Genomic DNA, 144179 nt, shown 5'->3' with positions numbered 1-144179 from the left:
ACATCATACATTAATTACTAATAAGAGATTACAGAATTGGGTGCAGTGTCAATCCTGTTGCCAGCTGTAGAAAGACCACATACATGGAAAAATGATAAAGGTTAGTTGCTGGATTTTTTCAAATACAACACACCATCAATTGTAAGATACTAAGAAAAAAAGCAATTGTTGCCAATTATAACTGTAGGATGCCATCAAATGTAAAACACAACCCTACTTCTAGTTCGATTCCATAATATAAAAAAGAAAATCTGTATATTAGAATCAATAAAGTATAATATCATAATTAGCTATTAAAAATATTTACTGAGGACCTTTTATTGTCTATAATATTTTTAGTTCAATGTTAGGAACTGTTAGGTATATAAAAATATAACACACACAGTCCCTGACCTTGGGGGATTTGAAATCCAATTAGAAAAAGAAAACAAGTATGTTTAAACAATAACAATAAGAGTTAACTGATAGGAAAGTTATCTAGAATGTATCGCAAAAGCATATAAGTACAGCTGAAGTTTAATATCTAAGAAATAATCCTCCCCCCTCCTTAAAAAGTAAACAATTTAATTTCTGAGGTTAATAAGAAAAGGCAATTGTGGTCTATTTACTTTCAAATGCCACAGGTTTTTATATTATTTTGTTTTTCTTTATTACTTAAAACTAAGGTTAAATATTAGCAATCCCCTTCAAGTATTGCTGAGAACTTACTAATTATAAATACTAACTCCTGCATCTAACTCTTAACACAGTAAATACTGAACAGGAATAAAGGTGAGAAATTGCATGACTTTAGTTAAGAACATTTCAAGTATATATTGCTTCAGTGTCCATGATCAATCCTCACTTTTCCTGTATTCTCTCACAAACCAATTAGGAAAGAGATCAATAAAAGCACCTTGCCCAGGTAGGAAGCAGCTTAACACTCAACATTGACCTGGATTATAATCACAGACTTAAACCTATTTGTCAAGAATGATAAAAAATACAAACTTTGTCATCAAAATTTTATTGGGAAATACAACTGAGGGGGCATAAACTTCTTTGTAGTCAGTAAAAATTACTTCTGTCCAAACTATATTTTTCTGACCAACTGCTCAGAAAACACTAAAGTTAAAACTTAAAATACCTATGTCATTGCTTGGAAAAAAAGTTTCATATCCCCAAAACAGATCAGAAGCCATCAAATATCATTTTTAAACAGATTTAAATAAAAACCTACATCCTTTTGGGAGGAGAGTTCAGAGTTCTATATTGTTGACATAGATTTACTTTGTTTTATCTTTCAAATAATCCATTTTTATTTTAAGTTAAGAAGTTACATGTGGCAATAATTTAAATTATCTTTTCAAGTACCAAAATGAGTAAAAGAAAGCATGTTAAACTAAGGCAATGACAACACCGAACATCATACAATTCAGGGGACATTTTCCCTAATATATGTATCTGTGTATGAGACACTGTACCAACTATGGGAGATTCAAAAACTAATAAGAATCTGTCCACATAAAATCTAACCTAACTGAAAAGGCAAGAGATTGACTTAAGTACTTGGAAAATATAATCACCACCATAATAAAGTAACAAGCAAAATGTGACAATACACATCACTTTTGTTGTTGATACCATGGCAAGTTGGTTTATTTATTTATTTATTTATTGAGACAGAGTCTCACTTTGTCTTCCTGGGGACAGTACTGTGGTGTCATAGCTCACAGCAACCTCAAACTCTTGGGCTCAAGCGATTCTCTTGCCTCAGCCTCCAGGTATGAAATAATAGGTAAGATTTTAACAATTAGAATTGACACACACACACAGCATTCTAGCCCAAGGGAAATGCTTGGAGAAAGATAGAAAGTCACAGAATGTGTAGGGAACTGTGGGAGGAACTGACAGTTTGTGCTTTATCAGGAGGTGTACACTCTGGGGCATCAGAGAGAAGATGACAGATGGTGGTACTGGTAAGAGCCTTCTAATCCATGCGAAAGGTCTGGTCTTCAAAAGGGAGTTTTAGGCTTAGCTAAATTATGAGAAATCAGGGTTGCACCTTCAGAAGATTAACTGGACAACAAAAATGTAGGATGGACCAGATGAAAAATAGTTTGGAAGCAAGCAGGTCATTTGGAAAGCTACTGCAGTCATCTTAGCAAGAAGTACGGGAATGAAAAGGTTCAGATATAAAAAACTTTCTGAGGGAGAAAAATGATGGGATTGAATGTCAACCAGCTATGTGGGATGAATGTGATGCTGGCAGCCTGGGTAACCCAGAGGACAGGCAGAGAGAGCAGATAATCAGTAATGCAGTGGCTGTAAAACCCTTGGCACTGAACTGTGTGTTATCAAAGGGGAAGAAAAGGCATGGTAAATTTTGGAGTACACAAGATTTATAGGATTTTGTTGTCTGAGCAGGAGATTGGGAGAGAAAACCACTCCAAATGCCTTCCAGCTTTTTTTACTTGGCTTCCCATAGAATAGTTGCTTCTCAACTGTCTTAGATTTCCTACCACTGGCCTACCCATCCATCGAACAAACAGTAAGAGCTTACTGTGTGCCAGGGACAGATGAGGCAAATCAGAGAACAAAACAGAACAAATTCTCTTTCAAGGAACTTGCATTTTAGTGGGAAGAAACAAATGATTAGCAATGCACATAATTAAATAAATGAAGAATACCATGTGTTGGAAGAAAAAGATAGGAAGAAAAGCTGAGTAAGAAGGACAAGGAGTGTTGACTCTGGGGCAGGGGTGGGATATAGTCTGTATTGAGAGATGTCACAACTCACAGCCTTGCAGCCAGGGTGCAGAGTTTATCTAGGGCTGCTCTTGAGGGCACAGCTTACTACATCTCCCACATTCCTCCTAATGAAGCAGAGGAGACGGTCGTTAGTTGCTACAGGACATCTAACTTCTGGCCACCGTGAACCTCCTGACTGATCGATCACATTTCCTAACGGGCATTTGTGGCCAGCAAGGTCAAAGCTAAACTTGTGGTCTTCTTTCACCACGTAGCTGAAACTTGTAGCATTCTCTGTACCTTTTTTCCTCTTATTTTCTGAACATTCATTTTCTAATTGCCCCGATTTCCTCAATTATTTGTATCTTTTAAAATTGACAAGTAATAATTATTGATAAATTCATAGAGTACAATGGGATTTTTTGACCTGTGTTTACACTGCAGAATGATTAAGTCAACCAAATTAACATATCCTTCACTTCACATACTCATACTTTTTTTTTTTTGTGATGAGAACATTTAAAACCTTCTCTTTTGGCATTCTGAAATATATAATACAGTATCATTAACTATAGTTACCAATGCTATGTGATAGATCTCCAAACTTATTTGTCCTCATTGAAACTTGGTACCCTTTGAACAACTTCTCTTTATTCTCCACCACTCCCACCCAACCACTTACGTTTATCTTATCTTGTTTTTGTCAGCTAAAATCCAGTTCAGAACATTGGAGGTACAAATAAATATGCAAAAACAAGTTGCATGAAAAAAAACGTTTTGATGTCTTTTGACGCTAGTAGTTAAGCAGTCACCCTATGTGTAATGCCGTGAGAGGTTGGAAGTCCCTTCCGTGTGTGGTCACATACACCTAGGTACTTACATGAAATTCACAAAGCCTGTGCCTGCAGGGGGAGCAATCCAGACAAAGCTGAGGTTGGTTGTGGGCAGGTGACTGACGTGCGAGGCCACCACGCTGCACATGAACTGGTTACCAAACTGGTAGTCCGACATGATCCCTGAGAGACAGATGGGAAAGGAAACTGTTACAAAGACAGCAAAGCAAAGATCTTTCTATCAGGGAATCACAATATTTTCTGGACATTTTTCTTTTATGGCAAGATTCTTTATGTTACCTGGCTTGCTCATCAGTTATGCAATTTTTTTTCACTTTTTATCGCTGGAGGTAAATTCATTATTTCAAAAATTACTGAGGAGTGACCTACTAAGATCGCTGCCATAGTGTTTGTGCTGCTTTGATTTTGTTGATGGATCTTTGCCCATCACCAAAGACCACCAGGACCAAGCTGCAGTTAAATAAGGTTAGGCTTCCTGGAGCAGTCTCAACAAGGGAGACCAAACACTACAGGGAGCTGGGAGGCATCACAGTAAGAAGGCACTGGGAGGGGCTGGTTAAAACAGGAGAGCAGGGCAGTCAGGTTTGCCCAGGAACTTCCCGATTTTTAGAGTAGAAAGCTCTGCATTCTGGGAAATCCCCTAGTCTTGTTTGGGAGATTTCAGAAAAAGGTGGTTTTTGCGTTTGGATTGAGGCCTTATCACAAAGTGGAGGCAATTTTACCCCTGAGCATCTTAATTTTTATCCAGAAGGCATCAGGAATGAAGTGAGGCTAAATCTTCAATTGGAAAAAAAGCAACAGTAATCATGTTGGCCCGGAGAGGGGGACACTAGTTGTTTTTCTGGTTTACACCAGGACCTTGTGTTTGTCTGTGTTTAGGCATGATTACAGAATGGTCCTGTTTGTGCCACATATCATCACAGTCATAAAGTGGCCTTGTAAAAGTGGTCAGTCATCAAATGGCTAACATTGCCATGTAGTCAAGTTGCTTATGTTCAATGTGAGAACACCATGGCTCAGCTGCGACCAGGTCAGTTCCCAGGTGGGCTATCAAGAGATGCTTTTTTTTTTCTTTTCTAACAAGGTGACCCTCTTAGGTTTACCTCACATACAAAATATGAAAAAGTAACTCAACAACTCAGTTAAAAAATGGGCAAAACACCTGAACAAGACTCCTGACAAAAAAAAAGATCAGCAGATGGCAAATAAACATATGAAAAGATGCTTAGCACCTATGTCCTTAGGAAACTGCAAATTAAGACAAGAAGAAGATTACCTCTTCAATCGGTTAATGACCAAAATCCAAAGCACTGTCAACACCAAATACTAGTAAGGATGAGCAGAAGTAGAAACTTTTATTCATTGCTGGTGGGAATTCAAAATGGTACATCCTCTTTAGAAGACTAGCAGTTTTTACAAAAGTAAACATATACTAACCACATAACCCAGCAACTGCACTCCTTGGTATTTACCCAAAGGAATTGAAAACTGTGTCCACACAGAAACCTGTACACAGATACTCAGAACAGCTTTATTCATAATTGCCAAAACCTGTAAGTAACCAAGACGTCCTTCAGCAGATGAATGGTCAACTGTGGTACATCTAGACACTGGAATATTATTCAGCACTAAAAAGAAATGAACTATCAAGCCATGAAAAGATACCAAGGAAACTTAAATATGCACATTATTTAATGAAAGAACCCAATCTGAAAGCCTGCCTCTGACAGGATTCCAACTACGTGACATTCTGCAAAAGGCAAACCCGTGAGGTCAGCATGGAGATGACACTTGCCATGTCCGGGGGCTGCAGAGGATAAACAGGCAGAGCGCGGAGGATTTTAGAGCAGTGGAACTGTCTGTGTAACACTGCATGTCATACGAACTTTTTGAACTGAAAGAATGTACAGATTAAGAATGAACCGTAATATAAACTCTGATCTCTGGTGATAATGATACGTCATTATGGGTTTATCAGTTGTAACAAATGTACCTCTGTGTGGCAGGATGTTAAGAATAGGGGACATTCCTCATGAGTGAGAACACGAGTGTGTGGGAACTCTCTGTACTTTTCATTCGATTTCACTGGGAAGCTCAAAATTCTCTAAAAATTAAAATTAATAAAAACATTGCCAGGAATGGGAATTAAATTTAAAAATTCTCTCATTTGCTGGCTTTGTAACCTTGGACGAATGACTTCTTCCTGAGACGCAGTTTTCTTGCCCCCTCCATCCTGAAGTTGTGAGAATCAAATGATGCAATATTTAGGACACCACCCAGCACCAAAGCAGCGGCTCTCAGTAAATCCTGATTTTCTTCCTGCCTACCAGAGTGATCTTTCTAAAATATGATTTCTATTTATACTGTTCCCCTACAAAGAAATTCTCAATGACCCCATACTGTCTGTAGTTTCACTGTCCAATATGGTAGCCACTAGCCAATGTGGTTCTTCACATTTATATACTATGAGATATAAATTAAAAGTTTAGCTCTTCAGTTGCATCAGCCACATCGCACATGCCTGATAGCCACGTATGGCTCATGGGCATTTCCCCTGTCACAGAAAGCTCGACTGGACAGCCTGGATGATTAAGACCCCGTGTGTTTTCCTCTCATCTTCATCTCCAACCTCACCTTCAGCACTTCTTGTGCTCATATCTTCCCTATCCAGCTTGCACTTTACACACCAAAAATACCAAATAAACCCTTTTCCACCTTTGCACATCTGTGCCCTCGATCTAAAATGCTTCAACCACCTGATAGATCCGACATCAAGATTTAGCTCATTTTCTGCCTTGCCAAGCCTCTCCTGTCTACTTCCAAGCAAACCAAGGCAGTTCATCCTATAGATTCCAGCTGAACCATTTCCTTCCCTCCAACGTAGCTCTTAGCCCATTTGGAATATTTTGTCTCCTTATCTTTCTCTATATCTTACTCTTAAAAGACAAATCAGCCCTATCAATACACATTTCTCTACCACTTCACACAGTATGCACAAATACTTACTTGTGTTGTTATATTTAGTCCTTTGATCTCATGCTTAAAAAGGTCTTTGTGAGTCTGTGACTACCCTGGGTAAAATAGCAAGACCATGTCTCTCCAAATTTTTTTTTAAAAACATTAGCTGGGTATAGTGGCAGGTGCCCTTAGTCCTAGCTACTAGAGAGAGTGAGGCAGGAGTTTGAGGCTGCAGATGAGCTATGATCAAGCCACTGTACTCCACCCTGGGTGACAGAGACACTGTCAAAAAAAAAAAAAAAGTCTTTTCAATCTCCAAGATTAAAAAAAATTCTCCTCTACTTTCTCTCTACTATTTTGTTTTTACATTGACATCTTTAATGCTTCTAAATTTTATTTTGTTGTGTGGTACAAGGTAAGTATTTGAGTTTCTTTTTATTTCTAAAGTTCTAAGTGCCCACCACTGCTTCCTGTGGGATGTTAGGATCACTCCTTATAAGTTTCTCTGCTTGATCTCACCCCTGTTCTTCCAAAATGATTTCTCTGGAAGGCATATATGATCATGTCAATTCCCTGCTAAATCTCCTTGAATAGGACCCATCATATTCCAGAGGAATGAAAGCTCCTTAGCCTCAGTTATGAAGTCTGGCACAATTGGATCCCTCCGCACTCTTCCCGCACTCCCTCACTACCGCTGTGAACCAGCTCTGCGGTCACTCTCCAGCACAGGTGGTTGAGCCACCTTCACCCACACCTCTACACATGTGCTCTCCTTTAGACTCGCGGGCCCTGGACTTCTGCTGTCCTCCCACCCATCCTTCCTCTCTGCAAGGGTAATTCACACCTGCTGTCAAGGCAAGGAAGGCTCAATGTAGCCTGTGTTTAACACCAAACATTAAGAGAATTCACTTACTTTTTCTGGGCCTAATGATACAAAGACACATCAGACATGGCCTGGCCCTTGGGGACCCCCCTCTCTCCTCACCACCACTTCCCCATGTATGGATAGGTGCCCTCCCTACAAATCATCATAGCAGTTCATACATCCTTCCATCACAGCCCTTGGTCATCTCACCAAGTAGTCTATGAGGGAGTCTGTCTTTAATCTCCATATCCTGAGCACCTGTCACAATGTCTGACACATCACAGATACTCAAGAAATAACACCTACGTTGCAATTAGGGTTGTAGAACCACGGCCTGCAGCTGGCTATGAATGCTTTTCTATGGTATCAGATATCACAAAAATTATAGACCTTTTCTTTTGCTCATCAGCTTACTTTAGTGTTTGTGCATTTAATGTGTGCCCCAAGACAACTCTTAGATCAGCATTCACGGCGAGCCTTGGGCCTCACAGCTGGATGCCCCTGTGTGAAACAGACTCTTCTACAATAGGAAGTTGTTCAGCAAAAACCATAACTCGTTTAAGCAATTGAAAAATGGGTCTACATTTTGACATATCCAAATGGTGATCTTTTTCTCATTCATGAGAAAATTCATCAAGCCATAGAAACAACAAAGTTAGGGAGGATACGAGACTCGCAGGGAAATCACAGAGAGGCCAAGGAGACTCAGTAGCCACGACTCAGGAACTGCCACTTTCCTCCGGTCAGGCATAAAGCAGGGATCCAGCGCGCAGAAAATGACAAGTCTGCAGAAGTCTGCCTGGCCAAAAGGGAAAACAAAGTTCCAGCCAGAGTCTTGTGGGAAGGGAAATGAATCAAACAAAACAATGCTTCACTATTACACAGCTTTGGTAACAGGATTCACAGGCAAATAACTGTCCATTCCTCAAAACTTCTCTTAGAAAGTGAGTCAGTGTCTGGGCTGCGTGTTACTAGACAGAATTTTATATAGTAAGCACCTCGTGCCCTAGTCTGGGTGAACATGCCACAGAACTTTCCTGCAATCCGCCAGGCCAGCATCGCCGTCTCCAACGCGGCTACAGAGAAGCTCCAGAGGAGGTATAGTCAGTGTCTGGTACCCAGAGATTCTGAGTCAACTAGTCTAAAGCTTGGGTATTGGGATTTTTAAAATCTCTCCAAGAAATTCTAATGTAGAGCCAAGAACTTGCATTGAGAAGATGCACTAGTATATGTTCTCTAGAATTCAGAGCTTAGAGTAATGGTCCTCACATCACTGAAGCATCTACATACAATTTCAAGCTATTCAACAATCGTTTTATGCAACGGCTTTGGTAGTAACACAAAATATCCTATTCTCTTACCCACTGCTCCTAAAACCAACCTAAACCTGCCTCCTCTGGACCTTTTCATGTACTTTCAGACACTAGGAGTATACAGGGCTCTTTGCTTTTTTAACACTTTTATAAGCACTGGCATATTATACTGCCACCACATTGTCACTGGCTTTTCTTGGAGAACATTTAAAAGTCAGTCAGAATTGCAGCTCTTAGAAATCTATTTATTTAAATATCAATCGGCAGGAAAAAAAAAAAAACCTACTAACTCTATTTTGCATCAAACATTGTGTTAGGCCCTACGGAAGTACATTAAAAAAATATAGGACATCTGCCCTGAAATAATTTGAGTTGAAAAGAGAAAACGAAAATAAACTTAACATTCTAAATGAAGCAGTTAGAAAATAATAAGTGCTAAGTGAGTGGTATTGATGAAAAATACAAAATAGGAGTGAAAAAGTGATTAATATGGTCAGTTATTTATTTTTTTTGTGTGTGTGTGGTTTTTGGCTGGGGCTAGGTTTGAACCTGCCACCTTCGGCATATGGGACCGGTGCCCTACTCCTTGAGCCACAGGCACCGCCAATATGGTCAGTTATTAATAATGACAACTAATTAACTGCATTGTGCCAATGCCAATTTCTTGGTTTTGGTAAAGGGTTAAAGTTATGTACATTGTGAGAAGAATACAGGAGCTCTCAATACAAGTTTTGTAACTTCTGTGAGTCTATATATATTTTAAAGTAAAAAGATTAAAAATAAAAATGTCAACCAATGCTTACTGAACACTTACTATGACCTGGCATTATTTTAAGTGCTTCACTAATATTAACTCACTTAAGGCTCTTAACAACCCCATGGGGTAGGGGTGGGTATGCTCTCCACTTTACTGATTAGGACACTGAGAAAATGGTCACAAAAACACTTGCTTGTGGTTATACAGCAAGTGGGCAGAGTAGGCTGTATTGCTACACAGTCAGAAATGGCTCTACCAACGTCTGAACCTGGAACTGAACCTGGAAGGAAAAGCTAAGATTTCCCACATTTGTTTTTATTTACATAAAGCAGCAGAGTATAATCCAGAGATGGTCCCCTCAGCTCGGCCACTCTCCTGTGACCTCTGTCACGATGCTCCCCTCCAGCTTCACCCTGACATCTATAAGGTGGTGAGAACCCCTCAGCTCTGTTGCTCTCTGAGTACAATGTAAATGCAGACAAGAAAGAAGGGAGGACCTTCCACGAACACGGCCATGAGGACCAGGGCTGCACACATTAAATGAAAACCGGAGAAAAGGGAAGCAAGCCTCAGCTCCTAGTGTTCTCTGGGACTCAACTGCCGGCATCGCCATGGTGATCTTATCAATGCCTTTCGTGTTGGAAGACACAGACACTAATTCAGACATGTGATTTGGAAACCTGGCCTTGGGATAACTAAAATTTGACTTTGATAATGAATTTAAATTGATGTTGTTGCTTTCTCTGATGCATGCTGGGTAAGAAGATACATAGCGAGTTTTAATATTACACGAAAAGCAAAAACAATATAATTAAAAAGATTTAATGACACTGTGTTTCTTAAGGAGATAATGTACATGTAAAATATATATGTGGATAATGTAGTCATGATATTTTATTTTCGTTGTTGTGGTTATGTGTAAACTGTCATGTAACAAATTGTCTATGGAACTTTCTTCCCAAAAAGGATATAAATTTCCAAGAGCACTGAGTAAAAACATCAAATGTAGCTCTCCTGATACAGCTTTAAAGCAAAGGAAGTAGAGTTTATCTTTCAAACTCTGAAGTTCTTCAACACTGGTAACTACTTTGATTTTAGCAAGACTCAAAAGCATCTATGTCATAAAAACATTTTCCTTTTGAATACTGTATACAAACATAAATTTATTTTGTTTTAAAAATATTTTGAAAATGGGCGGTGCCTGTGGCTCAGTGAGGACGGCGTTGGCCGCATCTACTGAGGGTGGCGGGTTCCAACCCGGCTCCGGCCAAACTGCAACAAAAAATAGCCAGGTGTTGTGGCGGGCGCCTGTAGTCCCAGCTACTCTTGAGGCTGAGGCAAGAGAATCGCCTAAGCCCAAGAGCTAGAGGTTGCTGTGAGCTGTGATGCCAAGGGCAATAAAGTAAGACTCTGTCTCAAAAAAAAAAATAAATAAATATTTTGAAAAATAAAATATTCATAACCTTGTTGTAATTTCTATATTAACCATCAATATAACTATTTAAAGCCACTATTCCTTTGACAAAGTATGAGAGTTTAAAAGTCCATTGTCATACACACCATTGGATATCTAGGTTACAAATAGCCAATATATGTCCTCTTTATCAAAGTTGTGTTGAAGGACAGGTGTAAATAGCCGTGCTTCCTTTATCCACATTCTGCTTCAGCAAGATTCAACTTCCAGTGTCTTTAATTATTCTAAAGTTGCCTCCACACTCCCTTTTAAGACAGTGACACACATTTCTGTGCCTTCCGGGATGTCATTTTCCTTGACAAGTCTTCAGTTATTTTAATTTTGTGTCTAAACCTTGTGTGAACCCCATTTCTCCCCAGGAATGCCTTTCTATGCTTTTAATGTGCGTACTTTGGGTCTTCAGAACTGTAACTAGAAGTCCTATCATCACCTATCTCTAAAACAAAATCTTCATACTCTCGTACAAAGGTATGCTATTCACTTCCAAGAAGCACACTGAAGATTTTTATAACCAAAAATAACCAACCCAGTGAGAAAATTATCATTCGTCTTGGGTTTATTTTATATTTTGGAGATTAAAAACATGGTCGTTCGAACATGTTTACTTTGTAATTTGCCATAGTTAGTGTTAAAGTGGGCAGAAACATGTCCTCATTTATTTTTCATGTGTTTCAAGAACAAATACATCTATAGATGGGATATCGCCAAAGGGCAAGTACGTTAAAATCAGAGATTTTTGTTATGAGAAAAATATCACCTCCATATGTAAAAATGTTAGCCCATATATAAACTGATGACATCTTAAATATTATTTTATTATTTCAAACACTTTCAGAAAGCTTGGTAGAAGGTATTGTCAGGAAATTAAGTAAAACTATTACTTTATGCCTACCTAAGAAGGATAAAATCACAATGGCACACATATTGAATTCTTATTTCCTTTCATTTTCATCATTTGTTCCTTAGTATAAAAGAGATACATCTAAAGTTAGTGTTATATTATAAATGAAAAAGAGAAAATGATTTATAAGAGTTCCTTTTTGTCTTTCTTTCGTCTGTTCACTTTGCCATTCTATAATCTGTTAACTCAAACATGAATAACTGTCTACTTGCAGAATTTGACTTGTCTATTATTTGCCTTCTTTGCCGGGTCACTGTACTCAAACATTTCAACAAAGCCAAACATCATTTCTTCTGCTGAAAAGTAATCATAGAATTTCCTGAAAACACTCTTATTGCAGCTTATCTGTGAAGTACCAGCCTGATGAAAATGGGTCTGAAAAGAACAGCTCTCAAGTAGTGCCACACAATATTGAATAGGACGTGTGCACACACTCACACATAAACACTGTGTGTGTTTAGTCTTTAAAGCATTGGTTTGAAGGCATTAGGTTTCAGACTTAAGTCTAAGAAGCCAAAAAGTACCAACCTTTAAAAAATCATTCTGGAATTACATGTCTGTGGACATAAGTTAGAAATGTATGAGGACCTACACTACATCCGCACCTCTCACTAGTTCTATAAATAGAGCCTGTTCTCAGTCTCCCTGACTGATGACGATGACAGTCCTTGCTGCTGTCTCCTCCATTCCTCTCCTGGCGCCACCACTCACTGAATGCCTTCTCTGTACTGGCATCAGAGAGGCGGTAGAGTGGGAAGGTGGGGAGTACAGACCCTGGAGGAAGCCTGCCTCTTCAGACCCTTCCTCTCCTACCAAGGAGCTGTGGAATCTTGGGCAGTTTACTCAATCACTCTGTTGTTGTTTCCTGGAAAATTTGAGGATGATGCTAATAGTGTAGCTGTGAAGATCAACACATAGTGCTATCAATGTTAGCTATTATTACCATCCTCATTTAGAGATAAAGGAACCAAGACTCAGGAAATTTAAGTGACTTGCCACGGGCATCACAGCTAGTAAACGGCATTTGGACCAGGCTCATCTGTCTACCTTACACTGTCTGTTGCCTCCCCCTACATCCTTAAATCTCAGTATCTCCATTGTGGGACAGACACCTGTCCTGATCCAATAGAAATCCTGTCCAAATCCAGGGCTGGAGTGCAAACCATCTGAGCATGAGCAGAAAGAGAGCCAGCCCTTCCTTTAAGGCACAGCATGGGTCCTCTGTCTTTTTCTCCAAATGCCTCAATTTTCATTAGTTATTGGATACTCTTTGTCCTTTTGGTAGACACACCTCTGAGTCAGATACAGATGTGAGACATCCTTGAGTCAAATGGCAAAGGGCTGTTTCTCTAAATGGCAAAGGGCAAAGTCATCCAGTTACAGTTGGGTCTGCATGGCCCTTGTGTTTGACAGAGCAGCATCCTTTCCAAAGGATGGAGGCAAAGTCTTTCTTGCCTGTCTAACTGAAGCTTTCTGAGCTGCTGATATAAAGCTCATCTCTGCTGCCTTCTCTCTTAACACTTGCTTTCCCCTGTCTTTCCTCAAACTCATTGCACCACGCTGGCTACCTGTCCAGAACTGCATTCTGCCTCACCACCTGGCATCTGCTCATGTGACCTTCTCTGGTGTGTGTTGAATTCACATCTTAACTTTCAGTTTAGGAGTCAGATTTTACACATTTGCAGGGCAAACTCAAACGGAGTGGGGACTTTACCCATGTAGGGGACTAAAAAGTCTCAGCAAGGATTCCATTAAAACAAAACAACTAGAGACTTGTTGGAATAACTTTAGGCCCTAACAGTAACATCCAACATTCTCAAACTTATCTCTTCTCCTGACTCCTCACTGTTAAAGAAATGCCCAGTAGACCCCCTGAGAAGTTTACTGCAATACCAAAATTATGATCAACTATCCTGGTTCAGACCACTGCTTACTCTAACGTATTTGTGTTTTAGAGGAAGGGTCTCACTCTGTCACCCTGGCTGGCATACAGTGGTATGATCATAGTTCAAACTCCCAGGCTCAAGTAATCCTCTTGTCTCAGCCTTCCGAGTAACTAGGAGTACAGGTGCAGGTCACCACATCCAGCTAGTTTTTAAAAAAAGAAATATTTTTTTGGCAGAGACTGGGTCTCCCTGTGTTACGCAGGTTAATCTTGAACTCCTGGCCTCAAGTAATCCTCCTGCCTTGGCTTACCAAAGTACTTGGATTACAGGCATGAGACACTGTGTGTGGCTGCCTGTCTCAGTGTAAGAGATAAACAGAGATACATCCTGGACAAAATAACAGCCAATGTTTGCTGAATTTTATTGACACAAGCAAAGTTTTGAGTGTTTCACAAAGATAAACTCATTTGTTGATTAAAACCCCTGAGAAGTATTATTTTTATTCAAATGTTACAGATGCTTCATGAGGTTAAATAAGTTGCCCAAGTCACTTGGGATCCAGCCCTGTCACTTTTTACTGGTGTGATCCTTAACAAATTACTTAATCTCTCCAAGTCTTAGGATTATTATTGTGTAATATATATGGATAATAAGATCTACTAAATAGAATTCTGTAAATTATTAAGTAAAATAATTCATGTCATGAAGATTAAATGTTTAATTGCATGTAAGGTAACTACAATCGTGTTCATTATATGTTGTGATTTTATTTGCAGAATTAAAGAATGTATCTCAGTCCTCGTCCGCTTCTACTCCACTCAAACAAAACTCCCAGACCAAAAGCAATGATAAAGAGGTATGGTAACTCTTCTCTTGTCTAACTCCAAAAAGCCCATACATGTAAAAACAGGATCTGATTATCTTAACTGCACCTGCATATTGGCTGACCTAAAAGAATTATCCCTAGAAAGGTTATCACTAAATCACCTGCGGAAATCCTTTTAACGATCAGAGCTCCTGCTAAAGAATGAATGTGAACTGGTTAGAACAATATTTATAATCTCAGATGAAGCAATGCTATCTTGTCTAGGAGCCCTTACTGACCACTTTCCCACTGCAGTCAACCAGGTAACATCAAGCATCCCTGATGTTACCTAAGATTTTCTCCACAGGCCTCCTCCTGCCTACGTTTCCCACCACGGCCTTACTCTGGGCTTTCACTATCTCCATCATCTCCACACTAACAGTCCCTAATTGGTCCCTGTGAGTTCAGTTTCGCCTCTTCAGGAAAATTCCCAATATGCTATCTTTCTAAAATATAAATGTGGTGATAGCATTGATTTAACTCTTTCAGTGGTAACCCATACTTACAGAACTAGGTCCGAGTTCTTCAACATGACATACTGTCCTGTAACTCCCTCTCTCTGGGCTCATTTGTCATGACTCTTCTTCGAACTTTACATTATAGTTCATCACACCCACACTGTACATGGTTGCATGTACATGTATCTGTTTTTGTTCTTGTTTTCGGCCTAGACCAGGGGTCAGCAAAATATGACCTACAGGTCAAATCTGGACGATGACTCATATTTTACAACCCTTGAGCAAAGGATAGTTTTATATTCTGAAAAGTTGTAAGACACAAAGAGTATGTGACACAGACCTTCCATATATAACCTGAAAAGCCTGAAATATTTACTACCTGGCCATTTACAGAAAAAAAGTATTGCCCCGCTGCCTTGGCTAAATCCTTTTTATCACTTAATATACATGTGAGATCATCAATCATCCCTTCCATGGAACTTTCCTACTTAACTTCTTCCTGTACCCAAGATGAATGTTAGAAATATCTCCATCTTTTCATAGTACCCAGTGAATAGTTCTATCATTAAACTTACCCACTGCATTTCAGGGAGTGGTCCTCCCATTTAGACTGTTAGTTATTTATTATGAATTTTTCTATTCACATAATCTATCATAGGCACATAATAAATGTTTATGGCATAATTTTTAAAAGGTGTTACAGTTTACAGCATATGCTGTCAAGCAAGTTAAATGACATAAGCTCTCCGTGGTACTGAAGAGCTCTTGCTTCAGCTCAAACTCCTTCCTGTGGGACGCCCAGAACCTTGTGTTTCACATTCCTCAGTTACATTCACCAACCTCTGTCCAGACTTTTTCTGCCACTCTTCAGTCAACTTCCTGTATAATCCTAAGTAACTCGTGCCCCATCCCCTTTCTGCTCCAATTGACAGTATCTATCTTTTGATCAAGGTGCTTATTGCTCACGAAATGGGCATATGCTCCCACACATTTTCTGGTCACTTTGCAGTTCAAGTGGGCCATGAGTCAAACAGGAAAGAGCAGAAATAAAGTACACCCTTTCCTTCTGAGGCACAGAATAGAGCACATGAGGGCTCCACATTCCTTTATTCGTCTCCCTTGATGGAAAGAGAGGCCACATGCTGAGCTGGCACAGCCACGATGTAGAAATAGCCCGTAACTGCTGAGTTCCCGTATACAGGACAACTACTCTGAAGAGTGACCTGACTCCAGGAAGACCAGTGAGTCAAGCTGATATTTAGGATTTAACTTTTTACCACACCAAAGCTGGACTTACCTGATTAATACACCCTTTTACTACAGCACTTACCACAGTTCATTTACTTCTATGTCCTTTACTACATTATAAGTTTCTTAGGAGAACTGATTTGGTCTCATTGATTCTGAAGAGTATCACTCAATATTTGTTTGCCAAACAAATGAATAGATCTCTAAGTTGGCTTTTCTCTTTTCCATGGTATTTATTACTCTCAAAAGGAGCAAACTTTATTTTACAACAGTCAAAAAAAAAAAAATGGTGATGAGCATAAGCTGTTCATTAGCAGTCGGGAACAAAGACTCTAGAGCTAAACAGCCTGAGTGCATACACCAGTTCTGCCATATAGCAGCTATATCCTTGGTAAATTATGTGCTCCATGCCACAGTTTCCCCACATGTGACAGGAACAGCCACTTCCTTGGGTCATACAGCTACTGGACACAGAGTGTTTAGAAAAAGGCCTATCACATAGTAAGTATGATAAGCCATATATATACACATACTTATGTAAATGTATACATTTATATAGTACTTAAATGTTGGCTATTACTACATCACTGAAACTTCTCTTTAGGAACCCTCAATTTCCTTTTTTTTTTTTATTGTTGGGGATTCATTGAGGGTACAATAAGCCAGGTTACACTGATTGCAATTGTTAGGTAAAGTCCCTCTTGCAATCATGTCTTGCCCCCATAAAGTGTGACACACACCAAGGCCCCACCCACCTCCCTCCTTCCCTCTTTCTGTTCCCCCCCAATAACCATAATTGTCATTAATTGTCCTCATATCTAAATTGAGTACATAGGATTCATGCTTCTCCATTCTTGTGATGCTTTAATAAGAGCAATGTCTTCCATGTCCATCCAGGTTAATACGAAGGATGTAAAGTCTCCATTTTTTTTAATGGCTGAATAGTATTCCATGGCATACATATACCACAGCTTGTTAATCCATTCCTGGGTTGGTGGGCATTTAGGCTGTTTCCACATTTTGGCGATTGTAAATTGAGCTGCAATAAACAGTCTAGTACAAGTGTCCTTATGATAAAAGGATTTCTTTCCTTCTGGGTAGATGTCCAGTAATGGGATTGCAGGATCAAATGGGAGGTCTAGCTTGAATGCTTTGAGTTTTCTCCATACTTCCTTTCAGAAAGGTTGTACTAGTTTGCAGTCCCACCAGCAGTGTAAAAGTGTTCCCTTCTCTCCACATCCACGCCAGCATCTGCAGTTTTGAGATTCTGTGATGTGGGCCATTCTCACTGGGGTTAGATGATATCTCAGGGTTGTTTTGATTTGCATTTCTCTAATATATAGAGAAGATGAACATTTTTTCATGTGTTTGTTAGACATTCGTCTGTCGTCTTTAGAGAAAGTTCTATTCATGTCTCTTGCCCATTGACATAAGGGATTGTTGGCTTTTTTCCTGTGGATTGAGTTCTCTATAGATCCTAGTTATCAAGCTTTTGTCTGATTGAAAATATGCAAATATCCTTTCCCATTGTGTAGGTTGTCTCTTTGCTTTGCTTATTGTCTCCTCAACAGTACAGAAGCATTTCAGTTTAATGAAGTCCCATTTGTTTATTTTTGTTGTTGTTGCAATTGCCATGGCAGTCTTCTTCATGAAGTCTTTCCCCAGGCCAATATCTTCCAGTGTTTTTCCTATGCTTTCTTGGAGGATTTTTATTGTTTCATGCCTTAAGTTTAAGTCCTTTATCCATCTTGAATCAATTTTTGTGAGTGGGGAAAGGTGTGGGTCCAGTTTCAGTCTTTTACATGTAGACATCCAGTTCTCCCAACGCCATTTATTGAATAGGGAGTCTTTCCCCCAAGGTATGTTCTTGTTTGGTTTATCGAAGATTAGGTGGTTGTAAGATGTTAGTTTCATTTCTTGGTTTTCAATTTGATTCCAAGTGTCTATGTCTCTGTTTTTGTGCCAGTACCATGCTGTCTTGAGCACTATGGCTTTGTAGTACAGACTAAAATCTGGTATGCTGATGCCCCCAGCTTTATTTTTGTTACAGAGAACTGCCTTAGCTATACGGGTTTTTTTCTGGTTCCATACAAAACGCAGAATCATTTTTTCCAAATCTTGAAAGTATGATGTTGGTATTTTGATAGGAATGGCATTGCATAGGTAGATTGCTTTGGGAAATATAGACATTTTAACAATGTTGATTCTTCCCATTCATGAGCATGGTATGTTCTTCCATTTGTTAATATCCTCTGCTATTTCCTTTCTGAGGATTTCATAGTTTTCTTTATAGAGGTCCTTCACCTCCTTCGTTAGGTATATTCCTAGGTATTTCATTTTCTTTGAGACTATGGTGAAGGGAGTTGTGTCCTTAATTAGCTTCTCATCTTGACTGTTATTGGTGTACACAAAGGCTACTGACTTGTGGACATTGATTTTATATCCTGAAACATTACTGTATTTTTGGATGACTTCTAGGAGTCTTGTGGTTGAGTCTTTGGGGTTCTCTAAGTATAAGATCATGTCGTCAGCAAAGAGGGAGAGTTTGACCTGCTCTGCTCCTTTATCCTTCTTGAATCAATTTTGGATTCCCTTTATTTGGATTCCCTTTATTTCCTTGTCTTGTCTAATTGTATTGGCTACAACTTCCAGCACTACGTTGAATAGTAAAGGTGACAGAGGACAACCTTGTCTGGTTCCAGTTCTAAGAGGAAATCTTTCAGTTTTACTCCATTCAGTAAAATATTGGCTGTGGGTTTGTCATAGATAGCTTCAATCAGTTTTAGAAATGTGCCACCTATGCCTATACTCTTCAGTGTTCTAATTAGAAAAGGATGCTGGATTTTATCAAATGCTTTTTCTGCATCTATTGAGAGGATCATGTGATCTTCATTTTTGCCTCTGTTAATATGATGGATAACGTTTATAGACTTGCGTATGTAAAACCAGCCTTGCATCCCTGGGATGAAGCCTACTTGATCATGATGAATGACTTTTTTGATGATAAGCTGTAATCTATTGGCTAGGATTTTGTTGAGAATTTTTGTGTCTATATTCATGAGTGAGATTGGTCTTAAATTCTCCTTTTTGTTTGGGTCTTTTCCTGGTTTTGGTATCAGGGTGATGTTTGCTTCATAGAATGTGTTGGGGAAGATTCCTTCTTCCTCAATTTTTTGGAATAATTTCTGCAGTACAGGAATAAGCTCTTCCTTGAATGTTTGAAAGAATTCTGGTGTGAAGCCATCTGGACCAGGGCATTTTTTGGTTGGAAGCTTTTTTATTGTTTCTTTAATCTCAGTGCTTGAAATTGGTCTGTTCAGGAGCTCTATTTCTTCCTGGCTGAGTCTAGGGAGAGGGTGTGATTCCAAATATCGATCAATTTCTTTCACATTGTCAAATTTCTGGGCATAGAGTTTCTGGTAGTATTCAGAGATGATCTCTTGTATCTCTGTGGGATCAGTTGTTATTTCCCCTTTATCATTTCTGATTGAGGTTACTAGAGATTTTACTTTTCTATTCCTCGTTAGTCTGGCCAATGGTTTATCTATTTTATTTTTTTTTTTTTTTCAAAAAACCAACTCTTTGTTTCATTAATTTTCTGAATGATTCTTTTGTTTTCAATTTCATTGATCTCTGATTTGATTTTGGATATTTCTTTTCTTCTACTGAGTTTAGGTTTAGATTGTTCTTCTTTTTCCAATTCCATAAGATCTCTTGTGAGATTGTTGATGTGCTCTCTTTCTGTTTTTCGAATGTAGGCATCTAAAGCGATGAATTTTCCTCTCAAAACTGCTTTTGCAGTATCCCACAGGTTTTGGTAGCTTGTGTCTTCATTGTTGTTATGCTCAAGAAAGTTAATGATTTCCTTTTTTATTTCTTCCTTCACCCATCTGTTATTCAACAGAAGATTGTTTAGTTTCCATGCCTTTGGGTGGGGTCGAGAATTTTTGTTAGAGTTGAGTTCCACCTTTAGTGCCTTATGGTCTGAGAAGATATAAGGTAAAATTTCAATTATTTTGATTATGTTGATAATTGTTTTGTGTCCCAGGATATGATCAATTTTGGAGAATGTTCCATGGGGTGATGAGAAGAATGTATATTCTTTATCTTTGGGATGGAGTGTTCTATATGCGTCTATCAAGCACGGTTGTTCTAGGGTCTCATTTAAGTCTCTTATATCCTTATTTAATTTCTGTTTAGAGGATCTGTCCAGCTCTGTAAGAGGAGTGTTAAGGTCCCCTGTTATTATGGTATTATCAGATATCATATTGCTCAGACTGAGTAAGTTCTGTTTCAAGAATCTGGGAGCATTTAAATTGGGTGCATAGATATTTAGAATTGAAATGTCTCCTTATTGTATTTTTCCCTTGACCAATATAAAGTGACCATCTTTGTCCTTTTTGACTTTAGTTGCTTTAAATCCACGTGTATCTGAAAATAAGATTGCAACTCTTCTTTTCTTCTGAATTCCATTTGCCTGAAAAATTGTCTTCCAACCCTTGACTTGGAGCTTTAATTTGTCTTTTGAAGCCAGGTGTGTTTCTTGCAGACAAGAAATGGATGGCTTGTGTGTTTTAATCCAGTCAACCAATCTGTCTCTTCAGTGGAGAATTCAAGCCATTAACATTTATTGAGATAATTGATAAGTGTGGTAGTATTCTATTCATCTTATTTTGTGAGAGTCCATTGCTTAGTTTTATCTTTTGCATCAGTGGGGAGGTTTGGTTCTGTCCTTTAATTTCTGAGTTCTTACTTTGCTGCTGATCCATTGTGGTGGTCAGTGTGCAGAACAGGTTGAAGTATTTCCTGTAGAGCTGGTCTTGTTGTGGCCAATTTCCTCAATGTTTGTATATCCGTAAATGATTTGATTTCTCCATCAATTTTGAAGCTTAGCTTAGCAAGGTACAGAATTCTGGGCTGGAAATTGTTCTGTTTAAGTAGATTAAAGGTAGATGACCATTGTCTTCTTGCTTGGAAAGTTTCATTAGAGAAGTCTGCGGTCAATCTGATGGATTTACCCCTGTAGGTCAACAGGCGCTTACTCCTGGTAGCTTGCAGAATCTTTTCTTTTGTCTTGACTTTGGACAGGTTCATCACAATGTGTCTTGGAGAAGCTTGGTTAGAGTTGAGGCGACCTGGGGTCCGATATCCCTCTGAAAGCAGTGTGTCAGAATCTTTGGTGATGTTTGGGAAATTTTCTTTTATAATATTCTCTAGTATGGCTTCCATTCCTCTGGGGCATTCTTCTTCCCCTTCTGGAATTCCTATAACTCGTATGTTGGAACACTTCATAAAGTCCCATAATTCTGACAGTGAACGTTCTGCTTTCTCTCTCTTCTTTTCTGCCTCTTTTACTATCTGAGTTATCTCAAAAACTTTGTCTTCTACCTCTGAAATTCTTTCTTCTGCATGGTCTAACCTGTTGCTGATACTTTCCATTGCATCTTTAAGTTCCCTGATTGACTGTTTCATTTCCTTCAGCTGTGCTATATCCTTTTTATATTCTTCATATCGTTCATCTCTTATGTGATTCTGTTTTTGGATTTCCTTTTGGTTATTTTCCACTTTATTAGCAGTTTCCTTCATTGTTTCCATCATTTCTTTCATTGTTTTCAAAATTTGTATTCTAAATTCCCTTTCTGTCATTCCTAACATTTCTGTATAGGTGGAATCCTCTGCAGTAGCTACCTCATGGTCCCTTGGCGGGGTTGTTCTGGACTGGTTCTTCATGTTGCCTGGAGTTTTCTGCTGATTCTTCCTCATGGGTGATTTCTTTTATCTATTTCCTTGCCCTAATTTTCTTTTCACTTCCTCTTGCTGTTTAAGTTCTCGTACATTTTAGAACCTGCGTTTCAACTCCACCACACAAAACAAATTCCTCCTGCACCAGAATGTCTTCTTTGAGTTTTGAGTTCATTTCTGTCCGCCTAGAAGGCGGCCGGCTTTCCCTCGCATGTACAGTTCTTAAAACAATGTTTTTTTCTTATCTTGTTTCTTTTGATCCTCCCAGTCAAAGAGTGTTGGAAGTGAGAAGAGAAAAGGTGACAGACCAGGAACCCTAAATTTCTATCCATGTCCTTAATGACTGACAAAATCAATGCATGTTTTCTAGTACTTCATTCAGGAACTTATCTTTGTTTTCTTATAGAATTAATGTTAAAGAATATTACATCACATGTAACACCAAAAAGTTACAGCTTAAACATGTATCATATTACAATTATCACAAGCACTTTATTTACATCATGTTAGCAGATTAGGTACACTGGGAAGTATTATTACTTAATGAATTCTGATGTTGAAGTATATTTCATCCTGTTTTCAGTTCCTCTAACTCCAAATGGTACCTAGATAAGATAAACAGTATGTTTTTAAAAAGACAAATGTGTATTACTACTTCCGCTTAGTTTTTATTAAAATTCACCCTCTACTGAGGCAATAATGTGAATAATTTGGATCAGAAAACTAAGTGTTTCATAACCGTTGAGGCTAAATGGTTACAAATGTAGTCTCAGGAATTCTGAACACCCCTTCATATTCAAAATAGATTAGAGAAAAGACAAAGTACAGGTCTTTTTTATTAAAGACTGTGCCTTTTTCTGTTGCTCAGGCTAGTGTAAAGTTGGCATCAACACAGCTCACTGCAAACTCAAACTCCTGGGCTCAAGTGATCCTCCTGCCTCAGGCCCCTTAGTAGCTGGGACTACAGGCACATGCCACCAGGCCTGGCTAATTTTTCTATTTTTTTGTAGAACCAAGGTCTCACTCTTGCACAAGCTGATCTCAACCCCCTAGCCTCAAGCAATCCTCCAGTCTTGGCCTCCCACAGTGCTAGGATTACAGGAGTGAGCCACCTGCCCAGCCAAGATCTTATTTGTTATATGAAGTTAGGCAGAGCATATTGTTCTGACTAAAAACAATGCTACTGGGATTATATTCAAAAGAATATATAATCACTCCAAAGATTACCAAAAAAAAAAAAAAAAAAAAAAAGATTTTTGAAATAAAAGGCAGGTGATTCCTAAAAGGTAAATTTAATTATGTTTCTCCCCTATACCTTTCATTCATTTATAATAAATCATGGCTGACTATACAAACCCTTTAAAGCTTCTTTATCAAAGGAGAAACAAATTTACTTTTAAATTTGGAATTATTTTTGCCTATAATTTCTAACTAAAAAGGCTGTCACCCAGACATTTTGAAAAATAATTTATTTGTATACTTCTGTTTATAGTTGGGAATAAAATAGCAGAATATTTATATTTTAACATTAAATTTATATGTCCCACAATATAGAAAGTACATTAAGACAGAAGTATGTTATGCAATTCATGAAAGTTAAGTAAACATACAAATCTATAATTATACATTCACGGTAAAAAAAAATATTTTACTAATACGGAAACCCAGTACAAAAAGCTTGGCTACTGGATACACAGTTACAGCTAGATAGGGGAGGAGCTGTTCTGTCGCACTATAGGAAGAATGTGGTTAATGGTAATTTAGTGTATATTTTCAAAAAGTTAGAAGATTCTGAATGTTCACAACACAAAGAACTGATACATCTTTGAGGCAACTGATATGCTAATTACTCTGATTTGATCATTGCACATTGTGTACATGTATCAAAATATCACTTTGTATCCCACAAATCTGCACCATTATTATGTGTCAACCCAAAATAAAAGAAAAAAATCACTACATTTGAAAGTCAATGCTTATGTAGATTCACCAAGCAGTTTGCTACTATTATTGATTCATCCATCATATTCCTTGCTAAAGCACACACCTTAGAGATTGGTTTAGTCTGGGTCTGAAATGCCCTTAGTCACTCATTCTGTCATAATAGTTTTCTTAGGTAAAGCTCTCTATGCTGATGCTTATTCTCCCTGGCACTTCATAAGTCACTACTGAATTACATTCTAGACTTTATTTCTGACCAAAAGTGGTTTGCTGATCTAGCTATCATCTCTTTGTAGATAGTTCTTTTTTATTTTCCCTGATTGCTTCTTAAACAAAGTATTTTATTGATGTATAATATGCATATCCTCACAGGTCCGGTGACTGGAAGTCCAGAAACGAGGGGTGAATAGGGCTAGCTCCTTCTGAAGGCCCTAAGGGGGGAACTGCTCCAGGCTGCTCTCCTGGCTTCTAGGAGGTCCCCCATTGCACCCCTCGTCCTCACAGGGCACTCTCCCTGTGTCTCTGCAGCCATCATGAAGACATGATAGCAGACAGGCTGAGGGAGAAGCCCACCTGCTCACATGGCCTCCCCTTCACTCACTCTAACTTAATCTGCAATGACCCTGTTTTCAAATAAGGTCTTATTCTAAGGAACTGGGGGGTAGGAGTTCACTACAACTTTTTTGGGGGAGGGACACAATTCAACCACAACATGCCTCAAGGGAATAAAGAGGAATACAAGCAGCTGCAGCCTTCTTACTCGAAAAAAATGCTTCAATACTGACAGTGTGGATGCCGTTCTGCCAGGCAGAGGTAGGTGGAGGGGCTGGTCTTTATTAGATGCTATCAAATGAGAACATTTCATTTCCTAAGTATTGTTTGAATTCTAAAATACAAGCCACATAAAATGGGTTAGGAGTAGATAGAAGGATGGACAGCAGGAGGAAGGGGGAAATTGACACCGAAAAGAAATTATGTTGACAAAAAATGTCTAGAGGAAATTCTGCCTTTGCAACTAGAAATTGTATGCATGAGTCAGCATGACCTTTTAAAATTCATATGTTCCTTTAAAGAGAGGCAACCCATTGTTTCCCATACTTTAATATTGAAAATCACTAGCTAATGTAAATTCTAAAAGAACACATAAACATTTATGGTATGATGATCATTAACTCTGTTACTTAAAGATTTCCAAATAGGAGGAAGTTATGGTATCTATCAAGTTATTAGGAAAAACTATCCTAGTAGTTATTTTCTAGCTCAATTAGCTACACTTCCCATTCCTCAGAAGTTGTTATTGTCTGCTGATACTGAATTCTTACAAGCCAAGCAGAATTTAGTCTTACATTATAATATATTTCCTTATAAAGATGTCATAGAAAGTGACATCAAGATCTTTTTCTAAAGACTGACTGCACAGCTAAGAGAGACTATTATTTAAGCTATCATTGAATGTAGATTTTTATGAATTTTTTTAAGAAATAAGGAGAGCTCCACTAAAAGATTGTGATTGTAAGTACCTTCCATGAAAGGCTGTGGTTGCAAAAAGCTCCCCTATACTGTCCATTTTGGGGAGAAAATTAAATTGGCCTCTTTTAGTCAGGTTGTCTTTTTCCTCCCCGTATGACACACAGGGGGTATAACACGACCTCACCTGGGCATACAGGGGTTTGTGAACACAATTCCAATTACAAGAAACAGGATTTGCACACGTCAGGGCCCGCCCAGAGAGCAGCAATTTCACCTTCTAATTTGCAGTGTTGCCCCGGAGGCTGAGCGAGATTCTGCCCACATATGGCAAGTGCGGGGATGCTTGCGCTCAGTGCACCGTGGGAGGTACGGCGCTCCCAGTCAGGGCAGCTGAGCAGATGATTTACAGCTGACGTCTAAGCACTCCTTCGAGGTCTGCCAAGCACTGCACTAAACACCACCTATCAGGCAAATCCAGTTGTGGTAAACAGGCTTGGCATGCACAACAGAAATAAAATATGCTAATCAGTGGTTCTACTCCAGGAAAACAAGTCACCAGGGAAGGAAAAAAAGCCACATCCTTAAAGCACCACAAAGGTTTCTGGTTAATCTTTTACATTTACCTCTAGCTATGCCATCCCTCATATTTTTACCCCATTTACAATATAATAATGTTTTATACAACTGCCCTCTTTAGCCTTCTTTTTAGAAAAATCTTCAAATACCCTTCCATGCCACCTGAAGTTTAAAATTTAAAAACATATAGATTACATCCAGCATTTAAAAATACATCGATTACATCCAGCTTGTTTTCAGTATCCTCCATGGGATGCAGTGCAGTGTCATAGTTACGCACAACAGGGATGGCGCTTGGTAGCCAGGACTCAAATCCTACCTCTGCCACTGAATAGTGTGGCCTTGACCAAGTTACACGCTACACTCTCTAGGTTTCTACTATCTCACCCATGAAATGGGATTATAATGGTATTATATGTTAGTATTTTTTCTTTGAGACAGAATCTCACTATGTTGCCCTGGGTAGAGTGCAGTGGCATCACAGCTCATAGCAACCTCCATCTCCCAAGTGATTCTCTTGCCTCAGCCTCCCAAGTAGCTGGTACTACAGGCACCTGCCACAACATCCGCTATTTTTTTGTTGTAGGTGTCGTTGTTTGGGAGGCCCAGGCTAGGTTCGAGCCCGCCAGCTCCGGTGTATGTGGCTGGCACCCTGGCCATTGAGCTACAGATACAGAGCCTATATGTTACTATTGTTGGGAGAGTTAACCAATATAAGCAAAACCCTCAGAATAGTACCTGGCACGTAGTAAGTGCTCAGTAAATGCTAGCAGTTGTAAGACAATATACTTACTGTCTGTCCACCTTTGACCTCACAGTTGTATTCCTGATAAATACAACATTATAAAATCTGATTAATAAAGCCAAATACTTTGATAGCTTGTAATAGGGCACAAGAGTTAGAAATACTCAGAAAAAAGATAATTTTCATGGAAGGAGGGGGAAGTTTTTTTTTTTCAGGTGTAAGTATATAGTTACAAATCATAAACATCACTGAAAAAATATGTGCTTATACTTCGCTTATTCACATGAGCCTCTCCGACCTGTACAGCCCTGTTTACTAGTCATTACTCCACCATTGCTATACTTCCTTATTTTACTGCCTTGATTACTCACACTTGAATATAAAGACACACCCACAAAGTACTGATGGTGCTCCATACTTTGTATTCCTTATTACAAACACTGAAAACATGCTACAAATTTTATTTATTGATACTAATTAACTGATCCTATTATATCCAGCTAGACCTGTAGAAAAATAATCCCCATATAGTTTATTACACATAATGATGACTGGCCCACAGGCTGCCAGAAGACAGAAAAAGTAGAAGGCTCCAGGTGAAAAGAACTCAGTTCTATATTTTCAATTCTTCATGACTGGGGGCAATCATTGGAGAAGGTAATATTTGTTCCATTTATTTTCTTATTTTTGAGAAGGTAATATTCGTTCCATTTATTTTCTTATTTTTGAGACAGAGCCTCACTCTGTCCCCCTGGGTAGAGTGCCGTGGCATCATCAGAGTTCACAGAAACCTCAAACTCTTGGGCTAAAGTGAGCCTTTTGCCTCGGCCTCCCGAGTAGCTTGAATTACAGACACCCACCACAACAAAACCTGCCTAGATTTTCTATTTTCAGGAGAGACAGAGTCTCACTTTACTCAGGCTGGTCTTGAACTCCTGAGCTCAAGGGATCCACCCGCCTCAGGCTTCCAGAGTGCTGGGATTACAGGAATGAGCCACAGCCCCCGGCTACTTGTTCCTTTTAGCTTTAAAACTGAAGGGGTAAGAGTAAACTAGTCAGGTGAGTGAGGGAAAAAAGTAGAGAAGATAACAGCAATTACCAGTTAGCTTTAATGGGAAAACAGCACATGCGTTGTGCACTTTTCATTTGTGTGCATAACCCAGGCATCAATATGACACAAATAATTACCACTTCAGTTTCACCATAATAATGCTGGGTGCATTGGTATCCTTAAAGATTTCCTATTTAATCTCACACATATTAAATAAAACGTAAGTAACATATTAATTGGATTTTTAACTATATGCCACAGGTGCGTCCAATATCATTTCATTCCCCATGGTGAAATAATTTTATACAAAACCTAAAGATAGATGCCTGTTTTTGTAGCAAATCTTCAGCAAGTTTTGAAAAATGTGAATAAATGGAGCACAGAACATAGTGACAGGGGTTTGGGTATTTCTCTGATTTGCCATTAATGAGAAAGACTACACAGAGAAGATACACCACTTCGATTCTTTTTAAATATGCACAATGACAACAATTAACATTCCTCAAATCCTCGTGAACCAAATGTCAATTCTATGTATTAAGCCCTATCCTCTAAAGGCATTAGGACAATTACTTGTTTTATTGGCTTTAACCATGCGGGTCTAGCCATGACAAACTCAATCAGGCATACGTTATTCATTATATCATAACTATAAATGGAAAAATATAATATTCCCCAGCTGTTTCTATCAATAGCAGTTGGTAATTAATGATGACAGAACTAAAAAAAAAAAAACTCCAAAATAACTTTATACTCAACTCTCAAAACACTTAATATTCATTATATCATGAATTCTGAGGCAAACACATTAACACTTCTTTCCTCTATTCCCTAAGGGATCAAGGTATTAAGTTTTTATTTTAATTACAATGTGTAGCAAGCCAATTATGATATGGAGTAAGGCAGTAAACGGGATCGCGTTGCTTTATGGGTCCTTTGATGCTACTGAAACACTGACTGTTGAGATGCAGGAAAACAGATAATGAGGAAGAACTTGTTGAAGAACTTTCTCAAATGAGGAAAGAGTTTCACTAGGATAAAAATAATAACAAAAACAGTAAGACACACCATTTATTGATGTTTACTATATAACACAAAATTAAAAAAAAAAAAAATTCCTCCCTCCAGACCTGTGGAATAGCAGCAGTAGAAATGGCAGAACTGGCTCATTCTGGCTAGAGAAGGCTGACTGTACCCACCCTCCCGACTCCGACTTTGATGCACTACATTGGTAGCCTACAACCGGCCATGCTGAGAGTATTTACACCACAGAAATTGGAAGATGGTACACATACAAACCAGGACTTATTTTTCCCCTGGAGAGCTGATTCTTAAACATTTACCAGGACATTACTAGAAACAGGTGTGATTATTCTCATGTTATAGGGAAGGCAACTAACATTTAGCAAGATTAAGTGATTTGAGCAAGGTGACAAAATTCAAGCCTGAGATTTGCTTCAGAACAATCCAGTAGAGAAAGGAAAATGGGTGGGGATGCAGCAAAAACAAAATTGGCTCTGAGCTGCTGACCACTGAAATGAGGTGATGGACACAGAAGGGCTTGTTGCTATCATCTCACAATTCACATGATTACATTTTTCATAACAACATCAAAACACACAAACATACAATACTGACACTTGGATAAGCAAATAAATTCCATATAGTAATGCTGAATAAAGATCCATTTGAGGGAATGGAGGTTAGGAATATGTTTTGGTGTTAAAAGTTGACAACTGCTGCTTTACAGTAGAATTTATTTACAGAAAGAAAACCAAACTGGAAACAACTCAAAGGCAATCAATAGATGTCGGATGGGTAAATGTTGTGCACACCAAGAAGCACTATGCTATAAAATAATAACTATTTCTACACATTAATATTGCTTGGTTTCCTACAAATACTAAAGAACAAGTACTAAATTAAATTGAACAGCTCTGAGATACCAGGTAAAGCAAATAGTAAAAAAAGGCTGAAGGGCAATACATGGAAGGTATCCAAACCAATTCAAAGTTTCTTTCCATCACGCACTCATATTTCTTTTTTTTCTCTTTTTAAATAGCTTTATTGAAACATAATTTACATGTCATAAAATTTGTCCATTTTAAGCACACAGTTCTTAATAATTTTACAGAGTCAGGCAACCATCACCACAACCCAAATTTAGAATATTGCATGACCCCTAAAAATTCACTCATGACCATCTTCCTTAGGATTTCTAAACAAGTTCTTTTCAGACGTGAAAATGTAGAAATTACCAATCCTCAGTATCTGTTTCTTGAGTCAAGCTGTCCTTGTGCGCATTTCTTAAGCAGACTTAAGATCTACTTGGATAATTCCAGGATGTAGCACCCAACGTTTCACAGTAACAATTAAAATTCCTTATAGAGATGTTTAATTCATACAGAAGACCATATTTGGGGATTCACTTAAGATAGCTTGATATTTCCTGGGAAATGTAGCAATCATAATTCCAAAACAAACACGATGCCAACTTCCTCCAAGTAATCAATAGCATAACTTTTATATGAAAGTTTTGTATCCCCCAAGGATAATTATGTATTTAGCACTGTAAAAGGTAATATCATGAATACATATGTGAAATGCGAAGTTCCTAATAACAAAGATCTTATATACTAATTGAGGCGATGTACAAATACCAAAGCACAAGACAGAAAGGCTAACTTATAAGTGCTAAAGTAATGTAAGGGAAGATATTCTCTTCTCCTCCTGCTTAAAATGAGGAAGGCCTTCTTAAACAATAGCATATTTTTCTCTGATGTGAACATTTATGATTGAAGGTGAGAATAGATTTCTAGAAGGTGGTTTCAAATATGCCTTCAATTGTCTAGGAATTCTTTCATCTCAGGAAACTACAAACATTATCCAAATTAAAAACACAATTGTCTCAAGTCCCTGGTATGCAGACAGACTATTGGGGTTCACATTAAAAAAAGAATGCAACAAATTACAAACCACTGCCTTGTTTCCCGTCCAGGGATGGGAGGGAAGGAGTCAGACTTCAAAAACCCTGGAGGGTGTCAGAGCCAAAGCCAAAAAATAACAACGTTTGGACATAGGTTATGCTTCAGCTGTCTCAGCCACAGGCTTTCTTTGTTGTCGTTTGTTTGTTGGTTTAGTGAGCAGCACCCTGCCTGACTCTATCTCAGGTAACATACAGTTGCTGTAGTTAATACTGACCATGTAGAATCACGGAAACTCCTACTCACCATCAGGAAAAACTGGTTTATGTTCCACATACAGAAAGTGGTCAATGGTGTCAAAAACTTCTAAGAGACCAGTAAAAAGGAAAAATTAAAAATAGATCATTAGATTGGCTAAGAGAATGTCACCACTGACTTTTATGAAAATAAAGTCAATAGTCTGGGGGGAGGAGGAAGCTTTGTAATTGTGTTTTAAGTAGTGAATTAGTAAGGAAGTGAAATTTGTTAAGTGCAATGTTTTCACATGAAATCTGGCAGTAAAGCAAAGGTGGGAGATAGGATGATAGTTTGTAGGTGCGGTAAGATAAAGCACTGGGTTTATTTTTTGGTTTTAGACTTCTGAGCATGTTTGTAAGCTAAGAAAAAGCAGAGAAGAGGAAAAGATCAAAAATAAAAATATAGAGGTATGCAAAGATGAAGTCTAGACTTTACCAGAGGAGGACTCAGGAATTAATTCAGTGGCCGCCCATCAATGACAGCCCACCCCAGCCATAGTGTAATCTCTTGGATGAAGTCAACATGTAGGAAATTCAAAAAGCAATTTTACTGGAGTAAAACAAGTATAAGTTTTCTGACTGAAGAATGAAAAAGTTGAGATTATTTGGGTAGTACAGAAAGGCTGACCTTTCAGTACATAGATGTGAAAACTGGTGAATTTGAAATATTGCAGCATTATCTGAGTATTTGTGTGTGATTACAGTTGATACATGTTCAGAGTCTTCAGGTGTATAAAAGGCAGTGACAGCTGGGAATACATTTTTAATTTTGGTATTGGCCATTCTATTGTGGTACTGGTCTCTACCATTTATGCCTCATTAGACAATCCACCCATTCATCCATCCATCCATCCTCTCAATCTCTCTCTCTGTCTATCTGCTCACTACCCCACCTCTCTGTTCCCTTCACTCTAATGCCTATTTCTCTTACTTTTCCCCATTCCTCTTTAATCTTTCCACCTTTAAAAATTCTCTAACTTCTGGGAGGCCTGAGCTCAGGAGTTCGAGACCAGCCTGAGCTAGAATGAGACCTCATCTCTAAAAATAGCCGGGTGTTGAGACAGGCGCCTGTGGTCCCAGCTACTCAGAAGACTGAGGTAAGAGAATCATTGCTTGAGCCCAAGAGTTTGAAGTTGCTGTAGGCTCTGACACCATGACACTCTAGAAGGTGACGAAGTGAAAGTATGTCTCAAAAAGAAATTCTCTAACTTATGGCACATTTTCATCTCCTGGGCATGACACATGTTGGGTGCTCAATACCTTACTACTGAAATAAAGAATTTAAACTTCACTCCAGAGACTCTTCATCTACAGTCAAACACAGGTGAACTAAAGTGACAAGAGTGGGGACAAAAAAAATTTCAATTTAATTTATAAAAAAAGGGGGACAAAAAAATTTCAATTTAATTTATAAAAAAAAGGGGGACAAAAAAATTTCAATGTAATTTATAAAAAAAGTCAACCATTTGTGATGATTCCTTAAAAAGAGTCCACGGGGGAAAGGATCAGTCTGCAAGGCAGAAGCGGGCAGGAGTACTGAAACAGAAAAGCAAGGAGGACCAGCAATCTAAGCCTGGCACACACAGCAGCAGCCAGGATGCTCTCTTCCAGCAGTTAGGGTACAGGAGCAGATGGTTTAAGGGATGGCGAAAACTCTCTATTTGTTCCAAAATAGGCAGGAAAGTAGAGAATGGACATGGCTTTTCTCCCAATAAAGAAATATAGTGATTTACTTAGGGAGAGTCACATATAGAATGAACATTTATTCAAATTCATATCAGCAGTTACTGGAGGTCAGAAACTGTAACAGGCTGGGCATCTGGAGAGCGAGACAGGTTAAACACTAAGACGGAACAAAGAAAAGAATTAGGAACACAGTCACCTGCTATTCAAATGATAAAGGCAGGCAAAAGAGACTGAAAAGTATGAGTCTGAGAGAGATGGCACAAAGCATCAAGGAACAATTATCATTATCTACCCGAAAGACAATTTTGACACATACACCTAAAGAAAAAAACACAGAATATTAGAGCTGTGGAAGGGGCCCCTGGCTTAATCTCTTCTTGTTATTGGTGAGAAAACTGGGTCCCAGAAAGGTGAAGTGATTTGTCCAATTTATATTTCCCAGTTTGATAATAGTCCCCCAAAATGTCAACCCCTAAGATAAAGATTAGTTCATTATATTGCTTTACTAAAAAATAAAAAAAAAATACATACAGGCTTATTATGTGTCTTTGGGGCATAAAAATATTACATCAAAGAAGATTCTGTGTGATAATTTTTGTTTTGGAATATATATTACAACTATTTAAAATATGGTAGATCAAAGCCACTAAGCTGTCTATGTAACTATTAAACTTAGATTGGAAAAGGACAAAAATTTAAAAAAAAGAAAAGAAAGAAAGAAAGGGACAAAAATTTAACTGGGAATATCTGGAAATATCTCATAGAAGAAAAATTAGTATTTATTCACCTGAAGTAACTAAATTAATATTTGGGTCAGAATTCTTACCTTCAAATATGCTATTTTAAAAATCTTTGGTGCTGTTCCTGATTTGGCTTATTTCCTTCTGTGCCATCCTGAAATTTAATCTCTCCTTGACTGCAGGAGGCTATAATGTTTAGTAATCATACAAGTGCATATACTCTTTATTTCATTTTATAGAATAACGAGAGAGGGAAAAAAACTACCAATTTTCTGTATGTGATAAAACAATGTTTACCAATCACGAACCACCTAATTCATATTCCAAACCAGAGTAGACCGCAGGCAACGCTGTGAAGTTTGGCTGTGAAGTCAGCCAAATCCGTCCACTCTGTCCTCCCCACCTCCCTTTCCAAAGTCTTTTTTCCTCCTGGCGCCAAGTGCCCTCCTGTTCTATCCAAGTGCTTCACAAAATTTAAAGCTCTATTTTGAGAAAAAATTTGGCCCTACCCAAAGGCACCGCTTAAGGCCCCCTCCATACCTAAGTGGATGGTACTCCACGTGGACATGAATATACAGTGACTGGATTTTTATAATGAAAAGGCACCTGCATATCTGTAACCTAAAACACATGGATTTCTTTTCAATCAGTAAAATAGGGTGTCAGGAACCAGGAACCAATTTGGAAATTCAGCCTCAAACTCACTGAGTTAAATGCATGTTTGAAAAACTGGATGTCGAAAGAAAGCTTCTAAGGGCCATGTCAAATATTTTTAGGCTTCCCAGACTCTAATTCTGTGTTGAGATAAATAAACTAAAAGAGCAGTAAAATAATGCTTTCAAAACCTACCACCATATAGAAATGAATTTACTATACATTATTAATTTTATTATAGAAAATAAAGATAAGAAATTCCATTTCAAGATTGTTTCTACACTATTTCAGAATCTTGATCTGGTAAGACATTGTCTTTTGCCATAAATCCATCCCAGAATTTAGTCCTAGAGAAAGTCTACACATCAAGATCACCCTTCACTAATCAGACAGAACCAAATGACAAAAATTACGATACTCTTTTTGCTTGGTATGCTATGGAACTCAGTGTTACATCTTCCACTATGGTTTGGGCTTTGTCTATTTCTCCCTAGTTCTTTCAGGTTTGCTTCATGAATTTTGAAACTGTTAAATGTCACACATATATGTTAATTAATATTTAGTATCATTATAACTTCTTATTGAATTCCACTTTTTGTTGTTCATAAAGAATATTTAATGAGTTTTAATATTTTGTCTCATATTAATATAGTCACACCCATTTTTATACTTATTGTTTGCATGGTATATCTTTTTTCATCCTTTTGCTTTCCACCTGTTTGTCTTTTTCTATTTAAACTGCATTTCCTATGACAAGATTTTGTGGATCTTTGGTTTTTATATACAGTCTGATGAAATCTTCTTTTTAGTTGTAGTGTTTAATCTACTTACAGTTAACATAATTGTTGATATGGCTGGGTTTAAGTTTATCACCTTTTTTTCTTTTTTGTTTTTTAATTAAGTCTTTGTCCTTTATGTGCAAAGGCTTGAGGGTAAATAGTAACCTCATAAATTTTGTAAAGTATAGAATGTGAAGTATAAAATTGTAAGAACCTGGAAGGGTGAGGAAGCATGTGTAAAGGGTCAGGTGTGAACTGGTACAATAAACGGGCATTTTAAACCTCACATTTTAATAGAATTGTGTTTTCTTCTTAAAGAAATTACAAGGAGAAAAAGCCCATCATACATGACATTCACTCACTTTTATTTAACATAGCCTTCCTGGCATTTTCTTAGTTATTGTGCCAAGACATTTACATTCCACATTTACTAAGTTTTACATATACCCTTTTAAGATGCACCGCAGGTGTAATTCCACCAATCTCCCTCCCTCTGCCCACCTTCCCCCCTTCCTCCCTTACCTTTCCCCCTCCCCCCTATTCTTAGGTTGTGACTGGGTTATAGCTTTCATGTGAAAGCCATAAATTAGTTTCATAGTAGGGCGGAGTACACTGGATACTTTTTCTTCCATTCTTGAGATACTTTACTAAGAAGAATATGTTCCAGCTCCATCCATGTAAACATGAAAGAGGTAAAGTCTCCATCTTTCTTTAAGGCTGCATAATATTCCATGGTGTACATATACCACAATTTATTAATCCATTTATGGATCGACGGGCACTTGTCACCCACTTTTATACAATTTTCAGTGCTCTTCTTTACAACTCATTTACTACATATAGATTCAGATTTCCTCCTCCAATTATTTCCCTTTAAAAAAAATAATGTCTTTTAGTAAAAGGAGAACAATTTATATGATATGAAGAGAATACAGAGTATGGAAATAATGCCTTTTAGAATCTCCCACAGTACAGGTCTAACAAGGAATTATTTCAGCTTTTGTTTATTTGAAAATAAATTTTTAATTTTTATTTTGAGGATATTTATGCTGGATATAGAATTCTGGGCTTACAGATTTTTTTTCCTTCAGCAATTTAATATTACCATCCAAAGCATCACTAATGTAATTCAACTTTCACTGTTCTGATAAGAGGTAAGCAGTGACTTTCACTTACACAGAAGGTGTCTTTTTTTCCTCCTGGCTGCTTTATTTTCTTTTTATCTTTGATTTCTAGCTTATGACAGGATGCCTATTTACAAATGTATATTTACACTGTTTGACATTTACTAAACTTCTTGAATCTGTAAATCAATGTTTTCCATCAAATTTGGGGAATGTAGGGCCATTACTTTTTCAAATGTTGTTCACTCTCTTCTTCTTCTGGAAATCCTATTTTTTCATACAGGTCCCTGAGGTTTTTCTTCAAACTTTGTTCTATTTGGTCTGCAGATTGGATAATTCCTATTGATTTGTCTTCAAGTTCATTGACTCTTTCTTCTGCCATCTCTAATATGCACTTAAGATCATCCAATGAATTACTCATTACAGATATTATACTTTTCAGTTCTAAAGTTTCATATTGGTTCTTCTATTATTCTTTCTATTTCACTCAACATTCTCTACATATTAAACTCACTGCGGCTATGTTTTCGTTTAGTGCTTTGAATATATTTTACTTTAGTTCTTTGTACCTTTTTTTTAAGTTTTTTTTTTTTTTTGTAGAGACAGAGTCTCACTTTATGGCCCTCGGTAGACTGCCGTGGCCTCACACAGCTCACAGCAACCTCCAACTCCTGGGCTTAAGCGATTCTCCTGCCTCAGCCTTCCGAGTAGCTGGGACTACAGGCGCCCACCACAACGCCCGGCTATTTTTTGGTTGCAGTTTGGCTGGGGCCGGGTTAAACCCGCCACCCTCGGTATATGGGGCTGGCGCCTCACCGACTGAGCCACAGGCACATAATAGCTGCTTTGCCGTCTTTGTTAAATCCAACATCTGGGCCATCTCAGGATTGGTTTCTATTGAATTCTTTTTTTCTTTGCTTGACAATAGGTCCTGTTTTGCTATTTCCATATACACATTGCTGATGATACCATGCAGAGAGTCTGGTTTCTGTTCTTTTTCTCTGAAGAGATTTTTGTTTTGTTTTGTTTTTCAAAATGTTAAGGGGATACAATTTTTTTTGTTACATAGCTTGAGTCAGGCTATAAACGAGTCCATCACACAAATACTGTTCATTGTACCCAATAGGCATTGTACACCTCTCCTTCCATACCCCTCCCCCTTGGTTTCCAATGACTTTTGCCTCCCTCTGTGCTCCTGTGTGCCCTGTCAGTTAGTTCTGATTTATTAGCGAGTGCATGTGATTATTTTGGGGTAGGCAATTCAACTACCTGGAAGACCATCTTAAACTTAGGTACCTGGGTAAGATTTGAATTATAAAAGTTTTGCTAGGGCAGATCTGTAGAATGCTCAGGGAATTTCCCAAGTCCCTCTAAATTGCTGAGTTTGGATTCAGCATCCAAACTCCATCCTCCTTGAGGATCTCTATCAAGGATTGATGGTTTTAGAGGAGGTCTTACTCATGGTCATGTCCTTACTGCTAAGGCATGGCGTTTCTGGTCTTTCTGGTATCCCAGATTGGTGTCTAGACATCTCTTCATTCTGGTAAGGCCAGACCTTCAATGTCCTCTAGCCCTGCTCACCCTCCAGCATCTCTATTCTGTTCTCAACCTTATGGGCACCACAGTCTGAAAAGCAGCATGTGGTCTCTTCCTGCATGTGTACAGTTTAGCTCTTAATCCAATACTCATGAGCAACTATATGAAGACCTCTGCAGCCCTACCTCTGAGCAGTTCCCCTGGCTCCCCATCCTACAGATGGCCAATTCACCTGGCCCAAACTCAGGTCTTTGCCTCCTGGTCTCAGTAGGACCACTGTGCTCTTCTTGGAAACCAACTCATTGCTCCGCAGTTAAGAAACTACTCTCAGGCAGAAAACTGAGGCAATCATATAGCTCACTTTCCATATTGCACTGCCTGTACGTAAAAACAGTAACCACCTACGTGGTGCCTGTGGCTCAATGGATTAGGGCACTACGCCGGAGGTGGCGGGTTCAAACCTAGCCCCAGCCAAAAAACTGCAAAAGGGGAAAAAAAAAAAAAAAAAAACAGTATCTACATATATTTTGTCCAGTTTTAAAATTGATTAAGGTGAGTTATCTATCCAAGTACTAGTACTTCATCATGGCTAAAGGGGAAATGCCTCAGAGTTAAATCTAGTATTCAACTACCCTGTTTCCTTGAAAATAAGACATCCCCCCAAAATAAGACCTACTTACAGGAAAGATAAGACATCCCCTGAAAATAAGACCTAGCGCGTCTTTGAGAGTACACCTTAAAATAAGACACTGTAAACAGGGTAGAGTAATTAACTCGACTTAATTTGCATCTCTAGCTCTCTTTCTACCTAAGTGGTTTCTTCTCATTCTTTACTATGGGAACTCCCTTTTTACCTATTTTCTCATTGTAAGTAGTCTCAAATTGTTTTCATAAGTGGAAAATTACAATTACAAATAAATAACAACAACCCAATCTACATTTTACTATTTATCACATGAACTATTTTTAGTGATACACAGAACGCATGCCCCACACAATCTTCAGCCACCAAGAACTTATTTCCGAAGCAAAAAGCTCTATCTGTCATATTACCATAGAACAGACACCTATTTTTAGGTCAATGGCTTCAGAGCACTTTGTCTCAGTGTCGGGCTTTGTTTATTGCTCCACCACAGACCATGGTGGGAAGAAGGCGGACAGCAGGGAGTGTCCTGGCCCATCAAGACAAGGACTGCAAAGGGTCACAAAGAACTCCTGTGGGAAACGTTTTATTTTATGCATCAAATATGAAGTAAGAGTAGACTAGGATTGAGAGAAAGAGAAGAGCAAAACAACACGTCAGCAACCCGTTTCACTGACATAGTTATCATTTCACCTTTACAAGAGATGGCAATCCCTGATTGATAGTTTGATTCACTCGCTGATGGATGTATTTCAACATTTCCATACTTCTGGAGAGCTACCAGAGGCTTCAAATACTAGTGTCCATATTAGAAATTATATCCACTTTACTAATATGAGAAATTGAACCAATGAGATACAATGCTAATTATTCATATAATCATTTATCATTTACATTCTGAGCACAAGGAATAAGCATAATTTTGCATAGAAAATTTCCAATTCCAATTCTTAGCAGACCACATCTTGAAAGACTGTTCAAACATTAACTACAGATTGTTAGTATACCCCCAAAAATGCTAGAGATTAATCACAGTCTAAGCAAACTTAAAATGCCTCTTTAAAACTACAAAGTGGACATAAACCTACGGCTTACTTCATAAATGATCACAGCAAAGGAAAATGTACAGGAGACTTAAGAATGTTTTTCTAGGCATAGTCTGGAAACATCAAAAGATTGTAACCCAGTGAAAAACTCAAAACCCTGGATTTCTTTTTTATAATTGATGAATGGAAATCACCTTGGGACTTGCTAAATGAAATTTCCTTGGAGTAAGATGATTATGAAGAAATTCAAGAGAATGAAATTTCCTTGATATAACATTATTCTGAGGAAATTCGAGAGACTCAGGGCATAATTAATATTTTAAGTATGTGTGAGAGACAACCCTCGAGAGTCCCTGCACTGCCACATAAAAGCCACTTTCCTGCAAGCGTTCTTGAGGAAGCAATCTAAAGACAACAAAACAACCCGAATTCCCAGAGTAAGCATCATGTTCTTGGTGCAGGATAGCTATTTCTCTGTTTGATTATGTGCTCCTAAAGGACTACAGAGTCTAGTTTCTGTCTTTCACTTGCTCTGACAATTGGCCATTACGGATACTTTTTTTAGGATTAACTTGTGCCGAAAGATGGAAAGAAAGGCATTTCATTAAGGCATTCAATTAAGATGTCAGAATATATCTTTTGTATCCCTCCAAATAAATGTTTGTTTCATCTTCTGAATACATATACCTGTGAAAGGTTGTACACAAGGGCAAACTCACACAAAACAGAGATGTGGACAGGGGGGCGTGGATGGCAGAGGGAGGGAGGGCCTGAGGTGGGATCGCCCTAATGTGCACCTTGTGAGGGTGTTTAACACGTTCCCTGGGTGAGGAGCTCCTCTACAAATGGAATGCACCCTGGAAGTGAGAACAACGTAACCTAAAAATTGTACCCTCATATTAATTTGAATAAAGTTTAAAAAAAAGATAAAGATATGCAGCATTAATTTTGGGATTACTATATATTGTCGAAAGCAAAAAAAGAATGTAAATTACTTTTTTCACTTAATCATAGTTATTTCCTGTCCCTCTAAAAGGACTTAATGGTCTATAAGCTTTTATTCATGCTTAAATATATAGATAAGTACAACACATATACTATCAAATGTAAGTTATTACTATCATTAAGCTTTTATTGCTCTTGAACCTTCTACTGGCGTCAGTAATACTTTATAATTGCACTGAACATTAACAGGATAAAGCCTGGTGAATGGCTGATTTCATTTTCACTTATGAATATGAGACTTACTAATCTCCACCATAAAAGTTCAATAATGAGAGCTCTTTTTAGAAATACATCACATGATGCTTAATGCTAACTGAAAAATAAATTGATTCAAAACAAAAAAATTATCAAATCACATGACAAAACTTCTGCTATTGAAAAAGACAGGACCAAGCTGGGTACGGTGGCCTGTAAGCCCAGCATTTTGGGAGGTTGAGGTTGGAGAATTATTTGAGAGTAGGAGTTTAAAACCAGCCTGGGCAACATAGTTAGACCCTGTCTCTACAATTTTTTTTTTAATTTGCTAGGTAGAGTAGCACCTGTAGTCCCAGCTACTTAGGAGCCTGCGGCAGGAAGACTGCTTGGAGATTGAGGTTATAGTCAGCTATGATCTCTGCACTCTAGTCTCAGTGATAGAGCAAGAATCTGTCTAATAATAATAATAATAATAATAATATAATAATACAAAAATAAACCCTAGGTGAAAAACCACTACTTTAGGCTTTAAAATAAAAATCCAAAAAAGGCTATTTACTTTCACTTACTACTTTCTACAGAAAATCAAATTCAAGGTCACCAACAACCTCTATGTTGCTGAATCCTATGGACACTTCCCAGTTTTTACTTCACCTGATTTCTCCACACCTTTGACCTGCTGACTTCCTCACCCTTCTGGAAATGCTCCACTCCTTGGCCCCTGAATCCCCCCGTCCACCAATCCCAGGGTCTCCTGACTCCTACCTGTCTCTTCTCAGTGTCATTTGCAAATTCTTCTTCTGTCCCTCCTACAAATACTGGTACACCTCAGGGTTTAACGCATACCTCTGTTAACACTTTCTGCTGCACAGTGAAATCCTCCACTCCTGTTTGTCATCTGTGAAAGCATTCATTTGCATTGAGCTCTTTATTGTGACATATTGGATACTGCCATTTGAATATTCCAACATGTTGGACTCAATTATTGCTCTTAGTATGTTCCTTGTCAGAGTGAAGACGATCACCTTATACTCAGATCAGAAACCCGAACATTATCTCAACCCATCGCTTTCCTCAATTTCATTTCCAAACTCACAGGTTTTGAGTCTCTAAAGCTTCCACCTGCGGTGCATCTTACAAGGGTATATGTGAAACTTAGTAAATGTAGAATGTAAATGTCTTAACACAATAACTAAGAAAGTGCCAGGAAGGCTATGTTAACCAGTGTGGTGAAAATGTGTCGAACGGTCCATAAAACCAGTGTATGGTGCCCCATGATCGCATTAATGCACACAGCTATGATTTAATAAAATAAATAAATAAATAAATAAAAAATAAAGCTTCCTAAGCACATGCACTGCTCTCCCTTTCCTCTGTCACCCCTCTGCTCAGCTCTTATCATTTCCCCCCAGATTACTGCCAAGGGTCTCCCTCCTCCATTCCTGACTTTCTCCACCCAATTCTCTATACCCTACTCCCCAAATCATCTTCCTAAAGTACAAATCTGTCACATGAATTCCCTGCTGACACACCCTCAAGGCCCCACTACCTCGTATGTTCCAGGAGACCATCAAAGTCTGACACGAGCTTTGTTCTCAGGCCCCCCACCTTCCATCTCCTCTCCATCACACTAAACTTCTTCCAGTTATTAAAACTGCAATATCTCGGGCGGTGCCTGTGGCTTAAAGGGCTAGGGCGCTGGCCCCATATACCAGAGGTGGTGGGTTCAAACCCAGACCTGGCCAAAAACTGCAAAAAAAAAAAAGAAAAAAAAAAACTGCAGTATCTCTCTGTCCTCCAGGCCTTGCCATGTGCTGGTCCCTCTTTCTAGAGCACCTCTTTCTTTTCTGAGCCCTCCATTTCACACCTGCAATTAAGCATCTGTGGGTGTGAAGATGAAACTTAGCTAAGAAGAAACTTTGCCCCTCTCGCCTGCTCCCCGGCACCCTTTACACAGCCAACTGCAGTTCACCAAAACTCTAGGACTGGGACTTATTCAATAACGTATCTTTGGTGTCTACTTTGGTAAATATTTATCAAATTGTTGGATATTTATCAATTGTTGGTGTTTACTCCCTTTCCCAACTTTCGGGTACATATTTTTCAGAACTGTTCCTGGGAGATGACTCATCCTGTAAGTGACAGAGGAGTCACTGCCCACTGTAAAGAGTGGGTGAATCTACTAGAGACCCCACCTGAGGTGCTGGCTAGAGGCCTGTGAATGCCTCTCCAGCGGCAGGCGCTGGGGCACAACTGGAAATGTGAGACTCAAGGTCTTGCTTGAAATTTTTGAGCTCTAACAGCTCAAAGTTACACTTTGTATATCAAAGTTACACAGTCATTGTGATGGGGTGCAATATTAAAACACTAACAGTCAGTAGAGAAACACCATCAAATTTATTTTCCTGTCTTCAAGAAAGGTAGATCACCAAGGTCCTCTTTAAAAATATCTGTCCAAATATCTCTCTCCAGAAGAATCTATGCTTCTGACTGCAGACCAGACCCAGATTGATTTTCTATGAGTTACGCCTTTCCTGACGGGCAGGCAGATGATCAGAGGTTGACTTTACTCTTGGTCAATTTTCAAACACAAACTCAGGAGTTAAGTCATAACTCAGGCTTTTACTAACACAGTGAACCTCAGGCTAAGGCCCTAATGTTCACCAAGGACAAAAGACATGACTTGTAAGATATTACTAACCATATCCTCTTCAGAAGTATGAAAGTGTAACTTTATAGGTAAAAGGCTCAGTTCTACAGTTAGAGAAATCCAGATTCTAATCTCAGTTTACTATCTGTATGATTTAGGGTAACTCAAACTCTCCAGGTTTTAATTTCCATATCAATGGCAACTCTTTGACAGTGTTTTAAATAGAATAATTGAACTAATGTACACAAAGAGTTTAACATAATGCCTGCTACAAATATTAGCTACCTTAATTAGCTATTCATCCTTCTCTCTTATATGTTTTCTAAATCAGGCAGAGATTACTGGAGTTAGCAAGGGCAGAGAGAACATCTCTCAGTTTTATAAGTTACGATGTTTGCATTAATTACTAGAGGATTACCCACCACAATAAGAGAACCAAACCACACTTCCATATTCCACTGGAGGGAATATGCAGTCCTCCTAGATGTCAAAACATTCATTTCATTATGATTCAAAGAGAAAAGAATGACCTGCCAAAACACCAACCACTAAGCTTCCTGCAACACGTGGATGTCTCTGACAGGTGTCTCCATTCCAAACACTGACCAGGCCAGCAGCAGCCCGAACAGATGGCCCAGCTGGCAACATAGGCCTTTTCATCCGCCTGCGGTTTCTCACAGGTGCTGGGAGAAGGCGAGATAACTCAGTGTTTTCTGATGTTTTGATAACCTTGACTGCTGTCTTTCCCACAGGCCAATTTTATTTTGGACATATTTCTATTTTTTAATATTTGACAACTGAAGACACTGGTAGGAAAAATAAAAACGTTTTTCTGAAAACTGATCTCATACACACATAATCATACAGCTGACTTCTTCCCAGCCATCATTAATTTCCTTTCCCTTGAGGCTTTTTTCTCACCTCCATATCAGTGTAACCATCATCAAAATATCACAAAATCTGCTTGTAAGCATTTCTCACAAGCTGGGTTTAATACCGGAGTGTGTTTAAATAAGACATTTCCCCTTTTCTAAAATGAAAAAACTGCAAAAATATAATCATTCTTCCTCATGGTAGCCACGGCAGAGCCCACTTGCTCTTTGTCTGTGTAACTTCCAGATTAAAACAGATGGGCTGACTTAAGAAACAGGTAATTTTAACATCCACCTTCACAAGCAGAATGGTGGCATGGCACATTTAAGTAGAAAAGCTTACATGTTCTAGGTGTAATTTATTAGTAACTTTTCCTTAGAACTTGACAAAGGTTTAGAACACAGAATAGAATTTTATACACAGAAAACATCTCTTTTTAAAGATATTTTAGCTATTCCTTTATTTTTGGCTCATTTGTGATATAGCTCATGAATAACTGCCATTATGAAGCTGTTCCTTTAAACGTGAGAAAACTAAGGCACCAATAATTATAGGTTGTATATATCTAACGTTCCTTTCATTAGCTGGAATCCAGTGTAAGAGCCCCTCCCTTATCATCATCATCGTCATCGTCACCAGGTACAGTGGTCAGGAGCACAGCTGTGTTAAGTAGGATCTAGGTTCAAATTCCTGTTCCTGACCTTCCTAGCCCTGACCTGGAACAAGTTGCTCAACTTCTCTGAGCTTCCATGTCTTCATCCAGGAACCCGATAAGCACTCCATAAGGTACTTCTTATTATTTATCATTTACTTCTAACATAAATGTAAAAGTAGGCCAAGGCCTCTCCCATCTTAAACAAACTAATTCTCTCCAACTTCATTTAACTCCTGTTTGTTTTTCCTCCCTTCCATTTCCTTAATTACTATTAAGTGCTCAATCCATTACAGTCTGGTTTCTACTTCTACTAAAACTGGTCTGACGGTGGCCACCAACTACCACTTCTCTGCCAAATCTAGTGGATGTACTCATTCCCCGTCTTCCTTTACCTCACTAGAGAGAGCATTTGCCCCTGTTGGTCAGGTTGTCCTTGTTAAAACTCTCTTCTCCTGTAATTCACGTGATTACCCTCTCTCCTGATTTTCTTCCTACCTTCTTGAGCCTGCTCCTTCTGAATTCCTGAAAACTCCTCTTCCTCACCTCCTGAACTGTTGGCATCATCAATGGAGGCAGAAAAAGAGCTTTCGGCTCCTGTTGATTCAACAAACCTGACCCTTTGTGATCTGGCCCCTGCTTGCTCCTGTAGACTCGGTCTCTCCGATTAATCACATTTCTATTTCTGCCCCTCTCCCCCAGTCCTTTTATGCCATCGACCTACTTCCAAATCCCTGCATGCACCCCTTGTATCCTGCTTCTCAGCCTTCCAGAAGACACGTCTTTTTCTTAGATCTCTCTCCTCCCTCCACGTTTTCTCTGTATTTAGCCTTCAGAACTCAGCTCAAGCATCACCTTCTTCTCAAGCCGTCTCAACAGGGGCTGAAAAAGTCATCTTTAATATTCTACCCTCAGTTGAGGTTTCATGAATAGAGACAGGCTTCCCTATAGAGCCCTGGCAAAATTACAGAATCATGAGGAAATAAAGAATTGTTATTGTTTTAAGCAGCCAAGTTTTGGGATGTTTGTTAGGCAGCAATAGATAGACAAAACACCCCAAACTCACTAGATTTTAAGTTCTTCAAAGGCAGACTCATGTTGTGTTGAATACTGTATTGAAAACAACGCATTCTCTGGTTTATGAAGCCCCCATGAATGATTAGTCAACTAACCACCCAACCAACCAGTCAACTAATGAGCCAGTCCATCAGTCAAAGTGGTCTAAAGTTAGTCTTTTCCCTTTAATTTAATTAAATGTTTCCTTGAACGTGGAAGCCAACAAAATGGGGAAAAGGGAGAGATAAGGAGAAGAATGAATGCTAAATAAATTCATGTCCCTGGAGGGACTTACCGATCTAAAGTTCTAGCTCTGATCTGCTCTTATCACTACAGTCTCACTTCTATTTCCTACTACATATTTCCATTGAAGTATGTCCCTCTCTCTTCTGCCAAACCTAAACTTTTTACAAACCTTTATACCAAAGTCCTATTTGATCTTTTTGGCTAGGTTACAATCATTGTTCATTCTTGAAATCTCAGTCAGCTTTGATTTCTGCCTTCTTCTCCCTACAGATATATTCCACCTTATTATTAGTTCAGACCAATTTGCCTTGGTAATTTTTTTTTTTTTTTTTGGGCCAGGGCTGGGTTTGAACCCGCCACCTCCAGTATATGGGGCCAGTGCCCTACTCCTTTGAGCCACAGGCACTGCCCTGCCTTGGTAAATTTTTTTTGGTGATTCGTCCTTTCCTTTAAACTCCTTCTTCCCTCATGCTAGTTTGGACTCACATTACCCCATTTCTGTATTAGTCAAATGTCTTATGATTAAAATGCTGTATTGAGAGTCTTATAGTTACATTTCCAAGTCCTGATATGTCTAATCTGAAGCCTTTTTGTAGATGAAACATTTAATTTCAGGGCAAATAGGTTAAAGAAAATGGTAATTATTTCAATTGTCATTACTCTTTCCCAAAATAAATATTTGTAACAGTGAAAGGAAATCAGTTTTAAAAATGATATCCATGAAGTGACTAGACATTAGAACCTATTATTTGACAAATCTTATTAATGAGCAGTGCCATAAGAATAGATGACAGATGATGACTCTAGTGAGGAAGCAATCTGAATTTGTTTTTGTTAGCCTGAAAGCCAACATGAAATAAATAGGCAAAAGAAAAGGGGACAAAATCCAAGCTGGAACCCCATCTCTTTTGTATACATCAGTTCAACCTTTGTTAATAGGATAGGGAATTCATTATTTATATCAAGAGGAAATGGACAAACATTTTATGTCTGATAAGATTTTTTTCTTTATGCGTCAAATTCTTTAAAGGATCCAACTGAAAGATAGTCTTTATCATGGGAAGTTTGGAGAAAGGATTTATCCATATGCTAAATCTATCAAAGCTATTTCATGATTCTGTACCAGCTGAAGCTAACCCCAATTACCCTTTTTTCAATCAAGGGATTATCTTTCATGTACACATTAATGCACATCTTGATTTTAAGCAACAGTGAGTTATTTGCTTTGTGAGAACATGAAAGTCATCTTGATATTCAGAACAGAAAAAAAAATTCATTCTAATTAAGTAAATCCCATAATGTTATAATCTTATCTAGGAAACAGCTACGAGATAAGAATAGCTGTTTGTAAACTAACAATTGAGTTAACAATTAAGGTCACCTAACCTTATCTATCCCTACTAAAATGTCCTATTTTTCAGTCATTGTAAGAATGTATTTTATCACCAATAATAATTCCATATCAAAAATGATTCTGCCTTCACAGCAGGTGCCAAAAAGTATGTGTTTTTAGAAAGCTTCCACCCTTGAATTCACTTACTAGCAATCTAGTGGTGATTTACAGTGGACAAGAGGAAATTAAGAATAGGAACAAATGAACACATGTCGTAGGACAACATACAAATAAAGACAAAACAATAACAAGGCCAAGGTGAGAACCAGTGCAAGGTGATTTTCCACTTCACACAAATGTTTTTATATCCAGATTACTACTGAGGGGTCTTTATTAAATTACAGAATACTTACTCCAAAATCTCTGCTTGTTCCCATCCTTGGGTCAATTTTGCCAATTTAATTTCCAAAGACAAAGCATGCCCACCTTGACAAAAGGCAGTTGCTGAAAGGGAGTTTGGGGGAATGTGGAAACCACCTCCTCTTCCAAATTCAGTATTTGGCACTCCAGACAGCCTCATAAATTACACCAATCTTGGTGTTGGCCAATTAAGTTACACAGAAGTTAGAATTAGTTGAATACCCTGCAGTGGGTCTTAAGTGAGTCAAGGTGACCAGAGGAAAGTTGCCTAAATGGTATACAGAGTGAAGATGTCTGTTCCTGGTACAGTAAACAAGACCAAACCAAAAGATGAGTTGCAAAAGAGAGGAAATAAGGTGCTAACTCAAATACTGGCAACTGAAAGGGAAATTATGTAAGGGACATCCAAAATGCTGAAAAGCCAAAAGAAAAATGAATGGTGAATGCAGAATATGATTGTCTTAACACAATAACTAAGAAAATGCCAGGAATGCTATGTTAACCAGTGTGATGAAAATGTGTCGAACTGTTTATAAAACCAGTGCATGGTGCCCCATGATTGCATTAATGTACACAGCTATGATCTAATACTAATAAAAATAATAATAATAAAATGGCAAAAGAAAATGCAAAAAAAAAAGAAAAATTAAGGGTGTAGCATGACCATGCTTTGTTGTCTACTCTGGCTGTGACAGATGGGATGAGAGGAAGGGACGGAGAACCGAGAGCTGGATGTTACATGAGTAAGAGGTTTCTGTGGTTAGACATGAGAACAACATAGTCTAGACAAGAGGGCACTCGAGAATTGTCCCATGGAGAGGAGGGACTCTGCTTTTGCTCTAATTAAATTGTTTTGGTATGTTCATGGGTGTCACTGGTGGGAAGCAAGAACAATGGCTGGATTTAATGAAGAAGCACCAGAATTGGGAAAGTTCTTCCATTTCCTTGCCTTTGCATTTGACATTTTCAGAGGAGTTCTGGGGAGAATGTGCTCATCTCTCATTACACATAGCCATAAAATGACAAAGTAATAGGAACTAGTCCAGATGGTTCAGAGGAAAACTCTAACATGGATACATTGTGCTTCTTTTCTGCCAAAAGTTAGTGAAAAAACATTTACTCCCCTCAAATTGCTGGCATTTTCATTGCCTTATCCTGCCCCACAGAGGTTTTCTACTGCTTCAGATACCCCAGGACTCAAGAAGAGTTCTGAGCTCTTCTTCTGTTGTGGTCCCAAATCTCAAACATTCTTCCCCCTATATAAAGTCTCGTGGCTCCCAAAATGACAGCTGGATCTGAGCTCTTCTATACTTGCTCTTTTAAGAAAAGATTATATAACCCGAGAACCTGGACTCAAATAAATATTTATGGGGTGAAGGTATGGAGAGACCCGGAGGGGAATCACAGAAATTGCTTTGCTCTCTCCACCTCACCAGGTGTCTTCATTAGCCTCTTCTCTCAGATGGGGCTTGATATTGGCCACCAAAAGCCATAGAAAATCCCAAAAGTGGAATCAGAAACTGCATTAGTGCTTATGTTTCCCTGATGTTATTATACTTAAAACAACATCTGACATTTCCTAATCCCGCCTAATCATTTAACAAGTTTTTTAAAGACCATCTATTTAGCATCTTGCTACAGATACAGCCTCAAAGTGTGTTAAAGAAGACCCCCTGGCAGAGTGACTACTAGCCTACTGTTGGCCTTTGTAGAAAGCAGAAAGTTATCTCCCATAGGCGAAGCCACATGGTACCCCAGCTTGGTGATCCTGGCAGACACAGTTCTGCACCAAAGCACAAGACCTGGTGAGCCAGCATGAGCCGAATGCCAGCCCCACTCCAGGAGGCTCTGTGTAAAGCACTAACTGCATGACTCTGCCCTCCCCCAGCCCTGCTCCCAGGCTCTGACCACTAGTAGCACATCTCTGCATGACTCCGACTGACCCTTCCTTATCAGTCTGGCTCTCTGGTCCTGGATCCCAGGAGCATCCCAACATCCTCACTCGGCCTGATGGCCACTGCCCCCAACCTAAGACCTCAGTATACTAAGGACTAATGAGTTACAGCTCCTTGTTCTGACCTTTTGTCATCCAGTTCTGCTTCTGACAAGAGAGAATACACAGAGGCCCAAACAGCCAATTATACAAACTTATGCTTATCAAAGCTGATAGCATCCAGAGCAGAGATACAGTTTACATTATCTTTTAACTATTCCAAGCACTGAGATCCCGGGCTGGTTTAGAATGTGAAAACAATCTGTACTTCCTGTCATTTAAGTAAAACACTCTTGCTTTTCTGATGTCACACTTTTTGGAGGTGATGAGCTTTGCTGGCAGCTCTTGCACTCTTTGGGAATGCTGGTAGCAAGATGATGGCCAATGCTACCACCGAGAGTGTTAATAGCAGAGGACTGAAGGCCAGAACACTTATTTCTCCTTGAGAATATTACCAACCACTTAATATGCAACTTATGAGCTAAAGTACACAACTCATAGAAAGTGCGAAAAGCTTTATGAAATTTTATACTTTTTAGAGTCCTGAGGGTTTAGTAGGCCTGGCATAGGCCACTGAAGGGCACCCTTCATATTTCAATCACTCTTGATAGAACCAGCTTAGACGGTGTCACAGGTTCCTTCAAAAGATGCTACATCCTTTCCAGGATTATCTCATTCCTTCCACTTGACAGAGACACATTATGGAGGGGGGGAGGGGGGCAGAGACACTGAGGCAACAACGGGGGATGACACTCTAAAGACCAGGAAGGACCGCCGAATGAGTTCAGTTTTCTGTAGTTAGCTACAAAGACCCAAATACTTCCTCATAGGAGAGAATAAGCAGCACCAACCCTAAAATCCTTGTTTAAAAGACTAGACTCTAGAAACATTTTCCCGGCCTCATCCAAGCAGGTAGACACAACACAGAATTTGTGCCAGGTAAAAGCATGACCTTTCCAAAACTGACTTAGCTGGCACTGCGAGTGAGGATGTCTCTGGGTTCCGGCCACATAGTTACCCCCAATTCAATTCTCCTCCTGGCCCAGTGACCTTTTGGTCACGTCCTCCTCTCTTTGATGTTTCCTTGACTTCCTTCATTCGGGCCCTTCCCATGGAGCCTCCGTGGTTTTTACAGTCTGCCTCTGGTTTTCCTCTCCTACATCCTTTATGTCTCCACCATTGACACTGCAGCTACTCCTGCTTTAAATCTGTCTAGGTGCTCAGGCCCTTGTTTTAATTGTTGGGGATTCATTGAGGGTAGGCACTCAGAACTTTTTAAAAATAATTTTCTTTCTAGTGCAGGGAGACTGTTATTTCTTTTCATTGTGACTGTGGCATGCTGTGTCCACTAAATGATAGGAGATATCTTTGGGATTCATGCCACAACACCGTACTATGGGGAACACAAATGCCCTTTAGATACACGTCGTCAAGCTCACTATATACACGTAGAGAATTAAGCCCTGCAGAACATGAGGTGACCCTAGATATACAAGTGAGAAAACAAGTCCTATTGTTTGAAACCTTTGAAATTTTGCACATATATATGATAGTACCGACTTACTTCCGAACAGACTCAAAGGGTGCAAGGCAGATGAAAAACATTTACTGAGAACATGTTATACATTGGTAGGTTTTCCTCTATCGTTTCATCCAGTTCCCACCAAACCACGTAAGTATTAGGGAATTTGGGTAACATTTTTGAAGACCACAACCAGTTCTGCTCAGGTCTGAGTCTTTAGCTAAAGAATTCTATAGGGCTAACACATCTGTAATATGTTGTAGCTTAGGATTCATAATATATTTCAAACATTTGAGAGAGCAATTACAGAGAGCATAACATCTAATTCAATCATTTAAAATATAATTTATAATACATAAATTGATAGCATAATTGATAGCATAATTTTTATTTTAAAATATACTTTTACAGTATTTCTTATTTTAACATAGACTTCATAATATGCTTTTATAGTATACTTTTAATTTTTAAATATAGTTTAAAAACTTTTTTTCTATGTTATAATCTGATGAAGACTTACAACTATAGTCTTTCACCTCAAGCTGCCACTTCTATGGCCACATCTCAACGTGCTGTCATAAGTTTTCTCTGCAACATGCTGTAAACATTTGCCAGGCCTGGCAAATCACAGTGGCTCTCACCTATAATCCCGGCATTCTATGGGCCAAGGCAGGAGAAGCCCTTGAATTCAGAAGTTTGAGAACATCCCGAGCAAGTGAAAGATCCCGCCTCTACTAAAAATTAAAAAAGTTAGCTGAGCTTTGGGGTGGGCACTGTAGTTGGAGCTACTCAGGAGGCTGAGACAGGAGGATTGCTTGAGCTCAGGAGTTTGAGGTTGCTATGAGCTATGATGATGCCACTGCACTGTAGCCTGGAAGACACAGTGAGACTCTGTCTCAAAAACAACAACAGAAACCTGCCCTCCCCACCGACACTGACCAGCACCCTTTCTTTTGCCTAGGGATTTGTTTCCTGCCAAAGCCCGGGGAGGAAATGCCAACATGTCCATCTCAGGGAGAGACACTTTTCCTACCCTACGAAGATTTACAACTGTTATGGACCCATATTAATCAAAAATAAAAAATCTTAAAACAACTCTTATATTAGTATATGTTTTGATTATTTACAAGGTAATTTAAGATTTTAATTTTTTAAATTTCTGGGACCACGCCATTCTGTAAAAATTTAAGTTAGAGGCTCAGCATCCGTAGCTCAGTGGTTTGGGTGCCAGCCACATGTACCAGGGCTGGTGAGTTTAAACCCGGCCTGGGCCTGTAAACAATGATGACAACTACTACAAAAATATAGCCAGGCATTGTGAGGGGTGCCTATAGTCCCAGCTACTTGGGAAGCTGAGGCAAGAGAATCGCTTCAGCCCAAGAGTTTGAGGTTGCTGTGAGCTGTCACGCACGGCACTCTACTGAGGGTGACATAATGAGACTCTGTCTCAAAAATAAAAAAAATTTAAGTTAGATAACATTTTTTGTTTTTATAAAAATGCCCCTTAGAAATTAACGTATTCAGTTTCTTTTATTTATTTATTTTTGCTGTTTTTTTTTTATTATTAAATCATAACTGTATACATTGAAATGATCATGGGGCATCATACACTCGCTTCATAAACCATTTGACACATTTTTATCACAGTGGTTAACATAGCCTTTCCGGCGTTATCTCAGTTACTGTGCCAAAACATTTACATTCTACATTTACCAAGTTTCGCAAATACCCCTGTAATATGCACCACAGGTGTGATCCCACCGATCCCCCTCCCTCTACCCACCCACCCCCCATAACCCAGCTACGTATTCAGTTTTTTAAGTGATTTCAATTTGCCAAATTTCTGTAGTCCTTCAAGACTATAATTCATTTTGCTTATTTTTTTTCATGCGCTAGCATATAAACTAGGTAGTGTCTAGTTTAAAGCTAAAATTACTAGGTCTTCCCAGAATAATACTGCCTTTTCTAGCACAGACTCATATTTCAGGGTGTCCCAAAAGTTGTCCCTGATGTTGCAATACATAAGAAAAAAGGGAAATTAAAGCTAAATGTACCTTTATTTACAAAATATTCATTACAAAATTTTACAAGGAAGTAAGAATTTTCCTTTACAAAGAAAGTCAACATGTAGAGAATATTTTGTAAAATCTTGTAATGAATATTTTGCATCATCAGTAAAGGTACACTTAGCTACAGTTTCCCATTTTTGTCTATGTCTGGTGATTTTAGGGGTGACTTTTGGGACACCTGGGTATTATTCTCAGATGGAGGTCTCTTTAGGAACTACCTGTATGCCTGCCGGAATAACATTTCAGAATATACCTAACATCAATCCCTATGACATATTTAGATATGTAACAGGAAACTGATGGCTTAGCCAAAGGAGTCTTTAGTTCTGAGCCCAACATATACATTTTGAAATAGAAGAGGGTGGACCTGGGATGGACTTCTATGGTTGAACATGTAGAAAGAGTCTTAAAAGGGCCAGAAAGAATTCTCTGTGTAGCCCAAATATAAGGGCAAAGGAGAAAACATTTTGCACAAGGAAAAGAGACAAAAATGAAGGTTTCTCTTTCTTGCTTCCAAAAGCTGATTCACAGGTTACTCTGTATGAGGGTGGAATACAGACACGCTGGCACTCAGCCAGAGAGAGGCAGGACCCCCAGAAATTCCTCTAGGATGCAGAGCCCTCAAGTGGTGCCACAAGCTTGGATGCTCAGGAATCTGAGTATCCAGACTAAGACTCCTCTGTGTCTTTTTATGTCCATGTCCAGTTCTAACACTCGACTCCCTTTGTATGGTAATTTCTGCAAGGAAATAAAATTCTTGTCACTTCCTCGTTGCATGAAAACAACTAGAGAAACACAAAACTGCCTTGCAGCATGAATACTGAGAGGCCACTCGTGAAGCCTTGAAATGTGTGTTGTTCCAATTTGCATGTTAGCCACATTGCAGGCTGTTACATGACTTTGTTCTTTGAGGAGGCTTACTAGTCACTGAAACTGAATGTTAACTCTTACATGCCAAAGACCATTCTAACGTATAAGGAAGGTGGACATAAACGCGCGCACACTTAAGCAACCACACGGTGTCAGGGACCTCTTATGGCAGTGAGTGCTTTTCAAATTCTTTTTACGGATTTTATTTATCTTTCCAAAGAACCAACTTGTTGTTTCATTAAATTAAATTCTGATTTAATTTTGGTTATTTCTTTCCTTCTGCTAGGTCTGGGATTGGACTGCTCTTCCTTTTCCATTTCTTTAAGATGATTCATTAGGTTATTGACATGCTCTCTTTCTGTTTTTCAGCTGTAGACATCTAATGGGATAAATTTCCCTCGTAGGACTGCTTTTGCTGGTCCCACAAGTTTTGGTAGCTTGAGCCTTCATTGTTGTTATGTTAAATCATTGTTGTTAATGATTTCTTTTTTTTTTATTCTTCCTTGACCCAACTGTCATTCAGCATAATGTTGTTTAATTTCCATGTCTTTGTGTGGGGATGACAATTTTTGTTGGAGTTGAGTTCCACCTTTATAGCCTTGTGGTCTGAGAAAATCAAGGTAAAATTTCAATTCCTTTGATTTTGTTGAGGTTTGATTTGTGTCCTAGGATATGGTCTATTTTGGAGGATGTTCCATGGGCCGACGAGAAGAACGTATATTCTTTGGCTCTGGGATAGAGAGTTCTGTATATGTCTATCAAGCACAGTTGTTCATGGGTCACATTTAAGTCACTTGTATCTTTGTTTAGTTTCTGTTTAGAGGATCTGTCCAGCTCCGTAAGAGGAGTAATACAACCGTCCACAGCAGAGAATACAGTTTTTATTTTGCAACTAAGGACACAGAAAACTTTGTCACAACATGGTTTAAGCATTAACTACAGAATATTATATAGCTCCCCAAGGTTGCAGATTAGTAAGACAGAGGGATGCATAGGGTGAATCAGTAAATTGGCTGATTTCCTCATCATCAGAAGAGTAAACGACCAAAATGAATTAAACAATCATGCAGCACTGTTTCTCCTTTCTTTTCTTGGAAGAGAAACTACTCTCAGGTATGGATGAGGTCTGAATACAAGAGAATAAATTATAACTTATTTAAATTTCCACTTCAATAACTCTTACCAAACTTTCAGTGTGTTAAATGTAAGGTGTCCAACCTTTTTCCTTTTCTGCTGCACACTGGAAGAACAAGAGATTTCTTGGGCCACACATTAAATACACAAACACTAAAGAAAGCTGATGAATAAAAGAAAAGGTCTATGCATACTTTTTGCAATAACCAAAACCACAAATAAGCAAAACAGTTCTCAAATAACCTGAATGTGGTTCCCAGGACGCAGGTTGGACACCCTTGATTGTATGAACAACAATCAAAATTTTCCTGCTAAAAATTTGTCATTATGCATTTTATCTTCTTTCTTTCTTTCTTTTTTTTTTTGGAGACAGAGTTGTACTCTGTTGTCCTAGGTGGAGTGCTGTGGCATCTTAGCTCACAGCAACCTCAAACTTCTAGGCTTAAGACATTCTCCTGACTCAGACTCCAGAGTAACTGGGACTACAGGTACCCCTCTATGACATCCACCTAGGTTTTCTACTTTTCTTTTTTTTTTAGTAGAGACAGGGTCTCGCTCCTGCTCAGGCTGGTCTCAAACTCCTTAGCTCAAACAATCCACCTGCCTTGGCCTCCACAGACTGCTAGGATTTTATCTTATTTCAAGAGAAATTATTAAAAATAGTCTTCATTGTAATAATCTATGAAACCATAGTTTGTCTACCACCTTCTTATTTCTTGAATAATTCGTAACTTTCTTATTTACAAAATTTCTAAATTCTATGAGATTTTTTTGACCTACAATATAACCTTCACTGCTGTAAGATTTTGAAAAAAAAAGTTTTAATAACATATACATTCATAAACAAGTAACTGAAGTTTTACTTTTTGCCCATGACTAAAAGACTATCCAAACAAAAGCAATTTTAAAACACTTAGATTTTCTTGTGTACTAAATACATGACATACCCATTCCCTCATTAGTTTAAATTTTTAAATTAAAAATAGATTTAAAAGCATGCTAAGTGGTAATAAAAATGTTAACTTTTAAAAGATGGCTTGACATATGTGTTTTCATATACTTTCAAAGAATTCCTGCCTGCCCAGTCAAGACTTTTTTGCTTCTTTGTGAATCTCCAGCTCCCCATTTCAGGTGCTCCAGCCTTAACTCTAATAAGCAGAAAAACACAGAGGAGGTTGTGGCCCGATTTCAGAAGAAAAATGTCAGGCTGAGAAAGCCCATGCAATTATTGGGATCAAGAGGAAAGCAAATTAATGAAGCCTCAAATTTGGTGTGTAAGCAGCACAGGAGCAAAAAGCAGCTGATGTGTTCAGTACCTACAGTGACAGAAACTGTGTCTTTAATGTAATGGCCTGACCCACTGTCGTAAGCCCTGCAATGCCAAAAATCACACAGGCTCACCCCACCCATGCTCTGCTCTGGCTCCACAATGTAATCTTCATGTAGTGTGTTTGTTTGCTTATTTATTTATTTGACAGTTGACTAACATCAACTTGGCAACAACTCATCGGTTAATTAACTGTTAATAGATTCTTCAAGATATGACTGCTACACTGATACTTTATCTTCTTGTTAATTAGTAATTATGCACTGGCAAGAAAAACAGTGTTTCTTTCCAATTATCCCAGAATTCAGTGATTATTTAAACTTGACTAATTAGCATTAGAGAGCTGTACAGCTTCTGGACAAATTGTGTTTGATAATCCTTATTAAAATATACATAGTGGTTGTTGACTTGTAACAAGAGAAAAAAAAGTGGTAGTTCAAAGGGTATTAGATATAGCAGAAGGCAAACAGGGGCCCATTAAAATTTCCCCAACTGCTCTAATGAGAATGCCGAGGGTCATTTCTGCCTAGTTTACCATCTGTTTGGTTTCTGGCATGTGGCTCTGATGAGAAGGGACTGCCCCAAAGCCCTTTCGGCTTATCACAGTGTCATCCAGGGTCTGAAGTAATTTTGGCCTTTCATAAAGTGGCGCTTTCATAAAGTCAGACACTTACACATGTGGAATGAAAAACTTATTAAGTGTGAAAATGATGCTACCTGACGAAAAGCATCCTGATTTTTTTTTGTTGTTGTTGTTGTTGTTGCAGTTTGGCCGGGGCTGGGTTTGAACTCGCCACCCTCCGTATCTGGGGCCAGCACCCCACTCACTGAGCCACAGGCACCACCCAGCATCCTGATTTTTAAAAACAGGGAAGCAATGTTTAAAAAGGAACTTTACAAAACATCGTATATTAAATTATGTGTCTGCTTTCCAATCACCCGAAGGTTTTCATGATTTTATGATAATGAAAAACAGCTACTTTTCAATAATTAGGCACTCATTAAAAAAAGGATTTGCCTTGAGTCATGTGATGGTATGCTAGACAGGACACAGGAAGCGATTACCACAAAAGAAAAAGTTGATAAATTAGAATTTCTCATAGTCATCACATAGTAACATTGAGGGGAATAAAAGAGACAAGCCATGAGCGGGAAATACATTCACAAAACATAAATCTGGTAGAAGACTATAGCCACGTCCTCCTATACAACTCAATAAAAACACAACTCTGTCTTTTAAGACGGGTGTAAGATTTGGCAGACTTTGACAAAAGTGGATGATAAGCACATGAAAAAGTGTTCAACACCAATAGGCAGCTGGGAAATGCAAATTAAAACAACAGCGAGATGCCGCCACACACTCACAAAAATGGCCAAAATTAGAAACAGACTGTGTTGAAGATGCAGAGAAATTGTGACTTTCACGCTCTGTTGGTGAGAGTGTAAAATGGGATAACTGTTTTGAAAAAAACATCTCATAGCGTCTCATAAAAGAAAAACCCAAACCACCACTAGGTTTTTACCCAACGAAAATGAAACAGGTATTCATAAAAAGGTATTCATTCATTGCAGAATGTTCATAGCAGCTGTGTGCACAATAGCCAAAAATCAGAAACAACCCAGGTATCCAGTACAAGGAAAATGTAAAAACAAACACAGGAATACCACACAGTAATAAAAAATTGTAACAACTACTGATACATACAACATGGATAAATCTCAAAAACGTCATGTTGAGTGAGAGAACCTCACTCATCTGAAGGTGTAGAACTGGCAAACTAATCTATGGACAATCAAAACAGCACTGCCTCTGGGAAGCAGGGTGAGAGTTGACAGAGAAGAGGCGTGAGAGAAACAGGAGGTGACGGTAACATCCTATGTTTTTTATAGGGGTTTACACAGCTGTGTACATTTGTGAAATCTCATCTCATATACCCTTAAAATGTGTGTAGATCATTGTATATATAAACGTTACCAACACAATGGGTGTTGTATGATTCTTTCAATTTTGATATTTGTTTAAAAATTATAATTATATGTTAAAAAGTAGATTGATATGACTTTAATCAAATCCCTACTAAATTACTTTTAAAAATAACATTAGTTCACTAGGTGAATCGCTACATATAATGTAAAGCCACATAAATGTAACTGTTGACAAAGCATCAGTTCATTTTGTCACATCGGCCTTGCGATAGGAGAGCAGGTACCACTGCTTTTGTGTTCAATATCTGTCCTTCTACCAGTGTGCCAACCTGGTGTTCGCTTATATGGGTATGCATGTGGTATGTGCCCCTCAACCTGTTTATCCCATTTGAACCTCATATTATCGTAATGTAATCTCATCAAATGGTATATAAATTGATGAAAAATGAATACAGGCAGTTCCCAGCTTATGAGAGAGGTTCTGTAGGTCTGCCCTTAAGCTGAATTTGTATATAAGTTTACAACAGGTAAATTTGCTCTTACATAGTACTTCTAATAGTCTCTGTTCATAAGTGCGAGTTATACACCAATTAGATGTTTATAACTTGGGGACTCACTCTAATAGCCTCCATTCTCATAAGTGCAAGGTGTACTTAAAGTGGATGTTTGTAACTTGGGGACTGCCTGTATGCATAAGAAAAGGAGTTTTTGTTCATATATAAACTAACTTGAATGTTTCAGGCAGACGTGACAAAAAGAAGCTAAAGAAACGTTGCTTTAGATTATGATGAAAAGGGTACCAGTTAAAGATTGCAAAACAAAAAATCATAAGTATCTAGAATTCTGTACTCAGATTTCTTCACAAGTCTGTTTATGTTTCTGCTCCATTTTAAAGAAACGAAAAGTAGGAAAGTGGTTTATGTAACAAAACAAAACCCTAGTGGCGTGCCAATCACTGGGCCCACATTTAAAGAACAGTTCTTAGATAAACTTTGAAAAGGGTAACTTTATTACCAACCATCCTATTTGATACCCAAACGGGTTAGGCAGGAACTAAATCTGGAGGGCGGTTCCTAGGGGACGGGGACCAATCAGGGGCAGGGGCTGCAGGAAACCACAGAACACCTGTCAGTCACGTATCTCAATCTCCTGGTAACAGCCACACTTCCCTTAACCCCTGTCCAGAACTAGCCCAATAAAAGGAAACCACCTGAGAGTCCTTAATTTCTTTCTCTGCTCTTAGAGATTGACCCATTCTCTCTCCACTTTGTATAACTTCCTTCTTTTCGACAATAAAAGCTGTTTGTGTGGAACTGCTTCCTGTCTGAGCTCATTCCCTCCACCAGCTCTGCTTGTGATGCTTCCAAGCAAGGAGCCAAAGACCCAGGACAACAGTGCACCAAGAGCCCAGACCGGACAAACCCACACAAGTACTCTGTTACCTATCCCTAGCCACTTCCTTCCCTCCCCACGGGATTCACCTTTTAACAAACTAATGAAACTGTTGCTTAATTATTCATAGAAAAATCAATATCAAGCATGTCTAACCGATTTGTTTTAACTCCCTCACTCCTAGTACTGATCAAGTCAAATAACAGAGTTCCTGTAGTTTTTTTACATAATTTATGTGTAAATGTGTAAGTATTTGGAGAAGCAGGGTCAATTTCTAAACTCCGTGTGTGTGTATTTGTATACATACTTCAATTATACTCTAACCATTAAATATTATGCAAAACATAATTTTAATTACAGCATTCTATTCCTGAATGCTAACTTAATATATTTCCGTATTTAGAAAATTTTCAAAATCCTATCATAAATAGTGCCTAGTGAACAATCGTGTACATCAAATTGTCTGTGTTTGTTTTTTTAAATTTATAATAGATGTCCAAAGGTAAAAGAACAGAGTCAAAATATATAAACATTTTAATGGTTCTTTTTAGATACCATCAGTTTGGTTTTTAGGTAACCAATATACATACACATCAATAATAAATACCTATTCTATTTTCTATCACTAATACTAGTTATTAAATATGCAGAATTTTAAACATCTTTGCCAAATTAAAAAAAATGTACCTCTTACTGTTATGTATGTTTATTAGTAAGTTGAATATTTTGTTCACATATATTGAACATTTGTCTTTCTTTTTTTTGTAAATGGTCTGAGTTTTTTATACTTTTCTATTAAGACACAGGTTACTGGTTTCATTGTACAAAGGCTTAATAATCCCTTTACACCTACAGCAAAATGTTTGTTCATTTTATTAATTTTTTAATACACAAGCAATACTTTTTCATTGCCAGAAAATTTTTTAAAAAAGAAGAAAACTATTAGACACTATGAGATTTTCCAAGTTGTCCTGCACAAAACTAGTTCTTTAAGATACAAAACAAATTTTCTTTGGGGGAAATAAAAAGAACTCTTATGTTAACATATATTTTTGAAAGAATGCTCACTATATGCTGTTGTTAAAAATTCATAATGTGCAAAGGTATATTTAACTCACAGCTCAACAATAAAAAGACTCATAAGACAATTAAAAAATTGGAAAAGGCCTGAAGTAGATATTTCTTCAGAGAAGACACACAAACACAAGAAAAAATATTCAGTGTCATCAGTCATTAGGGAAATGAAAATCAAACCACAGTGAGATACCACTTCACATGTACAAGGATGGCTATTGTAAAATAAATAAATTAAACAGAAAAAAACAGGTGTTGGCAAGGAGGTGGAGAAATTGGAACTCCCATACATTTCCAGTAACAATTTCCAGTAGCACAGTTTCTATGACAAACAGTTGCGTGGCTCCTCAAAAAGTTAAAAAGAATTACCCTATGACTTAGCAGTTCTACTTCTGGGCACATACCTGAGAAATTTCAAACATACATTCGCACAAAAGACCTGTAAGGCGATTCATAAGAGTATTATTTACAATAGTCCAAAGTGGAAACAACCCAAATATCTGTCAATACATTGAATAGATAAAATATGGAATATCCATCCAATGAAATATTATTAAGCCATAAATAAGGATGAAATATTAATACATGCTTCAATATGGATGAACCTTGAAAACATGTAAGAAGCCAGCCACAAGAGGCCACGTTTTGTATGATTTTCTTTATATGAAATGTCCAGAAGAGGCAAACTCAGAGACAGAAAGCAGTTGAGTGATTGGCAGGGGAATTTGAGATGCTAATAGACAATAGGGTTTCTTTCTGGGGCTAACGAAGATGTTTTCAAAATTAGTGGTGATGGTTGCCTAACATAGTGATTGTGCTCAGATCCACTGAATTGCACATAAGAGGTAAATTTTATGTTATGTGAATTATGTCTGAAAAGAAAACATTAAAAACTCTAAGAAGTACTGTTTAGGGCGGCGCCTGTGGCTCAACGGAGTAGGGCGCCGGTCCCATATGCCGGAGGTGGTGGGTTCAAACCCAGCCTCTGCCAAAAAAAAAAACCACAAAAAAAAAAAAAAAAGAAGTACTGTTTAACTTTAACCAGAATATTCCCAGCTTTTTATATGGCAATGCCCCTTCTCCATGTTAGACTTATTAATATATCATGAGGCAGTAATGTTTGCAAGAAATGAAATGTGGGAAAAAGCTGCTATTAACACAACATTTTAAAATTCAGTCTAAAATGTGGCTATCTGAGTTCCTGGCTGAAAAGGGGACAAGGATGAGAATGAAAGAGAAAAGCTAGGGATCAACTTCACCAGCCTCATAATGATTCCAGAGCTGGCCATTTGTTCCATGCTCTAGACACAGAAAGCACAAACCTCAATTGAGTTCTCTTATTAGCAACAGATTTCTCTCCATTTTTGCTATTGTTGTAAGAAATGCTATCAGATCATACAGGTTAAAGTCAGGTTAAAAAGGAATCCTCTCATAATACAAATAATTATTTTAAAAAGGAAACAAATGATAAATAAAACATATTCCCAGAATAATATCTCTGATAGCTACATTTATTGTATGTTTAACTTGCTATTTACAGGAGTTCAAGTGGAGAGGAACTTTTCTGAAAGAGAACCAGAAATAACATAATTAACCAGATAATAACAACAACATGGTTCTGCTGTATGAAAACGTGCAGGAAGAAAAGCAGGAGGGGAGTTCAATCTGAACTTTTACCAACATATTAACAATTTTCGCTGTTCTGTTTTCCAAAATGGCAACGCCCACACTAACAAGTATCTTTCCATCCAGACAATTCAGAGTCCTGAAAACAGTAATTTAGTTGTGTGCTTGCCTCAGAGAGCAGCCTACACATCTATTAGGCTAAATGCAAAACTCTGCATCAGAGGGTTGAAAACAAACTACAAAACAGAAGACGGGAGTGGAAACAAAACCAGCACTTGGTGAGGGGCCTTTGTTGGACTCCTACATCTATTTTCAAATTATAATGTTGTATGCACAACTATTTTCTGGGAGAAGAATTTACTTTCACTATTTTTTATCTCAAAATAAAATCAGAATTATATCGAAGAAGTAATAACATTACAAAATCATTGTTAAGCTTTTCTTAGATGTAACTGCCAAGAAAGAGAAGCCAACTTCATCCAACAGTATTTATAAATAAGTTACTGTGTACGTGGAACATAAACTCATTTACCATTATCTGGAAACAAAAAAAAAAAAGGACTGGAAAACATCGAGATTAAACCACACTGTAAGTAAAACAGCTGCTAGGTCAGAGTCAACCTTTGAAGTCCATTCCCTGGAGCATGTGCTTCTGTCCCCTCTCCTGTTAATGTGAACAGTCTGGCTTATTCAGAGAAGTGTCATTCTCCTGGAGAACAGCACCTTTTAACAGCAAAGACCCACAATTCCTAGATGTTTTTAAACATTATTATTGAAGAAAGAGAGACAGGAAAGTATTCCTGATTCTGTTCTCATCAAGTGAGGGCTAAGAGTTCATTTACAGAAAGTCACTTTCCAGAATTATTCTTAACAATTTTGGCCCATGAAAAAGTACCTCAAGTAACGACCTCCACTCCATTCCTGTTTGTTTGCTCAATAACCAGGGCAAATGTCTTCTTCAATAAAAGGAATAAGCTCTGCCAAGATAGAAGAAGCCCTTCACACATTTTTAACACCAGCTGGCAAATGATAGAATATTTTCCGAAGTCATAGCTTATAACTTCCACCAGAACCTGCTCTAAAATGTGCACTTCTTAGCCCTCTATTTCAATTTCATACATAATTTTATATATACATACCAGTTTTCTGTATGATTTATAATATATATATATATCAGTTTTCTATATGATTCTGAGCATATTCATTTGAACAGAAGAAAGAAGAGAAGAACTGCTCTTCAGGATACATTTTTAAACCATCCACAGTGGTTTCTGGGTACATGTCTTATCAGGACTAAATTCCTCCACCTGCAATCTGTAGAGTGTCCAGAGAAAACTGACAAGTAAATTATTAAGAGCTAGGAAATGGATGACTCTTACACATCTGTGAAGTGTATGTTTTGGGAATTTTGTTTCTGTAAAGGAAAGAAAACAAGAGACAATTACTTTCTGACAAACACCATTTTCAGTTACATGAAAAATTAGATGAGAAAGATGCTGAAGTTAAAGCAAAGGATTAAACTTTTATAGAAGAAATCTTTCATTATCTGACTTGACTTAATGTTAGAATATGTTCCTAGGAAACTGCAGAGTTATCATTTCTGGGAAGATACAAGAGAGGAAATAAGAACTACGGTGTACCACCATGACATTAACCTGCTCTGAGAGCTGAGGCTGCACTGGGCAATCTCTTAAAGTTCTTTCTATCTTCTTAATCAATCACTGTCCTATCTGAGAGCATTGGTACCCATCAGCTACAGTAGAAAAAGGGACAGAGCAGTTGCCAGGATGTCTAGAGATGTAATATTCCCCACAGCCAATACATATCCACACACTGGCACATACACATGTATTTAGTAGTAAAATAGCCTGTGAATCCTCAAAGATTTGAGGATTTTTCAGGACCTTTCTCACATAAATTTTCATGTTCCCCCAGGAGACAGAGCCAGAAGGAATTCCAAGGGCCATAAACCAGGGCAGCAGAAGTTTTAAAGCAGCTGGGACTTTGGAACCAGGCATGGGTTATTTTGAATGGTTCATGGGTGCGTATGTGTGTGTGTGCTGGGAGTGCGTATCTGGAAAGGGGTGGTAGGAGGCTGGGAAGAGATGGGGCTAGAGCAGAGAAGGCCTTTCCTTCATTTCTTTTGGCTGTAACAGAAACCAATCCAAACTGGTTTGGGCTGCCAGGGAAGCTCAATGAGAAGCCAGAGAGCCTGGTCTGAATTACGGCTTTGTAACTCCTAAGCAAGTGTGACTTCAGGCAAGTTTCTTATCCTCTCTGTGCCTCAGCTCTGTATCTACAAAATAAGGAGAATGATAGTAGGATTTCTTTTTTTAGCATGAAAGAGTTAATACTTGCAACACACCTTGCATATACCAAATGATTGGTATATTAGCTATGTTTATCATTTCTTAGAACCCCAAAATAATCCTAAAATAGGAGAATGGAGGCCAGGTGCAGTGGCTCACGCCTGTAATCCTAGCACTTTGGGAGGCTGAGCGGGTGGATTGTTTGAGCTCAGGAGTTCAAGACCAGCCCGAAAAAGAGCGAGACTGTTTCTACTAAAAATAGAAAAACTAGCTGGGCTTTGCGTGGGCACTTGTAGTCCCAGCTACTCAGGAGTCTGAGGCAAGAGGATCCCTTGAGCCCAAGCGTTTGAAGTTGCTGTCAGCTATGATGACGCCACACTCAGTCTCAAAAAAGAAAAAAAAAGAAAAATAGGAGCCTAGAAAGCTCCAGTACTTCAGCACTCTGACTCTCACCTTCTCCTTTCCCTGCTCAAAACTCCTCTGAGCCATTGCTGAGGGCGGCTGCCCATCACTCCTGAATGTTTTCATGCTCTATGGGTCTACCTCATGAAGAGCTGGGGACTGGGATTGGTGAGTCTCGACTTACGTAACTCTACAAGGGTTAGGCTAAAAACATGCCACCATGCCTCTCTTGACTGGCAGAAAAGGAAGGCCGAGGAGGAATTTGTCTTGATTCCGAAGTTTGAAAATTCTCATATCTCGACAGAGGTGATCAACCACAGAACTTACTCCTTCTTGGAGAGGGTGGAGCAAGATGGCAGCCGAGTAACAGCTTCCTTGCATCTGGGCACCGTGAATCTGTGGATATAGGACTCCAGGCATCTCTGGCTGGTGGGATCTGCCTATCATCACCCCTGAGAGGATACAGGGAGTCAGCGAGAGACTTCTGGACCCCAAGAGGAGGACTAAAACAGTGGAAAACCGGCAAGTGGTCGCGTGTGTTCAACCCGCCTAAACCCGCCCGCAACTGTAAGTTCAGTAGCAGCGAGACTGCAAACCAGAAAGGCCTTACCTGTGAACTGTTTTGGTGTCTTTGGACTTGGCACTCAGCTGAACTGCCTTGGGGAGAGCCTGAGCGGGAGTGCGGAGAACTTTGGCCTTTGTCTAGGGCCCCAGTCTGAGCCGCTGAGCCAGACGGAGCTAATAGAGTTTGGCTCTGGGTCACAGGCAGACATTGTGAGCGATCTGCCCTGGCAAGCTCCGCCCTCAGGGTCGCAGAGCTGGAATTGGGTGGGAGCTGGTAACCCAGCGACCAAGTAGCCTAAGGGCGGGGTCTGAGCCGCCTTGCAGCCCTAACCCTCGGGGGCAGAGGGAGACCAGTTTTGACAAACAGGGTAAGTGGATAGCCACTTCAGCAGTGATTCCAGCAACAAGCACTTCCCTGAGAAAGTTTCTGCTCAGTAAGTGAACAAGTTCAAAGTGTCTTTTAAGTGGGCTGAAGAGAGATTTAGGGTGTCTACCTGCTGGGGTTCGAGAAACTAGCAGCCTCCAGTCGTATCAGAACTGTGATTAACATCTCATACCCCAGAAGACCACGTGTTGCCCAGACAATATTCAATTCCATATACATACTGCTTTGTTTTTGGTTGCGTGTGTGTTTTTTTTTTTTTGTTTGTTTGTTTGGTTTCTTTTTTGGTTTGGTTGTTTTTTTTGTTTATTTTGACGTTCTAGATTGTTGTTTTGTTTCTTAAGTTCAACCTTTTCCATACAGATCCTTTTTCTTTCTCAATTTTTCTAGTTTAATTATAATTTCCCATTGCTGCCTATTTCAATAATCAGAACTTCATTTTTGTTCGTGTTTCTACCACTATTATTTGGTTTTTCCAGCCAATTTTATCCCGTAAAGTTTTCTGTTTCCTTGTTTTGGTTTGATTTATAGCATTTTTGTCTTTCCTCTCTACTTGGTGGAGGTGGGGTACTGTGTCTGATCAGGTTAGCAAAGAGCTGCTGACCTCAAGGGAACCACCCCACTTGGCACCCCAGAAGGTGTTTTTTTTTTTTAAGGTTGTATCAAAGTACCCTACTGTACACCTATATTGCTCTGTCTTCCTCTTTCTGTGCCTCTCTTCTTTTTTTCATTATTCCTTTCACTCAACCCCTCTCCTTTCTCTATTTTTCTTTTTTTTCATTTTTTTTTCTTTTCTTATCACTCGGTCCTCATTTCTTTCATCGCTTTTTTGCTCTTAAACCTTCTCACCCTTCTGGTCCTGTAACCCTTAGTCCACAGGCACAAGAACTTAAAGAGCAAGAGGAATTGAAAGGAAAATTAGGGCAAGTAAACAGATAAAAGAAATCACCCATGAGGAAGAATCAGCAGAAAACTCCAGGCAACATGAAGAACCAGTCCAGAACTACCCCGCCAAGGGACCATGAGGTAGCTACTGCAGAGGATTCCACCTATACAGAAATGTTAGGAATGACAGAAAGGGAATTTAGAATACACATGTTGAAAACAATGAAGGAAATGATGGAAACAATGAAGGAAACTGTTAATAAAGTGGAAAATAACCAAAAGGAAATTCAAAAACAGAATCAAATAAGAGATGAACGATATGAAGAATATAAAAAGGATATAGCAGAGCTGAAGGAAATGAAACAGTCAATCAGGGAACTTAAAGATGCAATGGAAAGTATCAGCAACAGGTTAGACCATGCAGAAGAAAGAATTTCAGAGGTAGAAGACAAAGCTTTTGAGATAACTCAGATAGTAAAAGAGGCAGAAAAGAAGAGAGAGAAAGCAGAACGTTCACTGTCAGAATTATGGGACTTTATGAAGCGTTCCAACATACGAGTTATAGGAATTCCAGAAGGGGAAGAAGAATGCCCCAGAGGAATGGAAGCCATACTAGAGAATATTATAAAAGAAAATTTCCCAAATATCACCAAAGATTCTGACACACTGCTTTCAGAGGGATATCGGACCCCAGGTCGCCTCAACTCTAACCGAGCTTCTCCAAGACACATTGTGATGAACCTGTCCAAAGTCAAGACCAAAGAAAAGATTCTGCAAGCTGCCAGGAGTAAGCGCCAGTTGACCTACAGGGGCAAATCCATCAGAGTGACCGCAGACTTCTCTAATGAAACTTTCCAAGCAAGAAGACAATGGTCATCTACCTTTAATCTACTTAAACAGAACAATTTTCAGCCCAGAATTCTGTACCCTGCTAAGCTAAGCTTCAAAATTGACGGAGAAATCAAATCATTTACGGATATACAAACATTGAGGAAATTCGCCACAACAAGACCAGCTCTACAGGAAATACTTCAACCTGTTCTGCACACTGACCACCACAATGGATCAGCAGCAAAGTAAGAACTCAGAACTTAAAGGACAAAACCTAACCTCCACACTGATGCAAAAGATAAAACTAAGCAATGGACTCTCACAAAATAAGATGAATAGAATACTACCACACTTGTCAATTATCTCAATAAATGTTAATGGCTTGAATTCCCCACTGAAGAGACATAGATTGGTTGATTGGATTAAAAAACTCAAGCCATCCATTTGCTGTCTGCAAGAAACACACCTGGCTTCAAAAGACAAATTAAAGCTCCGAGTCAAGGGTTGGAAGACAATTTTTCAGGCAAATGGAATTCAGAAGAAAAGAGGAGTTGCAATCTTATTTTCAGACACATGTGGATTTAAAGCAACTAAAGTCAAAAAAGACAAAGATGGTCACTTTATATTGGTCAAGGGAAAAATACAACAAGAAGACATTTCAATTCTAAATATTTATGCACCCAATTTAAATGCTCCCAGATTCTTGAAGCAGACCTTACTCAGTCTGAGCAATATGATATCTGATAATACCATCATAACAGGGGACTTTAACACTCCTCTTACAGAGCTGGACAGATCCTCTAAACAGAAATTAAACAAGGATATAAAAGACTTAAATGAGACTCTAGAACAACTGTGCTTGATAGACGCATATAGAACACTCCACCCCAAAGATAAAGAATATACATTCTTCTCATCACCCCATGGAACATTCTCCAAAATTGATCATATCCTGGGACACAAAACAAATATCAACAGAATCAAAAGAATTGAAATTTTACCTTGTATCTTCTCAGACCATAAGGCACTAAAGGTGGAACTCAACTCTAACAAAAATGCTCGACTCCACCCAAAGACATGGAAATTAAACAATCTTCTGTTGAATAACAGATGGGTGCAGGAAGAAATAAAACAGGAAATCATTAACTTCCTTGAACATAACAACAATGAAGACACAAGCTCCCAAAACCTGTGGGATACTGTAAAAGCAGTTTTGAGAGGAAAATTCATCGCTTTAGATGCCTACATTCGAAAAACTGAAAGAGAGCACATCAACAATCTCACAAGAGATCTTATGGAATTGGAAAAAGAAGAACAATCTAAGCCTAAACTCAGTAGAAGAAAAGAAATATCCAAAATCAAATCAGAGATCAATGAAATTGAAAACAAAAGAATCATTCAGAAAATTAATGAAACAAGGAGTTGGTTTTTTGAAAAAATAAATAAAATAGATAAACCATTGGCCAGACTAACAAGGAATAGAAAAGTAAAATCTCTAGTAACCTCAATCAGAAATGATAAAGGGGAAATAACAACTGATCCCACAGAGATACAAGACATCATCTCTGAATACTACCAGAAACTCTATGCCCAGAAATTTGACAATGTGAAAGAAATTGATCGATATTTGGAATCACACCCTCTCCCTAGACTTAGCCAGGAAGAAATAGAGCTCCTGAACAGACCAATTTCAAGCACTGAGATCAAAGAAACAATAAAAAAGCTTCCAACTAAAAAATGCCCTGGTCCAGATGGCTTCACTCCAGAATTCTATCAAACCTTCAAGGAAGAGCTTATTCCTGCACTGCAGAAATTATTCCAAAAAACTGAGGAAGAAGGAATCTTCCCCAACACATTCTATGAAGCAAACATCACCCTGATACCAAAACCAGGAAAAGACCCAAACAAAAAGGAGAATTTCAGACCAATCTCACTCATGAACATAGATGCAAAAATTCTCAACAAAATCCTAGCCAATAGATTACAGCTTATCATCAAAAAAGTCATTCATCATGATCAAGTAGGCTTCATCCCAGGGATGCAAGGCTGGTTTAACATACGCAAGTCTATAAACGTTATCCACCATATTAACAGAGGCAAAAATAAAGATCACATGATCCTCTCAATAGATGCAGAAAAAGCATTTGATAAAATCCAGCATCCTTTTCTAATTAGAACTCTGAAGAGTATAGGCATAGGTGGCACATTTCTAAAACTGATTGAAGCTATCTATGACAAACCCACAGCCAATATTTTACTGAATGGAGTAAAACTGAAAGCTTTTCCTCTTAGAACTGGAACCAGACAAGGTTGTCCTCTGTCACCTTTACTATTCAACATAGTGCTGGAAGTTCTAGCCAATACAATTAGGCAAGACAAGGAAATCAAGGGAATCCAAATGGGAGCAGAGGAGGTCAAACTCTCCCTCTTTGCTGACGACATGATCTTATACTTAGAGAACCCCAAAGACTCAACCACAAGACTCCTAGAAGTCATCAAAAAATACAGTAATGTTTCACGATATAAAATCAATGTCCACAAGTCAGTAGCCTTTGTGTACACCAATAACAGTCAAGATGAGAAGCTAATTAAGGACACAACTCCCTTCACCATAGTCTCAAAGAAAATCAAATACCTAGGAATATACCTAACGAAGGAGGTGAAGGACCTGTATAAAGAAAACTATGAAATCCTCAGAAAGGAAATAGCAGAGGATATTAACAAATGGAGGAACATACCATGCTCATGGATGGGAAGAATCAACATTGTTAAAATGTCCATACTTCCCAAAGCAATCTACCTATTCAATGCCATTCCTATCAAAATACCAACATCATACTTTCAAGATTTGGAAAAAATGATTCTGCGTTTTGTATGGAACTGGAAAAAACCCCGTATAGCTAAGGCAGTTCTCTGTAATAAAATTAAAGCTGGGGGCATCAGCATACCAGATTTTAGTCTGTACTACAAAGCCATAGTGCTCAAGACAGCATGGTACTGGCACAAAAACAGAGACATAGACACTTGAAATCGAATGGAAAACCAAGAAATGAAACTAACATCTTACAACCACCAAACAAGAACATACCCTGGGGGAAAGACTCCCTATTCAATAAATGGTGTTGGGAGAACTGGATGTCTACATGTAAAAGACTGAAACTGGACCCACACCTTTCCCCACTCACAAAAATTGATTCAAGATGGATAAAGGACTTAAACTTAAGGCATGAAACAATAGAAACCCTCCAAGAAAGCATAGGAAAAACACTGGAAGATATTGGCCTGGGGAAAGACTTCATGAAGAAACTGCCATGGCAATTGCAACAACAACAAAAATAAACAAATGGGACTTCATTAAACTGAAAAGCTTCTGTACAGCTAAGGAGACAATAACCAAAGCAAAGAGACAACCTACACAATGGGAAAGGATATTTGCATATTTTCAATCAGACAAAAGCTTGATAACTAGGATCTATAGAGAACTCAAATTAATCCACATGAAAAAAGCCAACAATCCCTTATATCAATGGGCAAGAGACATGAATAGAACTTTCTCTAAAGACGACAGACGAATGGCTAACAAACACATGAAAAAATGTTCATCATCTCTATATATTAGAGAAATGCAAATCAAAACAACCCTGAGATATCATCTAACCCCAGTGAGAATGGCCCACATCACAAAATCTCAAAACTGCAGATGCTGGCGTGGATGTGGAGAGAAGGGAACGCTTTTACACTGCTGGTGGGACTGCAAACTAGTACAACCTTTCTGGAAGGAAGTATGGAGAATCCTCAAAGCACTCAAGCTAGACCTCCCATTTGATCCTGCAATCCCATTACTGGGCATCTACCCAGAAGGAAAGAAATCCTTTTATCATAAGGACACTTGTACTAGACTGTTTATTGCAGCTCAATTCACAGTCGCCAAAATGTGGAAACAGCCTAAATGCCCACCAACCCAGGAATGGATTAACAAGCTGTGGTATATGTATACCATGGAATACTATTCAGCCATTAAAAAAAATGGAGACTTTACATCCTTCGTATTAACCTGGATGGACGTGGAAGATATTATTCTTAGTAAAGCATCACAAGAATGGAGAAGCATGAATCCTATGTACTCAATTTTGATATGAGGACAATTAATGACAATTATGGTTATGGGGGGGGAAACAGAAAGAGGGAAGGAGGGAGGTGGGTGGGGCCTTGGTGTGTGTCACACTTTATGGGGGCAAGACATGATTGCAAGAGGGACTTTACCTAACAATTGCAATCAGTGTAACCTGGCTTATTGTACCCTCAATGAATCCCCAACAATAAAAAAAAAAATAAATAAAATAAAATAAAAAAAAAAAAAAAAAGAAAATTCTCATATCTCAGCCATAGAACAGATTAAACAATTTTAGTCTTTAGAGATTCTGAGCCACTGATGATAAATATTTAAGGAATTTGGTGATCCTACTGCTCAGCATCTTCCTTAAACTGTTTTTTCTTTTCCTTCTTTTTTTTTTTTTCAATTTGCACAGTCCTTCTTCCTTTTATAATAAAAATCTGGTAACTGCCAAATATCCACCTACTAAATAAAGTAACGTCTATCCATACAGTGGAATTTTTATTTGGATGTAAAAAGGAATGATGTAGCTATATCATGGTAAACCTTGAAAAAGTTATGATAAGGAAAAGAAGTCAGGTACAAAAGGCTACACGTTCTATGATTCCATTTACACGAACTGTCTAGTATAAGCAAATTTATACAGAGGGTAGATAAGCGTAGGGACTGAGGGGAAGAAAGAATGGAGAGTAACTGCTCATGGGTCCTGGGTTTCTTTTAGAGGTGATGAAAACACTCTGGAATTGCTGGTCTTGTGCATATACAGGAAATCATTGAAATATATCCTTTAAGCGGTCAGTTTTATACTATTATATTTTTTAAATATCTGGGAACTGGATGTGACACTAGAACACCTGGTTTTAGTCCTCACACTTAACCAGCTCACATAAGAGTCACCACTTGCCTTCCCAAATTTTGCTTCCTTACCCAGACATTTGGACAGAGGCTGAGCCAGACTCTCCTGGAGGTCCATTCCCGCTCAAAATTCTATGGGTAAGAAACAGAGTGCATCCCCCCAGAATCAGAGGCAAACTCTCTCCTTTTAAACCTTCTTGAACAATCCTCCCATTCCATCGCCCTTCTCAAAGAAATAATTCTTGCTTCTTTCTGAGTCTTTAAATAATACCTGTTTGGAACATGTAATATACTTTGTATTTGAATGGTAATTTTATTTACTCCATCCAATAACTCTCTGTACTGAGCACTACTGTTATTCTCATTTTACAAATACAGAAACTAGGGCTTGGGGAAGGTAAGTCTATTGCTTAGGTTAGCAAGAAGCAGGGCCAGGCACAAAACCTAAACTGCCCAGCTCCAGAGGTCATGTGATGAACCATTCACAATGAGTTACCTTTCTCTACCAACCAATTTCTCTGTCTTGGCTCAAATCTCATGGCCTTAAACATACGCATAAGCAATTTGTTGATTGATGAACTCAACAGTATATGGACTATGCCCACTATTCTATTGTAGCAAGTGATTCTTTTCAAGTTGGCTATTTAGAAGTTAGGAAATATCCCTGAATTCTTTATCGTATGTCAAATATAAACTAAATAAAACTACTTCTTAATGAAGGTAATGCTGGCATACCTAAGTAGAATAAATAAAGACCAAATTTAAGTTAATACTCTGTAAACAGGAAAAATTAATGGCAATTTCAAATCCTTTTATCATAAGGACACTTGTACTAGACTGTTTATTGCAGCTCAATTTACAATCGCCAAAATGTGGAAACAGCTTAAATGCCCACCAACCCAGGAATGGATTAACAAGCTGTGGTATATGTATACCATGGAATACTATTCAGCCATTAAAAAAAATGGAGACTTTACATCCTTTGTATTAACCTGGATGGAAGTGGAAGACATTATTCTTAGTAAAACATCACAAGAATGGAGAAGGATGAATCCTATGTACTCAATTTTGATATGAGGACAATTAATGACAATTAAGGTTATGGGGGGGGGAAGCAGAAAGAGGGACGGAGGGAGGGGGGTGGGGCCTTGGTGTGTGTCACACTTTATGGGGGCAAGACATGATTTCAAGAGGGACTTTACCTAACAATTGCAATCAGTGTAACCTGGCTTATTGTACCCTCAATGAATCCCCAACAATAAAAATAAATAAATAAATAATGGCAATTTCACCTCTTGTCAGCTGTGCTCCTTATACCATTGACCAGAGTAATTTGTTTAATTGAGTCTTCCTGTTAATTTTAGATCATTTATTATACCTAGTAAAAGGTCATGCCTTTGAATTCCTCAAGTATATTTCAATTGCTTTTATTTTTTATTTCCTTGTAAAGAGACAGACAAGACAAATTTATCCAGATCATCCTGAATATAGTAAGCTTAATCTGGACTGGTAAATACCAGAACAGATCCTATTTAATAAAGTCAGTAGGGGCTACCCCCCTTTACAGACATTAATTTCTTATGCTCATGTATTCAGACTGTGCATCTGACACAGAAACAAGACCCTTAGGACTGAACTGTAGCTAATGCTTGGGGGGGGAGGAGTCTTAATGATAATTAGCAAAGTCATAAAAGGTTCGACTTAGTCTTAACATGATAACCAAACCATGTATTTTTCTTTTCTTTCCTTTTATTTTTGGAAATGGAGTCCCACTCTATTGCCAAGGATAGAGGGCAGTGGCATGATTACAGCTCACTACAACCTCTAATTCCCAGGCGCAAAGCATCCTACTGCCTCAGCCTGCCAAGTGGCTGTTACTACAGGTGTACACCACCAGGCCCATTATTTTTTTCTATTTTTAGTGGAAACAGGGTCTCACTCTCACTCAGGCAGTCCTTAAACTCCTGGCCTCAAGTGATCCTACAACCTTGGCCTCCCAAGGTGCTAGGATTATAGGCGTGAGCCACTATGCCCAGCCAACCCTGTAGGTTTATCTTTAGTGAAAATAAAACAAAGTAGTAAAAGCTTGCATTCTGGTGATGAAACATTAACATACCATCTAAATCTACTGGCAAAGTACACATTTTTACTAACTAGTGACAATATAAGATTTACTAAAATTTGAAGTCCTTCTGAATTTGTTGTATAAGTATACCCAATCTAGAGTGTCAAATCACATTTAAAAAAATAATATCAAGTTAAAAATTCTAATACTGTGTTTTAAAGATAACATTGAAAATATTAATTTTATGTTAATTGCTTAATCTCTATTAAAAATATAACATGAATGTTTAAGAGAGAAAATTAAAAAGAAAAAAATAATCCTAGACCTGTTCATCAGATCACCATCCCAAACTCTTGAATTTCATCAAAAATTGCCATTTTAAAAGTTTTATTACTTAAATTATTGGATCTAGAATGCCTAATTATTACAAAACAAAAATATGAAACAAGTAGGAAATTATAAAACTTTAAGTTTTGAAAAATTGCTAAAATGCCTCATGGGTTAGTTAAGCAAGATTATCTAGGAATTGCAAAGACCTTAATTTATGCAAGGTCTAACAATTGTGGCTGGTATTTATCAGACTTGCAAACCTGATTTTCAGGTCTTCGAACCAGAATATTAAAAATTGAGTAAAATCTCTAGCATTTAGAGCCAGAATACTAAATATTGAGTAAAATGCATTTCAGCCCTGGAACAGGAACAATTTTGCACGAAAGGATATTCAAATCGCTCTTCATTGAGCAACCACAACGAGCCTTGAAGATTTACATGATTGAGCTGGAATTCAAAGCCAAAGACAAGAGAGAAGCATTTTTTTTCTGGGACACACAAAGAGATATCCATAATTAAACATCACACTTTCTTGGGCAGCATGTTTTCTTATATTGACAAGCAAAATGAGGCATTTCAAATCAGACATTGCTGGCTTACAGTCATTTTTTTGCATAGCTATTGTTTTAATGTATTTCTGGCTATTAGGCATTTGTCTATTTTTGGTCGGTGAGGCATGCATTTTATAGAATTCTGGTTTTGCATAAAAAGCTGTACTTACGTTAGTACAATTACATTCCTACCACAGTATCTTAAGAATAATTATGGACTTATTTTGGATGGTCATATACACATTTTATATTCAAAAGAGAGTGGCTGTAACCATAGTATAATTAGTACAATTCAAACAACTCTAGAAAAAAAACTTTCCAAAGTACCTATTTCGACTCAATCATATACTTTATTTTGCCTTACTGTCACAGCTAAATATATCACAATCATGCTAGGATTTGGAAAAATGCCAAACTAGGTTTGCTTAACATTCCATTAAAAAGGTCAGAGATTAACAATGGAGTTAGTGTTCAATAACTCTTTTGTTCTAGGTCAAAGAATGCCATATTACTTCAGCCTGATTCTCATATAAATTCTAAACTACCAAAAAGCAGCAATTCTTTTGAATTTTACCTTCTATAAGTTTCCCCTACTTTCCTACCTGTACCCTAAACAAATTAAATCTTTTTTATTTTGTTCTTATATTCTAAAGAATATGTTTAATTTAAATCAAATACCAAAGAACAATACAGTTTACTTCAAAAGTGACCATTTTATCTAAAAAGACATTTAACCTCCTGCTTTCCATTCTAAACATTATTTATGAAGATTAACTCTGCTATGTAATATTCAGGCATACTATTAAATTTCATTTTAAAGTTATTTATCAGTATCACATAAACAAGCATACAATTATTAGGATATTATTGGAATCGACCTATCCATCCACATAAAAATTATGTTCTATAAAAAAGGAAAATATCTAGTTCAAGACCTGAGCACTTGGCTGTGGAAGTCAAACTATCATCAATGGACTCTGTTTATATTCGGAAGCCTCTTTGGACCATTAAACCAAGGATACAGGATTGACAGTGATGGGAAGCCTAAGTGCAATTTCAGCTCCCCAAAATAGATAATAATTCAACTAAAAATTGATTTTTCGTATCTTTCAAAGTCACTGTAAAAAATGTCTTGATGCCTGGGTTTCTTAAATCATGCTTAACAATTTTGTTATTAGTGTTGTGTTTGTCTTTCCAGCTAAAATTGGAGACAATATGATACATATATTTTATATGTTCCTTCAAATGTACTTGTAACATACTTGTGAATGATCTTTAATGACTTTCCTTAAAGCCCCCAAATTAACAAATGATAGTTACTTAATTCAGCCAAGTTCTCTCAAATCATCTCCACCAACATAGTACAGATTAATTACACTTCAGAACTGTTTTCGGCATCCATTACAATTTGTTCTCAGTACTGACCCCAGAGTGATTTCTTCAAAATCAAAGGCTATTCAAGTCACTCCTCAGCCTACATTTCTCAATGGCTTTCCTTGCTCTTGGAATGAAGACCCAAATCTTACAACATCCCAAATAGTCTGTTCCTGGTCTCTTATCCAACCATAGTTATCATTTTCCCTCTGGATTCCAGGCCCACCCACACCAGTGTCCCTTCCTTTATCTAGGATACGGCCAGCCTGTTCCCACTCTAAGCCTTTGCACTGCCCTTCTTTCCTTTGGGCATGCTATGCCCTGCCTTTCACAGGCCTTTAGCCAAATAATTCCTGCTCCTTCAGATCTCCACTCCGATACCATTTCCTCAGGAAAACCTTTCCAAAGTACACCCCACCTTATCTAAGACTAGGTCTAGTTTCCTTGTGAGACCCTTTCCCAGCATTCAGTGTATTTGTCAGCCCCACTTACCTGATCATTTCCTCGATATTTGTCTTTCTACTAGAATTATTCACACTTCAGCATGTATCAACATCACCTGGAGTATTAAATAAATGGCCAGTGGGTCCCACCCTCTACAGATCACCATGTCAGTAGTGAGGCCCCGAACTCTGCAATTACAACTTCCCAGAGTTGCTGATGTTACTGGACTGGGAACCAACTGGAGAGCTTTAAAAGTTACCAATTCCCAGGCCCGGCTCCAGAGGTTTGATTTAACCGGGCTATGGTGGAGCCCAAGAGTTCTTATTCCAAATATTACATGCTTATACTACAAAATTTAGTGGTTTATCTAAAATTTAAATTTAATCCACTGTAATGTATTTTATTTGCTAAATCTGACAGCCCTACTTATAACAAAACAGATAGTATGCAATATACTTACGCATTTATACATGATCGTAACCTGACTCTTCATCTCTACAGCGCGTAAGAAGAGTGGGTCTGAAGATGTGGTATTTTTAGACATAAGAGAAAAATTTTTCCCTGAGGTTTAGACCTAGAAGTCGTTACCAAAACATTATAAAATCTCATCTATGACTTTTTAAATATAGGTAAATTCTCATAGTCTAAAACTATGGGACTTAATTCTCATAGTCTAAGACTTAGGAATTAAATGACTTTGAGGCTCCTTTAAGCCCTAGGGCTGTGGACCTCATCTGGGGCAAGCAGAGAGAGAAGGCAGCATCAACATAGCCACTGAGTCACCTGGGCAGAGCTACTGCTGGGACTCGACACAGAGCAGGGGGCTCTTTCATATACAAAAAAAACAGGTAAAAACCACTTATTTCCATTTATAAATTTATAAAACCATTTATAAATACAACAGGAAAAAAGACTGAACATACACCTGCCTTTGATAATACAATTCTATCCTTTTAACGTCTATGAAGTCATGTATAGTTTTCCAATTTGAGAGAAAGATCAACAATTTTATGTCTTACATAAACTGATATGTTATATTTGCATTTTTTGATGCTGTGAAAGGTTGACTTAATCCCAGCTTGGCATGTTGATAGCGTTATGAGTAAACCAGAGATTTCCAAATTGAGAATCCTCTGGGATTAATGGCTACCATGTGGTCTTCTGCCTCTCCAATAAGTAACCTGACAGGTCTCTGATTTAAAGATAAAGACTCCAAATAAATATCTTAAACATTAAATAGCATTCTTTTATGAATACTCATAGACTTCAATCATTTTAACAACCACTGCTATCTTCTGTTTTATACAATGATTACTTCTCAAACTTGACATGTACACTTTTTATTTACTATTTATGAGAACAGATTACTGAAAGATCGCATGGGCATCAGAGCTAATTCCAGCAGCCTTGGTGAAGGAACCCAGAAATTTACGTGAACCCCACAGGACCAGAATAACAGTGGCGGCAGGTGTAGAAAGATAGAGAAAGCTCATCATGATCAAAGCTGGCTGCACATTTGCAGGACTTACTTCAATTCGCCCAGCTTCAAGCAAATACACACAAGTCACTTCAGATTATTTTCTCTGAAGTAGTCAATTTTCATTACTTTTAAAAGAGATAATTTCAAAAAATAAGACCTACAACTGCATAAAATAGCCACTATTACTGGTTTCTTTTGTCAGGGCAGCTTACCAAATCCAAAGGCACTGGAACCTGCAATGCTCTGTGAAGCCTGGACACTTGTGGACATGTACAGCCCTGTCACCAGCAAGCCGTCAAAGAAGGTGCTTGTTGAAATTGTCACTGATAGATAAGGAAAAGAAAAGAAAGAAGTGTCAATTAATACAGTCAGAACAATGCAGTAGATTTCTGAAATGTCAGACATTGTCAAAACGATCTTTGCTCATTATTAACAAATTATTTTTACACTATCCACACTTAGTATTTTTACGCCAGAAATTACAGAGGAGCAAAAGGAAGCTCAGAACTCCGGCATCTATAATTGCCTGTTCTAAATTTAGTATCTCAGTTCAACCTTTCTGCATTCATTTACACATTTCCAGGTAGGTGGAAAATAATCTGAAAATAATACAGTATTGAAAAGATGGTTCCCCACTTCCATTACCACCCCTGAAGGCAGTCAAAGCCATGGCTGGAGTTTTGGCGCTGGGATGAAACACTTTTTTTTAAGCATTCCATGCTGTGGGAAACAATATTACACTGGCTGAAAGCGGAACAGTAAGATGTGCTGTATTTCTTATTGTGAGTCTCCATTTCACAGGTAAATTCCCTGAAGGTTTCCAACAAAAACAGACTAATTTGCATGAGGGCAGCCCTTTTCTTCTTGTGAAGGCCACTGCATGCTTTTTTTTTTTTTTTTTTTTTTTGTAGAGACAGAGTCTCACTGTACTGCCCTCAGGCAGAGTGCCGTGGTGTCACACGGCTCACAGCAACCTCTAACTCCTGGGCTTAGGTGATTCTCTTGCCTCAGCCTTCCGAGCAGCTGGAACTACAGGCGCCTGCCACAACGCCCGGCTATTTTTTTGTTGCAGTTTGGCCAGGGCTGGGCCTGAATCCGCCACCCTCGGCATATGGGGCCGGCGCCTACTCACTGAGCCACAGGCGACGCCCAAGGCCACTGCATGCTTTAAGTCTTAGAACAAAGTCTACAGGAGGGGTCCAAATGGTTCCATAACCAAAAAATTGGGATGTTCCTGGGAAGAAAAGGGTCAAATTAAGTGTATCTGTATGCGACTCAGGTTTGGGTTTTTAACATTTTTCTTGCTCACCATCTTAAAAATTGATCATAATTTCCTGCTTGACATGATAAATTTTCTCCTGCATAGGTTTTATAAGGCCAATATGATGCCATTTGCAGGAAGCAGGCAGGGGGAGGTAACATTGGCCTTGTGAAAGACTTAATGAAGAAGACGGCCATGGCAATTGCAACAACAACAAAAATAAACAAATGGGACTTCATTAAACTGAAAAGCTTCTGTACAGCCAAGGAAGCAACAACCAAAGCAAAGAGACAACCTACACAATGGGAAAGGATATTTGCATATTTTCAATCAGACAAAAGCTTGATAACTAGGATCTATAGAGAACTCAAATTAATCCACATGAAAAAAGCCAACAATCCCATATATCGATGGGCAAGAGACATGAATAGAACCTTCTCCAAAGAAGACAGACGAATGGCTAACAAACACATGAAAAAATGTTCATCATCTCTATATATTAGAGAAATGCAAATCAAAACCACCCTGAGATACCATCTAACCCCAGTGAGAATGGCCCACATCACAAAAATCTCAAAACTGCAGATGCTGGCGTGGATGTGGAGAGAAGGGAACACTTTTACACTGCTGGTGGGACTGCAAACTAGTACAACCTTTCTGGAAGGAAGTATGGAGAAACCTCGAAGCACTCAAGCTAGACCTCCCATTTGATCCTGCAATCCCATTACTGGGCATCTACCCAGAAGGAAAAAAAATTCTTTTATCATAAAGACACTTGTACTAGACTGTTTATTGCAGCTCAATTTACAATCGCCAAAATGTGGAGACGGCCTAAATGCCCAACAACCCAGGAATGGATTAACAAGCTGTGGTATATGTATACCATAGAATACCATGCAGCTATTAAAAAAAATGGAGACTTTACATCCTTCGTATTAACCTGGATGGAAGTGGAAGACATTATTCTTAGTAAAGCATCACAAGAATGGAGAAGCATGAATCCTATGTACTCAATTTTGATATGAGGACACTTAATGACAATTAAGGTCATGGGGTGGGGAAGGAAAAGCAGAGAGAGGGAAGGAGGGAGAGGGATGGGGCCTTGGTGTGTGCCACACCTTCTGGGGGCAAGACATGATTGCAAGATGGACTTTACCTAACAAATGCAATCAGTGTAACCTGGCTTATTGTACTCTCAATGAATCCCCAACAATAAAAAAAAAAAAAAAGGAGGATGGCTAGAGTCACATAAACTTTGAAGACAATTTTTAAATTAAACTCCAGGAAATCCATTGAACGAAGCTGAATGGTCTGGAACATTCATGTTATAAACCATAAAACAAGATACATATATAAGGTGTCTGATACCATGATACTATGTTAACCCCCAAATGGGACTGGATTTTAGAACAAATTACCTTACCATTTTTTAACAAGAAATAATAACTAATACTTTTGAGTACTGACATGTAATCCACATGTAAACCACTCCCCTGGGCACCTACCTAAGGAATTTACATGTATTATCTCATTTAACTGAAAAAAGCACAGCAGGGGTGCAATTATTTCTTCCAGCACACAAATGAGGAATTTACGGCCATTTAAGAACCTTGGCCAGCACCATTTATCATCTTAAAATGTTCTGATGTTGTTTATGTGGGTTCTCCCCTATTTTTCCCTCTGCTCAGCCCAGATCCCAAAGTGGCAAAGAGATCACTGCCGAATCCTTGTTCAATCGCTCCCTCCCCAGATTATTCACATGGAGGAAGAATATTTAAAGAAAAAGGAAAGGAAAGCATCAGGAGTTTGTATCGTGGTTATTAGAAGGAGAGCCAAAGGCTCTTGGGAGATGTCCTCTAGGATATGGCAGACAAGCCTCAGGGTAAGAAGGATGAGCCCTGGACGCTGGGCCATCATCTGCTACCTGCTGGCTGGGTGTTCTTGAGTAAACCACCTCATCTCTCTCAGTCTTGATTTCCACATCTACGGGGTAATTATCTAATTGTCTGTCGCCCACCCTGTTTTGTTGATCTCAGATTCCCACAACTGGTTCTGGGAATGCTTCCTCCCTTTGAAACATGAGTTCAAGTTAACCAAGACAGAACGTGCTTGAATTGCTTCAGTGCTCCAAGTAGGGTTTAAAATTAATTTAATTCCTATTAGGTTCACCATAGTGACCATGAGAATTTAATATTGTGTCTCAGATCATCCTTCACAGCAGATCACACCCAATCTGCAGAGCCTCATCGTGGCCCCATGGAGTCCCCTCAGCTCACACCACCCCAAGCCGCTTTCAGAGACAGCAATGCTGTACTGGTGCACAGGCTTGGGGGTGTTGCCCTATTCCTTTCTACTTTTGCTCTGGCTCCTATTTCCCAAATTCTTGGGGGGGGGGAAGGAGATTAGAGTTTCACAGGTCTGGAAGGGAGGCAAACCTGAATTTGAATCCCACCTATCTATCCACCTCTGATCAGTAGGTGACCTTGAGGGAGTCTCAGATTCTTCATTCACAGAAGGGAATAATAATACTGTGAGGTCTGTTGTAAGAACTAGTATCTCTCTCTCCTCCTTTTCCTCCTCCTTCTTTTCTTCCTTTCCCCCCGTCCCCCTTTCCTGTCCTCTCTCAGACCCAGAGCTCCTTCAATTCCTGAGACCAGGAGTCCCCACAAATTTCTGGGCATCTACCTCCCAGGGCCTAGGCACGTAGGGTTACTGAACTGCCCACATCTGAGTCCTACATCTGCCTCCACCCTCCCCACCGCCACTTCCCCTCTGACCATGGTCCTCACCAAGTCTAAGCTGTGATCTCAGTGCATCCAGAACAAGTATCTCCAGCTTGTTATTAATTTGTTTTCCCTTCCAAAGGATATTCTTTAAGTACCTGCTCAGGGTTTATTTAAAACAGAAGCCAACCACTCTTGGAGATGGGCCAAGAACGAGAACAACAGGCAGCTCTCACTCTTTCCTTGGCAGCCCCTCAGAGACTCAGCTCTTGTCCCAAATGGGTACAACCCACCCAGCAAAACAAAAGCCCTGCCAGTCTAGTGTAGCATTGTTATTTGAACTCATTGGTAGCCTGTGCGTATCCAGTGACATTTGAATCCCTTAGAGATAGGCCTCCAGGAAGCTGCCTGGAAGGCCTGTGACTCATTTGGGTATTGAGATGACCAAGATCACTTGTCAGACATCCAGCCAAGCTGTTAACCCCTCACCAGACCCCTTCTCACCCTCTCAGTGGGCAGGCCAGACTTCTCCTGCCTCAGAGGATGAAATAAATTCTTATTTTTACTCCATCACACACCAAAAAACCTGTTTCAGATCAGTTCTCTCCTTGATATAGATTCTTGGATGCTAAAGCAGCAAGGTCTAATGAGAACAGCCCAGAAGTAAAGACTTCTGGATTTTATTCCCAACATATTAAAATATATTAAGTTGCTATGTCAGACTTGGCACGTTTTTCTATCGCTTGCTTCTATTCCTAGCACTGATACAAATACCTATTACTCTGTAAGCTCATTGCTAAGTGTTTTTAAATATGTGGGAAATAATTTCTAAACATTGAATCTTAGAATAAAAATAGAATTTCTAAGAAAAATACTTATTTCTCCATTTTAAATACCTATTATCCATAAGCTGACTACTCCCAAATTTCCATCTCCAGTCCAGACCTCTTCGCAAGATGCAGACGTATGTCAAGCTGTCCCAGAGACATCTCAACCTCAACATGGCCAACATGGAATGCCCATATCACCCCTACTCCCAAACCTTCTCCTGCAGACTTCCAGTTGCTCAGGCAAAAAACCTCTGAGCCAACTGGGGGATTGCCTTTCTCATACAGGCTGCTTCCAGGGGCTCAGAGAATCCTGGTGGCTCTGCCTTTAGAGGCTATCCAGAATGTGACCCCTTGCCTGGTCGGAGGGACTAGCCTCACACCCGCGGATTATTTATTTCTTTAGACATCAATCTGGTCTGCCCAGTCCTATCCTCAGCACTCTAATATATTTTCAGTGTGAGTCAGAGGGAAGCTTTTGAAACAATCATGTCACTTCTCTCTTTACAATTTTCCAGTGGCTCTTCAAATGCTCAGAGTCTCCACAGTGGCCTTGTGGTCCTGCATGACCTGCCTCTGCTCCCTCTCTATTCTCGCCGCCTCCTGCTCTCCTCCTGGCCCACTCCACTGTAGCACGCTGGTCTGTTTGCTATTGCGCAGATACATCAGGCCTTTGCCCCAGCCATTTCCTCTGCCTTGGACTCTCTTCTTCCAGATACTGAAGGGGTCCTCACCTCCTTCATGTTTCAGCTCACACGTCACCCTCTTCATGATGCCTGCCTTGACTACGCTATTTAAATTTGCAGACAGACCCTGCACACTGGCTCCCACTGTCCCCACATTCCCAGTCCCCCTTGCTTGACTCTATTTCCCCTCCTTTTAGAATTATCACCTTCTAACACATTGTACTGATATATCTACATACAATATTTTTGTTTATTGTCAGTCTCATTCTATAGAATGTAATCTCCATCAAGGCAGGTATCTTGAGTATTCTATTCAATGTCTTGAAAGATTCCTGGCACATTTAAGTGATCAATAAACATTTAGTGAGCTGTTAAAAACTCATTCATTCAAAAGTAGTACGAGGCTGTCTTATCTTCAACTTATTTCCAGAGAATATTATGAATCCTAGACTTTATGTTCAGATGAATCCTGCATGGAAAAGCCACACCGAATAAAAGGAAGGCAGAGAAAAGTTGGCTATTTAAATATGTAAAATGTTTTCTAGAGCACAAGACAGATCAATGCAGAGAGAAACTGACCAAGGGACCAGCTAAAGGCACTTAGGAAAAAAGCTTAAGTACCCCTAAGTTCTCACATGCTGTGTGTTTACAAGAGCCATGCAAAGCGAGTTTCCTTATATGAAACAAAGTGATTATAACCCATCTCTCTGCATGCTAGAGTTGGAAATTTAAACTATTTTTTAGGAAAAACAATGTTTCCCTTTGGAAACATGCTACTCTTTTGACTGTATGGAATAAGCATTCTTTTCCTCCTTGAAACAGAAGCACAATAGATACGTGAACTGGCAACTAGTCTCTTTATTTTAGAAAGAGGAAACCCTGCCCAGACTTGCATGCAACTTAAGACATAGCTTTCTGATCACCAGGCTCTTTTATTCAAGAAAACGGGTCCAATTTCTGTGTTTAAAGAACACCAGACACAGTTCGCACTTCCCTGTTAGCACACAGGACATTTCAGGATGTCCCCGCTGTTCTTACTGACCAGAGCCCTGGCCGTGAGTAGCAGTCTACAGGAGCTCACTGAGACTCTACATCAAGGCACTCTGACTCTGAAACTGCATCAGGAACACCCTTCTTTTATCTCTACTTACAGCCCCTGGCTAATCTGTCAGAGTAAACAAGCATGGACAGTGTCAGGCGGCGCTCTCTGGCTGCTGTGTCCCCATGCCCCAGCTGTTGTGACGCCTCAGCTGTTGTGACCTGCATAGCCCCGCGTCTTCACCCCTGCAGGCTGGCTTCCTGTAGGGCCTCTCCCCACATCTTGCCCTCTAGTGTCTTCCCAGTTCCCTTTCATCAAAGTGCACTTGACTCCCACAGTGCACAAGCTCTTGTCCTTCCTGTGCGCCCTGCCTTGACTTCCTTTCCTCCAGTTTCACTGGACTCACCCTTCAAGCACTACTTTAGTTTTTCTAGTCTACTCATCACTCCTGTCTACAACCTGCTGCCATCTGGGCAACTGGCATAATCTTGAAAGCAGAAGAGTAATTTATGATAAATTAAAGGAAAAGCTTAAAACCAATATGCCTCATGAGAAAAAAGCTGAGATTCATGTTTGTGAATATTAAATTACAAGAGAACCTCTGTAAGATGACCACCCAAGGGACTGTGACAAACTGGTCAACATACAGAGGTGGTCAGCATAAGGAACCAGGTCTACTGTACTGATACGTACATGTGCTGCACGTCCAATCTATGAAAATTAGGTCAACTTAAAGAGTTGGTCAATGTAAGGAAGTGATCAACTATGGAGGGCCTATTGTGTTAATATGTGCATGAACTAGAAGGTAAACTTAAAACGTTCATGGTGCCTACAATAGTTAGCCTACTGATGAGGCTCATTAGCTAAAGTCAGAAAACTGTTATCTACTATTTTAAATGAACTATCCATGAATCGTAAGATTATATGTATGTGTGTAGATCTAAATATACTCATTTGTAGAATGTAAAATACACAGTCCTAATTCCCACTACAGATATTCTTGTAATTTTCTGATACTCTGATTAAAAATGTTATATAGTACCAACTACATAGTTTAAATTTTTCTATAGCTCCTGCCATTTTAAAATGTTTCCTATAAAAATATTTATGAAGTATCTTTGCATAAGTTGAAGTTAGAGTTAAAAGATACAAATTTGAGTACATTAAGATAGGAAAAATGTTCACAAAATGTTTACATTTGAACTACCTTTAAGATAAACAGTTGTCGGGCTGCATGTGTCTAACTGATATCTAACTAAGCTCAGTTAATTAAGCAAACCCTTCATGTTTTTTCCACGATCATCAGCCAAATGCTCTACTTAATGTTAAGATGGGGAACAAATAGTATTTACCAAGTGTCAATTCACTTTTTTTTTATTTTTTTTTATTAAATCATAGCTGTGTACATTGATATGATCATGGGGCATCATTCAATTCACTTTTAAAGGAGTTTATTGAAGAATTATTATAGGAATAATTGCCAAATCTAGGTGTAGGTATACAGATGTTTGTGGTACTTGTATTTTAACTTTCATTTTACAAAAATTTTATATTAAAAAGTTTGGGGGAAGAAATTTATCATAAATGCACTAAAGCAAACTAGCCCAAACAATAAAACATACTAGAAGGTACATAACACATTCAGACTTCGAGAACTGAGCAAGGCGCATGACTGGTTGATTGACAGACACCTTCTGTAAGAGCCAGAGAACCATGTAAGCACCGGAATTTGGGTTTTACTAACTAGAAGTTAAAAAGAGACATTTATAACTAGTCCCCCCTTGACAACAATGTTTATAAACTCTGACAGTTTGTCAATTCCAGCTATTTTATACAAATTAAAATGCATCACCCCTGTGGGATAGGAACCATGAGCTATTCATTTCCAATACCAAAGTTTTATTTATGTAAAATCATCAAACAATTTTAAATAGCTGAACACTTACTTATACAATCCATTCTTCCCCCGATCTGTTTCTCTTCATGGATTTATACATTTTCATGGCAAAATTTGTAAAATTCTTTTCCAGGGTACTTTTTCCCCCTTGGAGTCAATTTTTATATTTCATAGTTTTGCATCAAAATATAGTAAACAGAACTAATAACTTTAATTATATGGGAAAAACATAAGTATTATAGATTGCAAATAGTATTTCCAAATTGCCGGTACATTTTTAGGGGGGCAAATAAGGCATGTATATTATTACCTATAATCAGAAAGGCAATGTGTCCTACCAGATCACCATTCCCTTGTTCAGTAAACATCTCTAACTTTCACAGATTAAAACCCTAACTCTTCAACAGGTTTCAAAGACCTTCAAGCTGTGGCCATCACCCATCTCTGTGGTTGAATTTCTCCATTTCAGCTGAAAACACCCTTGGATCCAGTGAAATCACAACATGTTTTACACTTCCCCGCCTCCCTGGCCTTCTCACCCGGGATGACTCCCCCTGTTACCTTTTGTTAAAACCCCACCCATTCTCTAGGCACAGGCTTGAATGCCACCTCTCTCATGAAGACAGATCCCTTGGTGAAAGCCTCCTCACCCACTTCAGAGACACACAGCTCTGGGAAACTGCAGGGCACTTGATCACACTCTGCTTTCCCCAGAGCTTGGGTCAAAGAAGGAGCTCAACCAACACGTGTGCAGTTCAACCACACAGAAATATTTGTTCCAATATAAAATAACATACAAGGATAAAAAAAGAATATAAAGGAGAAATGGATTGCAGTCAATGTCATTTGCATTGTAAAATCTAACTTCCCTTCAACAGAAAAAAGGGCAAGAGTTTGTTATTCATATGATACGTAACAGTTTCCCCTGAAAAGAAAATAAAAAATAATGTGGTATTTTGTTATAGTACCCAAAAATCAGAAATGTCTATAACAGTTTTGGTTGAATTTTACATTTAACTATGTTTCTTTTGTGTGTCTGTATTTTGTGCATAAATATATACATACTTTATGTACAAACCAAATTAATCTTCTATTAAGCTTTGTCACTAAGGTACCTAATACTATTATCTTCACTGTAAAGTTACTCAGCCAGTTCCTTAAAATAAACATCAGGGATCAGAAGGCGGAGGTTATGCGTATCTCTTCACATCTGTGTTAAACTGGCAATGAGCTTAGCGCCAGGAGACTATAAATATGGATGGCTGAGTTGTGACAGCAGAATGAAAACATGATGTAGCAACACAATCCAATTCTTATCAGTGGCTCAAAGAGCACCTCCGTAGAGATGACTAATTACAGAGTCAGTGATTATCTGTTACAGCTTCTATTAAATGTTCCGAACAAGGCTCTAATGCTGTTCTTGCAGAAAATCACTGTAAGATGAAAGTCTGGAAGAAAATAAATTTAGACATTTAATGCTGTTTGCATTTCATCCTAAAGCTTCTGGTCTACAAATGCTCTATGGTCTATTAAATTTTGATCACTTCCAGGATATTCCAGGACTATTTTATACAAAAGGCTTTTAATATGTGCAGAAAATAAACATAGCAAACAATATTTGAAATGTTTCCATATTTCTTAAGATGACAACCGTCACACAAATTACACAAATTTTGAAATTAGCACTTAAGTATCAGTGATTATGCATCAATTGCACAGTTTCCATTTCTTGGTTTTATATATTTTGAAGACGAAAAAACACCAGCAGAATCTAATATTGTCAATATTTTTAAAATCATCACAGCATCTTGCCTAGGAACAAGAACTCGTTTGCTTTTTGAATACAGATTAAATAGCCTAAGGAACACATGTATTTCTTTGAAAATGAAAGAAACGGAGTTTATTTGCTGCAAAATTTCATCAACACTGTGTGTTCAACTACTGACTCGCCTTTAAAGTACCAATAGCTCTGAGTACCAAATAAACATCATCAAAAAAAGCATTACCATCTCCATTCCAAACCTCCAGAAGAACATGACCCCTGAACTACTTCTCATTGCATCTATTTGTTCCATTTTGACATAGTTTTATGTGATTTTCAAATACTAAGTCAGGCATTTCAACAATAACATTACCAAACCAACAACAGCAATAGAAAGAAATCAGCCCAGTAAATACATAAAAGCAATCACTGTGGGTCATGATTCACTGATGGAGGATATGAATCCACAGTAGTGAACAGAGATCTCAAATAATTAGATCAGGAAAAAATGGGACTCTGATCAGCCGTCTGCTTCTGCTTTACCTATTTATCCCAAAAACAGATAAGGGGCATGATGAGGAAGGACGTGGCTGTCCACCTGCCCATTTCCAGAGAAGCACTGCTGAATGTACCATACCCACCCACATTCTTCGGCTGATCCACATCATCCCTAAGAGCTCTTCACAGTTTAACAGACCTCTCCTTAATAGTAACACAGCTAAAGAATATTTGAGCGGTACAGTCCAGGTACCATTCTAAGTCTTTTATAGGTATTATTTAATCTCCATTTTAGACAAGGACTATTATTACATCCTTTGTAGCCATGAGAAAGCTGAAATAAAATGGGGAGAGGGCCAAATAATGTACCTTAACTGGCATGTAAAAGGTGGCTCTAAGAAATGGAACTGTGTTCCCCATCCTCAACCGACTGCCAAGTACATAGAACAGCCTCTGTCTCCTGCGGTGCTGAGAAAGTGACAGGGGCTCCACCTTCTCTCAGAAGGCAGTGGTACAGTGTGCTCCCAAGCTCCAGATATAGAGGTGCAACCTCCTGGGAGCATGCCCAGCAGGCTGCCCTGCACAATGCATTTAACCTGATGTCTGCTGCACCAATTATTATCAAAGCCATTTATGATAATCAGTATTATGTTTCTCTTTAATTTTATACAGATCTGTACAGTTCCATGGGGGACAAAGGAAGGAGGAGAAATGGTCCCCAGGGAGGACTAAATGCAGTGTGATAGAGGACTGAGCTGAAGATCAAAACAGCAAGTTCAAAGAGCCCTGGATGAGGCAGCCCCCGTGGAAAAGCAGGGCCAATGCCCTGGAAAACGCCCACCACCTTCGTCTACACCTAAAAGGGGAGGGCAAACCAAACAGGACTCCGGAATTAGGGCAGGTGCAGAAGACCCATCCTACGCAACATTTAAGGATAAACTAAAACACTTCCTAGAGTCTGAAAAACACTATTTGTTAGCCAGAAGAGGGATCCAGCATCTTCGTGGTACCCTATTAGTAAATCCTATTATATTTATCATAAACTCAAAATTCAGAAGAACCATATGTAGTCTCTAAGTCTTATCTTCTGGCACCACCAGTAATAAAAGGAGATTCACTAAGATTTTCCCTCTGTAAAGTGCTTCTTAGGATTTTGTATGTAGACATTTGTATTCTACATTTAGTAAGTTTTACCTATACCCATTCTAGGATGCACCATAGGTATGACCCCATCAATTACCCTCCCTCCACCCCAACCTCCCCCCTCCCCTCCCCTCCCTTGGCCCTTTCCCCATATTCTTGTGCTATAGTTGGGTTATAGCCTTCATATGAAAGGTATAAATTAGCTTCATAGTAGGGCTGAGTACATTGGATACTTTTTCTTCCATTCTTGAGATACTTTGCTAAGAAGAATATGCCACGAAGGCTATATTAAACAGTTTGATGAAAATATTTCAGATTTTATATGAAACCGGCACATTGTACCCCTTGATTGCACTAATGTACACAGTTGATTTAATAGATAGATAGATAGATAGATAGATAGATAGATAGATAGATAGATAGATAGATATAGTACTTCTTAGGAGATAAAACAGGAGATAAAATGTGCTTGTGAATATATTATTTTAAAATTAAGCCCCTTGGAAGAAAGTTTAAATGACAGTATTTGGTGAGTATAAATCTTCCTGTTTCTTCATCCCTCCACATTGCTGTTTTCTCTTTTTTATGACCCGGGTGTATTTGTTTTTCTTTCTCTCTCTCCTCCTCCTCTTTCCTCTCTCTTTCTCCATTCTGAAACATTAACCTTAGGATAAAATCCTTTCTCTAGACTCTCTGGACTTGAAGTCCTATGTTAGAATAAAGCACCTAAATGAGGTCCTGAAGTATATTTCTGAAATCCCCTGAAGATTGGCCAATCTATCCTAAATACAAATTCCCTAACTAGTGATCTCAGCTATCAAGAAGAAAAATATAATTTTACAATACTCTACCCTATTTCTAGTTCTGATTGCACTTAAAACAGGAATGATTCCATTTTTGTCAACCATTTTCAGCTTTAATTTAATTCTTAATTTTAAAAAATTCCTACAAATAGTGATACAATTGTTTAGTTTTTAGAATCAAAATTTTTTTTCTTTATAAATAGAGAATTATAGCCAAGAGTTACTGGTATTTTTTATTTATCTCTAACCTTGTTTTTCATGTATATGAGGCTGAATAATACCAGTATTATTTTTTATACTGTTTTTAATACTGTTTTCCACAGTATTCTCTTTTGGGACTTCCAAGTATTCATTTCAATATACTTAAACTAATTATAAGCTACTGTCCTAACATCAAAAGAATTTATTTAAGTATATGCTGAGTATGTTACACATATGGAATGCATATAAATTAACTATAAAACTCTATGTAAGGCAAATTTTAAAATTTTCATTTACTTTATAAGATCAGACTCTGTGTACTGCTTAACTTATTCAATTAAAACAAATATTTATAAAATGCTACTCGATACTGAGGATATAATGATGAACCCTCCGTATAGTTACAAAAGTAACATTTGAATAAATGTTCCTGTCCCTTTCAGAAGAATCTCTACTTCATGTTTCAAAATTCAATTCATAAAACCCTAAAATTCCATTGCTAACAATGAAATTCGCAAGATAATGTTAAGTAAATGATCTGACAAATTTTTAAGTATCAGCACAGCCAGTTGCTCTTTAAATATGCTATAAGTGAAAGGTTTTCTTTAATTTTTAGATTAAAATTATCACTAGGAATGTAATTTAAATGACATTACATTGACAGATGGCATCGAATAGTTATTTGGTAAATTACACGAGAAATAAATGAACAACTAATTTGCATAATATTAAATTATAACTCTAGATAATACTTCTCCTATAGTTAAAAATGGAAAATGTTGTACCCTTTATATTGCAACATGGCACTTAGTACGAGCCTTAGAATCATCACTAAAATTAAAACACCTCTTGCAGTTAAGTATAAATTTGCATTTTCAATAAAGCCATATAGCCATGAGACCATTTTTCCAAAGATAAGGATAAAGAAAAACTCCAGATGTGAATAATCATCAGAAAATGTTTTGAGGCCTAGGAGTATAGGAAAAAGTCCAATGATTAGTTATCTAAAGAGTGTATAGATGAAAGAATTTTGAAAAGGTACTAAGTAATTTTTGCAATTGTGGTAATCCTCATTTTCTGGTCCATGATTTCCAAGAAAATCTTAATCTAACTTTAGTATATGTTTGGGTTTTGATTTGTCAAACTGTTTTTAGAGAACTGATCTAAATTCTCAAGTTAAAGACTTGGCCTGGAAAACTAAAATTTGATGAAAGGCAAACTAACATATAGATAACATACAGATACATTTTTATCAACGTATTTCTTGCTTGCAATTACTGCTACACAGAAATGCTAAAGATATTATTTGTTTGGTTGGTTGGTTGTTTTTGAGACACAGTCTCACCCTGTCACCCTGGGCAGAGTGCTCACAGCAACCTCAAACTCTTGGCCTCAAGAGATCCTCTTGCCTCACCCTTGCCAGTAGCTGGGACTACAGGCACCCACCACAACACTTAGCTAGTTTTTCCATTTTTAGTACACACTGGTCTCACTTTGCTCCAGCTGGTATCCAACTTCTGAGCTTAGGTGATCTACCTGCTTCAGCCTCCCTGAGTGCTAAGATTACAGACGTGAGCTACTGCACTCTGGTCAAGATATAGCTCTAAACAGAATTGAAAATATTAAAATATCTATTGGATACAGGTGGATTCATATTCTGTGTCAAATAATCAGTATCTGGCAGAACAACTAAATTCTCTCAAAGACTATTTCACTTTTATAACTAAAACTTCCAATCACCTAAGAAGCTTTTTAAAATTCAGATTCCCAGAACGGCATCTGTAGCTTAGTGGGTAGGGCGCCGGCCCCATATACCAAGGGTGGTGGGTTCAAACCTGGCCCCGGCCAAACTGCAACAAAAAAATTGCCGGGCGTTCTAGTGGGCGCCTGTAGTCCCAGCTACTTGGGAGGCTGAGGCAAGAGAATCACCTGAGCCCAGGAGTTGGAGGTTGCTGTGAGCTGTGACACTGCAGCACTCTACGGACAATGATAAAGTGAAACTATGTCTGTAAAAAAAAAAAGTCCAGATTCCCAGCTCCCCCAGGGCTTCTGATTCTGTATTATTAGGATAAAGCCCAGGAATCAGCATGTTTAACGATGTCAGCTCAGTACATTTTGTCGGTGGTCCTGGGGCAGACAAGTCCCAGTGACAGCAAAACTTTCAGATTCATAGCTCCTGGGAAACAGAATCTCCAACGAAGTCTGTCCATGGGACTAAAAATTACAAATGAACTGAATTGAGACCACATTAAGAATTCAACTACAGTAAAAAGCCACTTTGCCTTTTAATATACCGCAGTTTCCTCCTAGTGCAAATGATGTTTAACAAGATAAGTATGTAATGGGACACCTGTTCTTAGGAGACCTCACATGTGCCAGCAAATTTTCTCTGACTGATGAGGACGAAACAGAATGAGGAGAAGCAGCCAAGGTTGCAGGAGATTTGGGGTGAGCTCTAAAGAGCAATGTCAGAGTGCTGACTGCGAACTCACAACAGAAGTGAATACGTCCTGAATTTGGCAGGTGAACATTTAAAGAACATTTAGCCAATGTTACATAGATATTATAGTTTCATTAGCATGTCTTGTAGGGAATCCTTGCCGAATGTAAGGGAGTACCCCTTTCTTTCCTGCTTGCTATCAGGCCATCAGAATTTCTTGAATTTACTCATGAATCAACATCGAGTTAAATGGTTGTTGCTGGAATCTCACTTCCAATGTCTAGGTAGTAATTCCACTACTTCTCTACCTACCTTGAGCTTCAACTCTCGTCTAAAGGTATTTGTGTTCTACATTTTTCAATCTGAAATAACCTTATTGGTGGAGAAGGTGGAATCAGGATTTGCATAGGTCGACTTTCCAACAGCCACTCTGCAACATGATACAACAGATTCCCATTATTTGCAGTAGTTACGTTCTATAAAATCACTACTAACACTGAATTAGCAAATATTGAAACACAGCTCCTAGAGGACATACGGAGTTAGAGTCCTGTGAATCCCTAGTCACAACTTTTTCACCAACCAATCAATTCATAGCCTTGTTTTATGCATTTTTCTGTTTAAAGACGACTTTATTCAATACATATTGTTGATTCATTAACACTAAACTCATGGCCAACAGCACTGAAACCCATGCCTGAAGGAAGCTTATCTAACACCCATGTTTTCTCTGTAAGGCATATCTCAGCCTTCAGCACTTCAGTGCTATACCTGCGGGCTGTTTTAAAAGTGAAATCACCAAGTAAAGGACAATAATTAAAACTATGCCCTCCAGACTGTTTACAGTATGAGAGCTACAGCAGGAAGGCAGAGCCCTTGGACTCGCCTGGTAAACGAGCACCGGCCAGTTCACATTGTCCAGCACTTGCTCTGTGCACAATTTCAAGTGACCATGAAATGGAGTTCAGCATGGATTTGGGGGTCATGGGGGTCACAAATAAAAACCTGCAAATAATGAGGATCAACTATGTTATCTGCCCCAAGGCAAAGACCCCATCCTTTCATTGCTCTCCTCATGCCAAGTCATTACTTTGCTAGGGTTGCTGTTGACAACGTACCACAGACGGGGTGGTTTAAACAACAGAAATTTATTTATTTTTTTTTTTAGAGTTCTGGAGGCTAGAAGTTGGAGCCCAAGGTATCCACAGGTCTGGTTTCTTCTGAAGCCCCCATCCTTGGCTTGTGCTGGCCGCCTTCTCCCTATGTCTCCACATAGCCCTTCCTCTATGCTCACTCGTGTCTGTATCCAAATTTCTTCTAGTTACAATGACACCAGTCATACGGCATTGGAGCCCCCTAATGACCGAATTTTAACCTCCCTAGAGATCTTATCTTCAAATACGGTCACATTAGGAGGCACTTGGGGTTAGGGCCTGAACACAGGCATTTGGGGAAGGGGCAGCCCACAGCCCGTAACACCAAGCACGTCTGTCGCACACTGCTTTCCCCCATGCTTTAGTTTACTGCAGGCTTGGACTTCCCAAAGACATTCTCCAAGTCATGCCTCTTGGTTGAGTGTCTTTTTAAATGCTTCTGAAATCTAAGCTGATCAGAACGCTCTTATAACAAGTTATAACATAATTAGTATTGACTATTTACAGACCACTTTCCCTCTTGAGTCTCAAGAATTCTCTTGTGGAGCTCTAGCATGGCCAGGAAATCAGACCCCTTCTACAGTCCTCTGCATCCTAGGCGCTTATTATATTAGACAGGTACTGGGAATGCCCCAGATTCCACCCAAGCCTCTACACCCTGCCTCTAATGTGCTTTTCCAGACTTTCCTCTGAGTCCATGCCCCTAAATACCTCTCCCTGTCCAAGACATTTTCTCGGTTTCAGGCCTGTCTTCTCACCAGCATTACTGCCCACAACTCTTTTCCTCTCCATCTCTCCCTGCTGAAATCCTTCCAATTCACCATCTCAGCTAAATGTTAGCTATTCCAGGACTGTCCTCCTTCCTCCAAGCCTCTTCCTCCCCGACAAGCTGCACTCGCGCTCAGCTCTGTGAAAATGACCACATTCTACCCTTGTGTTTGTGTGCACATCCGATAACCCTCAATATGCTATCACTACCATTGGCAATGGCTTATTCACTGTCGCGTCCCCACACCACTCAGCAGAGTCCCCACTAGGTTATTAGCAAATGTTTTAAAGCAGATATGCTTTGCTTTTAGTAGAACTTGGATTTAAATTAGGTAAATACAGTTGAAGTCCCTCATGACTACCAGCCTTGCTTTTCTGCTAATTTTGTGATAGCTATTAGAAAATCAGCATCCATGTCTGAGCCTGGCTGCACGGGTCACTGTCACTTCTCACGAGCTACCCCGAATCCTGCCCCAAAGTTCTCCAATATACATCCACAGCATGCCTCACTCAGAGGTAGACCTTGAGGCAAGCAGAGTGAACACCAGGACAGAGGAAAAGAAGTGGTCCAGGGAAGGGAGGGCAGATATCTGTTAATAAAAGTACAATATGAAATGCACTGCCATCGTGGGTAGTAGGAAATGGTGTAGAACACTTGCTCAAAGTCATCCCACTTGAAGGATAAGCTGAGGGCTGCTCCTGCAGGAAGCTGATTCCTGCCAGCAATGCACGTGGGCAGGCGTAAAGTGACCTTCCAGAGAAAGCCTCTGGTACAGAGATGCAGGCAGTCCCAGAGAGAAGCAGGCTGGAGCTTCTGGGCTGGAGCACAATGAACAAAATGTCAAAGTTCAAGGGATGTGGGAATGTATTTATAAATATTACAAACTCCTGCATGGCAGAATCAAGTTTCCAACTGCTAACTCACGAACAATGAAGTGGACGAGATGCCATTATCCTGTTGGAGCACCTCCACCTTACAGACACTGGGCAAACAGCAGTGAAATGCAGTGAGATGATTAGTCTGGGGCATGTACTGCCTTTGCTTCTATTATGATTTATTTAATTTTAATTTTGAATAGCTTAATTTTTATTTTTGAGACAGGGTCTCAGTTACCCAGACTAGAGTGCAGTGGCATCATCACAGTTCACTGCAACCACAAACCCCCAGGCTCAAGCAATCCTCCTGCCTCAGCTTCCTGAATAGCCAGGGACAACAGGTGCATGCTATCATATCTAGATAATTTTTCTATTTTCTGTAGAGAAGGAAGGTGTCTCACTATGATCTCCTAGACTCAAGCGACAGTTTCACCTTGATCTCCCAAAATGCTAAGATTACAGGCATGAGCCACTGCACCCGGCCCATAATTTAATTTTTAACGATCACTGTTTAACAGCTGTCTTGCAAAATACCTGCAAATGTAATCAATAGCATTCGTAAACTGATTGAATATGAGGGATATACACTAAAGTATCTGTTACACTACCTGTTCTTTTTGAACAAAATGTACACTTTCTATGCTGTATTCCAACCACGTATTCTATCTTACCATGTGGGGCAACAAACGGAATTGTCCACAAGCCTGGGGTGCCTGGAAGCTAGCTGGAGATGGGTCCTCCATTTTGCAAAAGAAGAGGGTAGCAGCAAAGCTGAGCTTCCCATAAAATGGGGGGCTACCTCCCCCCATGGACACTGCAACACTCCATAGGCCCCAGAGGCTGGGTTGACTTTCCAGACAACTATGGTTTCTGACTGCCTCGCCACACATAGACTGATCATTCCCCCACCGATAAGATTACCTGGACCCACAAAGATTGATTACCCCCCGTCCCACTGTTTTTATTCCTACTTTCTCTGTTAAAAGGGAACACCATGAGGGTGGGGAGCCGCCTTTCACTGGAACACAGACCCAAACAAAGTGCTCGGCAGCAGCCCTGGTCCCTGCCCACCTCTCTATGGGGATGATGAGAAATAGCAAAAACCTCCAATTTTTCTTACTCCTTTTATCTTTAAGTGTTCCTAATAATGCCTATTTGTTCATCCACACTCTGACAGTGGGGAATTTGTCCCAATCCCTTTCAGGATAGTCGTTTGACCACAAAGGGACTCACCTTGAACTTCCAAGTCTCAGTACTAGCTAGGAAATGAATTATTGTCATGTATTAAAATTTGAAATTCACTCTGTGTGTCCTTTCCCACTGTGGTTCTTTCTATTTCACACCTGGTATCCTCCATGAAATCTATGTTTTATTTTTCAGATTATCCAGGCATTTGTCTCCCACTTCCTCAGATTCAGGGAGAATCGCACGCCTGCCAGACACATTATTTTTTGTTTCATGAGACATACTTTATCCTTTCCCAGGAGCCTATTATTCTTGTAGCTTAAGCCATAGCCAGAAACCCAAATCCTGTTTTTCAATACTTATCTATGTAGCCAGATGATCATATCCTATATGCCTCTTTCTCTTGCAAATGCAGCTTCCAAAGACAGTCTGACTTCCCAGTCTCAGAACCACAACTTCCAAAGGTGACGTGGAGGGTTCATGTAATGACTGTGTTCATCAAGCACCTTGGGCTAGAATATATTGCGCTCACAAACTGAGGGACAATAGCATCTGCTCCTGTTGCTAGGCAACCAGGCTGTCTGGCAGCAACGCTGCACCTATCCACCAGCTCTAACAACGAGCAGCTGAAGAACAGAGCTGCAGACATCTCCAATCACAGTGGCTATACACAAAAGGAAAAGCTATCTCTGCGATGCATTCCTTGAGCACGAGACCTGGCACCAGAAAGTGCTCAGTAAATGTTTGGTGAATGAAATTTCTCTGCACCCCAAGTATTTGTATGAAAGTACATTGCAGGCTCCTGGATTTCCTGGGGTTTTAGTTGGTCTCTAACCATATTCTATTAGTGATCAAATATGTTTCTTCCTTCACCACCCCTTCACTCTTCAATCAATTCCAAACCAGCTTCCACCTCATATGTACCCCAAGAGCAGCACTCTGCAGAAGTCACTAATGGCTCCTTTGTTGCTGAATCCAGCAGCACTTTTCATCCTCATCTAACTAGACTCCTCTTTATTGCTCTATTCCCTCTTCCCGTAACTTCTGGGAGCCCACAGTTTTTCTCCCACATAACTGAAAGTGTTTCTTCATCCTTTACTGACCACCTTTCCTAATGTGTAAAGGCTGGGAATATCCTTTGGTCTCTGCCCACAGCTCTTTCGTATTCTGTTCCTATTTTTATGCTGTCCTACCCCCAGCTGGTCCTGGCACCTTGTGCCACCTACAAGTTAGTGGATCTCAAGTCTCTCTCCTCTCGGCTCCAGCTTAGCTCCAAGTCCAGACTTCTACTTCACATCACCACTTGAATGTCTCAATGACATTCAAACTCAAATCTGTCTAAACCTGAATGTATAATTCATTTAGATAACCAACATTTGTTGAGTACCCACTGTGTACCAGGCACTGTCACATTTATTGAGTACCCACTGTGTACCAGGCTCAAAGACATCTGTGAATAAGACTGTGCCCCTGACTGCATGAGGCATGAAAACTCTCCATTCCCCTACCCCCAATCTGATCCTTTCTCAGTGCTCCCCACCTCCCTAAATTGCACAGCCATCCAAACAAATGCAAAATCCAAGGATTGAAATCATCTTTAATCTCTGTCACTGTCCCAACTCCCAGCCACATCCATTCCTAATACTGCCAATTTTATCTCTTAAATATATTAGATGTTTGTCCGTATCTCAAGTTCCATTCCAAGCTTCTATCTTGCATAAATTGCTTCCCTGGCTTCTTACCTGGTCTTTCAGCATTCACTCTAGTCTACTTCCCTACATAGTCTGAGTGGTCTTTGCAAAAGGCAGATCTGATCATAGGACCCTCCTTCCCCACTCATACTCCCAGGCTAAATCTCCTCAGCATCTCTGCATTCTTTGGATATAGGACAAAAATCCTTAAAAAATGGCCCCCACACTCTTGATTGCTCAGCTTCATCTTGCCCTGTCTGTTCTAGCCACATTTACCTTCTCTCTACCAAATCGCAGAACCTATATGCCAGCTATTTCGTTTCCTGAGAACGTTCCAATGTACATACTCACCTCTGCCTGGTAAAATTCTATTTCTTCTGCCACTGTGGCAGCTAAGCCTTCCCTGTCCATATGTTCTTTCAGTTTACATCTATATTCTTACTTTGAACTATTGCCAAGGGTATCTGTGAACCAACTAATGTTAACAAGTTAGCATCCCATCTTTATTTTATCCTCCTTATGGATAGGTCAGTGTGTGCACTTAATTGTCTTTAGCCTGAAATATGCTTTTGTAAGTAGGTGGCATGTACATAATAAATGAAGTAAATATATGAAAATATCTGATGGAAGTGGGCTCTCAACAGATATTAAACGAATTAACTGGAAGTCAGAAAACCTGATCTCTAATCCCTGTTCACAGGAAGTGTACTAGGAAGATTAGGTTATTTTTAAAACGAGAAGACTACAGAGATTGAAATTCAGACGCCTACAGGCCAAATGTGGCCCACAGACAGGACACGTTTTATTAGGACAGCACATGTGTGAACAAACTTTTGAAGTTAATGCCTTTAAGTGAGGTTTATTGTGGCAGTCTGCGCAGACACCATCACATCCCTAGCCCGAATAACGTCACATAGTTATTGTTTGTTCTAGAAGGCACGTGGATTTGAAGATCTAAAGGATGGTATGATCGCTAAGGTCTCTTCCAAATGTAAAAATAATCTATGCCTTTATTACATAGGAAAAAGTTGCTTATGGAATGATAGAGGGGGACTGAATTTAGTTGACATCAAATTGTATAGCAAACAATACTAAAAGGTAAAGCTCAGAGATAGCATCCAAGTGCTCCCAAGTATAGAAAATATTCCGGTGAATTTACTTATAAAAGAGGAAAGGATAGCTTAATGCGTATAACATCTGGAGATCAGAATTCTAACAGAGATTAAAACACATGTATTAAAACAGCCTCATCTTAATAGGCTCAGAACTACAGGTTGTTGGTCCCCATTACATAAGAGATGGCACAATCTGCCAGTTCTGGCAGCCTCATCTCAGTAATGAGGCTCGGGACGGAACCAGAGGTAAATGAAGATACACACAGCAACAGACCACCTGCCCTATTTTCACTAACTCTTACTTCTCTGAATAAATTCTTCTTTATTTTATTAAATTTCCATTCCCCTCATGTAAAAGTTACTTTAGTAAAACCTTAGCTCCTGAAATTATTAAATCTTCCTATATTCTATGTTTCCCAAATGTTTTTAAAATTGAATATACCTTTAAAGCCTAAAGACAACCTTAATATCAAAATGTTTCCACGTACTGAATAGTCAACTAATTACCCTTTGATGTGTATCATTTTCATTCTAATTTTGTTTACAATAATCCTTAAATTTCAAATTCATATGTCTCAAAAGGTAAAAAGCGATCTAAAACCTAGTCCAATCTTTTTCTACAAATAAGGAATATTATAAATAGGGATGTCCAAATTAGTAATCATAACCAAATTACCTAAATATGCTGTTTCACTTATTCAAATACATATTGCCTTCTAATATAGTTTCTTTAATATAGGAACAGTAGTCTGAGACTATTGAAGAAGTGAGTTACCATATAAGACCACAGGCACTTGCAAGGCAACAGTATAAAATGGCTTTTAAGTAAACATACCATTTAAGACTCACTTGTCAGACACATCTTTCTAGAGCAGTTTTTGGAAGTGGACACATACCTTTCTCTAAAATAGTTATATGGACGCTTTGAAAAGGGGATCATGAAGCGGAAAGTTATTCCATTACTTTCCTATGACTTTAGGAGCTACATAAGAGATTCTTCTAATTTTTTTTCTTTTTAAGACAGGGTCTCACTCTATTGCCCAGGCTACAGTGCAGTGGCATCATCATAGTTCACAGCCTCCTCAAATTCCTGGGCTTAAGCAAGCCTTATGCCTCAGCCTCCTGTGTAGCTAGGATTATCGGCACATGCCCCACATCCAGTTAATTTTTCCATTCTTTTGTAAAGCTACGGTCTTGCTCTTGCTCAGTCTGGTCTTAAACTCTGGCTTCAAGTGATTGCCCCACCTCAGCCTCTCTCCTAAAGATTTATGAAGCCTGGATCTCTGTCCAATAAGCTTTTATCTCCCAAAGAAACTAAGAATAAGTAATGAATAATCTTGTATATATTTTCTATATATAAAGTATAGAAAATACAGTAACATGTCCAATAAACATATGAAAACATATTAACCTCACTGATAAAACCCAAACAGTACTCAGACAGTAATTACTTTCTGTTAAAAAGGCAAAAACAAACACAGACATCCTCACCATTCCCACGTGAGGAGAAGATTCAGTATTGGAATAGGAGCACCCGTGAACACTGGTCGCTTGGTGTAACCATTCTGTGGGATAATTTCTCTATATGTGTCAAGAGCATTAAGATATTCATGCTATTTGATCTAGTAATTACAATTACTACAGTAATTCTAGAACTGTATCCTAAGGAAATAATCAAAGATACAACCCAATATTTATGGTCAATACTATAAACTGCTATTTACAATGTCGAAAAACTAGAGTAGCCTAAATGTTCAATATCCAAAGAATCATTAAATAAATTATTATACACCCATGTGAACATCTATCATGCAGCCATTAAAAAGCTCGCTTTTTGAATAATGTGTATTAACATTGGAAATATTTGACAACAAAATGTTAAATGGAAAAAGTAGGAGGCTAAACTCTTGTTACAGTAGGATCCAATTTTGTTTAAAAGTATATTCACGAATGTTGCTTTATAAATGTTGTTGCTGTTGGTGTGGGTGAAGGTTATATAGATCTGTTTAGCTTGTGAAAATTCAACAAGCTATACGCTTAAGCTACTTGCTATTTTTCTATATCCATGACATACATCAATAGGGCACTTGGTTAAAGGTTGATTTATAGTATTTCATACATATGCCCAATCCAAACAAATGGAGAGAAATATGGACAAAATAAATGTGAATCTCCCCAGCACTTGCCTTGGTAACCCATATAACTCAGGTCGGAAGAAGGCCTATCTTGAGAACAGACACACAGCTTCACTACTTACTGGTTGGGTTGTCTGGGGCTATATGACCTCTTTGAGTTTCTAAAGAAGGTCAACTGGGACTACCATGATTTAAGAATTAAATTAGATGATATATATCAAATTTTTAGAATAATTTCTGGTACTTGTGCTCAAACTGTTAGATTTGTTATTAAAATTACCATTGAATAGGATTTAAATTCTTATTGAGAATGAGGTTATTGCAAGCAATCACTAAAAATTTAGAGGGACTACCATACTACAGTACCAACCCCCATGCCCCACAACTGCCTCTGCTGACCAGCAGCTGCCATAATTTCCACACTGGCACCTCTCATTCCTCACAGCACCCCACAGAGTTCCTGGAACAGCATTGGAGCTTCCTGAGGCATAAACTTCCCATCTGATCCCTGAAAAGACAAGCATATCTGAAACCTTAAAGACAGGCAAACTGCCTTCATTTGCCTCCAGATTCAATGAAATCGCTTCATTTGGAGGTAGCTGTGTGGGTGATGCATTAGATAACAGATTCATAGAAGAAATACAGAAACCAAAAATTTCCACAGTTGATTTTGTTGATGAAGTAAATTCATAGGCTATCAGCTGTAGGTACCATTTCCTTCCTTTACTAAGCTTTGCCTATTATCTAACACTTTGAAGGACATTTTGGATTCAACCCGAGCCTGGCAACTTCACTGTAAATTAATAATAACTTCTACTTCCAAAGGTCAAGAATGCATTGAGGTTAGCTACTACTCAATAAACATTCAAAATCCAAATCTTCCTCCCTCAATGGTATTACCTGCCTTGGGCACCTCCCCTTCCCTTCCTTCTCTCACACCACCAGGCCAAAACTAGACTGGTACAATTTGCCTAGGACATACTATCCCCTCAGAAGAGATCAGACTTTCATAACTCTCACCTTCAGTGAGTGTCCTAACAGCTGAAAAAAAAAGAAGATGTACTGAAGTTTCTACTACACTTACTCTGATCATAAATCCCAGACCCTCCTGGGTTTCCTCTAAGTGGTAGGTAAAATGTTTTTAGACAAACTGGAGCTTATGAAGACAAACGCAGGTTGTCAAGATTGTCCAAAAGGCATAGAAGAATTCAAGCTATTTTCTTCCTTTTAAAAGACACTGGCTTTTTCCCCTTCAGTCAAACTCCCAACGAGAGCTGATTTCTTTGTTTTTATTCACACTTATTTACACTGTGAAACTCATTGGCACTGATTAATATATTAATAAGATGTCATCCATAAAAACTGCCCATGTTTTTCTCAGATGTTCCCTATACAATTATGAGTTATGTGATAACAAGGACTGCATGTTATCTGTTGTGGTAACTGTATAATATTTGAGAACCTATTTCTGGTTGCTCAAAATGTTCTTTGAATGAATACATAAATTTATGTTAAAGCCAATAAATATTTACTATGGACCAACATATGTATAAGATGTTGTTTTAAGCCCAGAGCACAACAAGTTATATTTCTTGCCCTAAAATAACCTATAATCTAGTAAGAAAGATGCATGAAGGATAATTCATTTTATTTTCATTTGATTTTATTGATTATTTTTAATATCTTCCTCCAACCACACCTAGCCAAATGGGAATTATTTTTCAATTATTGAAACTAAATTACATTTTTCTGATTGTAAAGGTAATGCCTACTCATTTTAAAATTTTGAAAAAAAATGTAATGTTTTAGAAAAAAGATAAAATCACTTGAAACACTTTTATCTAGAAATCTCTGATGTCAACATTTTATTCCAGGTATATATATAACTATAACATTTAACCAAAGGATATTTGTCTACTACTTCTCTGGTAATCAAAGAACTTCTGACTTCTTTAAAACTAAAAATTATAAATCAGGCTATGAGTCTACTGATGACACCATCAGATTGTTTTAGGGATCTGCAGAACTTTAGACCACTGGAAGAAAAAGAGACAACTTTCCAGGTAGCAAAATCTCTTTAAGTAAAGCGATTTGTGGACATAATAATTTTAAAATATTATATGATCAGTATATTATTACATAATAATTATATATACTTATATGGCAATAAATATATGATCACTAATATTGAAGTATTTTACTCAAATAGCATAGTTAAGGTTAAAAATATAATTTATTATATTGTATATTTATACAATTTATTATATTTATTTCCATATTTATTATATTATACAATTTAATAGTTTATATATTATATCATTATATTTATTATATTACTTTACAAAAATATGCTAAGCTTATATGCTTTGCTATTTTCAAAAGCGAAGACTAAATTTATGCCTGCAACAATAAATTAAGAGACATGTTTCTTTTTCTTTTATTCACATATCCATCACCTCAGACCCCATTGTTTCATATGTGGTAAGAACATTTAAGATCTACTATCTTTGTAATTTTAAAGCCTGCAAAACATTATTATTAACAGTCACCATGCCATAGAATAGATTTCCGGAATTTCTTTCTCCTAACTGGAATTTTGTATCCTTAACCAACATCTCTCCCGCTCCTCCGTCCCCACCCAGTCCCTGGAAACCACCACTCTACCCTCCTTTTCTAGAGTTCTACTCTCCTGGAGCCCCCACATAAATCGGATGGTGTGGTATTTGTCTTTGTTTGCCTCACCTGTTTCACTTAGTTGAACGAGAGACACATTTCTTAACTCAATGATTCCCAACTGCAGTCTACAGAATACAACCTGTGTAGAAACCACTTCGAGGACTTAGTAGTAATGCAGATTTTCAACCCCAACCAAACATCTAAGAAACAGAATTTCCAGGCAGGATACGGGGAGTGGCAGAAGGAAAACCTACAGAGAGAGACCTAGAGAGACTGCTTGTTTAATAAATATACCAAATAATTCTTAAAAGCGCTAAAGTTGGAGAACCACTGGTTTGTCTCTTAATTAACAGAATCGGGAAGGAGGACTGTTTCAAGAATCAAAACTCAAGGAAACATATTTACATTTTTCAATGTCACTGTGAAGACTTGGTCGGTAGTAACTGTACACATAATATGATTTATTGACAACAATGACTTTCTCCTAAACTGAACACAATACATAATATGGGATAGGAAAAGAAGAACTAAATCATATCATTGCAATTCTAGTTTTCCTTCTCAAAAGAGAAAAGCTACGCTCTTCATCCAAAGAAGGTAGGTTTAGCCTTGGTCATATGGATGCAAGAGCGGTGGATATCAAGGTGGAGATAAGATGGGACACAATTGGATTAAAATTGTGACAGCTGTCTTGAGCCAGAAAAACATTTCCATCCTGACCATCAGCCAGTTAGAACAGCAACGTAAAGCCTTGTGCTTGAGATTTAATGAAAAGGAAGTCACAGAGATGGTTAGTGGTACAACAATGGAAATTTAACGAGAACTTCTTGAGGCCACATTCAAGTGAAGACGTGCAAATTCTGGGAGAATATGTGCCTGAGAACTAACTCCACCAGCCCACCACAGAATTAAGTACAACAAAAGTTGATCAAAATTAAGGAAGTCAGTTATCACAAACTGAGATCACGCTTCTGGTTCTCTAGGCCTCCCGGACATATTCCCCAACAGCTAATCCTGATCTCTAAAGAAAACCAATTCGATCTCTAAAGAAAACCAATTCTCATCTGTAATACTAGTTTGGACTTTAAACTGGGTTCAGTGTCCTCCCCTCCAAAGACTGATGGTCCTTAAGGTGGATGGTCCTCTCTGCAGAGAAGCTCCTCCTTCCAGCCCCTCTGCTGGTGCTCAGTCACTGCTTATGAGCCACATCATAACTGTGTTCCCTCAATAAAGCTTTCCCTAACCCCTCTGATCAGATTACAAATTCCATCAAATGTTCTCACAAAATCTCACACTTTTCCTGCTTAACACTTACTGTATTGTAATTAAGTAATTATTTGAGTACAGTTACGTGCCATACAATGATGTTGTAGTCAGTGACGGAGTGCACATATGACAGGTGACATAGATAATAATTCTGTCTTTTGACTGTACCTTATCTAAGTTAAGCTAGGTTTAGATACACAAACACCACTGTGTAACATGGTAACATGCTCTACAGGTTTGCAGCCTGGGAGCAGTAAGGACACCTACTGTGTATAAGGACACTACACTCTATTAGGTGTGTACACAATGACGAAATTGCCTAATGATGAATTTCTCGGAACATATCCCCCTCACCAAGTGATTCATGACTGTAATTACTTGTTCAGTCTCTAAATCCCTCCTAAGCTTCACGAAGCACTGAGATGCCTTGTTCACTGCTGCTGTTTCCCCAGGGCTGAGCACATAATACGGTTGAGTCATATCTACAGATCACCTAAAAATTAAAATCAATGTACAGTCACCACTCAGGTACTTACAGTTTATTTACGACACAAATTTAATCTCAACCATCACCTTTAAAGCTAATTATAGTTTAAATGTTAACAGTTATTGTTAACCTGTAATTTTTCATTCTGTTCTAGCTTATGAAACAGTGAATAGAAAGTGGTGGGAAATTCAAAATCATATTTACTTAAAGTAAAATTAGTCATTTTGTAAAGTGAACCTACAATTAAAAATAGTAACTAAGCAGTTCTACAGTGACCATGGCTTCAGTTAAATAATGTCCAATCAAGGCAAGATATGAGTATTAAACATTCATGAGCTGCTCAGAATATTATGAATTAATCAGTACTTCCTCATTTAAATGTTTAATATTTAATGCTAGTGCTTCTAGTCTCTTGAAATTATTACAATCCAGTATGTCTTACAACTGAATAACAACAGAATTAATATATATTTCTTAGAATTCTGCTTATGGAATCTACAGTGATCTGTATGTTAGAGGAAAATATGATTCTAATGCATTAAGCTTTGGATAAAATTCTCAACACATTTATCTCAGAGGCAACAAACATTCATGATAAACAAAAGTAAGTGCTTGTGTGATGTGATTGCCTTTCATCTATGATGATTTGTAGAGGCTTACTAAAAATCTGGCTTTCATGAATTCCCCTAGACAAATGTTAAGTGGTCTGCCAAAGTCATTTTAGTTAATACAAAATATTAGTGCTTGCATGTTGGTCTAGTAAATCTTCTAAACACTAGCTATGGCGATAGAATAATCTCCCTGCAAATGAATCAAACCATTCCAAGTCCTCTCAGGCAGTTTAAAACTAACGTTGGCATTTAAAAATTCAATACTAGCCATAACATTTTATTCTTACATATCCTCTATCATTTAGAAATCTCAAGGAAATTAACTGTGATTCATTATATCTTACAACATATTCAGTTCCTTTAACTGTATGTAGCAAGGAAATACCTTTGGGCATCATATACTAAACAATGGTTAACTACTATGGGTTGAACTGTGGGGTCTTCCCCAAAATTTGGATGTTGAAGTCCTAAACCCAATGTTTCAAAATGTAATGTTACCTGGAGATAGGGTCTTTTCAAGGGTAATAAAGTAAAAGTAAATCTGGTATCCTTAAAAAAGGGGAAAATCTGAACACAGAGATAGACATGTGTGGAAGGAATTCGATATGAACAAACATGGAAAAGACAGGCATCCACCAGGCAAGGAGAGAGGCCTGGAACAGATCATGCTCTCACAGCCCTCAGAAGGGATCAAACCTGCCCCGGGATTTTGGACATCTAGCCTCCAGAGCTGGGAGACAATAAATTCTGGGTTTTAAGCAATCCAGTTTATAATGCCTTGTTACAGCAGGCCCAGCCAATGAATGTAGTGACGTAGTAAAACATTGTGTGCCACGAAAGAAATATTCCATTTGTAAAATATAAAAATTGTATTTTTCCAGTATGGCTGCAATTTGACTCTGGTGCATGCAGTACATTGACATGAGAAATTATCATATGTTATTTATTATGAAAAGTTACATCTTACAATGTCAATGATACTTTAGAGAGTTATAGTAGCAATGGCACTTGGTCCTCTGAAATTTATAACCTTTGCACATTAACAAAGATTTTTAGCATGAAATGACCTTTTTCCTCTTTCAAAATAAACTAATTTCTGTGTATTATCAAAACTACAACAAACAATAAGTATAAAATATAATTTTCATCAGATGAATAACTACTTTTTCTCCAGTAAAGCAAATTCAGAACAGACATACAAAGGCATCAACCAGGATGTCTACCAGCATTAATGCTTAGTGCTTCTAATGCCCATAACCATTATAATCATTAAGTTCAGTGGACTGAATTCATACTTTTGTGGCAAAATACAAAATAAGGCAACTCATATAAAGTTTTAGCATATGTATCTTAAAGGAAACCATGTTAGTCTATTCCAGGTTATTGTAACAAAATACCAAAAGCAGGGTACTTCAAAAACAATAGAAATTCATTTCTCACAGTCCTGGAGGCTGGAAAGTTCAAGATCAAGGCTCTGGCAGCTTCAGTGTCCAATGGAGACCTGTTTCTTGGTTCCTAGATGGGACCTTCTTGGTGTATCCTCGCATGGTAGAAAGGTTAGCTAGCTCTGTGGAGTCACTTTTACAAGGACACTAATCTCATACATGAGAGATCTATCATTATGACCTAATCACATCCCAAAGGCCCCCATCTCCCAATACAATGACCTTGGGGATTAGGATTTCAATATATGAATTTTAGGGGGATACAAACATTCAGACCATTGTACATATTCTCTAGAATAATCAAATTTATAATAATTAATATTATAATTGAATGAGATTCTGTAAAATATACTATATCCTAAAATAAATTCCAAGAAATATATTAATATAGAAGTAAATCTACTAATAAATTAATCCATGATAAATAATTCATGATACACTAAGATGAGAAATTCAGCCATATTAATATCAAAAAGGCATATTAAACACTAAATATAGATACGATTTTTAAAGTGGCTCCTGAGAGTTTGCCCATATTTATGCAAACATATAAACTTAAGATAAATAGAAAACATTTCAGGCATCAATCAAATATTATAAGTGATTTTAACATCCACTTTAGTTATCTAAATATATTTCCTAGTGCCATCTACTATCAGAAGAACATTCTGAATCTTTTCTATTTTTTTTTAACACATAATTTTGGCTCTTAAAGGTCAGTTTTCATGAAGACATTTCCCTTCCTACATTGGATAATGCCATGATAATTTATGCCCCTTTCTGTATTAAAAAGACTACTGACACACTACTGAAAATAAGATTTGTATAAATAACACTGAAATGCAATTCAGCATAAAAAGATCTCAGTGCTTTGTCATTATAATTGCTTTTTTTTTGCTTTTTAAAAAAAATCAATAGGTTTCCCAGTCCTCCCTCAAGTTTACCAGCAATTAGCTTTACTAGAAATCTGACACTATTTGCACTAACCAGTTTGTAAGTTGTTAACAGTTTAGTACATTTAATTACAAATAACATATTCATATTGCCTTTGAATTACATGTGAACAAAAATAGGAGGAGATAATTAAAAGACAATAAGCATGATATTTTGAAGGGAAATAAATACCATGTTCTTTAAGTCTTATAATTGTCATTATGTAATGACTACTTTGGATACTGCACCTATCACCAAATCGTAGTCCTAATAAAACACACTTAGCTAGGTGGGAGTTATGTTCATCTCAATTTTTTCTATAGACATATGCTTTAAGGAGATCTTCCTTTCAGTCTAACATTCCATGATTCAATGCAGTTGAGTGAGCCTAAACTTTTCTTATCAAATCTTCCAACATCCCTTGCCATGAAAATATTTTCACTATGTCATTTGTATATACATGAATTAACTCTTATAATCATTTATTTCTATGCTTTCCTTCACTTTTGAGCCCCTAAATTTAAAAGTCTAATGGTGGCTGGTTGGGTGGCTCACACCTGTAATCCCACAAAGCAAAAGGACCTCTGGAGGCCAGGAGTTCCAGACCAGCCCAGGGAACACAGTAAGACTTAATCCCTACAAAAATTAAAAAAAAATTAGCCCAGCCTGGTGGCATGAACCTGTAGTCATAGCTACTAGGGAGGCTAAGGTGGAAGGATCCCTTGAGCCCAGGAGTTTTAGGTTGCAGTGAGCCGTGATCATGTCTAGAAGTATAATAATAAAATTAAAATGAAATAAAAATCTAATGGACTTATATTCAGATATCAGTTCTTATTTGAGAAGGCAAACATCTTTGCATTATGACACTTGCCAAGTTAGTCCCCCCAAGATAATTTAGGCTATGCACTATTGATACGTACTGCTTTTTAGGGTTTGTTTAAAGCCAGTGGTTTTTTCTTTGTTCCATTTTGTTTTGATTTTGTTTGTTAATTATTTGGTGAACCTTAAGGCAAGAAGGGGAGAGCACAAGAATCAGTGAGAGCCTGAAGTCTGGTTCTTCACCTCGCCCTTCATTCTACTAAGTCAGGAAACAGGAAAATGACAGTATGTCGGCTACATGCCACATACCACTCTCTACGAGTGTTGACTTCGCAGATACACTGTACAATATTCATTTGAAATGAATTTATTTAAAATATTTGTTTCTTGCATTGATTTTAAAATGTTATATTTTTGGTACTTAATCATTAGTTCACAACTTTCATTTTCAACTTCCAACTAATCTACATTCCTCCTGATGCATTATATAAACCTTGCTTTAAACCTTAATTTAAATCCTCTCTCTCTCCCTCTCAGTAAATACGATACTGTAAGAAAGTCTCTGGGGTCTTGAAATATGTCACTGGAAATGACCCCAAATGTATAAACCCATATTAAGTAAATGGAGACTTCAAATAGTCTCTTTCCCATATAAAAGATTAAGGAGATATTCACTAAAAACCCATTTATAGACCTGTTTATATTCAAAAGTCAGAAAATTATTTTTTAAATCATTATACTGTTTAAACATGAGGATGCTGAGCAACACTATAAGTATTGTCTAACATTCACAGAAAGATGAAAAAATAGTCTCATAAAATGCCTTTTGCTTTTTGTTCTTAATTCTATCTTTCCTAACAGGAAAAATGATATTTTAACATGGAAATGGGCTCTGGCCTTATTGAAAGGTATTTCCTTCATTCTGTCCTTGTTAGATGATGTTATACTCCATTATAATGTGACAGCCACCCCTGCATTCACCTACCAATGTGCCTTCTGATGGGAACTACCCACCAATGCCTGGTTCCTCCCTTTCTTTTTCTCATGCTGTGTGGTGACTCAAGTGTCAAGATTCCTGCTGACTTCAAAGAGATATCCGCTCCAAGATCAGCACCATAGGGGAAAAAAATCAGGGCAAGAAAGGCTTCCCAAGGAAGATAAACTCTTGAAAGTATCCTGAATCCATATTTACTGCAGATTATTGAAAAAGCTAAACTACTGCCCTGCCTAAAACTCACAACAATAAGTGGAAGGGCTGTCATTCCTTACCTGGTTTTGCGTCCACATGCACAGCTTGTTGTACTCTTTGCCACGAAACATCTTAAGGACTCAGGGCAACTAAGATGATATGATTCAATCACTAGCAACACTCGGTTTTCTCTACAGCTTCACTCAAAGCAGTTACAATGTGCTCTTAACAAATTATATTTTGGCAGTGCTAATATTTTTTTAGGCCCTGGTTAGGGGACACATATATGGGTATATATAATACACAAAGAGAGTTTGGTAGAATGTGTATTAAATATGCCAATTTAACCCAAATGGTGATGTAATCAACTAGTAGTTATAATGAATTTGTTTTGGTAAAAAATAAATTATAAAATTTATGGCCTTACATAACCTGCATCTTGCTTCTATCTCTTCTAATTATTTTTTTTTTTTTATTGTAGGGGATTCATTGAGGGTACAATAAGCCAGTTACACTGATTGCAATTGTTAGGTAAAGTCCCTCTTGCAATCATGTCTTGCCCCGATAATCCAACAATACTCAAAATCCTAGCAAATAGAATACAGGTGTGGGACGGCGCCAGCGCCCGAGCACGCTGCGGCGGGTGACAACGATCCCCTCGTCAGTCTCACCTCACCGGCTGCCGTGGTGACAACCGCAGCGGCTCCCCCGTTCCTCGCCGCCTTTGCCTCCAGCAGCCCCGCGTCCCGGCCAACTCTCCGCCTCCGTCAGCCGCCGCCTGCCTGACTGCGCACAACGTGACCGCGTCACGTGACCCGGCGCTGGAAGACGGCGTCCCCGCGCACGTCGGACGGCCGAGGCGCCTCAGGACAGCAGGGGCTCCACAGTGGCCCTGGGCCAGGAGGCGGTGCTCGCCGCAGCCCCAGTGCCGGCCCTTCCCGGGACCGACGCCAACGTGGTCCTCCAGAGACTGCGCGACCGGCAGTGGCTGGAGGCGGTGTTCGGGACCCCGCGACGAGCCTGCCGGGTGCTGCAGCGCACTCACGCCAGGCCCAGCTTAGGGGAAGTGCGCGCGCGGGTGCGCGCGGTACTGTGCCTGGTGTGGCGGCTGCGCGACCTGAGCCAGGCCCTGCGGGAGGCCGAGGCGGACGGCTACAGCAGGCCAAGCGACTGCAGCCGCTGACCCAGGCCGCCTATCTGGACGAGGCGCGGTGGAGGCTGGAGGGTCCGGCGCCGCCAGCTGAGGCTTCGCGGGAGGGCTCAGGAACTGAAGGTCCACCGGGAGGAGGAGGCCAAACTATCGGGCCCGGCAGCGCGTGGCGCGGGGGATGGATGCTGCGCCAGGAACGGTCGTCGCGCGCGGTCAGGCCGGCTGGACGGGTCCCAGACGCACAGCTCACAGCGCTGGGTCACGTGACGCGGTCACGTGGCGTGCAGTTGGGCTGGCGGCGGCTGACGGAGGCGGAGACTTGGCCGCGACGCGGGGCTGCTGGAGGCCGAAGCGGCGAGGCACCGGGGAGCCGCAGCGGTTGTCACCACGGCAGCCGGTGAGGTGAGACTGATGTGGGGACCGTTGACACCCGCCGCAGCGCGCCGGGCGCTGGCGCCGTCCCACACCTGTATTCTATTTGCTAGGATTTTGAGTATTGTTGGATTGTATTCATTAGTGAAATTGGGGGGTATGCGTGTGTTTTTCTTAATGGGTCCTTTTTATGGTTTTGGTATCAGGAAGATATTTGCTCCAGAGGATGAATTGGGAGTGTTCTTTCCTTCTCAATGTTTTTGAATGGATTCTGCAGCATAGGTATGAGTTCTTCTTTGAATGTTTGTTTAAATTCTGGTGTAAAATCATCTGGTCCAGGACTTTTTGTTGTCGTTATTAGAAGCTATTTTATTTTTGCGATTACTGTGCTTGATATCGGTCTGTTCAAGAGTTCTAATTCTTCCTGGTTAAGTCTAGGTAGGTAGTATGATTCCAGGTATTAGTCCATTTCCTCCACAATGTTAAATTTCTGGGCATAGCAATTTTTGTAGCAATCAGAGATAATCTCTTGTATTTCTGCGACATCTATTGTTATTTTCCCTCTTTCATTTCTCAGTGAGGTTATTAGAGATCTTACTTTTCTGTTTCTAGACTAGCCAAAGTTTTATCAATTTTTTTTATTTTTATCAATTTTATTTATTTTAAGGAACCAACTCTTTGCTTTCTTAATCTCCTGAATGGTTCTTTTGTTCTCAATTTCATTTTCTTCTGCTCTGATTTTGGTTCTTTCCTTGTGCTAGGTTTGGGATTGGATAGCTCTTTCTTTTCCAGTTCCTAGAAATGATGCATTAGATTGTTGATTTGTGCTTTTTAAATTATTGGCTGTGGGCATGTAATGCAATAAATTTCCCTCTTATGACTGCTTTCTCAGTATCCCAGAGGTTTTTCATCATCATTTTGTTAGACAAATCTAATGATTTTTCTCCTTTGTCTTCTCCTTGAAATAGTTGTGTTTTGCGTAAGATCATTTAGTTTTTATGATTTTGGGAATGAAAGGTTTTGTTGGAAATGAGTTCGACTTTGATTCCATAGTAATCTGTAAGCTACAAGGTATAATTTCTATTCTTTTAAATTAGGCGAGGTTTGATTTGTGTCTTAGGATGTGGTCAGTTTTGGAAAATTATTCATGAGCTAATGAGGAGAATGTGTATTTGGTAATATCGGGGTGGTATGTTTTGTAGAGTCATGTTAAAGTCGATCGTTTCTTTGCTCAGTTTGTGTTTGGAGGGTCTGTCCAGTTCTGTCAATAGGGTGTGAAGTCCCCAGAAATTATGCTGTTATAGGATATTATATTGTTCAGACTTGTTAGAGTTCATTTTGTAAATCTGGAAACATTTAATTAATTTGGGTGCATAAAGACTTAGGCTTGAGATGTCTTCTGGTATTGTTCCCTTGACAAGAAAATAGAGTACTTTATTTTTATCATTCCTTATCTTTTGTGGTTTGAAGCCCAGTGTATCTTGAAATTGTGACCCCTGCTTTCTTTTGATTTCCATCTGCCTTAAATATTGATTTCTAATCCCTCAACCTGAGTCTTGTTTTGTCCTTAGCTGTTAAATATGTTACCTGAGGACAGCATAGAGTTGGCTTGTGCTTTTGATCCAGTCATCTGGTCTGTGTCTCATCAGTGGGTAATTCAAGCCATTCACTATGGCTTGACTATGATGGATTTGTGTTTGTCCTTTGTGAAGGTTGCCACCTACATTTATCACTTGTACCATTGAGGAAGTTAGGCTATGACCTTTAATTTCTGTGTGTCTTTGCTTGTGGTACATTGTTATGTTCGATGTGTAATATTACTCTGGAATACTTCCTGGACAGGTGGTCTTATAGTGGCAAATTTCTTCAACGTTTACTTGCAAGGAAAACATTCGATGTATCCATTGAATATGGAACTTAGTTTCGTAGAATACAGAATCCTAGGCAGGGAGTTGTTGTGTTTGAGTATATTGAAAATGAGAGTCCTATCTATTCTAGCTTGTTGTTCTTCAGCTGAGAAATCTGCTGTCACTCTGATGGAATTGTCCTTGTAGGTCAACTGGTGCTTATTCCTGGTGGCCTTCAAAATTTTCTATTTCATTTTGGCCAAGTTTTTTACAATGTGTCTAGAAGATGCTCTGTTTGAATTGAGATAAACAGGGCTTTGATATTTCTCAACGGAGTTTCTCTGAATCTTTGGTAATACTTAAACATTTTTCATTTATGATATCCTCCAATAGGTCTTCTGTGCCTATAATTTGTATGTTTATAAACTTTATAAAATCCCATAATTCTCTAAGATTGCTATTCTTTTACTCTCCTGGATTTGTTTGTTTGTTTTGTTTTTTGAGATAGACTGTCACTTTGTCACCTGAGGTAGAGCGCCGTGGTGTCATAGCTAATAGGAACCTCAAACTCTCGGGCTCATGCAATCCTCTTGCCTCAGCCTCCCAAGTAGCTGGGACTACAGGCGCCCGCCACAATGCCTATTTTTAGAGATGAGGTCTCACTCTGGCTCAGGCTGGTCTCAAACCTGTGAGCTCAAGCAATCCACCCTCCTTGGCCTCACAGAGTGCTAGGATTACAGGTGTGTGCCATCACACCTGACCTTTACTCTCCTCTTTTCTGCCTCATTAAATAAGTGAATTAGCTCAAGAGCCTTGTCTTCAAGTTCTAAGATTCTTTCTTCTTCAAGGTTTATGCAGTTATTGAAATTTTCTATTGCATTTTTAAACTCCTTGAATGACTCCTTCAATACTTTGAACTCTTTTCTAATTTCATCATGTCTTTTGATTGTTTCTTGGGTCAGTTTTTTTTATTTCTGTTTGGTGACTTTCCACTTGCCCTTTAATTCTCTTCATCACTTTGGACATCTATAATCTAAATTCTTTGTATCTTTTCATCTTTGACAGCAGCTTGGTAATCCCTTGCAGGATTGGTCTATTCTAGTTTTTCAAGTTGATATAATTTTTATTTGTTGGATCCTCTGCATGTGTTGTTACTTCTTGTTATTTCCTTCCCCTACTTAACTTTTCGCACTTCCTAGTTGTCCTTAAGCCTCTTTGTTTCTGTGCTTTGAGATTAAAGTTGTCTTTTGGGCGGCGCCTGTGGCTCAGTGAGTAGGGCGCCGGCCCCATATGCTGAGGGTGGCGGGTTCAAACCCGGCCCCGACCAAACTGCAACAACAACAAAAAAAATAGCCGGGCGTTGTGGCGGGCGCCTGTAGTCCCAGCTACTCGGGAGGCTGAGGCAAGAGAATCGTGTAAGCCCGAGAGTTAGAGGTTGCTGTGAGCCGTGTGACGCCACGGCACTCTACCAAGGGCGGTACAGTGAGACTCTGTCTCTAAAAAAAAAAAGTTGTCTTTTGGTACAAGGATTAAAAAATGAAAAGGAAGGAGAGTAAAAGAATGAGAAAATGAGAGATAAAAAGAAGAAAGCTAATGATGATAATTGTAACAGGCCCTGTATAGTGAAGCATACCAGCAATTATCAGTGATCTGGCGGCTCTAGGGCAGGTGTATTACCCAAAGTTAGATGATTCTGACCAGCCTTATCCAGAGTGAGACCCTACTTCCATCAAATATGGAAAAAACAAACAAACAAACAAAAACATGAACTTTAGTGAGGAACAGCTGTTGCAACTCGTCAGGAGGTCAAAGCAGGGATTTCCAAATCCAGGTGTTGAAGGCCACCATGAGCCAGACCATTGCTGCAACACTGCCATGGAGGCCTTAGAGAAATGGTCTTCCAAAAAATCAAACACAAAACACACTCAAAAGAGAGAGATTATCTTGATTGTTACTTAAGGGATTTATGAGAGAAAGATTAGAAAAGTAGAAAAATAAACAAAAAGAAAAAGAAATGGAGAAGAGAATAGAAATAGTATAAAGTTAAAAAAAAGGAAAAAATCAAAAATACATGTATTGCATGGTCCGTAAGTAATGCTCCCATATTAGGAAAAGCAAAAGAAAAAGAAAAAACCTTTTCTTCCTAATGACAATACGTGGCACTTCTTGGTTAAGAGGGGGGGGAAAAAACCCAGTACTCTGTATTCTGCATGTGGTAGAGGTGGGATGTTATCAGCTAGTTGCCAAAGAGATCCAGTCTTGTTTTCCTGATTCATTAATGTTATTCTGGGCTTGGTAGCTAACTGTATGAGAGATGAATCCCCATGGGGGTGGTAGAGGCAAATTCTTGAAGCTTATGCCAGACTATGAGGTGGGGAGGCAGGGAAGACTCTGCCATCCAAACAGTTCCCTGCAGCCACAGATGGAGCAGTGTCGTAGGCATAATCTGCTCACCTCTGCCCATGTGTCCAAGGAAGTCAGCCCTGGGGTAGCTCCAACTGCTGGAGTCAGAAGCATTAACATAATGGGGTACTGTGAGGCTGCTCCAAGCTTGGCTCCCTTGGGTGTCAGCCAGCTCAAGGTTTTAGCATTATCCACACCTGCCCTGTCAGTCTCCCTAGGCAATGGGGACCAGGCTGCCAGGCCTCCCACTGAACAGGCTCCAGGACCAGATCTGCCCAGCCAGTGGCAGTAAAATGATAGCCTGGGTTCAGGCCTCTGGCTTTGTCCCTAAGAGGCAGAATATACTCTCTCCAACCCTTGAACAAAAGGCCAGCTTCTGTGCACCTGAACGTCCTGTGGGACCTATATTCCTGCTTGTTTCGTATCAGTCTTCAGGCATGGATGGACAGGCCCTCTCAGAGTTCAGTTCAATTCCCAGTCCACTCCTACAGAATGCCATGGTGCGGTGTGGGGAAATCACCTGCAAAATTGATCCCCCAGGGATTCCACATGCAGGCTCTCTCTCTCCCTGGGTTGCTGCAGTCCTTTGCATCTGCTTTTCATGCGTGCCTCTCACCCTTCTTAATGTTTTGCTCCTGGTACTCCATTCTGTCTCACTGTGCCTTTGCAATGTTGTTTCTGGACAGGACAATCCAGATGGAGGCACCTAGAGACTCCACTCATCAATTTGACTGAGATCAGCTGATGAAGAAATGTCTCTAGTCTGTCATCATGGAGCCTCCCTTTCTTCATTCTTTTTAAAACCCATCTGGGTATTTATGGACTGAAAATAGATTAGAAGATTTTTTTATATTTTCACAAAAATGAATGGATTATTTTGTTTCAACGTATTACTGGTGTAAAAATATTTCATGTTACATGGATCATTTTTGTGATGCTACAGTCCTGACTATAGGTATGCCCATCTCTCATATGGTATTCACAGTACCCACTAGGTTGGCTTAGTCCATTTGCCTCCTTCCCTCTACCCCTTTCTCTTGGTTGATTTCCACAGACTTTTACTTCCTTCTATGCACATGTGAGCTCATCAGTTAGCTCCAATTTAATAGTGACTGTATGTGGTGTTTGTTTTTCATTCTTGAGGTATTTTACTTAGAAGGATGGTCTCTGGTGCCATACAGATTGTTGTAAAAGGTATTAATTTATCATTTTTTGTGGTCGAGTAGTACTCCATGGAATACATATACAACATTTAATTAGTCCACTCATGAATTTGTCAGCACTTGGTTTGTTTCCACATATTGGCAATAATGAATTGTGCTGCAATAATCGTTCAAATGCAGGTATCTTTTTGGTAAAATAATTTCTCTTCTTTTGGGGAAAATAACTAGTAGTGGGACTGCTGGGTCAAATTGTAGGTCTACTTTTAGTTCTTTGAGAAAACGTCATTCTCATTTTCATAGAAGTTTTACAAATTTGCACTCTAACCAACAGCATACAAAAATGCCTTTCTCTCTGTGTCCATGTCAGCACCTGTTGATTTGGGAATTTTAATAAATTCCATTGTAACTGGAGTAAGGTGATAATGTCATTGTGAATTTAATTTGCATTACCCTAATAGGTCATGAAATTGAATATTTTTTCACATGTTTAATGACCATTTTTTCTTATTTTGAGAATTGTCTTTTCACGTTTTTTGCCCACTTGTTTATAAGATGGTTTGTCTTTTCCTGTTGGTTGCTTGAGTTATTTGTAAATTCTAGTTACTAGTCCTTTATTGGAAGTGTCATTTGTGAATATTTCTTCCATTCTTTTGGTTGTCTATTTTGATCTGTTAATTGTGTCTGTAGCAGTGCAGACGCTTTTTAGCTGAAACAAATCCCAGTTTTGGTTTTGTCATGATTGCCTTTGGGGTCTTTTTCTTAAATTCTTTGCCTAGAATCATATTTAGAAGAGCTTTTTCTACATTTTCCTCCAGAATACTTATGATTTTGTGCCATAAATCTTTTGTATATCCTGAGTTTGAGCGGTGAGGACCAGTGGTCCTACTTCATTCTGGTGATGTAACAATCCAATTTTCCCAGAGCCATTTATTAAATAAGTGGGAAAAGACCAGTCTCAAAGTATCTTATCTTCCAAGGATAGAGATTGTACCCTCATAGATTAAATACCTGCAGAACTGTCCCCATCTCATTGCTGTAAAGGCAAAGCCTGTGCCCACTTTTCTTTCTTTTTTCTCCACCAGCCCCCCTGCTCACACTGACTCTCTCTGCTGGTGTCACTGAAGATTTATTTTTCTCCAAAGTCTTTCCCTGGGAAGCCCTCCTGGGTTTTCACAAAATCAGAAATCAAAGAATTACAGGTGGGGGCCAGCAGGGGCATGTTTAACCTCGCTTGTGTCTCAAGAGTTGCATTCCCAGAGTGACTCATTAAATGAATTCTTCTATTGTCTCTGCACTCTGCAAACCGTTTGGCTCCCTTAGGATACAAAGGTGACAGCAGAATTCAAACTTTCCAGTCAATTTTGTGTCTACAAAGACCGTAATAGAGAAAGCTGGATGTATTTCCCCTAAGGAGTAACTCTTCTTCCTTTGGTTTTATTTAAAAGTCACAAGGTTTCCCCTAAGGAAAGTTTAATTTCTATAAGCAACAAAACTCAGGAATCATCTCTCTGTTATGCTATGCTTTGGAAAAGGTTATGTAATATAGGTACTGGTTCCTCTTTGAAGGTTTGGTAGAATTGTGATCTGAAATCATCTGGTCCCAGACTTTTATTTTTTGAGAGATTTTGTATTCTTGATGTTATTTCAGCACTGGATATAGGTCTATTCCAAATTTGTAATTTTTTCTACTTGAGTCTAGGAAGGTGGCAGATTTCCTTCAGATTTTCATATTTCTGAGAATAGAGTTTTTTGTCATGAACATTGAGGATTTTTTAATTTCTGTGTTATCTATTCTTATATCCCATTTATCATTTCTGATTGACATTATTAGAGACTTTACTTTTCTATTTCTGGTCAGGCTAGCCAAGGATTTATGAATTTAATTAATCGTTCCTAAAAGCAGCTTTCCATTTCATTGATCTTCTGAATGATTCTTTTGTTTTCAATTTCATTTAACACAGCTCTAATTTTCATTATTTCTTTTCTTCTGCTGGGTTTTGGCTTGGATTTTTCTTCCTTTTCCTGTTGCTTGAAATGACCCTTTATGTTGTTGAATTTCTCACTTTCTGTTTTCTTTTTTTTTTTTCTTTGGCCGGGGCTGGGCCTGAACCTACCACCTCCGGCATATGGGACCGGCGCCCTACTCCTTGAGCCACAGGCGCCGCCCACACTTTCTGTTTTCTTTTTTTTTTTTTTTTTTTTTTTTTTTTTTTTTAACAATTTTATTTGTTGTTTATTTGCAGTTTTTTTTTTTTTTTTTTTTTTTTTTTTTTTTTTTTTTCCCCGGCTAGGGCTGGATTTGAACCCACCACCTCTGGCATATGGGGCTGGCGCCCTACTCCTTTGAGCCACAGGCACCACCCCACTTTCTGTTTTCTTGATGAAGGCTTCTAAGTTATAAATTACTCCTCTAAGACCTGTCTTTGCAGTATCTCACAGGTTTTGATAATTTGTGTCTCCATTATTATTTTGTTTCAAAACTCTGATGATTTCCTTCTTTGTCTCATGTTTGACTCAGCTATCATTCATCCTAAATTATTTATTTTCTATTTTGTTTGAGTATGAAGACTTCTGCTGTTGAGTTCAATTTTTATTCTGCAGTGGTCTGAGAAGACACAAGGAATAATTTCTATTCTTTCAAATACGTTGAAGTTAGATTTTTGTCCTAAAATATGATCAGTTTTGGAGGATGATCTGTGGGCTGAGGAGAAGAATGTATATTCAGTTTTATTAGAATGAAACGTTCTCTAAATGTCTGTTAAGTCCATTTGTTCTAATGTCAAGTTTAAGTCCATTATTTCTTTGATAAATTTCTTCTTGGAGGATTTATCCAGAACTGCCAAACGAGTGTTAAAATCTCCAACCATTATAATGCAGGAAAATATCAAAATTTTCATATCTGTTTTATAAATTGAAGAGCATTTAGGTAGAACACACAAATGTTAATTATTCAAATCGCTTCGTGTTGCTTGTTTCCCTTGAGAAATACATAGTGACAAATACATAGTGCTTGTCTTTCCTTATCTTTGTTTGTTTAAATCCTATTATATCTGCAAATAAAATTTCTATCCCTGTTTCATTCTGATTTCCATTTACTTGTATTAGAGATGCTTATCCCTTCACCCTGGATCTGGTTTTATACTGTAAGGTAAGATGAGTCTCTTGTACGAAACAGATACCTGGCTTGAGTTTTTTTATCCTTTAGACAACCTGTGTCTCTCAGAGGAGAATATAAGCCATTCACATTAATTGACAGAATTTATAAGCATTGTAGTGTTTTGGCTGTCCTGTTTTTCAAAGGTCCACTGCATATTTTTTAACACTTTCACCAATGTAGAATTAAGGTTTTTTCTTTAAATTCTCAGTGACTTTACTTTGCTGGTAAACCTTTGTGCCTGTAATTGTGGGAAATGGGTCTGAGTATTTCCTGGGGAGTTGGTTTAGTTTTGGCAAATTTCTCAAAATGTTGATGTGTCAGATATTTGATTTCTCCATCTGGACCGGCCGCTGGTTGTGGAGCCGGGCCGAGATGGCCCACGGGCACCCCCAGGGGGCAAGGCCCGACCCGAGGCCACAGAGGGCACCGAGGGCGCCGACCCGCCGCGCAGGCACCACCGGCACCGAGACAGGGACAAGGCCCCTGCGGAGGCCTCCGGGGCAGGGGAACCGGACAGAGTGGACGCCCCGAGGGCAGACAGCGGGGAGCCCAGTGCCAGTGAGGAGCGTGTGCAGCCCGACCGCAGCCACAGCAAGGAAGCCGCAGGCCCTCCGAAGGCGCGGGGCGAGCGTGGCCGGGGGACGGGCCCCGAGGGCGGCCGGCGCCACCACTGGCGCGGCTCCCCGGAGGAGGCGGCAGACAGGGAGCCCCAGCGCCACCGCGTGCACCAGCACGCGTGCAACCAGGGCAAGGAGGGCGCCACACCCACGGTCAAGGGCGAGCGGCGCTTGCGACACTGGGGCGGCCCCCGGGCTGGCCCCTGGGAAGCGGAGAGTGGGGAGGAGCCAGCGAGGCGGCACGGTTGCGGCACAAGGCGCTTCCCGTGCTGGACGCTGCCACGAAGGAGGCCGCTGAGAAGGAGGCCGAGGTCGCCGAAGTGGACAAGGAGAAGGAGCTCCGGAACCACCAGCCCAAGTGAGTGAGCAGTCAGGGGTGGGCCTGGGGGAGAGGTCCACGGGGTCAGGAGCGGGAGCTCTCCTGCCCTGCAGGGTGAACGGAGATGCTTGAGGCTGCTTGGCAGGAGTATCTGGCTTTGTTTGAAGGCACACTTAAGGCAAGAAGGTCTGGGGGGAGCTGCTGAGACTGGTTTGGGATACACTGACTTTGGAGCAACAAAGTGGCCTATTAAGAAGAGAGATGGGGCCCACTGTGGAAGGAGAAGCAGGAGCGCCTGAGAAGGCTGTCAGGCTAGAGTGCCAGTGCAGACCCCCCAGCCCCCTTCAGGTAGCCAGGTGTGCTCCCTGGCTGGGGAGAGCCTGAGATAGCAGCAGCCTGCCAGTGGACACCAGCCATCTCAGGCTTGCTGACTGGCAGCCAGAAAATTTCACTTGGATTGCAGCACAGACTAGCCCAGCTCCAGGCTGTTTGTATATACAGAGCTCCTGGACTGAGCCTTCTGCCCAGTGGGGCACCTGGTGGCGGGTGGCTGGTTAGGGAGAGGTCTTACTCCAGACATCTTCACTCTCCACACAATTCTGTTGGTATGCATGAGGGCAGTCCAGAAACTATCCAGCTAGGCAGGTCCGTGTTTTCTCTACTGCGTGGCTGAATACTTTCTGGGCAGACTTTGCTTTCTGGACATACTTTGCCAGCTGTGCCAGCTCTGTACCCAGGGCTTACAGATGTCAGCCTCATCCCTATCTTTCAAATCTAAAGACACAGAGATGTACACAGGATGATAACAACGATGCAAAAAAGCCATAGTAGAAGAGGAGATACTCAGAAATGTACTTGGTCTAGAGAGAGGTTTAAGGAACTGGGTTTTGTAGAATGAATAGGAGTTTGGAGCAGTGCCAGATTCTGATGTACATTTTTGGTTGCAGGGAGCTGCACTGTGACCTGGAGGCCAGTGGGACAATGGGTGTGGGCCCTGTGCACACACTGCCTAGCACCTGTCTCCAGAAGGTGGAGGAGCAACCAGAGGATGCAGATAATCAGGATGCAGAAATGTCACTCGGATGGGCAGTCACCCCTCAGACCCAAGCACCACTGTACACATCCCAGTGACTCTGACGGGCCCTCCTGGGAAGACAACCGTGGTTCCCCGTGAGTATCTCCCTATACCGGTAGGGCAGGGTCCACCTTGTGCAGGTCCAGCTATCCCCATGCCTCCTGCTTGGCATCTAGTTGGGTACACAGAGTGCCTCTGACTCGTTCTCCAGCTACAGAGAAAGTCCTTTGCTGTCAGCATCTGTCGCTTGTTATCCCTTTGACTTCTAGTGCCCCAGAATAACTAAGGGTAAGCTCCATTCTCCTTCCCTCAAAAATATTTGCAAGTTGCCAGCTAAGTGCCAGGCATTGTTTTAGAGTGTGAGGAACACAGGAGGAGGGAGTCTGTCTTGCCAGGAAGATAGACCACAAAGTGGTCACAATTCTTTTTAGTTGCTGAGAAGCTGCTAAAGAGTATGGCTGTAGCCTTGCCTGGTAGGTGAGGAGGAGAAGATTCTCCGTAGCCCTTCTTCCAGCTGTTCACATGCCTGTATAGCCCCCACCCTGAAGTTTCTCTCAGGCCTTTGCATGGTTGCTGTCTTTCTTCTTGCTCTCTCACGTGCCCTGAGGGCATGTGTGAATGAGATGTCATTTCCGGGCCTGTACAATGGCTCATACCTGCAACCCCAGCACTCTGGGAGGACGAGGTGGAAGGATCACTTGAGTTCAGGAGTTTGAGACCATCCTGAGCAAGAGTGATACCTCATCTCTACTAAAATTAGATGGGAGGCTGAGGCAGTATCTCTTGAACCCAAGAGGTTGCTGGGAGCTGTAACGACACCACTGCATCCTAGCCTGGGCAACAGACTGAGACTCTGTTTCCATTAAAAAAAAAAAAAAAAAAAAAAGCCTTTTCTGTCTTCAAGTCAATGTAGTAGGCAGAGACCTGAAGGCAACAGTCACAGCTACTCACACAGTGGACACAGTGCATGGTCATTTCATGAGCATCCAAGAGGAGCTGTCCCCTCTAAGTACAAAGGAAACGTTCCAACTGGGTAGGAGAGAGGCTATAGTAGCAGGATTCACACTGAGTGCCAGATGAAGCATTTAGTTCTCAAGCAGATGGGGTAAACCCAGTCAGGTGCCTACACACACACACACACACACACACACACACGTTTGCAGATGCACTGGCACAATGAGACACATGTGCCTGTTGTCTCTTACTCAGGGGCTCTCGCCTGGGCCTGTGGACCAGTGCATGATCCCAGGCATAACCAAGGATGGCCACAGGCTCTAGCTGCTCCATCTTCCCTTTTTGTTTGCATCCTTAATCCATTGTCTGGGTTACTTCCTTTGGGCACAAGAGTCTTTGTCTTTCCTGCTGCCTTCTCTGATTCTCTCTGGATTAGCTTGAGGGCCAGCCCGGGTCTCCACCTGGCTTCTATCCACAGGAATCCAGATGCGACCCCTGCCCACTTTCTCTATTTCTTTTCCACCCCCTTGCTGGTAACCACTGATCTTTTACTGTCTCCATATATTTGCCTTTTCCAGAATGTCATTAGATTGTAATCAAATAGTATGTAGCTTTTTCAGATGGGCTTCTTTCACTTGCCAGTATGCTTGTTCTTCTGTCTTTTTGTGGCTTCATAGCGCTTTTTTTTTTTTTTTTTTTTTTAGCATTGAGTTAATATTTTGTTGTCTGGATGTACCATAGTTTGTTTACTCATTTATCTATTGAAGGACATCTTGATTGCTTCCAGTTTTCAGCTATTATGAATAAAATTGCTATAAACATTTATGTTCAAGTTTATTTGTGGACGTAAGTTTTCAGCTCACATATGTAAATCCCTAAGTGCATGACTGTTGGGTTGTATGGTAAAACTGTATTTCTCTTTATAAGAAACTGACAGACTTTCTCTGAAGTGTCTGCACCATTTTGTATTTTCACCGGTGATCAATAAGATTTCCCATCATTCCATATCCTCGCCAATGTCAGTGTTTTGGGTTTTGGCTGTTCTAATTAGGCATGTAGTAGTATCTTGTTTAATGTGAGATTCCATGCTACATATGTGCATCTTTTCACATGCTTGCCACCTGTTATGATCCTCTTTGATGAGGTTCCTATTCAGATCTTTTGTCCATCTGGTTGTTTATTTTCTAATTGTTGAGTTTTAAGAGTTTTTTGTATGTTTTGGATGCAAATCTTTTAGCATATATGTGTTCTTGAAGGATATTTTCCTAGTTTGTGACCTGCTTTTTCATTCTCATGATGTCTGGTATTTGGTTGTTAATGTTGAGGAATGTGGTTTAATCTGGTCTGTGTTATTACGTCTGCTCGAAGCAGAAATCAAGGCTTTTTATATGATATTTATATAATAATAATGTATCCTGCTGAATCCTCATATTGTTTATTAGTTTTAATGTTGATTCTCTTTGTTTTCTCCAAGTATATTATCCAAAGAAATCTACAAATATAGTTCTAACTCTTCCTTTCTAAGTCTCAGGTCTCTCATTATTTTTTGGTCTGATTTTACTGTCAGATAACAATGGAGTTTTAGTGGCTTTGCTTGTGCTATTTCTGCCTACATTAAGTGAGATTCTAGTTTGGGGCCTGAAGAGTATATATGTGTATGTAAAATCATGTTATGATAACCATTCATTCCTAGTTCAGTAAGTGTTTTTATCTGGAGTAGATGTTAAATTTTGTTGAAGACCCTTTCAGCATCCATAGAGAGCATGTCTTTTCTCTCTTAAAATATAGAGGTTTATAGAAATTGATTTCCCAATATAAAACTATGTTTATAATCAGAATAAACCCAATTTGGTTTATTGATGTCGTATTTATTTTTAGTGTGCCGTTGGATTCCATTTAATATTTTATGTAGGATTTGGGGTTGACTTTTTTTTTTTTTTAGAGACAGAGTTTCACTTTGTCACCCTCAATAGAGTGCCATGGTGTCACAACTCACAGCAACCTCCAGCTCTTGGGCTTAGGCGATTCTCTTGCCTCAGTCTCCCGAGTAGCTGGGACTACAGGCGCCCACCACAACGCCCAGCTATTTCCCAGCTATTTTGTTGTTGTTGTTGTTGCAGTTTGGCTGGGGCCAGGTTTGAACCCGCCACCCTTGGTAGATGGGGCCGGCGCCCTACTCACAGAGCCACAGGCGCTGCCCTTGGGTTGATATTTTTAAGTGAGATATGTTCATTAGCTTTCTTATATTGCACTCAAATATCGTAATGTTTAGAAATCAATCCCATATAGTTATCTCTTGCTTAACTTCACTGCTCCATTCCTAAAAATCAAATGTTCTGAATAGGAGTCTCATTTTCATAATTTAAAATGGTAAAAAGTTATAATGGGTTACATGTTAACTAAAAATCCCCAATGTAAATTATAATTAAAGCACTGTTAAACAACGAAAAGTAACAAACTATCATACTAGGACATAACATGTTTAGCATATTTTTTCCTCATCCCCAATTAAAGTACCTGTTAATAAACCATTACTTGGACACCTCATTTATTAAAACTTAGGGTTTTCAAAAACATCCACACATGATTCTGATAATCTACCAACTGAATTTGGAAGCTTGCCTGAGGATTTTTCCCACATTATTTTGTTAAAAACATTATACTAAGTTTTGAGGTTGTATACATTTTTCCTACATAAGCATTAGCCAAAAAGTCCATCATTGGAAAAGAGATTTATATGCTTTGAAATTTAGAGCTGTAATGAGAGATATACACTGTATGTGTTTTCCTGAAGTAGGGACAGTATAAAACTTGAAGGCTGTCTACTGGGAAATCTCACCTGAGGAGTTAATCTGTGAGATGTTCATGTTCTTGGCTCATAAAAAGAAGTAGGATGTTTTCTTCCTGTGCTCTGGAGTAGTTCAAGTAGCATTGGAATTATTTGGGTTTTAGATATTTGGTAGAATTCCCTTGTGTTCTTAAAAATTATTGATTTGATCTAGGTTTCCCAGTTTATTTATATAGAAGTGTGAGTGGCTTCAGTTTTGTTTTTAGTTTCTCTCTGTTTCAGTGCATTTTCTCCCTTGTCATTTTTATCCTTTGTGTTTTCCTTTTTTAAAAAAAAGTGAACTATTCATTTATATACTTTTTTTCATAAAAAGAAAGCCAGCCTTTTAATTTATTAGTACTACTGTGGTCTTGTTGTTAAAATCATTACTTCCCTTTATTGTTATTATTATTTCCCTCTAGCTTTCTGTTGTTTTACTTTGTTGTTCGTTTTCTAGCTTCTTGAGTTGGATATTTTATTTTATTATATGATTATTTAAAGTTATGAATTTGCCTGATTACTAATTTAATTGTAGATTACAATTCTGATTTGGCTTCTTTTATCAAACTTTAAAAGAAAAGTTGTTTTTTTTTTTGGCTGGGGCCGGGTTTGAACCCGCCACCTCCAGTATATGGGGCAGGCGCCCTACTCCTTGAGCCACAGGCGCCACCCAAAAGAAAAGTTTTAGAAGTAATTTTGGCATATATTTCCTCTAGGTATACGTTTGTGGATTCTTTGGGATTTTGTATGTGGATAATAAGGTCATCTGCAAATGAACAGTTTTGGTTTTGTCCATTTCCACATGTGCCTTTGTTCCCCTCCCTTCCATGGGGCATGTCTGGGGTCAGCTGTGGGGAGTGACGTCCCGCCTTAGGGGGCATGCAGTTTCCCACCTAAGTTTTTGGGTGTTTTTTTTTGTTTCTGCTAAATTGAACATTTATTTATTTTTTTAATTAATATTAAATCAGCTGTGTACATTAGTGCGATCATAGGGCACCATACACCGGTTTTATAAACAGTTTGACACATTTTCATCACACTGGTTAACATAGCCTTCCTGACATTTTCTCAGTTATTGTATTAGGACAATTATATTCTACATTTACTAAGTTTCACATGTACCCTTGTAAGATGCACCCATGTGGGATTACACCTGCAGGGCATCTTACATGGCTGTTGTTTTTGTAGGTGTTCTTTACCAACTAGAGGAAGTTCCTCTTTATTCCTGACTTTTTTTTTTTTTGAGAGTTTTTTATACATTTGATATGGCCATGGTTTGTTTTTTCCTTTTTTTTCCTGTGAGTAAGGTAGTTTGTATTGATTGGTGTTCAGATATCAAACCAGCCTGAACCCTGGGATAAACCCTACTGGTTATTTGTGTATAATTTTTCCAGTGTATTGCTGAATTCTATTTGCTAATATTTAGTTAGGAGTTTTGCTGCTATATTCATGATGGATATTGGTTTGTAATTTTCTTTTTTGTGCTGTCTTTGGTTTTAGTATCAGAGTAATACTGATTTATAAAATGGTTTGAATTGTCTTTGTCTGATTTTGGAATCAGGATAATATTGGATTCCTAAAATGTTCTGAGTTGAATGGAATTGTTCCTTCTGTTTTTTTGGAGGAGATGATGTTGAACTCATGTTAATTCTTCTTTAAATGTTTGGTAGAATTTGCCAATGAAACATTTCTTTTTTGAAAGTTTTAAGCTACAAATTCACTTTTCTTAATAGGTATAGATAGGGCTGTTGGGTGAGTTGTGCCCAGTAGTCTGTGCTTTTTGAGGAATTGGTCCATTTAATTTATCTAATTTATGTGTATAGTTTGTAATATTTTGTTAATGTCCTTTTGATGTCAGCATGATCTGTGGTGGCAGCTGCCGCCTCACTTCTGATATTGGTAATTTGTTGCCCTTTCTCTTTTATTTTTGTCAGACTTGCTAGAATTTTGTTAATTTTACTGATCTTTTCAAAGAACCAGATTTTCTCTACTGTTTTTCTGTTTTTCAGTTTCTTTTGATTTCTTTTCCTTACTGCTCTCCTCTTTCTGTTTGCTTTGGGCTTAAAACTCCTTTTTAGTTTCTAAAGGTGGGAGCTTAGAGTTGACTCTTTTCTTCTTTTCTATTGCAAACATTTAGTTCCATGAGTATCCCTCTTGGCATTGCTTCAATTGCGTCCCACAGGTTTTCATATTATATATTTTCGCTACTGTTCACTTCCACTTAAAAAATTTCCCTTGGGACTTCTTTTTGTCTCTTGGATTATTTAGAAGCATGTTGTTTGGTTTCTAAGCATTTGGGGGGATTTTCCTGTTTTTCTGTTATTGACTTTTAGTTTGATGATTACTTTGTGGTCAGTGAACACATCCTGTATTATTTTATTTCTTTTAGTTTGTTAAGGTCTGTTTCATGGCTAGGGCATGTCTTGATCTGTGTTCTGTTGAGTGTTTGGGAAGAGTGTGCGTCCCACATTAACTGGACACAGCGACAGTGAGGCGCTCTTGGCTGGTGGTGTTACTAGTGTCTGTGTGTGCTCACTTTCTGTCTTGATCTGTCAGTTGTTGTGAAGGGGTGTTCAGGTCTCCAGCTATGAAGGTGGTTTTATCTATTTCCCTTAAGTTTTGTTTCATGTATTTACAGTTCTGCTGTTGGGTGCATACACATTTAAGGTTTCTGTATCTTCTTGGTGGATCAGCCCTTTAATCATTGTATAATATCTTTCTCTGTACCTTATAGTTTTCTTTGATCTGAAGTCTGTCTGATATAAATATTCTTTCAATTAATGTTTGCATGGTCTGTTTTTAAACTTAATTTCAACCTCGCTATTGAGATATATTTGAAGTGAGTTTCTTTTCTTTCTTTCCTTTTTTTTTTTTTTTTTTGTTGTTGCAGTTGTCATTGTTGTTTATCTGGCCCAGGCCAGGTTCAAACCTGTCAGCCTGGGTGTATGTGGCTGGCACCCTACCCACTGAGCTATGGGTGCTGCCCAGAAGTGAGTTTCTTATAGATAGGACAGTAGATCATGTTTTTAATCCACTCTGTCACTTCCATCTTTTATTTCACACATTTAAACCACTTATATATTATTTGTTTGTTTATTTACTTCAGTAATAGGGCCTCACTGTGTTGCCTATGCTGGAGTAGTGATCACTGCTTACTGTAGCTTCAAACTTCTAGGCTCAGGCGATCTTCCCACTTCAGCGTCCAGAGTACCTGGGACTGTGGGAGCATACCACCATGCCTAGCTAATTTTTTCTTTTTTTTTCTTCCTTTTAGAGATAGGGGTCTCACTGTGTAACCCAGGCTAGTCACAGACTCCTGGCCTCAAGTGATTCTCCTGCTTCAGCCTCCCAAGTAGCTGACATTATAGGTGCACACCACTGTGCCCAGCTACTGTTTCCATTTAATGTAATTATTGATATATTAGAGCTTACGTCTGCTATTTTATTTCTTGTTTTCCATTTCTCTAGTTTCCTTGACTTCTCTTCATGTGGGTTACTTGAACATATTTTACAGTTCTATTTTAATTTATCTATAGTATTTTTGAGTGTATCTCTCTTATAGGTTTTTTAGTTGTTGCCCTAGGTGTTACATTTTATATACATAATTTACCCTACATAGTGGTGTTGTCATTTTACCAGTTCACATGAAATATAAAAACTTCACCTCTCTTTACATCTCTTTTCTGCCCCCATTTATAATACAAATGTCTTAAATTTTTCCTCTGCATACAATGAGAACCACTTCAGAGTGTGTTATAATTTTTGCTTCAGTTGTCAAACATAACTCATAATTATAAAACTCAAGAGAAGAAAAGTGTGTTGTATTTACCCATATTTTTACTCCTGTTATTCTTTTTTCCTTTCTGCTATTCCAATATTTCTTCTTTCATAATTTATTTTCTGTTTAGAGGATTTTCTTTTAGACATTCTTTTAGGGTAGGTCTGCAGGTTACAGATTCTTTTAGTTTTCCTTCATCCGAGAGTGTCTTGGTTTTCCCTTCATTCCTGAAGGATATTTTCATTGGGTATAGATTTCTGGGTTGACAGCTCTTTTTTTCAGCCCTTGAAGAAAACGTGTGCCTCTTCCTTCTGACCTCCATGGTTTCTGATGAGAAATCCACTGTCATTCAAATTGTTTTCTTCCTATAGGTAAGATGTTGTTTCTCTCACTGCTTTCAAGGTTTTTTTTTCTTTGTCTTTATATTTCAGAATTTGATTATGTTGTGTTTTGGCGTGAGTTTCTTTAAGTTTATCCTGTTTGGGGTTCACTCAACTTCTTGAATCTGTAAGTTTATGTCTTTTGCCAAATATGGAAAGTTTTCATCTTTTATTTCTTTGAATAATACTTCTTCATCTTTGCCCCTTTCTCTTTTTGTTCAAGGACTCTGATGAAGTGAATGTTACATCTTTTGTTACAGAAAAGATGAATACAGGCCCCTGAGATTCTTCACTTTTTCAGTCTATTTTCTCTCTGTTGTTCATATTGGATAATTTCTATTGTTCTATCTTCCAGTTCACTGATTCTTTCCTCTGTGCCCTCCATTCTGCTGTTGAGCCTATCTATTGAGTTTTTAATTTCAGTTATTGTGTTTTCTGTTCCAAAGTTTCCATTTGGTTCTTCATATCTTCTGTTTCTTTGCTGAGATTTTCTATTTTTCATTCGTTTTAAGTGTGTTTTTAATTATCTGTTAAGCATTTTTATGATGGCTGCTTTAAAAATCTTTGTCAGTTAATTCTAACATTTATATCACCTTGGTGTCTTGTGATTGTCTTTCTCATTTAAGTGGAGATTTTCCTGGTTCTTGGTGTGATGAGTGAATTTTGATTGAAACCTAGATACTTTGGTATTATGTTGTAAGTCTCTGAGTCTTGTTTAAATCCCCTGCTTAAGCTGGTCTGCTGTGCTTTCACTGCAGCAAGGGCAGTGTTGGGAGTTGCCCGATTATTGCTGGATGGGGTGGATGAATTTGACCTCCATCGACACTGAGTGGTAGGGAGGTCTTTGTTACCATTGGGCTCCCCAGGATGCCACTCTCTCAGTTGGACTGTGAGAGGTAGAAGTGCCTTGTTACTGCCACCAGTGTGGCTGCCACCCACATAGCAGGGTTGGCCTCATTCCCTCCAGGTAGTGGGGAGGGTGCTGGCTTTCCACTAGGATGTGCTGTTCTAAGTAGGGAGAAGATGGGTCATTAATGTTGGTTGCTCCCCACAAGGCCCTCTGGCATTGTGTAGGTCAGGGTCTTGCTATCACAGGGCAGGAATAGAAGTCCCTGCTCCCTTGAGACCAGAGACTTGGCTTTCCTGAGACCACCTCATTACAAATGGTGAGGGTGGAATTCTAGGCTCCGCACTCAGTCTCTGTTGAGGTAAGTGGAGGTTGCAGTGTCCCTGTGAAGCTTGGTTGTGGTGCCATGGTCATTGTCTGTGAGTGCTCTGTCTTGCTAGCCTTCCCCTTCCTAGTCCATTCACTAAGGAGATCTGATTTTGTTGTTGTTGTTGCAGTTTGGCCGGGGCTGGGTTTGAACCAGCTACCCTCGGTATATGGGGGCAGTGCTGTACCCACTGAGCCAGCCACAGGCGCCACCCAAGAGAGTTGATTTTTTTTTTTTTTTACTTTTACAAATTTGTGCTTGCTGGCATTTCTGAGTTGCCAGCTTCTCTGGCACCAAGTTGAGGGTGTATGGGGCATAAAAGAAAACAAAGAAAAGAAAAACTTTCTGTTGCATTGTTCCTCAGGTCCCAAGGTCCCTGGCCAATCTGCCGCCTTCTTTCCACCTTTCAGAACTTTCTCATATTTGCCTTGTATGTGATATCCAAGAATCTTATACAGAGTAGCACCCTTGCCCAAGGGTTCACATTCCTAGGTTTCAGTTACCTGAGGTCCACTGCAATCTGAAAATGGCCATTATTAAGTAAAATGAGGGTTACTTGAGCACAAGCACTATGATACCATTTCAGCTTACACGATAGCTAATGACTAGAGGTGATTGGGGGCAGAATGGAGTAGGATGGCATGAGATTTCATCATACTACTTAGAACAGTGGGCAATATAAAACTTGTAAATTGTTTATTTCTGTAATTTTCCATTTATATCACAGTGCCTATGATTCACCTCACTTGATCCTATTTCATAGGCATTTTATCATCTTACATCATCATAAGAAGGATGAGAATAATACAATGAGATATTTTGACAGAGACCACATTTGCATAGTTTTTATTACAGGATATTGTTATAATTTTATTATAAATTATAATTACTTACTGTGCCTAATTTATAAGTTAAACTTTATCATATGTATGTATATATAGGAAAAAACAGTATTTTGAGGAAAAATCAGTACTATCTAAGATTTTGGTCATGCACTGGGGGTCTTGGAATGTAGTCCCCAAGGGTAAATGGGGATGACTGTATTTGCTGTGCTTAGCAGAGTGGATGAGGCAGTACTGTTGTCTTCAGAAGCTGAAGTCTTGAGTTAATTTTTATATGTAATGTGAGATAAGGATTGAAAGGGTTTCCCCCCCCCAATGGATGTCCAATCATTCCATTAACATTTTTTTAAAGGATTATCATTTTCCCATTTTATTATTTTTGGCACTTTATTTCAGGAAAAAATTCTGAGATTATTGTTACAATTGTTAGTTCCATTATGCTGTATTATTTTTGTATTTCAGACATTCCAGTTGTGCAAACTTTGGCTCTCTGTTGCCTGTCTTGTCTATAACTTTATTTCTGATCCTTTGGATAGCTCATTTCATAGTATCCTCTTGGCTCATCTCACACCTATCTTCCTTTTATGTTGATAAACTTTCAGTCCTATCTGTTCTCCCTTGCACTCCTTGTTCTTTCTGAGATAATTTTGTCTTTCTCTTTAATTTTCTTTCTGAGATGATTTCGTCTTCTTTAATTTCTCGTTAGTGCTCATCCCACATCTTCTAGTTGTCCTTCCATTTTATTTTGAGCTTTTGATTCTGATTTGTAGTAATCTTTCCTATTAGCACTGTTTGTTCAATTATATTTGATTCATATTGAAAAGTTATATTAGTTTTCCTCTACTTTACAGGGGGGTGTTTTGTAAAATTTTGTTAGCTGAAAAGTTTTTATCCTTCCTTTCTACTTTCTTCTTATAGAAGCTTTTTCACATAATGATAAACTGTGTAAATTTTCCTGGACCAGCAATTACATGTGACTTTGTGGAGGGTAGGGTAGAGGTCTGGGTAACTTACTTGCTTTCTAGTTCAAGAATATCCTCCTTTGGGGAAGGGAGTAGAGTCTTACTCTGTTGTTGTTATTTCCACACTTACATACAAACTAAAGCTTATGGTTTCTTGTTTCTCATATACTACAGGGATAGACTGTGGATAATTTTGTTCTTTCTCTATATTGAGAAATAGAGGGTATGGGGAGAAATTTGAGTGTAGGTAACTGCCATTATCTACAGGCACTAGTTTCTTACTATCTTTTTATTTTCTGCTGGATTTGTAGTATGGCCACTTATAATTGCCTTCTTACCTTTTCTCCCTCCCTCCTTCACTTGAAAAACTCTTTTCCCCTAATGATTTGTCAATTTAAACGGTTTACCAGCATCTCAATCTTTGTCTTTCTTGATCTTTTCTGTTGCATCTTTGTTTTCTGTTTCATTAATTCTTGTTCTAATTTATTATTTCCTTTAATCTACTTATTTATCCATACCGTAATATTCTTTCTCCAGTTCTTTATTTGAATATTTAGCTCATGGAATTTGAGGTGTGTTTAAAGCTTTAATTTTCACTTTGAGAATTATTTTAATTGCATATTATAAACTTTGAAATATTGGTTTCTTGTTTTAAGTCTTTTTTCCAAGTGTGATTATGATTTCTTAATGGATTTATGTGTTATTTATAAGTATGGTTTTGAATTTCCAGTTGACAGGTTTTTCTATGTTGATTTTTTCTCCCTTATTTTTGCTGTTGATTTCATTATTCCCTCTCATCTTTCATCACTTCTATTTCAGATCATCCAGTTGTTTTTTTTTTTTTTCTTTCTTTCTTTTTCCCTTTTGCTTGAAGAACATCTTTCCTAACTTTGTTTAGATTGAGTGGTGGTAAGTTCTCTCATTTTGCCTGAGTGGTCTTTGCCACTGTTATTAATTCTACTTCACATGGAATTCTAGTTTGCTATTTTCTCTCAGGATATTGAGACCGTTCCACTGTCTTCTGCCTCTGTTGATTCCTTTGAGAAGCCAGTTGTCAGTCTGAATTGTTTCTCCTTTTTATGGCTGTGTCTTCTCTCTGTAGCTGCTTCAATAAACCATATTTATTGTGGAAGTTGAAATACATGGGGAGGCAGAGACAAGGGCAATTGGCTTCTGCCTTCAGCAGCTGCCCACGCTTTGCCAATCTTGTTCACTTACACTTTCTCTTGCTTTCTTGTGTATCATTTTTAGGTATAAATATGCCAGTAAGCATCATTAATAATTAATAGCCACAGTAGCTCTTTCTTTTTTTTTTTTTTTCTGAGACAAGGTCTCTCTCTGTTGCTCAGGCTGGGGTGCAATGCTGCAGCCTCCAAATCCTGAGCTCAAGGGGTCCTTCTGCCTTGGCCTCCCAAAGTATGGGGATTTCAGCCCTGAGCCACTGCACCCGGCCATTTTGTTATTATACTTTACAATATTGGTAATGGTTCCTTGCTAACAACCAATCTATTCTAGGTTCAAACTTTACTGGCTATCTCAAAAATAACATTTTACAGATGGTTTGTTTGAATAAGAGTCCAAACAAGGTTTACTCCTTTGACTTGCTTCATTTTGAAAACGTCTCTTTTATGTTATGATGATTTTCTCTTTTCTTTATGCCATTTTTTGTTGAAAAAACATACCATTTGTCCTGTATAATTTCTCACATTGTTGATTTGGTTGACTGCATCGTGGTGTCATTTAGTAAATTCCTCTGTCCTCACTATATTCTGCTACTGGTGATTAGACCTAGGACAGAGCTGCTGAGCTGTGGCACCACTGAAATTCTGTTGTTGGCAGCTGTCCTGAGCGTCTCAGGGTGTGTAACAGCAGCCTGGTCTGCACTCACCAGATGCCCCAGATGGTACCAAAGTCACCCATTTGTGAAGCGCAGATCTAGAGACTTGGTTAGAAAGAATTGAGGCCATTTCTTTTGTAAGCATCATAGGTGGTATTGTGCACTTGCTGTTGTGTTTGAAATGTGCAGCGTAGTATAAAAACAACCTAGAATATTACTAACCATCTATTATGTAGTATGTACATTTCTAAAATAGTGACTATGTGCTTCTCAATTTCTTTTGTAAGAGCTTATTTCTTTCTTTCTTTAAAAAACTTTCTACTGGGGCGGCACCTGTGGCTCAAAGGAGTAGGGTGCCAGCCCCATATGCCAGAGGTGGCAGGTTCAAACCCAGCCCCGGCCAAAAACTGCAAAAAAAAAAAAAAAAAAATAGGGCGGTGCCTGTGGCTCAAAGGAGTTAGGGCATCGGCCCCATATGCTGGAGGTGGCAGGTTCAAACCCAGCCCTGGCCAAAAACTGCAAAAAAAAAAAAAATAATAATAATAGTAATAATAATAAATAAAATAAAAAAATAAATAAAAATAAAAAACTTTCTACTGAAATATATATAAGCAGTTATCTTCTTTTTCTTTTTTTTTTTTTCATGACAGAGTTTCACTATGTCACCTTTGGTAGAGTGCTATGGAGTCACAGCTCACAGCAACCTCAATTCCTGAGCTCAAGCAATCCTGCTCCTTCAGCCTCCCAAGTAGCTGGAACTACAGAGGAACTACACCACAACATCTGCCTAGTTTTTCCATTTTTAGTAGAGATGGGGTCTCACTCTTGCTCAGACTTGTCTCCAACTCCCGAGCTCAAAGAATCCTCCTGCCTCGGCCTCCCAGAGTGCTGGGGTTACAGGTGTGAGCCACCGTGCCTGGCCAGTCCCCTTTAATTCTAGTGATTTTTGTCTCAATGTGAATATAGCTCCCTGAGCTTTTTTATTTTAGGTAAGCATTTGCCAAGTATATATTTTTCCATCTTTTGACTTTCATCCTTCATGTGGCCTTGTATTTTGGGCTTGTTGTTTGCAAACTACATATTTTATAACTGTTATTTTATAAAATCTTGCTGAATCTTTGTCATTTAATTGCCCAGTTTAGTCTGCTCATAATTATTATGACTAGTAATTTACTTGGACTTTCTTCATCCATCTTAGATTATGACATTTATTCCATTTTTCATATGCTTTTTCCTTCCTTTTTAATACTAACTGATTTTGATTGTTTATTTGCTTACATGTCCCACTTTGCCTTCTCCTGGTTTAAAAACTATAGATTCTATTTCTGTTCTTTTAGTGATTAAATTTGTAATTTTACCTGTATTCACAATAAAAATCTATAATCGTTAACTTCTCTTTTAATAATACTAAGACCTTAGAATAGTAACTTAGTCCCATTTTTCCCAACTTCTTTGTTACTGTTGTATAGCATTCCAGCTCTTTTTTAAAAATTCTGCACAGTAGAGGGCGGCACCTGTGGCTCAGTGAGTGGGGTGCCGGCCCCATATGCCGAGGATGGCGGGTTCAAACCCAGCCCCGGCCAAACTGCAACAACAAAAAAAATAGCCGGCGTTGTGGCGGGCGCCTGTAGTCCCAGCTGCTCGGAAGGCTGAGGCAAGAGAATCGCTTAAGCCCAAGAGTTAGAGGTTGCTGTGAGCCGTGTGACGCCACAGCACTCTACCCAAGGGCGGCACAGTGAGACTCTGTCTCTACAAAAAAAAAAAAAAAAAAAAATTCTGCACAGTAAATATTATTATTGCTTTGTACATGATAGAGACCATGTTTATTTAGATTTGCCAGTTTTAGATTTCTCACTGCTCTTTGGCTTACCTTTTAGTCTTACAGCTCAAACCTCCATTTGCTATAATTCTCTTTCTTCCTAAAGTTCAGACAGTCCTGTGTGACCTGACACGTGCACTCCCAAAAATGCCTTGCACTAGAAATCGTAGAGGTGTAGAAAGAGTAGAGTTGGGCCCAATGACTCAAGAGTTGTTTAACTCTTTAACCAGAAAGTAAAAAACTGGAATCGTCCTAATAAAAAATAATAGCAAAGTTTAATTTATTTTGTGTGGGTGTGTGTGTGTGTGTGGAGACAGAGTCTCACTGTACCGCCCTCGGGTAGAGTGCCGTGGCATTACACGGCTCACAGCAACCTCTTAACTCTTGGGCTTATGCGATTCTCTTGCCTCAGCCTCGCGAGCAGCTGGGAATACAGGTGCCCGCCACAACGCCCGGCTATTTTTTGGTTGCAGTTTGGCCGGGGCTGGGTTTGAACCCGCCACCCTCGTCATATGGGGCTGGCGCCCTACTCACTGAGCCATAGGCGCCGCCTGCGAAGTTTAATTTCTATTAGCATTTATGGTCAGTGTCAAAATTTCTGCAGCCTTAAACGCTGAGACTCAACCCTGTTTTCCTGTGAGATGAGGATCCTGGTGGGCATTTGCTTTCAAGGAACAGCCTGGCTCAGTGCCATAGTTCAGTGGTTAGGGTGCCAGCCACATACACCAAGGCTGGTGGGTTCCAGCCTGGCCCAGGGTCCGCTAAACAATGACAACTGCAACCAAAAAGTAGCCAGGTGTTGTAGTGGGTGCCTGTAGTCCCAGCTACTTGGGAGGCTGAGGCAAGAGAGTCACTTGGGCCCAAGAGTTTGAGGTTGCTGTGAGCTGTGACATCACAGTACTCTACAGAGAGTGACAAAATAAGACTGTCAATAAAAAAAAGAAAGTTCAGCCTTGGCCTGAAACTCACATAGCTGTGATGTGAAGGGAATTCTTGAGTCCCAATTGGGTCTTTTCTCCTGTTGTGCGTTGCTGTTATTGTGAAAGAAGTGTGGCTTTAAATAATAAGTATTCCTTACTTTAAAGGTGATATGTAGATATCCAAGCCCTTTGTGCTGCTTCTAGAACTCATGATGGTAATGCTGAATGTTTGCTGTCTAGTCTTCCATTGCCATGTGTCTGGGTACCCAGTGCCCGTCTGCAGCTGTCTCTGTCTCACTGGTGCAGGAGCTGGGTCCACCGTCATCCTCCCAGAGCCTCCCCTTATAAGCATAAATAATATAAATGGGTACAGGATTCTGGCCACAGCTGTAGGCAGACTCAGCCTAAAATAAATCCCTGATTGAATTAAAGTGATAAATCCTTCATCCTATCTGCCTAATAGACAAAAGGGTACTTTCACTGGTGGAAGACATTATCTGGTATCATTTATATACCACGTGCAGCATGCAATAAAAAATTATGAGACATGCAAACAAGCAGGACAAAAGAAGTGTAATAAAACAAAAAGTATGGTCTAACAGCCCTTCTGAGGTCACAGCTAACGTTTTGGTGTTATTTCTCTCCTTGCATGGGTGTTATTTTCTACAGGTGGGGCTCATGTAGGGTATACAAGTATGTGGCCTGCCTTTTTTTTTCTTTTAACTTACCATGTCATAAATTTCCTCTTACATCTGTGAAGTCATTTTAAATTTAATCAATTTATTTATAGAAATGGGGTTCTCATTATGTTTCCCAGGCTAGACTTAAACTTGAGGTCTCAAGTGACCTTCCTCCCACATTGCTGGGACGACAGGTGTGAGTTTTTTTTTTTTTTTGTAGAGACAGAGTCTCACTGTACCACCCTCGGGTAGAGTGCCATGACGTCACACGGCTCACAGCAACCTGTAACTCTTGGGCTTACGTGATTCTCTTTGCCTCAGCCTCCCAAGCAGCTGGGACTACAGGCGCCCGCCACAACACCTGGCTATTTTTGTTGTTGTTGTTGCAGTTTGGCTGGGGCTGGGTTTGAACCTGCCACCCTCGGCATATGGGGCCGGCGCCCTACTTACTGAGCCACAGGTGCTGCCCAGGTGTAAACTTTTTTAATATTAATAGTGTGGTGCTTCATATAAACATTTCATATTTTACTTAGTCAAACTGTGGTTATATGTTTCATAACTTTTGTTACTGTAAAAGAACTTATAACAAAGTAAATACAGATTGCTGTGTGTATGCTTGATTGCCTTAGCGGATAATGTCTTAGATATTAATAGAGTATTTTAAGCTTTAATTAAGTATTGTCAGATTTCTTTCTCAGAGGTCTGTGTATTTAATAATTTATGTTTTCAGCAGAGAAATTTGATGACAGCCATTTCATAAGTGGTCACTATAAAAATGCCTATGCCTGTGGGTAGGGGAGCTGGCTGCCTGGTGCCACATCAGCTGTTCTCACATGCCACACAAGGCTCTTTTTTCTGGCCCAGCTATTCTCTGCCGGACTTCAGAGTGGTCAGTGGCCAAGGAGGGCTTGGAGCTTGTTCTCTACAGCAGGCTGTAGGGATAAGCACCTTCATTTTTGTTCTTAATATCCTCTTTGCTTTTATGTTTCTTTAAAGAAGTAAAAAGGAGATACAGCAGGTGGGGGGGGCTCCAAGTCACTGTACTATCTTCTTTGGTGTCCCTGAGGTCTTAGGAACTCTGTCACCCACAAGAGTTGAAGTATATGTTAGGATAATTAAAGATGCAGAGTTGTGAGCAAAATGCATGAATAGCAGGCTTTATCTGACATATCAGGTTATGGCCATCTCAGTCCTGGGCAGTTTGGTTTGTGGGAACAAAACTGGGCAGGGCTGGAGTACTCATTCAGCAAGCAGAGGGTGGGCCTGGGGGAGGTCGGGTGCTGAGTGGGGGCCAAGTGAGGACCCATAAGGACCCAAGGAAGAGCGAGCTGTGAGCAGAGACTGGTCAGCAAATCCTTCCTGGGTCAGTGGGTCCTTCTGACCTCCCTATCACTGTGGGCCCTTATCTAGAATCCTGAGGGAGAAAATGCCAGGTCAGTTCAGACTGGACAATGATGGTCAGGGAGCTCCTGTGGTCTTCTGAATCAGGGCCAGCCCTGCCTGTCCAATTTCACTGCTCCAAGGGTCCTGTAGAGGCCGTGGGGAGGCCTGGCTGGCTTTGCTCCTTTTGGAGAATGCACAGCCTAGTGGGCAGCAGTGGGCTTGAATCTGTTCCCACCCCAGCCCTGCCAAATCAAGATGCAAGGACGGGCCGGCCTATCAGAGTCTCTGCACACACAGCTCAGGGACTTGGTTGTGGCTGTGGCCTGCCGTAATCCCCTCAGCCATGTCTGCGAAGCCTGCCTGGCCAGGCCTTCCTGGTGGAGAGATCATGTGATGTGGGCTGTGTGCACACCACACCCTTACCTGGTGGCTCTGTACTCTCACAGGTGGTAACGTGGACCCGGAGAGCCAAGTGGAGGGGAAGAAGGAGGTGGAAGCCGATGACGTGATGAGGAGCGGCCCCCGACCCATTGTGCCATATAGCTCCATGTTCTGCTTAAGCCCCACCAACCTGTGAGTCCCTCGTTGCCCCGGCATGTGGCTGTCTCTCTTTTCCATTCATCATGACCTGCAGAGACACAGGAACCAGCATGGCCTGTAGGTGCCCTGAGGGTGCAATTGCACCCTATGCTACGTGAGCTTCTTTGGTCACTGCCATAGTCCCTTGAGACACATGCCCATGACTTTTCATGTAGACGAGGACACAGACGGTTCTGTGCTACGTGCCCTGATATAGCAGTCTTGGTGATGCAGGGTTTGAACCCAGCAGCTGTAGAGCTGCTGCTCAGCCCTGCATGCTCACTCTCCTCTGCACACATGGGCCCATCTCCCTGTGTGCACACAGGTTTCATGCACCCCCTTCCATTGCACCTGTCACCCGCATGTGACCTCTGCCCTGGGAGGGCATGTGAGCATGTTCCGAGGCTGCAATGAGGTCACAGACGTGCGAACCTTTGCTGAGAGGGAGTGACCCTGTGACACCAGGACCTGGCTCTACCTCTTTCCTGGAACATTATATTCGCTAATGTGTGTTTCTCACCTGAAGATGATTGACTTGGGACTGCTCCTTCACCCTGGAGCCTACTTCCGGGACCTGTGGAACATTCTGGACTTCACTGTGGTCAGTGGGGCCCTGGTGGTGTTTGCCTTCTCGTAAGTAACCATATTGGCTCTGGTCTGGCTGTGTGCAGCCCCCAGAACCGTGGTACAATCGTGTTAGGGTGGCCAAGGAGAAGACCTTGAGTGTAGGGGCATGGGGTAATGTCTGTGGGCCATATGGAACTGGTCCAGCTTCCTGGAGCTGGGCTCTATGGGGCCAGGGGACCTGAGGGGACCCGAGGCCTGTCTGTCCCTGACATCCCACAGGTACCCGGTGGTTCTAGGACTGGGTGCAGCCCCACAGGGCCCATACGAGCAGCTTTACCTGAGGTGAGCATCTGGGCCAGTGCTGTTCCCAGCCAGAATTGGAGGTCATCTTACCCTCTTGGGGTATTGGGCTGTTCCTTCTGCCTCCTTTGTGGGAATACTCCCCCTGCTGGAGTGGGGCCTAGAGAGAACTCTGTCAGGCCTTGCGTGGAGA

The sequence above is a fragment of the Nycticebus coucang genome, chromosome 18 (assembly GCF_027406575.1).
Source record: "Nycticebus coucang isolate mNycCou1 chromosome 18, mNycCou1.pri, whole genome shotgun sequence".
NCBI classification, from domain to species: domain Eukaryota; kingdom Metazoa; phylum Chordata; class Mammalia; order Primates; family Lorisidae; genus Nycticebus; species Nycticebus coucang.
Note: the sequence above shows the minus strand (reverse complement) of the source record.